At 39.8% G+C, this 144,179-nt stretch overlaps 6 protein-coding genes and 1 long non-coding RNA gene across 10 annotated transcripts in view; 5 read left to right on the forward strand and 2 right to left on the reverse strand.

Annotated features, from left to right (window-relative positions):
• The first annotated feature begins 16,140 nt into the window (after nucleotides 1–16,140).
• On the forward strand, nucleotides 16,141–39,396 carry igfn1.1 (immunoglobulin like and fibronectin type III domain containing 1, tandem duplicate 1). Of its 3 annotated transcripts, XM_079218243.1 has the most exons (25): nucleotides 16,141–16,309; nucleotides 19,995–20,081; nucleotides 25,375–25,494; nucleotides 25,875–26,017; nucleotides 26,388–26,487; nucleotides 26,638–26,682; nucleotides 27,843–27,876; nucleotides 28,007–28,190; nucleotides 28,325–28,438; nucleotides 28,528–28,696; nucleotides 28,897–29,169; nucleotides 29,306–30,175; nucleotides 30,712–30,813; nucleotides 33,320–33,444; nucleotides 33,589–33,730; nucleotides 33,896–34,189; nucleotides 34,323–34,619; nucleotides 35,257–35,436; nucleotides 35,564–35,692; nucleotides 35,790–36,098; nucleotides 37,186–37,271; nucleotides 37,373–37,565; nucleotides 37,668–37,964; nucleotides 38,354–38,680; nucleotides 38,809–39,396. In XM_079218243.1, the coding sequence occupies exons 2-25, from the start codon at nucleotides 20,033–20,035 to the stop codon at nucleotides 38,811–38,813; spliced, it is 4,587 nt and encodes a 1,528-aa protein (XP_079074369.1). In that variant the 5' UTR covers nucleotides 16,141–16,309; nucleotides 19,995–20,032; the 3' UTR covers nucleotides 38,814–39,396. The 3 variants fall into 3 exon arrangements, with proteins under 3 accessions (XP_079074369.1, XP_079074371.1, XP_079074370.1); XM_079218245.1 differs by lacking the exon at nucleotides 30,712–30,813; XM_079218244.1 differs by lacking the exons at nucleotides 16,141–16,309; nucleotides 19,995–20,081 and adding an exon at nucleotides 23,499–23,746.
• Nucleotides 39,397–41,950: 2,554 nt separating this feature from the next.
• On the forward strand, nucleotides 41,951–49,712 carry igfn1.3 (immunoglobulin like and fibronectin type III domain containing 1, tandem duplicate 3). The gene is made up of 23 exons (XM_079218972.1): nucleotides 41,951–42,024; nucleotides 42,184–42,306; nucleotides 42,395–42,531; nucleotides 42,680–42,779; nucleotides 42,873–42,914; nucleotides 42,998–43,040; nucleotides 43,104–43,287; nucleotides 43,384–43,497; nucleotides 43,621–43,783; nucleotides 43,922–44,194; nucleotides 44,318–44,818; nucleotides 44,910–45,034; nucleotides 45,132–45,273; nucleotides 45,409–45,702; nucleotides 45,818–46,114; nucleotides 46,200–46,379; nucleotides 46,482–46,610; nucleotides 46,699–47,007; nucleotides 47,094–47,179; nucleotides 47,344–47,536; nucleotides 47,770–48,066; nucleotides 48,794–49,120; nucleotides 49,213–49,712. The coding sequence occupies exons 1-23, from the start codon at nucleotides 41,973–41,975 to the stop codon at nucleotides 49,215–49,217; spliced, it is 4,116 nt and encodes a 1,371-aa protein (XP_079075098.1). The 5' UTR covers nucleotides 41,951–41,972; the 3' UTR covers nucleotides 49,218–49,712.
• Nucleotides 49,713–53,431: 3,719 nt separating this feature from the next.
• igfn1.4 (immunoglobulin like and fibronectin type III domain containing 1, tandem duplicate 4) lies at nucleotides 53,432–71,923 on the forward strand. Of its 2 annotated transcripts, none has more exons than XM_079218975.1 (23): nucleotides 53,432–53,469; nucleotides 57,935–58,025; nucleotides 59,336–59,458; nucleotides 59,741–59,880; nucleotides 60,809–60,908; nucleotides 61,114–61,195; nucleotides 61,285–61,477; nucleotides 61,618–61,731; nucleotides 62,157–62,325; nucleotides 62,501–62,773; nucleotides 62,916–63,146; nucleotides 63,509–63,568; nucleotides 66,116–66,231; nucleotides 66,451–66,592; nucleotides 66,681–66,974; nucleotides 67,152–67,454; nucleotides 67,777–67,956; nucleotides 68,050–68,178; nucleotides 68,282–68,361; nucleotides 68,539–68,731; nucleotides 69,515–69,811; nucleotides 71,276–71,602; nucleotides 71,684–71,923. In XM_079218975.1, exons 2-23 carry the CDS (start codon nucleotides 57,980–57,982, stop codon nucleotides 71,686–71,688), a joined length of 3,597 nt encoding a protein of 1,198 aa, XP_079075101.1. In that variant the 5' UTR covers nucleotides 53,432–53,469; nucleotides 57,935–57,979; the 3' UTR covers nucleotides 71,689–71,923. The 2 variants fall into 2 exon arrangements, with proteins under 2 accessions (XP_079075101.1, XP_079075102.1); XM_079218976.1 differs by having other exon boundaries at nucleotides 53,439–53,469; nucleotides 57,912–58,025.
• A 1,702-nt stretch (nucleotides 71,924–73,625) lies between these two features.
• LOC306737259 (immunoglobulin-like and fibronectin type III domain-containing protein 1) lies at nucleotides 73,626–89,495 on the forward strand. The gene is made up of 24 exons (XM_079218974.1): nucleotides 73,626–73,678; nucleotides 75,461–75,546; nucleotides 79,184–79,306; nucleotides 79,406–79,545; nucleotides 79,817–79,916; nucleotides 80,042–80,071; nucleotides 80,415–80,460; nucleotides 80,555–80,750; nucleotides 81,183–81,296; nucleotides 81,397–81,559; nucleotides 81,688–81,960; nucleotides 82,122–82,427; nucleotides 82,976–83,100; nucleotides 83,290–83,431; nucleotides 83,537–83,830; nucleotides 83,947–84,246; nucleotides 84,734–84,910; nucleotides 85,650–85,778; nucleotides 85,942–86,250; nucleotides 87,105–87,190; nucleotides 87,283–87,475; nucleotides 87,589–87,885; nucleotides 88,520–88,846; nucleotides 88,958–89,495. The coding sequence occupies exons 2-24, from the start codon at nucleotides 75,510–75,512 to the stop codon at nucleotides 88,960–88,962; spliced, it is 3,912 nt and encodes a 1,303-aa protein (XP_079075100.1). The 5' UTR covers nucleotides 73,626–73,678; nucleotides 75,461–75,509; the 3' UTR covers nucleotides 88,963–89,495.
• Nucleotides 89,496–101,717: 12,222 nt separating this feature from the next.
• On the forward strand, nucleotides 101,718–104,065 carry LOC306737317. Its single transcript, XR_013770997.1, has 4 exons — nucleotides 101,718–101,821; nucleotides 102,213–102,263; nucleotides 102,386–102,436; nucleotides 103,687–104,065. It is a non-coding gene; the product is annotated as an uncharacterized lncRNA (long non-coding RNA).
• A 5,947-nt stretch (nucleotides 104,066–110,012) lies between these two features.
• Nucleotides 110,013–117,088, reverse strand: LOC306736043 (synaptotagmin-2-like; the record flags this gene model as incomplete). Its single annotated transcript, XM_079217631.1, has 8 exons — nucleotides 110,013–110,228; nucleotides 110,964–111,097; nucleotides 111,366–111,483; nucleotides 111,853–112,020; nucleotides 113,228–113,395; nucleotides 114,369–114,503; nucleotides 116,586–116,743; nucleotides 116,875–117,088. The coding sequence occupies 8 exons, from the start codon at nucleotides 117,086–117,088 to the stop codon at nucleotides 110,013–110,015; spliced, it is 1,311 nt and encodes a 436-aa protein (XP_079073757.1).
• A 23,267-nt stretch (nucleotides 117,089–140,355) lies between these two features.
• mybphb (myosin binding protein Hb) overlaps nucleotides 140,356–144,179 on the reverse strand; it is an 11,067-nt gene continuing 7,243 nt past the window's right edge. The window contains exons 6-12 of the mRNA XM_079218100.1: nucleotides 144,038–144,177; nucleotides 143,776–143,935; nucleotides 143,120–143,256; nucleotides 141,559–141,745; nucleotides 141,425–141,478; nucleotides 140,781–140,812; nucleotides 140,356–140,684 (exon numbers count right to left, since the gene is read on the reverse strand). Of these exons, the coding sequence (XP_079074226.1) occupies nucleotides 141,447–141,478; nucleotides 141,559–141,745; nucleotides 143,120–143,256; nucleotides 143,776–143,935; nucleotides 144,038–144,177 (656 nt within the window). The 3' untranslated portion in view covers nucleotides 140,356–140,684; nucleotides 140,781–140,812; nucleotides 141,425–141,446. The remainder of the gene's footprint in view (nucleotides 140,685–140,780; nucleotides 140,813–141,424; nucleotides 141,479–141,558; nucleotides 141,746–143,119; nucleotides 143,257–143,775; nucleotides 143,936–144,037; nucleotides 144,178–144,179) is intronic.

Here is a 144,179-nt window from a genome sequence, read left to right on the forward strand (position 1 = left end):
TTGAGTTTTTTTTTTCTCGTCTAATTCCTTCCAGAAACCATATTTATCCTCTTCAACTGGTAATCCATCACAGAGAAAAGGAGGCTTCCTTTGCAGAAGTCCACTGTGTTTGAGATTAAGTTTTAAACAGGGAGCAGGTACAGGATTGTTGTCATGCTCTTCAGACTGGAGCTGCTGGAATGTATTGTTGTGTCACCTTCACTTCAAGCTGACTGTGCAGAGGTACATGCTCTGTAACTACCAAAAGAGGACTCACTTGCCAGAGTAGCTTGATGGGGTTCAGAGGTCAAGTAACAAAAGGCCATCTGATGTTCTCATTCATATTCCAAATGCCCTTTTCTCCACCTGATCCACAACAAGAGGCAGAGATGGGGAAGTATCTCACAGGGCCATTACTATAAGGCTTATCAGACAGTTCATCAGCGACACACAGAAGAATGGCATTCAGCGTAAGTGAAGCCTCAGATGGAGACCTTAAGATATTAGCCTAAATGATGACCACTATTTCCCCCTGCAGAGGATAAGGTTGTTTGGTAGGACTGGTGCAAAAATAAAGGAGCAAAATCAAATGAGTGGCTTTAGAAAGGTTTGGAATACTTTCCCTTATATTTTGAAAATGATGGAGTTATACTGCTGCATGTGCTTGAATGTAATACAATAAAAATGGTTAGTATGTTTAGAACAGTAGGCCTATTTGAGCTAAATGTTGAATGGCATCATGCTAACATGCTCATAATGACAATGCAAATGTACTGATCTTGAACAGGTGCAGCGTTAACCACATTCACCATTACAGTTAAGCATGTTAGCAAGCTAGCATTCGCACATTAGAACTAAACACAAACTACAGCTGAGGCTAATAAGGATGATGCGGTAAATGACAAGTCAAGGATGACCAAAAGCTGTTGCAGTTCATCCCGAGGGGACCATGAACGTCTATACCAAGCTGTCTGCCAATGCATCACACAGATATGTAAGCCGCTGGTGGCACCAGAGGAAAATCAAATCAAATCACCAAAGTCAGTTTAGTGGATCCTCTGGGGATCTTGAATGTCTGGATAAGATTTCACGGCAATAAATCTCATACAAGTTTAGATATATCATTCTGAACTTAAGTGGTGGACCGACCGACAGACCGACATAACCATGCAAAGAGCCTCGCCGCTAGAATAGCTGAAAGAAAATGGGTCAGCTTCACAAAATTGACCTTTGACACTGTGCGGCTCAAATGTGCCTACAAATGGTGAATGAAATACAATTATTACATTTTCTCAGCACTATTGGACAGGAAATTATTCTGCATAGTGACAACCTTGGGCAGCTGAGACATACACAGGAGGAGCGTGGGGATTTAATTTCTCCTGAGTTTCATCCCACATGACACTTCCAGCAGAAAGGACCTTTATTAAAGACGTGTGTTTTATTGAGAATACATTCCTACAAGGAAGGGCTCGTCTATCATCATGGCTGCTCACAGGTCCATTATTACAACAGAGTTATCGCTCCTGTTCTTGGTAACACTGCAGTGCTCAAACGGCTACTATATAAGGAAGAGTTATGGTGACCAAGACAGAGAGATATACAACGGCCAAGCATCACATGATGAATTACTGCTTTGCCTGGGCTTATTTGCTGGTACTTAGGGTTGGCTGTGATATATACTAAAAAGCGGTGGCACGGTACAGAGGTGGTTTGCGATAGTCTGTCAGGGTGGTTGGGTATCAGACAGGCCAACAAGCTAAGAGAAAGAAGAAGGTGGGGGCGAGAAAAACAGAACATAATGTTCAGGTTATTTCTTGTCCTAACATACAAGGTGTGCTCTATTCTAGTACCCCACCATCCATCACTACACCATGAAGAGAACACAAACAAACATTTAGTGGACAGTCATGAATGTGGCTATACCAGTAAGCTGCCATGGGAAGTATATTTTCAATATATGTAGATTTCCTTGCAGGCAGAATAAGCAGGATAGGTGTAGAAAATAGGCAGGTGGATATTTTTAGCCTTCATGTACTGACTTATGCTAAATAATATATTTGCAATATATCAAATAATATCTATACGTAATAAGTACTAGCCAATTTTATAAGTACTAGCCAATTTTGGATCCAAATTAGTAGCTCATCTGGTAGAGCAGACGAGACCTAGTCCTTACCACTACTGGGTTTGAACTACAGTCCTTTACTGAATGCCCTCCCTTCTCTCTTCCTTTTCCCATTTATCTTCAGATCTACTAATAGTTGAAAACAGCGCAACAAATGAATCGACAAAAAAAGAAAAAAAAAAATGGAACCCAATTTTCAGAAAATGCTGTATCCAACTATTACCTCTGTCGCGTGGTAATAATAAAGTATTGCGCGTATTCTAAAATTGTCAAAAGAAAATGCTACATACATTTCTATCCACTAACATTGTGCCCATTGAGATAAACAGCCAGTGACACTAATTCCGCTGTTGAATACCATTAAACCAGCAAGAGGGAGGGCAATAATGCAAATGAAAGATAGCCAGACCTCAAACAATGTTGTAGATCATGCAGTAAAAACGTGAGTCATGCTTCATGTGAATCACGATTTCTTCCCTAAATCTGTTTCCATTGCGCTTAGTCACATTTCTATCAATATATGAACTTTTCCATTTCAGTTAACACTTTGTGATACTTTCATGGACATCTACCTAATGGCACATACATCATACACTGGAATGATTGCAATGTTTAAATCGGAGTACACCAATTATTATCAGCTTTGAATGGATCGCTATTCATTTACTATATATATATTCACCAATTGTAATGACAGGTCATGATAGCATTGACTACTGGAGGGAGGTGAGATGATATGCCTTCAAATGTTACACTGCACATATGGAAATGTATATCTGACACAATTCAACAGATTGCTGTGAATGTTGAAGAAGCACCTTCTTTATAATACAACACCAATCATCTGTTTTAGAAGAGGAGAAATACTTCCCGAGTAGATCTATTCAACTCACGCTTTTTGAAAGGAAGCAATTTTTGAAGTTTGGTGTTGAAGATAATTTTCATAGAAAAGAATAATATCCTAATCTGCTTGGAAGTGCACTGTGGGGTTTATTCGTTTATTTGTTTATTCGCAGACACGAATCGCCCAATTGTTTAATCGCACATCAGGGTAAATGCATTGCCACTCTTAAGCAACTTAAAAAAGCATTTTTTCTCATCATATCCGTGGCTGACGTCCTGCTTTGAAGTGTCATGTTTCAAAATGTTGCCTCAAGAAAGAAAGAAAATAATTTTATCCAGCAGTCGTCAAAGCCCTTACTGTTGTTGGAGAGTCTCCCTAATGCATAAACCATTGATAGATCTGTTTACAAAAGTAAAACATGTATAAAAACACTACTATCATTGATTCATATTTCAGCAATTATCAATTTTGTCTCGTCAAGATTACCTTATTCCCAATATAGAGGAAAAAAATGCTCCGTGAAAGCTAGTAATCTCCATATTTTCAAACTTAATTCATGAATTGTCATTCAGTGTCACCTCCAGTATATTATCCACATGAGAAATGGTTAATGTGATTACAAAAAAAGAGAAGCAATTTTGTTGGTTCCTCCTCGATGAAGGCTTGGAACAGTAGAAAGAAAAAAATGTTCCCCTTGGCAATGCAATCCAATTTTACCTCTGCCTTCAACGCACCGCTATATGTCTGCTGAGAAATGGATGGCCATTAAGAAATGGAGGTCTCTCTGTTTATATACATATTCCAAGACACCACTTATCATCTAAGTGAATTTCATAATGCAATCAATACTTCATGGCCACACCAACTACATCAACGCAAAGGGAGCCCAGCCTCAAGACCGCATTGTTACCATATTGGATCTATAAATTCTGACCGGATGACTCTGCAAGTTTTTATTTTTTAATGTATTAATCTCATCCCCTGCTTTAAGGGAAGTCTATCCTCAGCTGGCGGTGCGACACAACAAAGTATAACAATGCCATCTAGTGGCAACACCGGACACAATATAACACGGGGCGGCTCATCTAGAGGAATCAAGTCGGTCGTGTTTGTCTGTATGGTAAGATTGACTGGAAGAAACAGACCCTCTTTAAATGACTCACTTTCAACGGCTAATCCACAATGTTGTTTCATAATGCTGACAAGGCCCTTTATGTCTTAACCTCACTCTGATATGGAGGAGACATTTGATCTATATGCTTTTCAGTGCTGCTCAGCACTGATGATCACTCCCAGGAACTATTTTAAACCCTGCTGGCCACAGACAGACGGACACCAGAGCCTCCGGCCCTCGCCTGGTGCTCATAGATTGTAACTCTGCAGGCAGGGGCCACAGAGTTTGTTCATGATGAAAAGCAATAATCCACTTTCTCAACATCATTACTACACCAATCCTCACAATTCACAAGAGGTCATCTTCAATCCCTCTGCTGACCCTCATCAACATCCAGAGAAAAACATCTCGCTATTAATCAGTGCTCTCATGTACAATTCATTAAAAACCAATGAGAGTATTTCCTTAAATAAGATATGGAAATATAATGGCAGTCAATTATACAGCACAGATTTAAGGAGAGGTTGTTTCCTTAGAAAATGCTGGAATATGTTTTCTTCTTCTTTTCTTCAGGTTTTCCATCTGTACATTTGTCTGTATTTCTGCCTAATTAGGTCTCTGAGAAGAAAAGGAGGGAACACAGAGTGCTATGTCCAGTATCCATGGCGACTGAAGATTATGATGGGACGATTGTAATGTATTAATGATAATAATAATGGTCGTGAAAAATACTTTGAGAAATAGTCTTGACAATCTAATGATGTCTAAATATCATATTATCGTATGAATGAGATGAATGAGATTATGAGGGCAAAAAAATGGTATCTGAAAAGGAGTTTGATGTCTATGTTGATGTTTATTTATATATTAATATAAAGAAGTTACGTGAACTTTGCAGTCCTGTTTTACACAGCAATTCCAAGAGAGCAACATCACCGTGTGGTCAGTAGACTGACTTCTTCCAGTTGGTGTAGTTTGGGATTTTGTTGGTCTTTTCTTTGTCAGATCAACAACACTTGCTGCTAAAGGCTCGCTAATATTAATTTAAAACCTTGTTGCTTCTTGCAGAAATGTACACATAACCTTCCTGTGTGCAAGAGGATCTACCAACAGTAGAGGTTATTGGTACATGTAAAGGATTTCATGAACTGGAAATATATTTATTATGTCATCCAGCATCTGAAAATAGTAGCATGTTGTTAAACATGTACAGGATTATCACTTCAACTCAGAGGCATTCTGGAAAGTACGTGGCAACATCTCAAAGAAAAATGCAGGCCGTACATGTGGGAATGTGCCAGCTGTCAAAAGGCGCCTCTGTTTACTGTTGCAGAGGAGTCGGGTTGAAACAGGGCAGACGCTTTGGATCAGCGTATCATCCATCATCTACTGGGCAGGGTAGGACAGGGGGAAACCAGTGACACTAGGCCGATTCCAACCGTTGATAAAAAAAATGATGAAAATGCCAAAAGATGTATCACTCCATAACTGATTGTTTAAGGTCAGTGGCAAAAAAAAAGAAAGAATCTGGGCTAATTAGTCGCCATAGAAGAAGTTTCCTAAAGTTTTATTATTGCAGGTAAATACGACTGCTTTGTGCATGTTGCCAGTATTCTGACATGTTGTCTGTAAGTTGAGTGTACTCTCCCAGTAATCTCCATGAAGACCACTGCTGTTGTTACGTTCACATTTTAAAGTCAGAAACTGTTTGAAAAAAGATCATAATGTGTGAATTTGTTGAGGCCTGTATACAGCATGGGAGTAAAAACTGCCTGAAAAGCAGATTTTTTTTTAGGCACTACAGTCCAAACCTCAAACAATGTTGTCGAGCATGTAGTAAACGTGAATCATGCTTCATATAAGCATGATTCTAAAAATGTACTTAAAAAATGTACATGAGTCTAAAAATGTACTTCATGCATTTTTATATTCCATAGTTCTAATTCTATATACTCAGTAGACCCAATTGTAAATATATATATTCCCTTTTATCACATTGTTTTATGTTTATCGTTAAATGTCTATTGTTAAATGTTAAATGTCATGCAGCTTCCGCCAGGACAAATTCCTTGTATGTGTAAACATAATTGGCAAATAAATGGTTTCTGATTCTGATGTACATCACGATTTCTCCCTAAATCTGTTTCAATTGCCCTTTCTTTCAACAAAGATGTTGGGTTATTGAAGCATATATTTGATTATATTTGATAACAGTGATCCTGAGCTGGTTCATTTCATGTAAAGAGGGCGGTGAATATTAATATGTGTAGGCATTCTTCTTAATTTGGCCTTCTGGGCAGAATCTTTGCAATAATTGGACAAAATCGCACTGTTCTGCAAATAATAGCATCTTAATGTCTTCATGAGGGGTTGCATTTCAACAGCAAACTTCATCCACTGATGAAGACCATGATATGTGGTTAAAGTTCATAAAGACTGTGAGATGCAATTAAAAGCTAGAAAAAGCTAGATAACAGACCTATTAAAGTATGACTTCCCCCTCAGGTTCTTAGTCCACTTCTATATTATGAAAGTCTTTACACAGCTTCGACAAATATGACGGATTCAGTCACTTGGAAAATAGCAATATGACCTGGGGCCCTGAATTTGATGGATTCATTGCTTAACAGACCACAAGTGAGACAAGAATTACACCTCATGGTCACTCCGCCTCACTCCCCGCCGCTGAGAGATTACTTCACCGCGAGGAAAGCGTACGCCAACTCCAGAGAGAGACTGTCACGGCTGTAGCAACTCGAGCTGTCTCCTAGCTGTAGAGCTGTAGTCTCCTAGCTGTCGTCTTCTAGCTGTCATCTCCTAGCTGTAGAGCTGTAGTCTCCTAGCTGTCGTCTTCTAGCTGTCATCTCCTAGCTGTAGAGCTGTCGTCTCCTAGCGGTCGGAGCAGGAAACGAACGCTGCTGCTAACCACCAGCCCGCTTTTCCGCTCATTTACCAGTGTTAGCATGAAAACATGGTGGAATTAGCAAGATAACGTTAGCTAGTTTACAAGCCAGCCACTAAATGAGAAAAAAGTATTCTTAATCAATACAATTTTTCACATTTTAAGAAAAGTTGCAGATGCAGTTGCATTGTGCTAAAAGGTGAGTAGGACGGTCTGATTAAAGAGTTTAAATTATTTTATTTCATGACGCAGGTTAGTCCCAATCTGTCAACTCTCTCAGAATGGCAAGATTAGGGCTGATTTAAACATTTTGAAACATTAAACTTTTTAAACATGAAATAAAGATTTTTTTAACAAACTTGAAGAAATGTAAATATTAACCCGCTCATTGATGAGTCTCATCATAGTACGGTCATATCATTTAGTTCATAGATTAAAAAACACGTTTAAGTGTGGTGTTACACTTACGTCTTTAATTGTATTAAGGACACAAATGTTTTTTTTTCACGAACATGTCAGCTGACAGCGTGTACTGTATTACAGGCGATCATCTCTTTCAGCACATTATAGGTGTTAATTTCCCAGTTATGTGGTCAGGGTTTAAGTGGATTCTCATGGATGCCTTTTGGTTGTGGTTATAAGCCACTGGGTCTATCGCGGATTACATCAAAGCTACTTCTTTCATTACCCAGAAGTGTTATTAATAAACAGTAGAATGTTATCTTTTCACTGCAGAGGCTTATGTGACTGACTTTTTGTTGAGTGAGTGGATCCTAGATCTATAATTGAACAGCAACTCTCACTGATGCTGGGCAACAGAGCTTACAATTAAGGCTGCGTTGAAGATCTTAAGTCGAAGATGTCACGCGCAATTACACTTAAGTATTTTACATCAAGTGCACTTTGTAGACCTACAAATGTGACAGAACAAGGGGACAAGTGAGAGCCATTTTAGATATCCTTTAATTTGTGAAAACATATTTTCTAGTTAAGAAATTACCCAAGATAATTATAATTACTTCACAGCAGCTGTGAAATACACTCACTCCCCCACTGCAACACTTTTACAAACTAATTTAGCTGAATCTAATCTTGAGTATCACGTTAAGTTCACTGAGTCTGCTGAGCATTAAAACATTACACCACTAAATCACAGCAGCAGCATCAGATAGAGCGGTTTAGATGTACTATGGAGGTCAGAAGAGTCTGGGAAGTACATACTGTGTATTTTTTTAAACAATTATATTATTAAAGCTGTCAAACTGTTGATTGCCTCTTTAGCCCTCAATGTTTTGCTCCAACAGTTGAAAATGTTTGACTTTCATGAACATTTTATTAGGATCTCACGCCCCTATCCACAGAAAAACATTGTTGTCGGCACCTCCAAGTATCGTAAAAAATATATATCCATATCACTGTTTGCTGATCTTCTGCCGTTACGGTGAAGGTTTGGTCAGGTTTAGGCCACAGACTAAGAAAAATATGGACGAAGTCTCCGTGACATCACCCATAGGTTTTCTGAAGAGCTGCCGTGAATGTTTATACAACTCACTCGTTTGGATTTTATTTAGGGTTTAAAGTCATGCATGATTAAGGGTGACAGTTGGGAGCCGTCTCGGGTCGCTCGACTCGTGCCGTCTCCTCTGCTCCGTCACCACGGTCCCCCCTCAGCTTCACCGTCGATCCACCTCTTTGCTCACTTTTTGTAAAGGTCGCGAGTTCGTCCGTGTCTTCACTGCAAAGATGGCCACGGCCAGAGCCATCTACGTGACGTCACGGAGACTACGTCCATATTTTACAGTCCATGATGCTTCCCCATGAGGTCTTGCTAGAAACAGTGTTACGCTGCTTCAGGCTTTGTTCCTTGTGAGGACTATGGCATTTAAACAAACGACAAATACTGTTATTTATCAGGCAGATTTTTGTAAAAGCAGTATGATAATACAAAATACATTTTTTTAATATTTTGTATAATATTGTTTATTTGAATTGCAGATGAAAAGGCATTTAACTGCCTATTTTGATAGTGGAATAATGGTCTTACAGAGTAGAATTGTGCGGTATGAAAGCTCTACTGTGTGTGTATATAGAGGGTTTTTTTTTCCCGACTGCACACGGTAGAAGATTCACAACACTGTTGATCCGAAACTTTCTAGCAGTGAGCCAGCAGCGTCCTGCTTTTCTGCATAATATCTACCTTCAGTTAGCAGTGGACTGAGCAGCATGCATTGGACCCATGACACCAGTAAAAGGATACCCGCATGGGGGGGGGGGGGGGGGGGGGGAGGTCAGGGTGGGGGGAGTAAATGACCCAGTAGTGCCAAGTTTGCAGTACTCCAAGTGTCCCAGCATGCACCAGCAACAGGTGGCACCTTTATGAGTGCCCTGAGTGTTGCATGACACTGACAGCTATGGGTTTATCACCACGGTCAAGGGGAAAGACATGCGAGAGGAGGGGGAACAGGAGTCGAATGTCAGTGGATGAGACGGTAAATATGTGACTTTGTAAATTTTGATTAATAAGCAGAGGGAGGTGGCATCTGAGGGAAAAAAAATCTGCAGCTAATGATGATTAGTGAGATACAGGCACTACTTCTCTTTTTCCATGATGGTGTGAAGAAATGAAGTAGATCGCCTCCTAGCTGAAAATAGAGCCATTCCAGTCATCCCAAACACTCCGCATCACATGATGAATAGAGAATTCCAGGGAGGCCACGCTGACCTCGACCCCATGACTCTCGTCTCGCAGCTAAAAGAGCTTCTGATCGTGACTCTAATCAGTAGTAGGACCCAAAATAATCTCAACCAATCATGAATCTTGTGACCTGTAATGAAATGACACAATACTTAAAATGTGCAATATCCAACTCCACCAGCCAACGCACTTTAAAGAAGCAGCAAAATGAGTCAAATGTGGTATCACAACATTCACACAGTTATTACCCCCACACACCACAACCCGGGCCCTGCAGGACGAGCTGACCCACATCCCCACTCTCATCCATCTTTACTAGCGGTGAAAGCAACAGCTATTGTTATTATTTTGTTCCTTATTGGTCTATTTTTTTTCTAGTATAAATTTCCATTTTTATGTGTATTTGCCCCTTGATGAAATGTGTTGCCTCTTTCATGCTTCACTAAGTAATTGATTATTATACATTTACGTTATTATATTTCATTAAATATTGCTTTAGTGAGATTCTGAAAATGAAGGATTCACTTTAGACTGACTTTAAAATTCCCCAAACTCCAGAATGTATACTTTATAACTTCACTCCCGTGTCTCCAACCTAATTTCAGCCTTTACCTTTGTTTTTAAATTAGAACCCATGATCCTACTTTTGCCTCTACACTCTTCTCCGCTGTATCGTGAGTCTCTGCCTACGACCCTTTTCAATTGATCAACTCCAGAGACGAAAGGGATGGCGTAACTTCCTGTATTTCCTGTATCATCGTAAACATAGAAGCGATGATGAAATTTGTTGCCAACCTTGGATTTACCGATGGATTTTTACATTGATTTAATCGAATAGTTGTTGCAGCCGTAATCTCTACCGTGATTGCCTCAAGCTCAAACACTTGCTTGGTTAACAAAAGCCACCATGTACATTGTTAAGCCGTCCAAAGACTAGTCAAATAAAGTTGTATAGCTCTGAATCAATCTCAAGAAGTGCAGCTTCAAGTTTAACATAGCACCTGAATATCTACATCACCATAACCCTGCTTGTACCCACCCACCTAATTAAGAACTAATTTTGTCTACGTTCAACTTCATCTTTCAGTTAATAGCCCCGTGAAAACCAATTTAGCTCAATATGCTGCGTTGACAGGTTGACACCAGCTCGCACTCTTGTGATGGCAATGTGCCAAGATGTGACCATTTTGCGTTCCTGCTAAATTGTCAATTAACATGTATGAAGACCGTATCATCTCTCATAGCGAGGTACTACACGCGTCTGTTCAACCATCTGTTAACTGCGCCACGCCAGAGCTGTGTACGGCCACACAGCCGGGGAGAATTCAGGTTCTGCTGCTCACGCTCGTCTCATTAGAGTCAAATGTGTGAATGATAGAAAGGGTCACACCTTGAAAGCGTCGAGGAGATTATACGTCTTCTTTACTTAGGTTTTCTGCTACTTTATACTTCTACGCCATGAGATGAATATACTTTTTTATTCGACTATATTGACAGCGATAGTCATTAGTTATTGTGCAGAAAAAGTCAATGCGCAAAATTAATTAACATATTATAAACATATCAAAAATATAAGAATGTGAGTATGTCCACCTCAGTGAGTTTTATTTTTGTATTACCACAAAAGAGAAAGACAGAGAAGGAGTTTATTTTGCCATTTTCATCTTATTTCATAAGACTGTCCCCACTCAATAGCTTCACTTCATCTATGTGGGACTGAACAGCTTGTTCCTCAGTGCTCTATTAATCACAGTGATAACACAGTTTAAGGCTGACTACTCAGTTGGGATATTAGGATGGAAACCAAAATGTTTCCCATTAACTTAGCGAATTTGGGTGTCTCACTCACAGTCAAGTGAAGGTAATAGCACATGAATAGTACACTGCTTCCACTTGATTCACATCAGACTGCAGCTTTTCTGGGTGTGATAAGCTTTTTTCTAAGAGGGCGATTCCGGTCAATGTCTATAGTACATTTTCAGTAAAGTATTTCTTTGAACATATCATTTTGTCAAAATTGAGTTTTCCACGCTGTTGAGTCCATGACGGGGACTTGATGAACGCCGCTTTAGAGTCAGAGAAGTGGGGAACGTAAGCATTCAATTACTCTGGGAGGTAAAGTAAGAAGTTTAGCCACCTCTTCTACATCACTGGTTGGGTGAGTATGCGTGTTTGCTTTAAAGAGGTTTTATTTACTCCTGGTTCAGAGGAACTCAGTCCCAACAACCCAGTGCATCGAGAGATAACACCATTTCTATCACCTTTTAATGTGTGGCTAATGCCATTGAACTTGAAAATCACCTATTAACACATGTCCCTTTTTTGTATATTTGTTCGAGCCAGAAAAAGAGAATCAATTTAAAGGCCTGGGCAAAGCTACGAACTCTGAAACACTTTTACAACTTATTTTACCACCAAGAAGGTATCAGAAATATCTCTTGCTTTATATTTGCTGCAGTGGGCTGAGTTCTGACCAGGATGTATCAGCATAGCGAAGCTAGCAGAGCAGTAAATCAGACACATGGTGTGACCTCATCAGCCCCTGGCTTCGAACAAGGATTGGGGGCATTACCCTTCCTGATGGCGCTGGTGCACTCCCTGAAGCTCCTGAACATTATCCACGGTTGATAAAAACGTCTCTCTGATTCTGACACTATTAAAATCATTCTGATGAAAGCGGTGCAGCCACAGACACCTGAGGAGGAGAGCTGGTGGACTACACGGTTGCCTGGGAAAATGTAACCTTTGCAGTCTAGCTGCTCTTAGTGCGAAAAAAAAACACTTCTATTTCAAATAGCATTTGGCAACTTTTAAAGCAGTGTTCATGTAAAATGGTGCAAACTGACAAACCGATGGATGCGTCACAGACAAATATCAAATACAGCTACCTACGTCTGGCAATAATGAAGCGGCAAAGTGCTACATTGACCGAGACGGATCAAAATGAAAGAGAGTGAGATAAGACGTTGCTTGAGGGAGCAGACTCAAAGGAAGGACCGGAATATCAAAGAATAGGTAGATATGGACAGTAAATGAAGTGGAAGGAAGACAACAGGGAGCCAGGGGACGTGGAGTGTGAATTATGACAAAGACCATCAAAACAGATGCAGACAGTTGTTAGGAGCCAGCAGGCAAGTAGGTCAAAGGATCTGGAGAATACTAAGCGACCACTGTACATATACCAGAAAGCTTTAATCAGAACAAACGTAAACAGTATGATGGGAGAACTTAGACAAGCCTGTTATTCAAGATTAGCAGTCTTTTTTTTTAGGGCAAATTCCTTCTTTGTGTTACTACTCCTTCACCGCAGTTCAAGAAGGAAACGCTGTCTGGGGAAACATACTTCTGAAGTGTGTGAGAGAGGGAGTCTCTAAATGGACAATGAGAACAAGAGGAATGATTACAGCAAGCAAAAACCTGCACTCAGGGGTACTCGTCAATTTTCTAGGTTGAAGACAGACTTGAAAAATGTGAACCTGTCCAAAGTCCAAACAAAGTTTTGCTCTCAGTTTTGCAATGTGAAATAAAAAAATAAATGCAGCCACTTTAGAATAAAAAAATAAATAAATAAACATAGCGCAACAATAGAGACATATTAGAGATACATATGGTAAACAACAAACTGATAACAGAACATTAAAACAAGTATATATTATAAAATAAAAGTGGCAAGTGTATTATAATAAAGAAAAGAAAATATGTGCGAGGGTGTGGAAGGACATTGACTGGGGATGTAGGAGTCAGAGTCAGAGGGGTCCCGGGCTTTGTTGATGAACCCGACTGCAGCTTGAAGAAACTGTTCTTGTGGCGTGAGGTCTTGGTCCTGATGGAGCGCAGGCTCCTGCCAGAGGGAGAGGAGCCGAGGATGGACTCAATGATGGCGATGTAGATGTGCACCATCGTGGTCTTTGGCAGGTTGAACATCTTCAGCTGCTTTAGGAAGAACTCTGCTGAGCCTTCCTGGCGACGGTAACATTATGCCATTGTTCTTAAAGTCAATTACATATGATTTGTCAAAAATGCAAAAGTTATTTAAGGTGAAAGTAACGGAATGGGAAGCATTTCTATTGCCTCGCAACAGTTCTCAAAATGGTGACAGAGAGCCAGCTAATGGTGCCAAAAGTGCAAATAACTGCAACGGTGTACCTTTGGGGGAAATGGAGGGTTGGACACTGTTGGTCGGGTCTGCCGTATCAGAGCAGTGCAGAGAAGCGGCCGTGAGCTAACCAGAGGGGCACGCTCACAAGCACATAGAGGGAGAGCGACTTCACTCCCTGGTAGACATTATTCCGTTATATCTTTTCAGAGTCAAAATCAATTTTCTTCATATAATGTAAAAAATCTCACACTTGCCTCAGGAGGCTTTGATATTCCCATTGAAATAATAATAATGGAATCACCTGCCATTATAATGCAGCATAGTTCAACAGCACCAGAAAGTACATCATCAAAGTGATCATGCAGTTGAATGAACACCACTAAAACACTTTTTACCAAAAAATGGTTCTTTATAACCTTAATAAAGGTAGGATTTATTTAAGATTGTTGGTCTTAGACTGCTTTTGATTTAGCTGGGTGTCCCCAATAAAATGGCAAATTACTTGTATGTATATGGATGTGCCTACTGCTTAAAAAGATAATAAAGTTGTTTTGTACACAGAGTTGTTGTCACATTAATTGTGAGTTACGACATCACAGTGATCCAAATATAGTTTGAATGCTCTCCGTCAACCCGAGCCAGACTTCACCCGGACCAGATGACGTGGCAACAGCTCCGGTGTCATCTGTCCATGCAAGTCAACCATTAAGCCAGTTAAGTAGCTGGCAAAAATATATGTATGCTTAAGCATCACGCAATTATCATTGTATGACATCTAGTAACACACAAGTTGCTACTGGTGGTGAGACAGTGTTTTAGCGTCTGAAATCAGATACTATATATATTTCTGAGTAGCTTAACATCATCAACGCAGAATAAATAAAGGTTGCTCAGGTTTCTTTTTTCTTCTTAAAAATATATTGCAAAATAACCCATGAATGCAGAAAAGCACGGATATTTGCCGCGACTTCTGCTAAGCATAGTGTATAACTTTAGTGGTTAACGAACCCGGACGACCACCTGCTAGAAAGGCAAATGTGTTTAAGTGAGACAGATTTATGGTTGTTCATGTGTGTTTATGTTTGCTGAAGGCAAAGTTCACCGGTTTCACTGTTGGGGCAAGAAACCAGGCGGTAAAAACACATTTATGGGAGATCTGTCCTATTAAATTGCACAGATTAATAATGAATCCATAAAATACATTTGCATAAACATATCTTTTATATTTATGAGCAAAATGCTGGTGTGTTTTTATCATATAAGTCACTCCAGTATTCAAATCCATATTATAAGAAACTACATTCTTAATGCTGAGAAAAATAAAAACACATAAGTATACTATACTATTTTATGCAAGGAACAAAGGTGGTCACATAAATACACGTGGATCACTTTGTAAGTGAAATGTATATTCCATTGCTTCATTTACTGCATGTGTATTTATGGTAAGGATGTTTTCATTGGAGTCGTCAATCCTCTTGATCTGCTTTCAGACGTTCATAAGGACACAAACACGTAACAGCTGCTCCGCGTTCGGCACGGCCCCCGCTGGGAGGGAACACTGTGTCACACCTACACATCACTTCTTCATTTAAGCCTCTGAGGACAGAGGCTGGAAACATTTACCGTGTGTCTTAAAATAATACAACTCTGGACATGACATGCAACTGGAATACCAGCCTGTAATGAAAGACGAGAGAGAAGAGCATCCAAGGGCTGCAGCCTCGAGGCCACAGTTTAGATGCCGCTTTCGGTTCTAATCTATAGGTTTCATTTAAAGCCACGGACAGAACAGCATTTTATAAGATGACCCAATGCTTAATAATATGTGATTAATAACTATTTCCATTCTAATGTGTCTGCTGTTTTCAAGTACCTGCAGGAAATAGTTCTTTGGCATCAAACTTCCTGTGAACATAATCATTATATACTGTATTTCCACCCACGTTTGTCAAATTAATATATCCCATTTACATATTCTTTCTTTTGTTTATTGAAGTTGGCAGGATTCTTCTTGTATTCAAAATGAACAATCCTTTAAAATGTTCTTGGAAAAACAGAAACAACGATTTAAATTGCACTCAAGATATACCTTCTTTATTTTCACGAAGAATCAAGTCAGGACTTTAAGAGTTAAACAATCCCATTAACATGCACAGCACACACCATGCAGTAGTTAACTGGAAGATTTGAGGCTTGTAAACACATAAAGGTAATCTTCATTGGTGCCACTACATCTGGCTCATGGGAACAAATGATTCTCAGAGGGATTTAACCTGCTCTGACCCACCCTCCACTGTGCCCCCTCTGTGCCTCACCGCCCACCCAACCTCCAATGTCTTTGGAGTCACCACAAATACAAAAAAAGCCTAAACAGCTTTTGGCAGTCACTGGTTCTAGGCAGTAGAGGAGCATCAAGCACAGACGTGCACGCTGCTGGAAGGATCTATTACATTGAAGAAAAAAAAAAAATTAGGAGAAGGCACAGTGTGAGCAGAACTGCTGCCTGAAAGGGAACGGCGCTGAGAGAACTGAGGACTGTGAGCAGGTAGGTGGCCCTCAAAACGAAGGCATGCTGGATTAGAAAATGTTGTGCGCAGACATGAGAAATGAATTACTGCTCAACCTCTTTCTTTTAAGTCAGCCCCTGTAACATAATCGGGATGAATACAATGTTTACCATCACCGTTTGCATCAGGAAGACATTTCGCGAGCAGGTGCAAGATCCGCCGCAGTAAAAGCAAAAATGCGTGTAACGAATACACGCTTCTATTTTCCTCTACAAAGAGCTGAACTTGTGGTGCTTAAAGAGCAACGAAGTCACTCAAGAGTCCAATTTTTTTTACGTGCTATCTCATTTCAGATGCTCAAATTACAGTGGATGTAACCATGTTAATAAGTTTGATATTCATTGAACATTGTACAGGATTTAGTTACACAGGGGACACACAAATTTGGTGGCGGCGCATGAAATCACTTTAGTAAGGCATGCAGGCTTCTCAGTTTGGATTTCACACTTTTAAATCCTGGAAGCTGGATCACAGCAGTGAGGTCAGAGCTGTGAGGCCGCTGGTTGAGGACTAACTTTAGATGGAGGAATCCAATCAATATGTAGCCCGAGAAACGGCGTGAATGGCGTGGGTTGCGCTTTGGCAGAAAATTTGCCAGAAAATCTTTTCACGTTAAAAGGAAATAAACAAGACAGTTTATACTATTCGCTCTCTCTATGCCTGAGTCTCACACCATGCAGAATGTGTTTTTGTGAAAGGCAATTATTCTCAACGCAGTCACGCTTCATAGATCTGAACGAACACGATCAATTTCTAAGATAAGACAAAAAAAAAAAAAGTAAATGAGAACACACAGCGACTGATCAAAAACATGCTGCCACCCACCATGCTGCAGCTTAAGCATTTACGACATGTTTTTGAACAACGTATATCAACTTGTCAGCTCGCTGGAGCAAATCCACCGGGAAAAGCTCAAAAAGGCACCATTAGTGCTTATTTGACACCAAAAAGCCTCGTCGCCGGGTGCAGTTTTGTGCGAGTTACACGGCTGAAGCTACTTTCTCCATGTACACTTTGCTGCAGTCAGTGGTGTGAGGAGAAATGCAGTGAGGGACATTCGAGAAGCTACCAGAAACCATTTCAACAGGCTGTGGTCAGTGGTGCAGACGTCTGTGTTGGGAGACTGAATCCCGGAGACATGTCACGTAATCTGTTGATCTGTCCTGCCGCCTCTCGAGCGCCATATATATATATATATATATATATATATATATATATATATATATATATATAGTTTCAATCTTTAAAGAACACTGCTGACACTATGTCATGTCGTTAATTCGATAAGAGGTCAACTTCAAGTAATGTCGAGGGATTTGGCGCGCATGCAAAGATGACAGATTGCAGGCAATTATCACAAGGCTTGACCATGCATGGACAGGACGCAGCTCACACAAACCCTCGCATCGGTCCGTTGAAGACGGCAACAAATTAGTTATGAGACAAACCGTCAGAATACTAAGGGAGCAAATAACTACAACACGGGCCTTTTTTAATTAGGTTACTAACATCTATGAAGATGAACATCCATAATATGTACATCAATACAATTTTTATCCTGTATGATTGTGTGTGCAGAGTAGAGAGTGAGATTCCACACAAGGACTGAATGTAACACCTTCAGCTTGTTAGTGGCATCAGGCCAAGTACGTGCTCATCCATCTGACAGCTGTCAAGAGCTCTTGTAAAGCGATACCGAGATTCTGGTGATGCTTGGATCTTGTATACACAGGCACACATATACAGTATATCTATATATATATCTATATATATAAAGTTAATGACAATGGAAGGCATGTACAGACTCTCTGAGGGTTGACTAAGGGTGAAAAGCTGGATATTTTCTCTTGTTGCTACAGTGGACCAACATTTCAGATAGCCGGTCTCTAATTTGAGGATTGGTGACTTGTTGCCTGCAGTGTCAGCCAGCCTGCCTCCATACCGGTTCCATGTAATGATGTTATGAACCGTTTTTATTTTTAACAGTGTTTAACTGTAATGCCGCCTGCAGCCCACATCGCAGGTATGGCGACTGGAAAAGATGCTCAGGATCTATTGACAGTCTCCTCCCCCCACGAGTCAGATTTAATTAAATCGGATGAGAGCCTCAGCCAAACATTAAACTATAAATATAATGAGCTAAAATGGCAAAACTATTCAGTGGGAGGGAAGAAGAGTGCGCTTCCTTTAATGCAAAGGGCATCCTGCCAAAGTGTCTCCTGTTGCAGGCTGTTTTGCTATTACCATATGTGTTGTGTGGTTCATTTTCAAGATCCACCAACAGCCAAGATCGCTGCTGGAGCCCACAGCCTTTTCTGAGCATAAGCAGGAGGACGAGCACAACTAAAAATAACACGCGCTTTTTAAGACAGAGGGTTGTATTTGTATGTGAAATCAGGACAGACTGAAAATGTTTACATCACTTAGATGTTAGATGGATAAGGAAGACATGTTGAAAGCAAGTGCATAAATGATGCAGATGAATAATTTGCTATGATTATTATCAAGAAATAGAAACTGTGAAACTAAGGTTTCAGGGGCTTTAACGGTATAGAGCCGTTGGAGTAGGTTGAATGTTGGAAAAATGTAAAACCCTTTGATAAAACAGGGAGCATTGGGTTTGTATCTATTACAGGAAACGGACATGACAACGTAAAATAAAGGGGCATGCAATCAATAGTTAGTTTGATTTTTTTGGTGGAAAGTGAACTGTGCAAAATAGCAAGCATTAAACAAAAGCCCAATCATATAGTGGAAATAATCAGTATTATCATATTAGGTCCATGTAAATACAAAAGCACGCCGTTACTCACACCAAGCATTAGAAGCAGAATTCAAACAGGACTCACCTCTTCATGTCAACAACATTTTCTGCAAAGTAATAATGACAATAATATGAATTTCGATGCGTAACCACACCCACTTTAAGACCCTGTCCAATAAGAAGGTTATGACCAATTAACTTGAGTCATTAGGTCAAGTTTTACAAGAACAAAAAATAGGGATGGCATAAAGCGATGCTTTTGACCTTTCATACCAGAGAGGAGACATTACTCATCTAACGGTTAGACAGTCAGTCAACCACCATGACACCTGGTGTTTATATATTAAACTGTTCTGGTATCTTTAAAGAACAGTATAACCACATATTGGTGGTGGAGAAAAGATTCCCTCTAAGACAAATCTCAGTTTTTTTTCTTCTAAAGCTTGAGAAAAGCCAATTTAAAATATAGTATTGCATATTAATACTTACTAATATTAAATAAGGACTATGACGCTATAGCAGTGGCAGTGTGAGTATTTAGAAACTAAGCCTCAGTCTTCACCCTGCTTATGATAGGCATTCATCTCACGTTAAGGCCAACAGCTACTGTAAACGACACTGGCTGCTGCCTCATACTGACTGGTCAGAGGAACTGCAGTGAGCTTTGGAAAAAATACCATCCGAGTAGTTCAGAGCAGCAGAACCTTCCTCCAAACAGTTTGAATAAATATATGAAAACCTTTGGGTGGAATCTGCTTAAATCTTCAAGGGAGTGACCAACTGAAACAAACCAACCTCAAAGACTGACGCCTCAAGTTCTGAGGAGAACGACATGCTTTTGAGACATGCAAGTACGCGTTGCTAACTATTTCCTTTTGTATTTTTATTTTCTGCCGCAGAGACTTCTGAATCAGCAGCACTCGAGACGAACGGAAAGATGTGGAAGAGGTCAAAGGTGACCGATGAAACTGCCGCTGGGCAGACGGGTAAGTGCAAGGTGGTGGACGCCCTCAGTCCAAGGGTTTGTATTGCAGCTGTCTCTGCCGCTATTTCCTCTTCCCTGAGGAATGATCACGAACAGAGTCTATTTGACCGACGCAACTAATCTCTAAACAAACAAAAAAAGATTTGAGGGAAATTGCATTGAAGAACAAAAACAACAACCTGAAAGACATGAAAACCCCTGGGAGGTTTACCACATCAAAGATCACATGAGGTCTGTGTCTACAAAATGCATCTTTTTAAGAAGACATGGGATTCCCAAGACATCTGAAAAATGCTGTTTTATGTGGAGGAGGGGGCTGACCGTCTCCACTGAGAGGAAGTGAAGACACGCATCTAAGTGTTTTCTTTATTCATGGCTTTTCAAGAGCACTCAAGAGCAAAGAAAAATGTTTTATCATTAAAAGACGCCCCTTTCCAAAGGAAGCTTTTTGCTTTGTGAAAAGAAAAAACGAGCAGCAACAAAGTTTGAATGTGGCGCTGGCCGTACGATTTATCAACGTATCGCTTACGAAGATGTCAACTAAATGAACAAGGGCGTCAGAAGATGAGATACAAAAAGGCTGAAGAGTGGATGCTGGGAAAAAAAAGTCTAGTAGTGACAAAGAATCTTCACTCTGATGGCTCTTCTACAACTGAAGAGATGGGACGAAGACATGGAAGACAAAAATCTATACATTTCCAAGAAGTTGCCTTTCCACAAAGTATTTGCAGATAATTTCTCTCATGCACTGCGCAGGAATCATCCTGAGGTGAGCCATGAGAAAATGTCTGAGCGAGCTTGACGTTAAGTCTAATCAGCAGTTGCACAGCGCAACAATTAACATGCTGCAACAACAACATATTGCTAACAAACTGTATTTTACTTTGTCTCTGACTAACCATTGTTGTGTGATGTGTCCCTGAATATTTTGTTCTGCCCAAGTTGTGTCTGTGTGCGTGCTTCCCGTTCCTGAGTTATACTGTTTATTGTGTTGTTTTATGTTTATTGTGACCATAATCCTGTCGAAGCTCCAACCTGCCATGGTGCTTTTGTCAGGATTAATATTTACCTGTCCTGTTCCCTCTCCCGCCGTCACGTTGAGTGTTTAGTCGACGCTTCAGAGGGAGTTCAACCAGACGACAAAGGTATGCGAGAAAAAAAGAAAGAAAAAAGAAATCAATTTTCACAAAACGACTCACCTTGTAAGTGCATGACTCCACGATGGGTGAGTTGCATGTATGATGTGATCTCCATCACGCCTTGAAAGGTGTCATCCGAAATGGATGATTCAACTTTCAGTGTCACAACGGATGCATTTCATTGTGACATTTTAATCCATCTCCATATGAATACTAAGGCTGTTGCTATCGGGCACTCCGGTCCATTTCCATGCGTCTGCTTCATCTTGTAATTTAAAAAGGAAAAATGCCACTTTGTAAACATATGTCCGAGTGTTGATTAGTCCTGGAAAGTACGTTGGCACAGTTCAGTCCCAATAAGTGAACTTGCTCGACAGGGACATCCCCAAAGCGGTCGCATGATCTCTCCGAAAATCAAGCTGAACTGACTTGGCCACCTCAAAAGCCCCTTAAAAAAAAAAAAAAAAAAAAAAAAAAAAAAAAAAAAAAAAAAAATCACACAAATCTCCAAGCTTAAACATAATTAAGTTGTAAGTTTAGATGCAAAGTAAAAAATATTTGAGGCAATACATTCATAGTATGCCTGCCAAGGCAAACTGACCCCTTAAGTTACCCTTTCTGTATTACTCACTGTGAGTTTTAGCCTTTTTTCCTGCCTGACCCTCATGCTCTCCTCAGCTTCACCGTGATGAAAAGGACTGTCACAGATACAAAATTGGAATTTCTATGATCCTTGCAGTTCAAAGGTGATCTAAGAGAACCATATGCTGTCTAGTTAACACAGAACATTGAGGTCTGGAGGTAATCAGCTGGAACCACCCCTGTGACTTCTGGGAGCCCTTTTGGCCTCACCCAACTCTCAATATCCTTTGCTGTCCTGTATTCCCTTCACTACTGCTTTGGGGGAATTTAGGGCAACACAAGTAAACAATGCTCTTTGATATCAACTATCTGTTAACATGGCCATAGACTACAATGAATTAGAAATAATGATAAATCAGAAAATATTAGTTCACATCTATAAAACAAAAACTGGTGATGAAAGGAAATCTCAAGAATACCTCGATGAATGTTGCCAGGGGGCCATTAAGAACAGTGAATCAAATTACATTGGGACATAAACAAATGAAAAGAGTATATTATTATTTACTGCTTTCCAGCTACAAATTAGATAGAAAAATGTAAAAAAACAAAAAAACAAACAACAAAAACAGTCCTAACAGCCAATAATAGGAATGGTTAAAGCTGCACTGATAATAAATGCACTAATAAACACAACATCACAACAGTGGGCGAGTCAACACCAACAAACCTTTGGAGAGCTTATCGTTCATTCACTTATTTGTTTGGCAATTCAAACCAGCTGTATTCATAAAGCTCCTTTCAGTCACAACGGCATTTCAAAGTGCTTTCAAAAGCCATAGAAGACATTAAAATAAGAAAAAGTAAAATTTTAAAAAGAGCCAGAGGCACACACAAAAAAAAGACGAGGGCACAAAGCAATAAGTAGAGGAAAGTGCAGCACTCAGGTGTAACTTCTTAATATTCAGAGTTAGAAAACTGCAACATCTCCTGTGGGTTTGTTCCAGCTCAGTGGAGCATTGTGGTCCACATACATATGGTTAAAGTGCAAAATAAAAAAACATTTAAAAAGGTGTTTAAAACGGCAAACAAAGAAGGATTCCTTTTGAGGGAATGCTTCTCCTGTTCATAAGTCATCCTCATGAAGTCCAGCTACAACAAAAGGAGTCGAATAAACATGACGCACGAGCAAAACAACAACTGCAACACATTTTGACAAATGACTTAATACAGAAGTAAAGCAAGTAAAAAGTCCTCCAGTGCAACTGTGTTAGAAAATAGAAAACAGCAGTTACGGTATTTTCCCCCATAGGCTATTCAGACAAGGCCTGAATGTAACACCCTCAGCTTGTGCATGCTCATCCGCCTGACGGCTGTCAAGATCTCTTGAAAGACTACATCAAGAATCTGGTAATTTTTGCATCTAATATGACTCGCATAATATAAAACACACACAGCACTTACCAAGCAAGTAAACCATGTTAAATGACTTCATTCTGTCCCTAATTTATGCCAATTATACTGCATAAAACACTTTTTGATGGCTGACCCATGAAAGCAATGCCCAACCTAAACACGCAGCTTTAATTACAGTTGACTATTAATACGCTGATCATTATTTTCATGCAAACAAAGTGCTTTTAATGGCGTCATCTTCACGATTTCAACAACATCCGGCTTGTTAACTCGTGTGCTGTTATCAGCGCTCTGCAACACACAGTATTGTTTTTTTTCCTGCCGCAAGCATTTTACCTCCATTGCGCTTAAGACTGCAAAACGCTGCGTCACCCTGCTCATTTCTTCATACTTAAACTATATATTCTATAGTATATATATTCTGCCTATTACAGGTCTTTCATGTCAAGAGAAACATAATTAAAGATCCCCGGACCAGCTGAACCCCTGTGATCAGCATTCAGTGATGTCGCCCTCGAGATTGCTTTGGGTTAGTCCATGTCGGTACTCTCAGGTGTTCTGGGACTTATGCAAAGCACTTCAACCTGCTTCGATGCCTAATTCTAGAGTTTTTAATAGCTTTAAAAGTGAGCCAAGTTGGACTCGCACTTTGTATCCTGTGGACCTCTCGAGAATGCAGAAGGTAGCCCCTTTTTTCCCCCAACACAGAAAACCTCTGGCCAACTTTCCCTGTTTTGAGTGCTCACAAGTTACACTTAACTGTGCTGGAAATAAGAAGTATATGTAGTACTGGAGTTAAAATAGAAACATAGGGGGTTTAATTAATCACAAATGTCAGCACTCATGCCTGTAAATAGTTCATTGTCTTCAATTACATCCTATAGCTGACATAAATAAATAGTTCAAATGAAAAATCTAAATGTCTAGATATTGTAAACGTTACTTTCAACGTCAGGTGACTAACTTTGTGTCATTATTCAACCTCGTGAAAGTCAACTCCAAAGACACTTCTCGATCATGGCCATGGACTGCTTCTTTAGGCTTATAAGAAAAGAATAAAAATTATGTTGTAAGTATGTTATCAAGTAAAACGACTAAGATAAGATTTAGCACAAGGCTTCTTTAAACTTGATCAATTCACATTAACATATAAGGTGTTCACAGAAAGTATGAAACTCTAGAAATGTACTTGTTAATGTATAATTTACTATATATGTGTATGCACTGTGGACAAGTAAATATTAATTGTCTCATTCTAATTAACATTAACGTAAAGTTTCCACTCACGTTTTCAACAAGACATAAACATTGATGTTTATGGAAAGAGTCCTCCAACACCAAATATTATCTTATTGTGCCTGCTACTGACATAAATACGGTCCCTGTGGGGTGCATGTTCACTCACTACTAATGTCAAGAGGCCCATGAGGTGGGAGTCTAATATTACAGAAAACTTGGTTGCTTAAAACTTGGTGGTGTTAAATACATTAGACAACCACAATTCTCTTGGAGAGGTTTCTGACTTTTGACCACACTGTTGGTCGTTTGCTCCGCTCCAACCCACAGGAGACATTGGAGTAGGTGGGGATGCAAATTACCATACTTACATTCTGTTCTTTCAAAAAGAGCAGTCGGATTAGTGCAAAAATGTCGAGAACAAGTATAATAAACTTTTGGCAGTGTCAAATGTAAGGTGGCGGAGAGGGTTATGTGAAAATATTATAAAACTTTTGTATTTGCTTAAAAGTTTAGATTTAGATCTCACTCCGTTTATTTATAAAATGCTGGATAATCTTAGATAACTACCTGGATCAAGTTTATTTCGTCTTTTCTTAGCAATGAAAGTATTTAGAAGTGACTCTTTTTAGCATTTTTATACCAAGCGTATAAATGTGACTTTGTGTGAAGCTTATACTGACATTTGTTCACTGGATATTTGTCTGGGTTGTAATCCGTTATCCACTTTTGAACATAATCTGAATACAGTCAAACAAACTTGACTCGTTCAAGTTCACTGATATACTGAGGTGGCTCCTAAAATACAATTAACATTTTCATGCTTTGACGAATATATTGCACACACTGCATCTTTTATTACTTGTACCCTCTTTACATTTAAGCTCGTCTTATTGCCAATTATTTTTTTCATTTGATCAGGCATCAAGAAGAAGTCGAAGGTGCCCGGTGTCATGATAACGCAGTTTATGGAGGAACTTCCAGAGGACATGACAACTCCAGATTTCACCCGCAAACCCATCGCTCTGACTATTCAAGAAGGCAAGTCATATATATTTCAGCAATGGACTCATTCCATCCCAAAAATTGCTTTGGAGGAGTAGATGATTGGGTCTTTTTTTTGACATTTTTGGTACGAAATTTGTAAGGTTACACCATATTGCCATTTTTGCCATCATCCCCGAAGTATTCTCTCAAAATTGATCTAAATTAGAAATGTAAGACGAGATCCTCAAACACAGAAATGTGTGAGTATATATTCCAAATGTAACAATTTAAAATGTACCTTAAGTGTCACGTCATTGACCTAGGTAACGTTTGGGAAAGTGTGGGTGTTTTTTTGGTAGTTGTCGCAATAAAGCCTCCAGACACTGGGAACGATTTGTCACTAATAAGGAAATCTTTATATTATCTCATTCCAGGGAAATGTGCTGTCTTTAAAGCCAAAGTAGTGGGCAACCCAACACCTACTGTAACATGGGGTAGAGCGAAAGGAGAAATACATTTTCACCCCGACCTGTGCCTGCAAAAGTATGATGACGCATCTCAGGAACACACCCTCGAGGTAAGCTTTACATGTGGCAGTGAGGTGTAAACAACGGAAATCTGCAAGAAACCCTAAAGGCACGGTCGCGTTACGATTCCAATCAACAAAAAGTACCCGCACTCGGCTCAAAAATAAGTTTGTGACATCACAAGAAATAAACATTGATCAACGACCACAGACTGTAAACGGTGTATGAGAGCGACGCAACAATCTGTAGTCTGATAATGTACTAAACATGCTTGGATTTGTCCGTAGTTTGGGACGATGTGAATATGAGACAGAGCAAATATTCAGCCACTGGAAATGTAATGTGAATGTTCAGCATTAAGACTGAATAATATAGTGATAATAATAAAAAGCCATTAACTCTGTGTTTGCATTTCATTAGTTTCCGAAGGTCGCTCCAGAGGACGCTGACACCTACAAGTGTTTTGCATCAAATGAATACGGAAAGGCTGTTTGCACCGTTCTCTTGAATATTATTCAGGGTAGGATCCTTATTTTTTAACTTTGAAACAGTGTATATATCAATTATAATGGATATAAATTGAATTATTGAATTAACCACTTCATACATTGGCACATTTGTGTTAAACTGTGACAAACGGAATGAAAATGAGTTAACCGTTTCTTTACAGTTGGATTCTCTAAGAGCAAGGAACTTCAATCGAAACAGGGTGAAGGTGAGGTCTAAAACACATGACACTTCAAAGTTATTTCTGAAGAAGTTTCAAACATTAATAATTTTTTGTTGTTTTTAGCAAGACATTTAATGTTGTTGGCTGTAAGGTCAAGGCTAACCATTTTAAAAGTCATCACAAAAAAAAAAGAGCTGATTTACAATATCCTTGCCCTAATTAGACACAAACATATAAGACAAGCACTGCAATTAAAAGAAATTGGGCAAACAAGCCGAGTACAAAGATGAATAGAGGTTGATGGTTCTTATCGAGGCCATCACTACTCTGAATGATGCAGCAGCTCAATTTCTCTGTGCTACAACCTAGCCCATATATTTTCATAGCAACATGACATTTTTTCACTAATTGGAATTATTTGGAAAAATCCTCCCGTCATGAACCATCTGTCATATTAGCAGTGTGCCACTGTATACTTGACACAATAATGATTCTCCAAGAAATTGACTGAAAAATGTGCCCAACACAACGTGCTAAGGTTCAGCAACCCGGAAGACTTGTAATCCATCGCCTTTATTCTTATGGTTTCTTTTTGCCCGAGACTATCATAGGGACTCTCCCCGAGATTAGAAAAATCAGGTCAGTTATTCCAGTTTCTCTGGCCTGAGCATCTTAATGTAATGTTTGATAATTCAGATAATATGTGTGAGTAGTGGAATTTTATTTTGTCATAAAGTGATAACATGCCATGTGTGGATGAGGTGTCAATTAAATAGGATTAGCCTCTTCTCTATTAGCCATTTAAGTACATCTCCACCCCTCGGTGTGAGCCTAGCTCCTCCTCATAATATTGTAAAACCCCCAAAAAGTGGGCAAGGGGCTGAGCTGAGAGGGGACAAAGGAGGGAGGTGGGTTGTAAAAGGCAGGAGTTGCTCATTGATTAGATATAATATTACAATATAAATGTCATGATGTAAATTAGTCCCAGATTGTCGACTATCTCAGCATTGGCTTTGTGAGGTAAAAGCCTGACTAAGAACAGGCTTTAACCTCTGATACATTTGGTAAGAAATGTCAGTAATAAGTAAAGTCGTATCATTTAGATTAAAGAAATTTAAAAAAAAAACATTTCTAAGTGTGCAGTGTACAGTTCAATTTTATAAAAAAAAAGTAATGGACTGACGTTTTTCGTTATGGTTCACCAGATTCAAAGGACCTCAGAAAAAAGCTTAAAAAACGGTGAGTAAAACATAACCCCAGTAAACATATCTGTTTGTCTCTTAAATGAACGGTTATGGTATTTGTATTATGCCGGTGATTACTTGAAAACACGTGGCTGTGTGGGGCTTAATGAAATATCTCTCAACAGTAAAGATGATGGAACACGTGAGGAAAAGCCGATGGAGCCCGAGGAGAAGGTCTGGGAGATTCTCCTTAGTGCCGACAAGAAAGACTACGAGCGCATCTGTGTGGAGTACGGCATCAAGGACTTCCGCTATATGCTGAAGAAACTTACTGAAATGAAGAAAGAGAGAGAGGATGAGATTGCAGAGGTACGTATCTTTTTTTATTCTCCTGGAATTCTATCCAAAGCATGTCCAGCCAATCATCTCTCACCTGATGAGTTGAGTAGTATTGGTGTCTATCTTCCACCTAATGAGCAGACTCATTACATTTTTTTCTGAAGTTTGTGACACACATCAGTACACTGAAACACATTGAAGTCAATGACGACGACTGTGCAACAATTGAGTTGGACATGGACCTCAAGGACCCTGCCAGCAAACTCTTCCTGTACAAGGTGAGGGGCGTGAACTACTCACCAGAGTTTAATCTCACTGCATTGGATTATCGATCATCAATATGGTAACATGCCCATAAATTCTGCAGGACGGCGTCATGATTCCATTCACCATAGAGGACAGCGAGTCAATGAAGCATAACTTGAAACAAGTTGGCAAGAAATATGTATTCACAATTAAAAATCTAGGTTCAGAAGATGCTGGACTCTACTCAGTGGATGTTGGGGGCATCAATGTGTTCTCCACAGATTTTAAAGGTATGTCTTCAATCAAGTGATTCAAATTAGATTGGGTTCAAGGGAATTCAGTCCAAGGATTACTGATTTATTATTGCGGACCACAGATGTTTTTAATGAGCCTGTACAGATTAGGTTGTTTAGGAAACGGATGGGATGGGTTGGTGAAGTTTAAAAAAGCTTCTCTCTGCCTCTTTTTGTGCCTTTCTGTAACCCTACAGTGCCTGAAGTTGACTTTGCTGTCAAAATACAAGAAGTTAAAGCAGAAGAACGACAGGATGCCGTCTTTCAATGTGTCCTGACTGCACCGATGGAAGATCTCAGATGGTTGTGCAAAAACGCGCCGCTGTCAAATAGCGAGAAAATTGAAATCACTGTATCTGAAGATAAGCTCATCCACAAGTTGATTGTGCGGGACTGTATGCCTTTGGACACCGGTATCTATGCTGCTGTGGCAGGAATCAAATCTTGCAATGCCTGGCTTGTAGTTGAAGGTGAGAAAAATGACAAATTCCAGTTGCATGCATACAGTACAGGAGATACTTTTCCGTGTCAACAAATATTTGTTAAATTCTGAATGGAATATTCAGCTTAACATTATAAATGCATTTGTCATATTATCATTTATAGTTGACAAGGATCCTGCCAACAAGGGCAAGAAGGCAATTCGCAAAACTACTACGGCTGGAGGCGGTAATGACGAGGATCTGATGAAAATAGCTAAGGAGCAACAGGAAAAATATCAGAAAGAAATGCAAGAAAAAATGGAAACTGCCAAGAAGGCTCAAGCAGAGCGAGAAGTGACAGAAGCAGCTGCCAAAGTGGAGGCTGAAGCAGCTAAAAAGACAGCGGCAGAAGAAAAAGCTGCGGCCAAGGCTGCGGCGAAAGCTGCGAAAGAAAAGAAGGCAGCGGCCTCTAAGGAGGCAGGGGCCGCTAAGGATACAGCTCCCAGGAAGAAAAAGGAAGCTGGTGCTGCTGCTGCAGGTGCTGCTGCTGCAGGTGCTGCTGCGGGTGCCGGTGGTGCTGCAGGTGGTGCTGCAGGTGGTGCTGCAGGTGCAGGTGGTGCTGCAGGTGCCGGTGGTGCAGGTGGTGCTGGTGGTGCAGGGGGAGCAGGGGCTGATGGAACTGATGTTGGCAAAGGTGCAGATGGTGGTGCCGGTGGTGGAGGTGGAGGAGAAGATGGAATTGCAGCCGGAGCTAAGAGTGGAGCTCGAGGTGGAGCTGGAGGTGGCGGAGGTGAAGGTCCGGGAGAAGACTTAGGAGAAGAAGAATCCGATTCATTTGAAGATTCTGATGAAGAATTGGAGGGAGAGGGAGGCGGAGAAGGAGTAGGAGGTGGCAAAGGAGTAGGAGGTGGAAAAGGAGCAGGAGATGGAGAAGGAGCAGGAGATGGAGAAGGAGTGGGAGATGGAGAGGCAGAAGGAGGAGAAGGAGGCAAAAAAGGAGGGAGACGCAAGAAGCGTGAAAGAGCTGGTCCTCTTGTTCCAGATGCAGTGATAGGTAAGAACATAATTCATACTGCAAATTATGTTGAGAGACTTAAAGACAAACAATTGCTTCAAACATTTGGCCTTTATTCTTCTAAATGCTATATAAACATATTTACAGAGAAACATCTCTGAATTTGGAATCATCATAATTAATATAACCAATAGTGGTAGGAGTAGAAGGTGCATTTTGTTGTTGATGATTTCATCTTTTGATATTAGTCCCCTTTTCATTTCTCTTGTCTACATTTTACAATTCTCTTGATGTTTATTTGTTACTGTTGTTTGTATTTTCCATTAACTGTCAGATCAATTATGAAAGTATATTTATATATAGATCTTTAATTAATAACTTTCAAAACACATATTGAATAACAATGCTTTTTCAAAAACATTTGAAACATTTTGCTCAGATCATGCAGAAACGTCAGTACGTATATCTCATTGACTTTTAGTCAGAGTCAAGTACTCATTAGTTTAACATTGATAGTAAATTATTATATTTAGATGCTTGACATTCTGATTAAAGTTGCTACTTATCATTAATAGGAGATAATAACGATGAGGGAGCCGCAAATCAACCAGGTGAAAACTCTGAGAAAAAAAGAAAACGTCTCAAAAAGAAAAATGTGGTTGAAGAAGCTGTTATTGGTAAGAGATTTCAACGGCTGCATGTTGTAGCCAAGTAATTAATTATTAAAGTCATTTGGGAATGAAAATGACTTTAATATCACAAATGAGGAAAACTCTCAACGTTTCCCAACTGTGACGCACGCTGACGCGACGAAGCTCCGCACTGCTCTGCTTTGCAGATCGTAGCAAAACAAAGCGTGGGCCGGGGATCTGAACACATCGTTCAGACAGATTCTGTCGAGCCTCAGTGACAAAATGTACTTTATTTGAGATTTAACTTATTTAGCATAGGTACAGAGTTACATTTACTAATTCTCCTTAAGTCCCAGGAAACGTCATTGTTCACACGGTTTCAGTGAAAATCATTTGAAACCCCTGGGATTTAACTATTTATTTTTAACTAACTGATAAATAAAATAATGACCAATAAAACATAATTATAGATTTCTTTATCTATGTTTGTTTGTGTGCCTCTTTGGAGAAACAGACAGTAGTATATTTAGCTATGCTAAATTCTGCTTCCTCCTCCATCTAATCCTGTACTGAAATGAATATAGATTGTCTATGTTTGGGTTTCGTGTATCACGTATGCTTTCATGTTTGTTGACATGTTTGTCTTATTGCTGTTATGAATACCGTGTTCAATTCAAGTGTCTAATGTTAAAGGGGTGAAATGGAAAAGGTGACTTAACTAAAGATGTATTCAAGTTGAAAACATTAAAGTACATTTTGTGGTTTGGTATATTTGAAAAACAGAAATATGAGTCGTTACCCAATCAATTTACAATACCGTTCATTTTGTTGAATACTACCAACATTAAAATGAAGTATCAGCACTTTTCTTCTACCGATATTACTCCTTGTGATAAAGCATTTGTGATACCACGTTTCCATGTAACAAGTGATACTTCAGTCACGACACAATCCAAGAGACCCTTCGGTTAATTAAGTAGCTTCACAAAGACACCATTATGGAATCTATCTTGAAAATCACTTTTTCCACCTCCCTCTTCTTCTGTATTAAAGTTAATGTCTGTTATTTCTGTTGTTTCTTGTTTTCATGTTAACATTTGAATTGTTACTGTTTTCATTAATGTTATTTGTAAGGCATATCCCACAGAAAATGAGAAGCATTGGATTGATGGTAATTACGATGATATCCTCTAAAACTGAAAAAAAAATGAATAAAGCAAAACACAGAGAAGCGAGTGGTGCCAGTGGTGATAATGGCACCGGGCCAGCAGCAGGCTGTGATGAATCTGCTGAAAATGGTGAGGGTGCAGACGGCGGTGAGCCAGCAGCAGCTGGCAAGCGTTCAGGTCGTGCACGGCAAGGCCCATTGATCGTGGAGACAGTTAGTGGTAAGATTACTGGCGCTGCATTAACTGCTGCATGGGAAGCACCATCACTGAATAAAGTCATTTTATGAGCAGATGACTTTTTCGGAGGTTTGAGGGTTAACACTGAAAGTGCAGAATGCTGCATTTGATCTCTAATTGGTTAAACAGCCTTTTAGAATGATCAGCAAGAGTGAATTTGACCTTGAGAGTGCCTTTAAGAAAATTTGATTCACTAATGGTTCTGTCAATAGCACACCATATGACAGTGAAATGAATCAAAACATACTTAAGTATTATGTTTTGTAGACTATAGCATTGGTTATATAACTGTACTTCTATGACTTACAGGTTGGATATCAGCGTGCAATATTTATGCATCCACCTCCTTCTCTTGTGTGTGTTAGTAATGTTTAACTGCCCCTGTGCTCTGTGTTAACAATCTTGCTTGCTTCTTGAAATGGTTAATCAGGATGAGTCGGTGCATTGAGGCAAATTATTTCCATGAGCAAATGCAGAACTGATAATGTTCTTGATGCAATAACTGCAGTACTTTTATGTCAACACACTCTTGCATAATTTGAAGATGGAAGCCGAGCCGACCATGGAGGATGACCATGCTCTAAAACCCACGTCTGCACAATGAAGACTGAATTCAGATCAATCAAACTAAAATGCTAATGTCTTCCACTGACCAAGGAAACGTCAGGCTTGAGTGAGAGTTTATATATTTTAAGGGCACGTATTTCTTTCAGGAGAAACTAAATGAACAGAGGCAACCGAGAGCCTCGCTGACGAAATTCTTATGAGCTTCAACTCTGCAAACTGTTTCAGGTTGAAGAAAGGCCACCCATAAACAAGCTACATGCAAACCAAGAAGACATCTTCATCAAGTTTCAAATTAATAGCAAATACGCTCCTCTTACGATCTTGGATAGTATAGTCTGTTCAAGTATGATATTTTCTGAAATATCTGCATTTTAACATGTATTTTATGATTAAATACCATTAAAAAATACATGATATCAACAAAAATGCACAACAAAAAACGTTTGATGACAGTGAGGTAAGTGTGTAAGCATCCATACATGGATGCGTTACAAAAACTTGAAACAACTAAACAACTTGAATGCAGATGTGAGCCGTTAGCTGTGTGCATTCAGTAACTTGGTGGTTGGAATCCTCAGATCCAGGAGTTCACTTTCATGCTGGGCTTTCTGACTGCAAAGCCATTATTGGAGAAGCAGCAGAGCTGGAGTGTAAAGTGAGCAGGGAAGACTGTGAGGGACTCTGGTACAAAGACGGGGAAGAGGTAAGCCCGGGGTCGACAGTAAATGGCTTTAATGTTATTGTAGCAATATAGCCCAATAGGACTGTCATATATTCATTATGTGAGAGCTTCAGATGAGATTTGATTAATATTTGATGTTCAAGTAATATGTTTGTTTTTCTCTAGATTCAATCATCTGAGGGTATAACCATTTCAAAAGATGGAACTTTCCACAGGCTGAAAATTCACAAAGTCACAGAGGAGTTTGCGGGAAAATATAAATTTGAAGCAGATGGACGGAAGACAGAGTCTTTGATTGTTGTTGAAGGTAATAATTCCCCTCCAGAAATTGTACATTTGCATAAAGAGGTTGCATCACTCATTAGAATTATTTATTTTTTTACTGCAGATTACTTTGAAGTTAATCTAAAGTACATAACCCAAAAGCAAAACATGTCTTTACATATCTCTCTTGTTTAATCAATCACTATAGATCCACCCAGATTTCCTGCTGAAGACCTGGAAGCATTTAAAACCCCTATAACAGTGAAAAAAGGACACAAAGCTACCTTCAAACTACCTTATATTGGACGGGAACCTCTAAAAATCCAGTGGTACCTTGAGGGTGAAGAGCTTTCGGATGAAGCAACTATCAAGTTAGATAACTCGGAGGGTTCCTGCCGTCTGCTTCTAACCAAGCTTCAGCGCAAGGACAGCGGGGAAGTCAAGCTGAAACTCAAAAATGAGTTTGGCACTGTTGAGGCCCTCACCCAGCTTATTGTACTGGGTATGTATACACACATTATTTGACAGTATTGTGTATGCACTTAAAGAGTAGGTGGCCCACAAATTGCCTGCCTTACATATTTTCTTTTGTAACAGTTCAGGTTACTATTCGATGATACTTTGTTTTCTGGCAGATAAGCCCACTCCTCCATTGGGACCACTGGAGATTGTGGAAGCATCCTCCTCTGCACTGGAATTCAAGTGGAGGACCCCAAAAGACAGCGGGGGATGCAAAATAGGCAACTACATCCTTGAGCGACAACAAGTTGGCCGCAACACCTGGAAGAAAGTCGGGCCAATTGGTCCAGAGGCCAAGTACAGAGACTCTGATATAGACCACGGCAGGAAGTACTGCTATCGCATCAGAGTGGAGACTGAAATGGGCACCAGTGATCTGATGGAAACAGAGGACATTCAGGCCGGAACAAAAGGTAAACTCAGACCAATGTCTGAGGTCGCAATGCAAACAATTAGCAGATTCACTTGCAAAGAAAATACGCACACATCTCTTACATAGAGTTCAACTTTGGTGGTCCAACAAATTTGCACAGTTGACCAACAACAGCAAATCATCTTGATAGTGCTGATGTTTGAAGGGAGTCCAAAATAGAGGAGGCTATTGTAGCTTTTCAGTTGTTTTGCATCATCCAGTTCAGAGTATTCACTGTCCACTTTCAGAAAGTTTAGGTTGATGCTCTGCACAAATACATCTCTTTAATTACCTATGTGAACGTATTGTCTTGTTAGCAATGCTTCAATAGTTTTTAATTAAGTAAAACAATGTACTATCCTGAGAACAAAATCCGAGGGGATAAAACACCACAGCTTTTGTGACTGCATATAGTGCTACCACGTTCAGCGCTTGTTAGCATGTTAACTGTCATCTCACCAGCAACAGTAGTTCACCAACTAGTCTAGTGAGTAGACCCATCACCATCAAGCCACTACCATCCCATGAAATCACACTGAATTCCAATCTGCCACTTTCAGGTGCGACCGTGTCTTGACTAACCACAAATAATAATAAATAAAAAAAAGATAACAGATCCCAATCTTCTCCGTGTACAGCATACGCCGGGCCGCCATCAGCACCGAAGGTTGTAACTGCCTTCAAGGACTGCATCAACCTCTCTTGGTCTCCTCCATCCGACACTGGAGGAACCAATATTCTGGGATACAACCTTGAGAAACGCAAGAAGGGCAGCAACCTGTGGGGCCCAGTCAATCCACCTGATGAGATGATCAAAGGTCACTGATTATTCATACATTATTTTTTTTCGATCATGTGATGACAATCTGTTTCAACACAAAAAGGGAACGCCTCGTGATTTATTGCTGCGATTCCTATATTGCATATGTGTTTTTTCCAATACAGGTAAAGGATTTGGAGTTAAAGACGTGGTCGAGGGCATGGAGTACGAATTCCGCGTTTCAGCAATCAACAACTCTGGAGCGGGTGAATTCAGTTGCTCATCTGAGTTTGTGTTTGCCAGAGATCCTAAAAGTAGGTGGACATTTAGAACTGTTACCACAGTCATTATTTCATCAACACTTCACATAGCCTACGAATTGCAGCCCTGAATGTGATTCCCGTGTTACAGAGCCTCCTGGTAAAGTCATAGACTTCAAAGTGACAGATTCCACCTACACAACCCTGTCCCTGGCTTGGACCAAACCCAAGGACATTGCGGGGGTTGAGGATGAAGCCAAGGGATATTTTATGGAGATCAGGCCTGCAGAGAGCACAGAATGGGACCGCTGCAATTCCAACGCAATAACCATGACTTCCTATACAGTCAAAGGCTTGAAGTCAATGGGCATGTACTGGGTGAGAGCCATAGCTACTAATGATGGAGGAGAGGGAGAGTCACAGGAGCTGGATAATTACATCCTCGCTACGCCCCCCCCTGGTAAGAAAATCACTTCAGAATTACTTGTGTCAAACTGTTATAAAGAATATTATGATGACAGGGATACCACTTCATAATTCAAGACCCAGTAGTTATACCAACCATCAGTGGCAGTTCCACATGTAATTACGCCCCGGACGAGGCCCCCCTCCGAGCGCCCCCCCCAGAAAAATATTTTATTTTGAAAAAAAACCGGATACATCCGTCTGTGCGTAGCCTCAAACGTAACATCTTGACACATGTCAAGAGGTTCCATACGTTACCCCAAAAGTGAAACTTAAAAGTCCGTTACAACTCTGTTCTGGATTTAAATCAAGGCAGAGTTACTGAGATCGCCAAAAAAGCTCTGAAACCCTGCCTCCATTTCAACATCCTGGCCTTGTGAAGCAGGTTTTAATGAAGTGACAGATTGCATATAAAGTTTTAAGGTACGGAGTAGAGTCAGTAGACTGGACATAAACAACAGACGTCGGGGGTCGGCCTTTTTCTCCCGTCACCCCGAGACGGACCGGCTCGTAGCAGAGAAACAAGCTCAGGGCTCCACTAATGCAGCGTTATGGTGAGTTGTATCTTTATGCACTTTATAATTGTATTTATGCCGGTCGTATTACGTCATATTTATTACGTCATATTTATTACGTCATATTTTTCGTCTACACCGTGAAGGTCGGTCCGTGAAAATATTGTCTGACACAAAACCGGTCCGTGGCTGAAAAAAGGTTGGGTACCACTGCATTAGAGTACAGCTCCATAGCCCACAGTGGATCCCCACGCGCCGCGCGAGCCGCCCCGGCACCCCCCCCAGCAAGCAGCCGCAGGGGGCGCCAACCCGCCAATCCCCCACACAGCGCTATGATAGACATTGGAAAACCGCTTCACGGCCCAGATGATTATTATTTTATTTTTTTTTAAGTGGTCGTGCCGCCCCCCACGTGTAATGAAAAAGTGCCGCCCAGGTCGCCCGTGCCCAAAACCGCCCCTGCCAACCATGTAGATGTGGGGAGCGCAAATAAAAGCAAGGCTTATTGTGAAATCCAGCAAACATATTGACAGTAAATGAGCAAATTATATCCTACTGTTCACCCAGTGAGGCCAAGATTCACAGATGCCAAAATCAAGAGTTTCATGGTGGTGAGAGCAGGGAATTCTGCCCGAATCAACATCAACTTTGAGGTAATTTAGGAAGAACTTAAGATGGCATATATCCATGATAATGAATATATAGTGATCTAATGTCCTCTTCTGACAAAATCACGTTTCCATATTCTTTGTAGGCATCTCCTTGGCCTGAGGTCACCTGGCTGAAAGATGGCTCGCCAGTTTCTAAAAAGGTGACCATCAGCAATGCAGAGGGAACATCCCAGCTGCTGATTCCTTCCTCTGAGCGCTCAGATACTGGAATCTATACCATCATTGTCAAGAACATTGTCGCCCAGGAATCATTTAGCATTGAAATCAGAGTCACCGGTGAGTTTGGTCAAATACTGTACCTTCTTACTGTATAAACAATGTCCTTCTATTCCATATACTGTAGATGTAAATATAAAAAGGTTTGTGTCTGAACTCTAGATGAGCCAAAGCCACCAGGTCCTGTAGAGACTGACGAAAACGTGCCTGGCACAGTGACCATTTCATGGGCCGCATCACCAGATGAGAAACGTGACGACAGGCTGCACTACATGGTGACCAAGCGTGACTCAATTAAAAGCACATGGCACACCATTGCAGACCACATCTTCAACAATAGATTCACAGTCTGCAACATAATGCCGGGCAGAGAATACCAGTTCAGAGTCTACGCAAAGAATGACATGGGCTCCTCCAAGCACTCCGAATCACCGAAGTGGCTGATTTCTAGCAAAAAAGGTATGTAAATGCAGGTAAACATTTTGGGGTCAATACAACAATACTTTAAGGCTTAGTCTAAAGATCAACCCTTGGTTTGTACTTTAACATTTATGTTCTCCTGTCAATAGCTAGCTAATTAATCTGGCTGATATGTTGGCTTTTGATGATTTCACCCGATTATCCAGGGGTACATCCAAATGTCTTTTTTGGCTATCCATCCAAATCCATAGATTTTACACTCCAGTATATATATATATAAATAAATATACATGGATATAGGGACAGAATGTACTTTACCTGGACATTTCCAATCCCAGCCTACCTTATATAACATCCCTCAGGTCAATGTTCTTCTGTTAGATGATTATAGTTCTAATTTGATGCAATCCTAATGTTCTCTTTTCCAGAAAAGTTCACTGTGAACATACCAGAAAAAAAGGCATGTGACCTACAGTGTCCTCCCAAGTTCCTCGTCCCACTGAAAATGCACACTGCTCCTCAAGGCTATGAATGCTACATGAGCTGTGCTATAAAAGGGGATCCAACTCCTCATGTCACCTGGCTCCGCAACAATATCAGTCTGAATACCAACACTAACTACTTCATCTCCAACACCTGTGGAGTCTGCTCACTGCTCATATTGAGGGTTGGAGCTAAAGACACCGGGGAGTACACGATTGTTGCAGAAAACCCCATAGGGAGGGCTGAATGCTCCACTAAACTGACAGTCAGAGGTACAGCTTTACCAGAGTGAAACTGTATGTTAAAGATGCTTTCACCTTGTCTACATGGGTAGGCTTGTTATACAGTGATGATCTTTGAAATCTAAAACTAACAGCTGCCTTTGTCTTTTTTTTTCCAGAATAAATGAACACACTGAAGATGGAAGAGTTGTTCTGCTTTCAGAAATTGCCAAATGTAGAATTAATGATTATTTAATATTGCTGTGATACTTTGCTTATAGGTTGTTACCACTTGACTAATTCCTATACAGGCTGGCATTTATTCAAAGTTAAACTCACAATAGGGTCTTAGAGATGCAGATTTTGTTGAAATAAAAGCCACAAATTTGGTTTGTTTGTTATGATTTCTATTGGGCAATCTGAATAAAATGGAAGCTTTAAATATAAGTGTGAAATGCAGTATATTTTAACGCAGATAGTATGCATGTCAAATAGCAAAAGTATTTTCAGTACAGAACACTATGTAGCCGTGTTTTATTGATAAGGTTCTATTTTAAGATGTTTGTCTAACCCTCATGGAATTATCTGCTTGTGTCTTTCAATTATTTTTAGATGTAGAGATTGTTTGGTTGCAATTTCTTTTATTGTAGATTTTCAGTTTTTCCACCATACTGAGATGACAACTGTATATGATACTGACTATTCTAGTATGTTATGCATGTAAAGAAATGTGTGGGTTTAGTGTAAATAAATATTTCATACTGCTATTGTGAGGTGGGATTTTTAATCTGTCAATTTGAAAAACAAAAAAAAAATTCTCATGGATAAAAAAAGAAAAAAGAAGTTCAACCAAAAAAATATATCCATGTATGACCATAGAATGGAGCATATATTCAGACCATGACATAGCAAGCAAGTATCAAACTTCATACCACTTGTTCACCTCCATAAAGGTTTATGTCAATAATTTATGTCCAGTCTTCTTGAATTACCAGTCCGAGCATATTTTTTGGTGAGGTCAGACACAAGTCCAAGTTTAGAGTCACTGAAGAAGAGAGGTTCAACAGGCTAAAACATGTCTGACGAGTGCAGGATGACGCCTCTCAGTTTCAATGTCAAGTTCTAGTTACAATGTTGAATGTATGTCACTATGTAAATATCACGTCTGTTGGGTTTTAATCCAACAAGACACAAACAAAAAGAATTGTGGCTCGTATTATAATTAGGTTTTCAATTGTTTTGTTTGCGTTTTGACTGATACGCCCAGAGCTTGCAGTGTCAATAAGAAAATATGAACATTCATGCAAATTGTCAATTTTTGGGATACACTTTTGGATCGTTTTTCTAGAACAAACTAATGCAAGGAAAACAAACTGAATTGAATTGAATGGACACCTACCTCTTGTTAAATGTTGGGACGAAGATCAGCAACCTACATGTTCAATTAAGCTAATGGAGAGGCCGCTCAGCGCATGGTACTGCCATGTCACTTCCAATGAGACTTCTCTTTTGAATAAAAATCCCCCTGCTACTGGAATTCCAGTTGTGAGGGAGGGATTAGGCGCTTCCCTCCTGCATTTGATCTGGCGCCCCTTTTCAAGACCCTATAGCACTTTAGGGCTAAAGTGCACGTGAGTAAACCTATCCCCGGGAGCCATAGTGGGAGAAAAAAAAGCAGTGGGTTAGGTTGTGTGTCTCCGAAAGACTTTATTGCCTCTCAAAAAGGAAGAGCCCACACTCAAGAATCAGCCGGAACTTGGCCGGCATCTGACAGCAGGGAACAGCAGTTCACTTGGGGAAAAAAAAAAAAAAAAAAAAAAAAAGTAAGTACATTTACAATATACTAGGAAAAAAAATATCCTATATGGTTGGATATTTCTTCAAAATCCTTATTCTGTGAGCCAATGTATGTACATTTGTGTATGTTGGCTAACCTGACAGTAGTTTGCGTATTACTATACATTTAACTTGTGTATGAATGTTAATGAGATCTTACTAGTTAGCCTAAGTCAGAATTATAATTGTTCGCTGACAGAAGTTTAGTAACTGGTATGATCAGAACCAATATGATGATCGGCAATATTGTTGTTTATGATAGATGTTTTTAGGAAAGAATAATTGATTGATGAGAAATAATAAAATACAGGAAAATGTAAAAAAAAAAGATCAGATGAATGATTGTGCAGTTTCAAGACAGTAGCAGTAACTCATAGTCACACTATAGAGACACATAAACAAAACATAAAATTAGTGCAACATGTTCTAATAAACAAAAGGGTTACAGTCCGTTGCATAGCTTTAATGTGAATTTTCTTTTCTTCACATTAAGTATATGCTCACCTCTGATATTAAATGCAGCTCTGAGATTAAGGACATGGACCTGACAGGTTTTTCATAAATGAGTCCACACCCTTTGTCAGTATACTTAAGCATTGATTTACTTAAGCATAAGTATACATTTATACTCAATTTATACTTCAGTACAAATCAATGCTTTTCTAAATTAAACCTTTTGTCAGTCCTAAAGCTTCTACAATAAAGCAATATTGGCTGGAACATGAAATCTGATGAATTATACCCTTTTGTAGTAAATATGAATTGATTAAAGTGAAAGGTTGTCATCAAAATGACAATCTCATAGTTTCAGAATAACTTTGATTTATTAAACAAATGTATAACACCTCGATACAAAGATGGTTATGACTTATGGCTACATTTGCCACCTCCGGAGTAATGACACAGTACAGTAGATGTTTTATGAGGTATGTGACCTACTGCCTATGCCAAATTAGGCCATCCACTTACAGTAATCTACAAAGGGTTGATCTCAGGAATTCTTTCATATATAGAACAGATAGAGTTACTAACACATGTATCCTCACACCATTTGCGACACATGTCTTACTCTCATAGTTTAACAGTGACGTCCCACAATGCAGCGCGTATAATTGGAGAGAGGAATACATTGTGTCTCATGAATCTTAATGGTGTCTCAAAGGATAGGCTTTACTTAAAAAGGAATCGACATAGTGTTGTAAAAGCAGTCAAACTGCCTTAAGCCACCAGTTAAAACAATGATGTGATAACCATTTCAGATTCAGACCATCTGGTAGAGATTAACTGCCTGTCAGACAGATATTTTCCAACAGTGGTCAAGTCATGCCAACAGCTCCAGACTGCATTGGGATTCTAGGATATGTTGGGCATTGACAAAGGGGAATGAGCCCTTATACAAACACAGAAACCATCAAAGTGAAAACTAATTAAAAATGTGTTTAAGCAAACTTAACAGTCCATTGTAATGTTTTTTTGCAGTTAAAGAGAAGCCGCTGTCAAAATCAAGATGTTTAAAATACGTAAAGCAAAGGAAGAGGAGCCAACGGCTCCAGGGCAGTGTAAGTAACGAGAGTTTGAACACTGCACGTTTCAACATTACTGACAAACCATAGATGAAAACTAAATGCAGAGCCTTTTCTGAGACATATGAATTTAAATCAAAGCTGTTAACCCCTCATGAATTTGTAAATAATGCAACTTATCTCATTGATTGACAGTGAAAATAAAAAAGAGGTCAAAGGTGGCCGGAGTTATGATCACCCAGTACGTGGAAGAACTACCTGAAGGCATGAGCACCCCGGATTTCACCCGGAAACCTATTGCTCTAACTATTCAAGAAGGTAGGGTACAATTCCCACTCTAATCACACGAGTGAACCTATTTACTTTAGTTTTTTTAATGGTACATTGTTTGTTGCCACTTCTACAGGAAAATTGGCCATCTTTAAAGCAGTTGTTACTGGCAACCCAACACCGACTGTGACCTGGGTTAGAAATAATGGGGAAATTAATGAAGAAAAGAACATAGTTGTCTTTGATTCGATTGCTGGTGAATACCAACTTCAGGTAAGATCACTGACCATGTGACATAATGAATGCTTATTCAAATAACTTGAAAGCTAAAGGAGACTTGAGAATGAATAAATGGAATAATCAGTTGGCCGTCTTGCACTATTTTTTCCCAAAATGCTGATAATCATGTATTGATTGACAGATGCCTGATGTATCGGCGGATCAAGCTGACACCTACAAGTGTTTTGCTAGAAATGAATATGGAAAAGCGGTTGTGACTGCTGCACTTAATATTATTGAGGGTCAGTTACTCACTTTTATTCCATTATAAATTGTTTTAGAATAAATTAAGATAAATAACAAGTCTCACTTCACTGAATTATGTTCCATTTTAGTTGGTTTTAAGAAGAGCAAAGCCATGAAAGAATCCAGAACAGGTACACTGCCTACATATAATCTATAATAATGCAATGTCAGACATTTAGTAAAAGCTGTTAACATGCTGTTGGTTTTGTTGTAGCGGTCAGAGAGATACCTGAGGACTTCAAAAAGGCCTTAAATAAGTAAGTAGTACATTTACATTGCGTGATTATCACCGTTTACTAATATTTTGGGGGGGTTTGCAGGGTTGACATCGAGGCAAAAGAGGACAAAAAACCTGAAATTGATGAAAAGTTTTGGGAACTGTTGATGAGTTCAGAAAAGAAAGATTATGAGACCATCTGTGCTCAGTATGGTGTCACTGATTTCCGCCGGATGCTTAAGAAACTAAGTGAGAGGAAGATGGAGAGGGAGCAAGAGCAAGAAAAGGTATGTTTCAGCTTGATCAAATCTATAATTATGAATAAATGATGGAGTACAAGAACAAACTCTAAAAGCTATTTTTCTTCATTCCAATTAATACAGGTTGTTGAAAGGCTATGCAACCTAAAGCCCATTGAACTGAAGGCTGATGGAGATGCAGAGTTTGAACTTGAAATGTCACTGAAAGACCCAACAAGCAAAATCTTCTTATTCAAGGTGAAATGTCTCATTTGAAATAGTTACTTTTGTTCCCTCAATGGTAAATTAATTAAACAAAAGGGACTGAAAGTCTGAAACTACATACTGTTCTAACATGTATGACTGCTTATGTTTAAATAGGATGGAGTTATGATTCCTTTTGAAGTGGACACAGACGTAAAACACGGACTGAAGCAGGTGGGAAAGAAGTTTGTGTTCAGCATCAATGGCGTCGACCCAGACGATGCAGGGCTATACCAAGTGGAGGTTGATGGAGTGAAGATCTTCTCGACTGACTTCAAACGTAAAAACATTTACGAAATTATTTATCTACACACCGAAGTTGGGAAAAAACGCTGCGAATACATGCTGAGTATACATTCCTGAGACAGGAAATGCAAAATACCATGTTATGCTTACAATAATGTATTTATTTTCATAGTTCCCCCTGTGGAGTTCTTGGTCAAGATTCAAGATGTGAAAGCAGAGGAAAGAGAGGATGCTGTGTTTGAGTGTGTCCTCTCACAGCCCCTGAAAAAAGTAAAATGGATGGGAAAGAATAACCCACTAGAGCAAGGAGAGAAGTATGACATTACTGTGTCAGAGGACATGCTGATTCACTCGTTGGTGGTGAAGGACTGCCTGCTATTGGACAAAGGAATCTATGCGGCTGTGACTGGACTTAACTCCTGCAATGCCTGGCTTGTAGTGGAAGGTACTGTTTACACATATAAAAAACTGCATCTTTTCAGACTGTTCAACATAAGTTTATCAAATACTGAAAATGTATCATAAAGCCTTGACAAATTATCCTTGTTTTGTCTATTTTTTTTATTAGCCGACAATGATCCAAACGCAAATAGAAAGAAGAAAGCTCGCAAAACAACTAGAGCAGGTGGCGGTGGACCCGAACTTTTGAAGATTGCTGAGGAGCAACAGGCTAAGATACAGATGGAGAGAGAGAAGTTGATTGCGAAGGCAAGGGCCGACGCGGAAGCTGCTGCCGCAGCAGCCGCCGATGCGGAAGCTGAGAAAGCGGAAGCTATGGCCAAAGCGAAAGCGGAGAAGGAAGCCAGCGCTAAAGCCAAGCCAAAAGCAAAGGCACAGAAGAAGACTAAGACAAAGACAAAGGCAAAAGCGGATGATAAAGCAGAAGCAACCACTGTTGAGGAGGAGGAAGAGGAGGAGGAAGAGGAGGAGGAAGGAGAGGTGGAGGATGAGAAAGAGGATGTACAGGGAGAGGCTCCTGCTGAAGTTGCTGATACAGAAGAAGAGGAGCCATCTCAAGAGAAAAGAAAGAGAGTGAGAGCAGGCCCACTTGTCCCTGAAACAGTCATTGGTATGCATTAGAACATAGTAATTAAATTCTGGTGCTTCATTGTTCCTATATTCCTCTTCCTGGTGAACACTATTGTCGTATTTCCATTCAGACCCAGGAGTATACTTCACGAGCGGACTGTCAGACGTAACCACAATCATTGGTACTGATGCAGAACTGGTCTGCAGTCTGAGCAGTGAGGACTGTGATGGAGTCTGGTACAAAGATGGGAAAGAGGTGGGGAGCAGTTGAGAGAGGATTAGCTTTCGTCTTTAACTTTCTGAGATTTGGGTGTGTTTACGTGTGTGTGTGTGTGTGTGTGCATGCATTTCAGATAACGGCTTCAGAAGATATCTGTATTGTTAAAGATGGGACTTATCGCAAACTAATTATCAAGAACTGCAAAGAAGATGACGCTGGAAAGTACCGCTGTGAAGCTGATGGCCGTAAAACAGAAGCTGCGCTCAGTGTTGAAGGTATTGTAATCAGAATCAATTTGAGGCCCTTCAACTAAAGCATAGCAAAAGGGCAGCCACTGTAAACATTTGTATAACAACATTCTTTTCAGCTCAGCAATTAAACTCTGATAATATGTGTGTTGTTTCTGCTAGATCCGCCAAGAATTAACCCTGATGACCTCGCAGAGTTCAGAGAACCTGTCATAATCAAAACCGGGAAAGATGCAACCTTCAACATATCTTTTGTGGGCCGGGAACCCATGAAGATCCAGTGGTATAATGAGGGTGAAGAGCTCTTTGAGGACAGCCACATCAGAATAGAGAAGTCTTCCTCACACAGCCGCCTGGTGCTTACCAAGTGCCAACGCAAAATCACAGGAGAAATTAAGATTAGGATTAAAAATGAATGTGGAACAACTGAAGCCATCACGCAGCTTGTCATTTTAGGTATGGTTGGGACACTGCCTGTTGAGAACTGCATGTTTCCAGTTGTACGAAGGTTATATACAAAATAACGGAAGTGGAAATGAGTGTGTTTGTCCTCTATTTTGTCTCCCTACAGATAAACCAACACCACCACTCGGCCCGGTTGAAATTATTGAAGCCACGTCAAGTTGCATCGACTTCAAATGGAGGACTCCCAAAGACAATGGCGGTTCCCCCATCACAGACTACATCCTGGAGCGCCAGCAAATTGGCCGAAACAGCTGGAAGAAATTAGGCAAGATTGGCCCAGAGCCTAAATACAGGGATAGTGATGTCGATCATGGCAGAAAGTACTGCTACCACATCAGGGCGGAAACCGATCAAGCCATCAGTGAAATGATGGAGACAGATGATATTCAGGCAGGAACTAAGGGTGAGTCTTTTGACAAGAATGGCGACGTGTATTGAGTGAGTCACTTAAAAAGTGACAATTATTTTTCTTCCATTTCATCCCTCAGCATACCCTGGAGCTCCTTCCACACCAAAAATTGTAAGTGCTTTCAAGGACTGTATCAATCTTGCTTGGTCTGCACCCACTAATACTGGAGGAACCAACCTTTTGGGATACAACATCGAGAAACGCAAGAATGGCAGTAATCTGTGGGGCCATGTCAACCCTCCTAATGAACCCATCAAAGGTACAGTGTTGCATCTTGAATACAGTTGGAGCATTGTCAATTGGAAATGTGCAAAGGTCTAGAATTATATTCTAAATTATATACTTTTTGACATGCCAACAGAGAAAAACTATGCAGTGAAAGACGTTGTTGAAGGCATCGAGTACGAGTTCCGTGTATCAGCGATCAACATTTCTGGAGCTGGAGAGCCGAGTCCGCCTTCTGTATTTGTGTTTGCCAGAGATCCAAAGAGTGAGTAGTAAGCCGATGAAAGTTATATTATTATTATCTCAACACTTAATTGTTTAAAATCTCAATGCTTAAATGTTTATGCTTCCAGAGCCCCCAGGTAGAGTTATTGACCTGAAGGTGACAGACTCCACATACACCACCTTATCGCTGGCCTGGACCAAACCCACGGAGGAGGAAGGGGTCCAGGATGAGGCCAAGGGATACTTTGTGGAGCTCAGACCAGCAGAAAACCCAGAATGGGGTCGCTGCAACTCCAACGCTATCATTATAAGCTCCTATACCATTATGGGTCTGAAGTCCATGGCCATGTACTGGGTAAGAGTTCTAGCCACCAATGAGGGTGGAGACGGGGAGCCTCAAGAGCTAAACAACTACATCATTGCAATGCCTCCTCCAGGTGAGTCAGTGGACATTGTGAACTGTCTGCAGCCAGAAATGTATACATTTCACCTGCATTGAATCACCTTCCCCACACGGTTACAGTGAGACCTCAATTCACCGACAAAAATATGAAGAACTTTATAGTGATGAAAGCTGGGAACTCTGCTCGAGTCAACTTCAACTTTCAGGTTCAGTATAACATTCACACAAAACCTTAGAAGCATAACAACACCAAGTTGTGTTGTTCAATGTCCTTTATGTCCGTTTAAAGTGTCACCTTAGACACTTCTCTGGTGCTCTACAAAGAAAGTATGAGCCCACGTCTTAGCCCTGTATCTCCTGTTGTTGGCAGGCATCTCCAGTTCCAGCTATCAAATGGCTCAAGGACGGTCTTCCTGTCGCCAAGCATGTGACGGTGCACAACACAGACACATCATCGCAGCTAATGATCCCCGCAGCAGAGCGCCATGACACTGGGATCTATTCTATCATTGTCAAGAACCTCGTTGGTCAGGAGACCTCCAGTGTTGAGATAAGAGTCACAGGTAGAGTGAAAATGGAATATTTAAACTAATTCGTAACGAATATAAATGGAGTAGCAATGGTCAATGGATTTGCATTCTCTTTTTAAGATTATTCTTACATTTATATCCAAATAAAATTTTTGGAGAAAGCAACACTCTTTTAAAATATTTCTTTAAAAAGGTGCAAAGAAAATGTAATCAGTGCTAAAGAAATGAAGCAAACATGCCAACAATAATGTCCTACCCGTTTCCAGATGAGCCCAAGCCTCCAGGTCCTGTGGAGCTGGAGGAGAACGTGTTGGGAACGGTGACTGTGTGCTGGATTCCCTCTCCGGATGAGAAGAAAGACGACAGGCTGCACTACGTGATCACCAAGCGAGACTCTGTGAAGCGTTCTTGGCACACTGTGGCCGACCATCTCTTCAATAACAAGTTCACCGTCGTCAACATCATGCCGGGGAGGCAGTATAACTTCCGGGTCTACACCAGGAATGACATGGGACTTTCCAAACCTTCTGCGTCCCCAACCTGGGAAGTGGAGAAAAGAAAAGGCAGGTTTCACAAAATTTATACTAATTGTGTATCAAGCAAAAACGAGTAGTTTGATGTTCAATTAGTTGATCAACTGAGAATTAAATGGCAACCATTGAACCATCATATAGGCTCTCAAAACTTGTGATGGACATTTCTCAATGTCATGGACCAAATAGATAAATCCACAATAACAAAATAATTGTTAGTTGCAACCCTAGTGCAGATTAAAAGACCCAGATATAAATAAATGCAGATGAGTATAGAGCTGTAAACAATAAGTCAATCAGTCAAGTAGTTCAGTCAAAATATATATCTCATCAATTTATCATTTCAGTAATTGTTTAAGTCAAGATGCAAAACAAATAGTTGGTGCCATGTTATAAAATGTAAGGATAACACATCACAGTCCTAGATGTGTAGACATATATGAGGACACAAGTGATTAGATGTACTTAATGAAAGCATAAAAGGAATAATAAAATGATCATAAAAATGCAATTAAAGAATATCAACAGACAATTTACGAACATGAGCTGGCTACTGCAAGTCTATAACCGAGTTTTCACCTCAACTAATTTTGTATATATATGTATAGCATTTTATATGACTACATATTCTGCCGTAGAGGAGTTAAATTAGTCAAAAAAAACGTATGACGAAAGAGACTAAAGCAATAGAAAGTGCATCAATATTGATAGATTACTCTGTATTAATTTGTATTTCCTGTCTCTTTTATCCTTGCAGAAACATTTTCTTTGAACTTTCCTGCCACTAAAAGCTGCAGCTTTGAGACGCCGCCCTCTTTCACTGTTCCGCTAAAAATGCACAAAAGTCCAGAGAGCTACGAGTGCTACATGAGTTGTGCTGTGACAGGAAACCCTAAACCCCATGTCACCTGGTACAGAAACAACATCAGCCTCAACACCAACACCAACTACTACATCACAAACACATGTGGCGTCTGCTCCATGGTGATACTTAAAGTTGGCCCGAAGGACAGCGGGGATTACACAGTCGCTGCAGAAAACCCTCTGGGAAGAATGGAGTGTTCAACTAAACTTGTTGTTCAAGGTAAGAACACATTCAAATGTATTTGTTACAGCTTAAACTCTGCTCCTCTGGCTACGTGTTTGAATAATTCTCTTCTCTCCCTCCTCCTTCAGATTAGGAGGATGCAGTGGGCCTGGAGATGCCATGTTCCATTTAAGATGAACGGAATAGAAAACATTTGCCAATTTTGAAACCTTGCTTTTTGTGAATTACGGTATTACTGGGTTTCAATAAACTGTGGAGAAGAAATTAAGGATGAAAGAAAGAAGGAAAGAGCTCTTGATGTTTAAAATCTAAACAAATGGACTGGATGAAACTAGATTTCACTAGTTGTATTTGAGTGTATATTTTATAAAATGTATCAGCTGGATGCAAAGAGCACTTTGAAAGGAGACATTCAAGATTCAACATTAATTACGTGCTAATATTTTACCAAACATGTTTATTCATTGGCCTCTTTTTCCTCTGCGGTTTCATGAAAAGGAAAAAAAATTGAAATCAGTTGACTTCCTCATGGAAATTTGCAGATATGCAATATGGCTATAACTGAGTATGCTTCAGTGTTTGCATATTTCCTGTTTAAATTATTAATAATGATGCCAAAAATGTAAATAAAGCCTTCCCGTTGAACACTGAACTGTCTTACTTGTCAATCTTTAACCTAAATTGATTCATGAGCATGTCACTTAATGTCCAGTTTACCAAGACTAAAGTCTACAGACACTGTACCTGCTCTGTGAGGCTATACGTGGGCAATGAAGTGTTTTGAGCTAAATGCTATTGTCTATATGCTATTACTCCACTGGTACAAATGAAAAACTGTTTGCACCAGTGTCCTTATGAACAAAACAAAATAGGTAAATGCCCTGCCAAGCCCCATAAAAAGGCATGCGTCTGCAGGATGGTGTGCACACAGAAAGAATGCCAAGATGAAAGGGGTGGGGCATCAGATTCTAAATATATGAAAAAAATAAACTTTATAGTTTTGATGTGCTTTTACTTCTACACCAACGGAGCATGGGATGTTTTTACTCCATCAGTGTTGACATGTAAGTGTAGTATGTTTTTATTTTATAGAGCGGCAGAATTGAAGAAAATGCAATTACAAATAGAGTATGCATGGATTCTGTTTTTTTTCCAATGCCAAACAAGAAAACATCTGTGAATGTCAAAAAAATTGATTAAGAAGAAATGTTAAACTGCAGAGGGGGGAGAGCTAATGGAGAAGCAGTGAGTGTGGCGCGCTAGATATCATGTATTAATTGAACTAAATAACCAAGAAATCAATGACACATAACGTGAAGACACACAGTATTTTTTTTATTAATTTGAACTGGTCCACCAAGTAAAATTCTCTTCCACTTTCCCAACAAGAAATGAACTTCTTAACCTGATTGCAACACAACAAACAGTTGTAGAGCCCGGCTGTTCCCTCAGAACCAGATGTCAACCTCACAGCGGCGCTGGAGGAAAGGTCAGGGGGTCAATAAAGTCATTAAGATTCCTCATCTGGGCACCGTGAATGCATTTGCCAAATACAATGGCAATACATCGAGTTGTTGCCTAGACAGTTAAATAAAAAAAATGCCAATGTCATGGTAATACAGCTAAACGTCGTTGAAATGTTTCAGTCCGGCACAAAGTGACCTTCATTTGCGTTGCTTAGAACTAAGAAACATAATAATATGTTCTGCCTAAAAATCCCATGCTCCAAAATGTCAATGTCTACAATATGCGTGGCCTTCAGGTACAATCAACCATTCTTTATTTTCTAACACCAAATGCTTGCCCCCAAAACATATTGTTATTGTAAGTATCAAGTTCCAATTTATTTAGTGTATCTCTAAGATGTACCAAGTAGTTTTGTACACAATTATAAAAAATATTTTTGGTTATACTTATCCCATTAATAATTCCCACTAATCCCATTTAGTGAACTACAAATACCCGGCATACAGCGAGACATTTATTGTTCCTTTCCATTTTGTTCACAGCTTCTGCTTTGCCACCTGTCGCATGGCTTCAAATTTCTCTTTGACTGACTCGTGTGTTTGCAATGCTTTTAGAGTATATTGCGGGTCTATTATGGAAAGTCATAAAGTAAAAACATTTCATGTGCATGACTAAGTGCAACCTTGCAAACAACTGTGCATCATCCTGTGTGAAGTCTTAGGACACACTTATATTGGCATGGCGGCCGGTTATTTTAGACACAATTATTAACTGGAAGTTTATTGCACTCAGATTTGACATTTAAAAGCCTCAAACCACATGTCAATAGTATTTCACAATTACTTGTAGTAATACATAAAGAAGAAACAATTACAAATAAAGAATGTTGCTAACATACAGTACAAAAGAGGGTTTCTTCAATTGGACATAATGAAAGAAACCTTCCTTTTACAACATCAAATACATTGATGCAGTAGATGTTTTTTTCCACACTAGGTCCGAATCTTTTTGCAATGTTATTGAAGTTTAGGTTTAATAACTAATTAGACCAGCACAGTATACACTTCAAATAAAATAAGAATGTTGCCAACACCCGTGTGGGGTTACCTTTGTCCATGTTGCATGCTGTTGTGTTGTCCGGTTGTTTTGTCCTTTTTTTTTTACAGGGTAGAATTCTAAGCTCCTGACTTCAGTGACCTTGGGCAGTAAATGCCTTCAGGAACATCAAGCCTCTCATATCAGCTTCCCATGCCTGAGAACAGTCATAGTTCCTGTGCCACGCATTCACTTTAATTACACTGCTTGAAATATCCTCGCACACATAATCGTGCTCAAACTAAGCATAGCTCTGTTATTACTAAGACCACAATAACTGGCTACTGGTTTCAAGTGCCAGCAACCCAGACGCCATGAGGAATGGCGTCAAGGCTTTCTCACATTTAGGTTGATATCCTCAAGGTGAAGTGTGTATAACAGATATACAATACGTGTTGGATTGTTGACAAGCATTTTGCCCAGACACATTTACTAGCAAAAAGACAGCTTTATATTTTGTTCTTGTGATGGAGCTCCGACCCAGCAATGCCGCATTATTTGTTAAGTGTATAATAATTACTCACGTAATTAATGAAGTGTATAATAGTTACTTGCAAAGAGATGATTATGTAAAAAGCCATTGCCAACCGTTTATCCCACCACTCTCGTTCGCCACTTTCCTGCTTCATTCCAGATGGCCATGTCGTTGTGTTGTATTGGAGGGATCAGATGAAATGAAGATAAAAAAAAATGAGAAGAGTCTTCCGTGTGTGACCTCTTGAGACCGGTGCGAGACACACAGCGAACACGAAGGCCACAGACGCTACTGATGGCTCCCAGTCAGGGTCTTGACATCATAGCAGGAATGTATATTTGGCTACATCAGTAAACAAAAAAAAATCTATATAATATTGCTTGCAAGTTTCTTTAACAGTGAACAGACTGTGTGTGAGTGTGTGTGCATTTAAAATACACAGTCAAAATAAAAAAATTCTCCCAGTACAGTGTTTTTGGGAAGTGATACAGTATCACAAAACATATATCGCAATAATAAAATGAGATGTAATATTTTCTTAAACACCTAGACATACAGTAACTCACAAAACTAACCAAAAGCCATCAAGCCAAAAGAAAGACCACACAGAAATGGAGGAAGTAACTCATTGTAAAATATAGTGAAAGCATCTGGATTCAAATCATTTGTAAAAACTATTACAAAACAAGATGTACTCAAAAGACAAATGTCATGCAAGTAGTATAGCACACATTGGAGCATCTATGAATTGATATGACAATTTAAGAGAGAAAAAAATCATTCAGAGCATTCTGAGAAATGGTAAATGGATGGACTGCATTCGTATAGCGCTTTTCTAGTCTTCCAACCACTTAAAGCGCTTTAACACTACATTACATCATTCACCCATTCACACAGTGACGGCAGGGGCTACCATGCAAGTTGTCACCTGCCCATCAGGGCTATCTCACCATTCACTACACGTTAAGGAGCAATTTGGGGTTAAGTGTCTCGCATAAGGACACATTGACATGGACCAGGGGATCGAACCGCCGATCCTCTGATTGAAGGACGACCCCGCTCTCCCACTGAGCCTCAGTCGCCCCCCGTGCATTTGTCAGAAAAAGCCAGAGTCCTGGTCATCCCACCGAGAGGCTCCCTCCTCCCCCCTTGCTGGCGGTTGTGATTTATGCCAAAAACAAAACAGCAATCCCCTTTCTTGGCAGGCTCCATGTCATGACAACGTGGGTGCTTGTCGCAGAGTCATTGGCATTCCTGTAAGCATTAAATAGCTTAAAGACCAGAGAGGCAACACTCAAATATCAGACTGGGAAGTAGCACCACTCAAGAGGATCACAGGAGTACTGAGGTAAGTTCATCATCCAGCTTACATACAACACCATTCTGAGACGGAGGTGTTAAATATTTAGCCTTGGCATCAGTCGACACTGAACTAATCCTGTGGCCGATTCACTCTCAAGCCCAAAGATAACACGGAGTCAATGTGGCAAACTGTGGAAAGTGTTTGCCTATAGACACAATGGAGCTGCCTTGTTGTAGGAAGTGTGCTTTGTAAAGTCCACATTTTATTTTCCATCATTCACAGAATTTAAAAGCATGATGGGAGACTTTCACATTTTGCTGCTCAAGTGTTTACTCATATATGTACTTTTTGGATTCATGTTTCGTGTAAACTTTGTGCAAATATAAATCAGATATCAAAAGGTTATCTGAGTGATTCATAGATGCAAATATATGCTCATGTACACGTCCAATTGCAACAGTTGCTTCTTACCTCACGAGTTTGTGTGGTCACTTTAAAATGTATTCATTTGACTAAAATTCATAATTCTATCTATACTTTCCATCACACACAGATTGTTAGATAATAAGACATCAAATGACTACATGGCTGTTCCTGCCTGATTTTTCTCTGACAGCTTAAAGAAAATACTTTTAAAAGGACACCTTTCTTGTTTTTTTAACTCCAAGCTTTCACTTTCATATATTTACCTCAACACTGCCCAGATTCCGCTTCATCTGCTCACTGAAAAAGATGCATCGCAAACCATAAAATGTCTCTGTGACTAAGGCAAAAAGAGAACCTGGTAATAACCCAAAATCAAGCAAACCTGCCACTCAGATATGATGCATGCTAAGCATTGACATCATCTCCATAGATAGCCATGTGCTTTTTGAACATGCCCTTAGTAGTGTCTTGCCTCTAATTATTTTTATGATCCTCTTAGTCTCAGTCCCGTGCCGTATTTCAGCGCTGGTCACATGAGCAGCTGGTAGCCTTAACAGCAGCGTGCAACACAGGACATGTGAACGCCATAAAAAAACAACTCTCATAGCGAGGAGGCTGTTCACACGCCATGCAAACTTTTACAGTGAAAGAGAGGAGCTAAAAATGCATTTCGAGTGCAAAAATATCTTCTTTGACTTCTCACACTCGGAATTTCAGAGCACAGCAATTAGTGTGAAAAAAAAAAAGATAAAGTTCGAGAGCAGTGCTCATTATATTTACAATATACAGCACAATATCTGTTACCATGTAGAGTAACTCTTGAGAAAGTAAAATCCTTGAGACATCGATTTATTTGCAATGACATGTCAAGAGATGGAGAGTTGGGGTGTGTGTGTCTAGATCATCTTATTATAGCGATATATATACATCTGTCTAAGATGATCTAGACAGGCAGGTTTCACCCCATTACGACTCACTCATAATGTCAACAGTGATTTACATGCATATTAAGAGGTTCAAGATGGGATGTTCACAGTTTTATGTGGCATGTGACATATCGTATGACAATCCAGTTTGCTCATCTTCCATGTGGTCCGTCGACACCCAAGAACATCACGTGCCAATACTGGGTGGTGTTAGCCTTATACAAATACTATACATGGGAGAGGTCAAACATGTCAGGAATAAAGGTTCAATGTGTCTATTTTATCAACACGATGGCAACAGTGTCAACAGTTGTGTGGAACATTAATTCACACTGATGAATGTCATGCAATTGTTCATTCAAATTCCTTTTTCTTTCACAGTGTAACTTTCAATAAAAGGCTGTTTTCCCCCCAATAATAAAACGCATGCCACTAATTCAATTAAATTTGTATTGGTTGCATTTAACAACAGCTCTACGAAACGACTGCAATAATCTGGTGGTTTATTTAGTACGTCTGTCAAACAAAAATGTAGGGTTGAGCTCTTTAGCTGGAATTCAGGATTTAGTTTTGAAAAGGCACTGGCCCATCAGCTGCAGGAGCATATCAGAAATGCTATCAACAGCATAGACAGTGAAGTCAGCTGGTCTGTCCGTCATGCAGCTGCTCGGTCAGCCAGTGAGACCCAGTGTCTGTTCTATTCACCTTGAGGTACCTCCGGGGCTGAACCGTGAAGCCAATGTGAGCTGCCTTAAACTTGCATTTTGTTCTAATAGCCAGCAGGGGGCGACTCCTCCGGTTACAAAAATAAGTCTGATTGTATACAAGTCTCTGAGATAACGACCTGACTCCTCAGTTGATTTATTATAGTAAACATAAGTTTATAGAATGATTCGCTAGTTTCAAGTCTTCTCCAAAACAGCATGATGTTTATTTATTAAATGATGTTCCCATTTAGAGTCAAATAGACCATATAGTAGGATATGCTTTTGGACAGGGCTACCTTGTGATTGTCACTTCTGGTTACAAACAAACCCAGATGGCAAAAGCCAAAATCAAGGCTTCATAACGACAATACACAAACCCAGGGGTGACGCCACAGTGACTGGTGTGCACTTCTTATTTACAGCTGCTGTACTGTGTTCACACCAGGCTCTGCCATTAGATCAAAGATACATAACTCATATACAATGCACAGACTTTTCACAATGCACCAGAAGAGCATACTTCTCGTCTGCAATGGGATTGTTTTAATAGCAGACAATATGTCTGTGGTGGTGTTAATGTTAGCGGTAGGTGCTGTGATTACAATCTACAAGAGAACATGAGGGAACATGACCATCTCTCCCCCAAAGCTTTAAACCAAAGATCTATCAAAAGCTACAGGAAATAGCAGGACATTCTTGTAGCTGTAACAGAAAATGCATTTTAAATCCAGGCAATACGCTGCCTGCCACTTTTTTATTACCATGCATTAGAAAACTAACATTTTAACCTACACTGTAATTATGATGAGTGTCATACAATAAAAAACGGCTTGGAAAAGATGAGATTTTCAAATTATAATTATTTCTATTTACTTCTTCATTACCTGTTTTGGAAGGTATATTATATTGATCGACTGTCTTAACAAAGTCAACATGATTGCCTCGGCAGGCAGGTTGCTCTAATAGCAAGTACTCTTTACTTCAGCTTAAATTAAATTACCAAACTGTTTGCTAAACCTACTCCGATCAAATACCAATTAAAAAGGTCTTCTGTGGAGCTTTCTAGGAAATAAAGTTTGTTTACTTTCAATGGTAGTCACTAAAACGTATTGTGCGTATCATAGAGGTCTACAAAAACATGTAAGAGGCAAAATATATACTTTTGTAAATAGCAGTATTAAGTAAATTACTACTCTATTTTGACTTCCCATAATTTCATAGAACAGCAACTTTATTAGAATCAATACTGGTTGAAATAACAGATGTTACTGGTATTGGTGTGATTGTGTCTTACAGTCACAATGCAACAATTGGAGAGAGGCAAGTGCAGGTTTTTTTGGGCAAAAATGATGCAAGTATAAAATAAATAAATATATATATATATATATATATATACACACACACACACACACACACACACATATATATATTCACTTCACATGACTATCATATTGTTGGCTATCTAAAAAAATAGTAACATGTCTGTAAATCCACTTAAGCGATTAGCAACACTTACTCGATTGCAATTAATATTCCATTAATCTATTTTAGTGAAGTGACATTCGTCATTCTAAGTTTAGCAACCACGTGGGCAATGAAATATTGCCATGTACTATCAGAGACCCCTGCTGCGACTGGATCTGACAGATCATTAAAAAGAATTCACTTGATAAGCATGTCATAAATTTAACATCACGCCAGCCTGCTGCAGCTTAATGTGACGGAACACTTGAATAATGAAAGTTAAAACCTGCTCAGAAATTACATCATGAGGTTGATGAAACTTTACACTCCAGGTCCAATTTTAAGAGGTTTTTAATCTCGGGAATGTGATAACACTTGAGATACAGCAAGCAGCTGCATGGCATACACAGATGATCATGTTTTGAGCCTTTCACTGCAGCTATTCATGGTAATGTTTGGGGAGAGCGTTTTTATTTTAAACAAAAAGCATTTGTGACAATAAAAACATCTGCTTCCATACCTGGTGTTACTTTTGTTTCCCTTTGTAGCGCATGTGCCTGTTTTTGGGAGAAGCTGCAACTTTCTTCCTTTTGATCAACTAAACAGTCTTTTCAGGAATTTAACAGTAATTTACACACATTTAACCAATCCTAGCTATTCAAAGAGGCTTGCAAATCTTTTATTATCTCCACAATAGCTCAATAAACTGGAGGAGCACAGTGCACTTGATCAAATAAAGTACAAATTGAGGTATCAAAACGAGAGGCTCAATACAAACATCCTTCCTTTAACATCAATTGAGGCTCTAAGCCGGGACTTCGTCGACCTAAATTGAATTCTTACACAAATACAATAGCTTTCAAAGATTCTACAAATTTACAGCAAAATAATGCTTGAAAGCTACCAGTGAATTATTAACTGTACTCTGAAAAGATACGTAATCATCTTGTTTTTTTTTAAATAGATCCCTTCCATTCTCTGTTGCAGTTTGGAGAATCTTGCTGAATCTATCAAGGAGTCAAAGGATCTAAGATGTTTCGAAGAACAAAAGTGACGGATGGGACAGGCATCGGCCAAGGTACACACTCAAGTAAAATCTCATTTTCTACAGAAGGAACGTCCTATATCAAGTTTACGTCTGGTTTCTTTTCCTTCAAACTCTGAAGATCAATTAGATACACAGACGTGACGAGTAAGTTTGATCTCCTCGACAGACTCTGACAAAGTAATAAGATGACACAATTCCAGATCAGAGTCGAACACAATTGATAGAATGAGGTTGGCAAGGAGATCCATTTGTGAATAAATCTAAAGGAAATGGAGAATAGCCTATATCTAATAACCATCTGCCTCAGATGATTAAATAGCTGCTGGTATAAAGGCTTCATCTTACCTACACAAAATGCAGCTGCCTTTCCCAGTGATGCTCCTAAAATCTGACTTCACTCTTAAAGTTCAAGGCCGCAATTTGTCAATTAGCAACCGTGTTTAGACTTTACAAGAGGCCAACAGGAGCTCATAAAGTAGGTAAACATATATAGCAGACTGATCATAATAGTGTCCACTGAGGAGCAAATGAACTTTACAGGGTTAACGCTCCACTGCATCGGAAAATTAGAATCCATATTCATGTGTGTGTTTGTGCATTGATAAGACACATTACACACAACCTATTGTATATAGCTGAAACCTGATAGAGAAACCAGAACTAAATGTTGAAAACATTTCAGTTTTACCCGGGCTGCGCCAAATGCTGCTCTGTGTTTGTATTTGATTTCCTGTCCCTCAGTTTCACTATTTAAGTCTGATCCTTCGTGGAATGTAAAAACCATGCTGACGTGCTGTGTATGCTCTTTAACATGTGCCTTATCAGATCCTGCTGCAGAGAATGGTAAAGAAGGTAGGCTTAGCGGACAACAGAGAAGCCGTCACCAACTATCTTTTTTCCCCCCTCCCTCCTCACGAAGGCATGACGTGCAATCGGTTTATTAATACACTGTATGAGCGTACATATGATTTGTGCGTAGATATGTAGGTGCATCACTACATATCTGTTCTCAGGTTGAAAGTTAGGCATGGATTCCCAAGAAGGAGAAAAAAAAAAGGTTAACAGGATGAAGCTATTGAAATGTAAATGTCGTAAACATGTGACACAAGCAAGACTTATACAGCAGAGCCACAAACACACAGCTCTGGATGATAAGTAACTGATATACTGAGTAACATCACACATTCTAATATATCATCTATTAGAATGTATTTCAGCATGGATCATGAGGGTGATGAGTTGATTACAAAACAACGATTGATGGTTACGTTTCTCATTCTCTTCTCTTTTCAAGTGTCACATGTGCTGTCACTGACATTTATTTTTCCCGATGCCGACAGTGGGGATAAAGATAAAATCGAGGGTCCCCGGGGTGATGATTACGCAGTTTATCGAGATGCTGCCAGAGGGGAAGAGCCATCCAGACTTCACCCGCAAGCCGATTGCTTTGACCATTCAAGAGGGTACGTCTGATAGCATGAGAATCATTAAAAAAAACGAATACCACAGAATATGATATGGTGGAATTTCCATGATTCTGCATAATGGATTAGATCCATGACGTTTGTGCAATGGGCCAGCAAACACCCACAACTCCTGTGCTAGTCAGATAGAATTAAACACACACTGGCTTCAATTTAAAACCAGGAAAGTTATAAGATTAGCTAAATCTATGTTGGTGTAACTTTGTATAAGACATATTTTCCACCGTGAGGTGACCTTGTCTTTTCTTTTTCTTTCTACAGGCAAATTTGCTTATTTTAAAGCGATTGTCACTGGAGACCCACAGCCGACCGTAACGTGGAGCAGAAATAATGGAGATGTGTCCGATACATCAAGATATCAGACTAAATATGATCCCAATTCCAATGAGCATACATTTGAGGCAAGCGAAAAAGGGCTATCAAATGACAGTGATACTATGCAGTAAGGGAGTGGCACAAAAAAAAAATAGCCCCGAGAAAAATAGATTAATTCACAGAGAATGCGATAGGGCACAAAAAAAAAATCAATTTCATAATATCAATGTCATTCAGCCTTCTGACCCATCACTTTGCTTTGCCAATTACTTTTTCTATAAAAAAGGTGATTTAACGCATCTTGGGAGGCGCGCACTCCAACGTCAGTTACATTAAATGGACTGAACACGTCCACCAACATATCCAGTCAATGTAACTTAAGGCATGCATGTTACACATCAAGGGGCCATCGACCAATCAAGTAGAGTGCAAGGACTGGAAATTGTTCTGAGTGTTTCAATCAAATTGGTCCGTCTGGTGCAAGACGTCACATTGGAATGCATTAGATCACTTTTCATTGGATACTCCACAACAGTGGCTCCCAAACGGGGTTAATACCCAAATGGGTCCATTTGCATTTGGGGGGGGGGAGGGTACAGGGAAACAGCTACGCTAATTTGGGAAAATATTTAAATATATCCACTAATCCAATAAACTAGCTGTGATAGGCTGATAAGGGACCTGGGTGAGTTTTAACAACTTAACACCACATGATAAAGTGAAGGCATTAAAACCAGGAGCACAGCAGTTGAATAGTTTTCTAAAATAATTGGTTAAATAGTTGAAAAATACAGTTTCTTCAACTTAAAAAACAAAGTAGAAATGGAACCAAAAAATATAAATAAATTTGGAGTAAAAAAAACAAACAAAAAAAAAACACGTTGAATAATGTGTACTTGAACTGATCTGATGGGGCTGTGTGGGTGCATAACAAGACTAAAAAAGGTTGGGAAAAACTGACAAACTATTTCACCCACTAGGTTTAGTTTACTGAGCGCGTCTTATGTCTTCCAGATGCCAAATGTCAAGCCAGATCAAGCCGACACCTATAAATGCTTTGCCAAAAATGAATTTGGACAAGCCATTGTGACAGTTGTTCTGAACGTCATTGCAGGTAAGAAATGTCTGCATTTAACGAATATGACAAAGGGATTTAAGTAATATAATTTCATCTGATACAGCTTGTAGACTCAAGCATTCCCAAAGCTACTTCAAATTGAGTAACCGTGGATCCCAATTTGAATCTCTGCAGTCCCTCGTGTCTGTTATTTAGTTACATGATTGTATAATAATGTGAGAATCCTCTTTTCTGCTTTCAGTTGGTTTCAAAAAGAACAAAGTCCAGCAGGAAGCAGCTGAATCCCCCGATGGGAATTTTAAGACTGTACTAAAAAGGAGAAGGTGGGGTTGTGTTACAAGTGTTGACGGCTTCTGTGTTTCAAAAGATTTCTGGTGTTTCTCAACTAAATGCTCCCTCTTTTCATTTCCAGTAACGTCCGGCCGAAATCTGAGCAACCTGAGAAAAAAGATGGAGAGATCGATCCTAAATTTTGGGAGCTCTTAATGAGCTCCGACAAGAAAGACTATGACCGCATCTGTGCCGAGTTTGGAGTGACTGACTTTCGTTGGATGCTAAAGAAACTTAATGAAATGAAGAAAGACAGGGAGGAAGAACAAGCTGAGGTTTGTCGTATTCTCATTTTGATAGGTTTGCCTTGATTATGAGGTTTGAAGCTGCTTAGCTACAGAAAAACCAAAATGTTGACTGTTATAAGAAGGCAATTCTGTAAGAAAACTTATGTCTCATTCTGTTTTTGTCCTAGTTTGTCAGCAACCTGTCTAACCTGAAACACATCCATGTCAATGCAGATGGCACTGCATCCTTTGAGATTGACATGGACCTTAATGAACCAAGCAGCTCAATATTCCTGTACAAGGTTGGTGTGAAAACAAAATGATAGTAGCCCTACAACACTAAAGAGAAGCAAGTTACTCAAATAAATCAACTGGAGCCATCCTCAAGGCCCCCTTATTAATTAATTTACTGATTTAATTGCAATCTGGCCAGTTCTTGTAAATATGCATCAAGTTATCTGGAGTAAGTCCTCGATGGACCAGCATCATTGGGCCCATCCACTAGTTAACTCCTACCTCTGAGACACCTCATTTTGCTAAGAGATTAAAAACACAACAATCAATAAACAGTCTCCTAGATTTTATGGCCATACGGTTGAAAATGTTTTGATCAAATACTGCTATGATGCTTTCTATTTGAACTCAAATGATTGGCATTTATTCAGCTATTTCCTTGCAAGCACAAGTTGAAGCAGACTAACTGTAATTTACATTATTATCCCCACAGGATGGTGTAATGGTTCCATATACAAAGGAGTTGGGAGATCAGATGAAGCACACTCTTAAACGAGTGGGGAAAAAGTATATTTTCAGTTTGAGGGACCTAATGCCAGACGATGCTGGACTGTACCAGTTGGATGTAGGGGATGTGAATATGTTTTCCACTGACTTTAAAAGTAAGTTACCCTTACACGCACAACAAATGCGTCTCCCAAATTGAAGCAGAGGAATATAATGTCTTCGATGTTTAAAAATAAAATAGCCCTAATTCTAAAGTTTTCTCTAATAATTATCATTCATGCAAATATAACATACATTTTACTGTAAAATGCATTGCTTGCTATTTTTCAGTCCCCATGGTGGACTACTTGGTGAAGATTCAGGAAGTGAAGGCAATAGAGAGAGAAGATGCCGTCTTCGAGTGTGTCCTGTCCAATCCCTTTTCAAAGATTTTGTGGTTTGGCAAGAATTTACCGCTGGAACAAGACGATAAATATGATATCCAGGTCTCAGAAGACAAGCTCATTCACAGGCTAGTGGTCAAAGACTGCTTGATAGTAGACAAAGGAATTTATTCCGCCTGCGCAGGAATAAAATCTTGCAATGCATGGCTTATTGTTGAAGGTAAGATATTATACTCCAGAACATGAATCTATATGATTCAATCATGGTTAATGGTCATGGTTTCTCATGGAATAATAATGGGAAAGAAAAATATTCCTGATTCATTCTGAAAAGTGGTCCCTTTCATTGTTTTTGTATACAGCTGATAAAGATGCACAAAAGGGCAAAAAAACAGCGAGGAAAACCACAAGGGCAGGAGGATCTGGGATGGATCTGCAGAAGGTTGCCGAAGAGCAGCAAACTAAATTAGTGAAGGAGAGAGAAGAAAGGAAAGAGCAGATCATAGCGGCGGCAGCTGCACCTCCACCTGAATCTCCTCCAGCTCTTGCACCCATTCAGGCTGAACCACAGGCAGCTAAAGACGCTGAGCCAAGTAAGAATGCCGACCACGACGTTTAGGAAACACTATCTTCAATTCACAAACAAGGATGCTGTATTGGAAACTCGTCTATTTTAGTTAAGGCTAATACGAATGGGATAATCAGTAATAAACAGTAGCTCTTGACGTTAATATCAATATATGCGATTACTGTATTTCTTTTACATCTTTCTAAAAATGGCACCATAGGCAGCAACAGTATTAACAGTATATTAAATTAAGTCCACATGATTTCAGAAAATGGTTTGGGGGAAAAGTTAATTATTACAATATCCTTTTCGTATCCATTTGCATAAATCACTTGCTGTGATATTTTGTTGATATGGCTACCACTAACTAGTTTTAATGCTTGTTAGGAATTGTAAGCGAACCAGCTGCAGTGGCGGATCCACCTGTTGTGGAGGTAGAAATAACTGGTAAGAAACTTGAATTGTTGCGACAACCTCCGCATGCATTCTGAGCGGAATATGACAGCTATTTCAACTATAATGGTCTCAGTAGTAAGTTCCTTTATCCTGATATTAAAAAAATAAACTGTGCATCAAAACTGTTGTTCCTGTAATATTTGGGCTGTATTTCCTGTTGTGTTGTCAGCTCATTATGTGATTGGCTGCTTCTTTAGGCTGCATTGAACCCAAATGCACTGCGTTGCTTTTCTCCAAAAGTTGATTGAGCTTTTTGCCACAGGATACTGTGTTGATATTTTTGCAATCCCCAGTGACGCATCTTATACGCACTGCACACATGAAAGTGGATGAAAGGACTGGCGTTTTTCTGCCGACGTGCCTGATTTTGTGTGAATAAAGCCTTATTGTTGCTCTCTTGCTCTCATGCAGTGCTTCTGCATGTTTTAGCCTTCTTTTTTTTAAGTCACACTATTGTTTAAAGCATGCTGTAGTTTTTAAATATGTTTATGATTGTTTTCCACCATACATAAAGCAGACATGTCCCTGCAATATATAACTCATGCAGAGATTTGAAACATGCCTGATCCATCTCAATATTATGTCTGTATGTTAATGTTGTAATGGCTTTAGTGTATTTGCATGTGCAGACTGTTTGGAACAGTTAATAATAGAAACATGGTCTTTAAAATGGTAAAAGTAGTTCGTAGCAACAATCAATCCAAATGCTCAATCTCTGACTCCTTACGGATTTTACAAATTGGATAACTGAACATCTAATTAAAAGTAATAATACCTAGATAAATAAATCTGGATCACTGAACATCAAACAAATTAATACATACCAAAATGAATAGCTCATATTAATCTGATAAACAGAATCCTAAAGTGAGCGATTTCATTTCATGATAGTTTTGTGGCTTGATTATTTGGAAGAGATAAAGTAACAGTTGAATTAATTATTTTCTTCCCCGTTTAACCGTTTTGTATCGTGGACAAAGAGCTCAGAGTTGCGTTATAAATTCAAGACCAGAATGACGCAATATAAATGAGGGTCCATTCACCAAATCCATTTTAGTCTACATTGAAACATAATTCAAAGTATAGACTGCCGGAGCCCATTCCTGTCGATAACAATAGTTTGTAAAATGTCCCATCTGTGCCAATTAATCTGTTTAATTTCCTCCGTCCACCACTGCTGTTTTGAAAGAAAATCCCAAATGAGTGGAGTGGATTCAACTTAATTTTGTTTCATCTCTGTATGTTCAAAACTGGCAATATTATTGGAATGCAAAGCAGCATGGTTCAAAGTGTAATTACAGTAAGGGTGAAGGCAGTGACCCGTAAATTTGGCAACTAAAACACCCAGGAGAGCATTTAGAAAAAATTTAGTTTTCATGAAAAGAAAACTTTCAAATGCAACATTACAATGGAAAAATCTAAACTCCTCCCACTCCACCACCCTAACGACATTTCCAAAAGGTGCAACACTATGGCATACTTTGGAAAATGGTCTTGAATCTTAAATTACACAAAACCTTTTATCAGAACAAAGTATACACACATTCATGAGGGCAGGTACACATCTCAACTGTCTTCATACTGTGTGTGATCACTGATAGGTCATTCAGATGATTCAGTCCAATCATCAGCAGCACCAGCTGCAGACTCAGGAAGTGGTAAGTGTGACAACAAGGGAGCGAATCACATGGAGGGAGTAAATGACTAAGCAAAGTTTAAATGACTTACTGTTGTCCTTGCTGTTAGGCAAATCAGTCGAGGAAGTCGTTCGCTGTGAAAGGCTTGATCCGCCACTTGCAGATGCAGGAGGTGGGATGTACTGAAAGTACAATTAACACAGACATTAAACAACTAAAAAAATAATTTTATTAGTAACACAAGTGTTTTAAAATTAACCAATATATAATCAAATTATGGTATTTTCTCTAACAGTTTCTCAAAAGTCAAATAATAAATGTATATAAAGAGGGTGTATAACAATAATCATCATGTGTAAAATAAAAAATAAAAGATTAAATAAACTAATACTGTAACAAAGACTCACACTGTTCAAACTTGCTCATGTCGTCTCATTGGGTTTCTTAACAATGTTTGCCAAGTTTTATGTTTGCTGCTTATCAATGTGTTTGCTTTTGATGTCATGACCTTGCTTTGAAACTTGGGTTTATCTTTAACTTTCTAACACTATAACACTTAACAAATATTTGAACCATTTATTTGCAATGCATTTATTGAAAAACAATTAGTGTATAGATGTTTTTCATGTTATGATCATACTTTCAATTCCTCACCATTTACACGGTGGAAGAATTCACAAATTGTTCAAAGGAGTAAAACATGTTAGGTACAATTCAAACATTAACAGGAAACCATTGATTTTGATGATGAACCATATACATTGTATTGAGAAGAGATTAAAAGCATATGTGTAGGTAACTGATTTATTAGTACTTGTGTACTTTTATTGAGCATACAGAACTGGAAGATGCTGCACATGAAGGTGCAAAGTAGTGAGTCATTTTGTTTTATGTTGCCCAGAGCCTGGGATTACCTGTGGACTTTCTGATGTTTATGTTCTTCGTGGAACTCCGGCTGAATTAACAGTGAAGATGAACATTGACCGTGATGGCAGCTGGCTCAGAGACGGAGAGCAGGTACAACATACTTACAATATGGACACATTGTTTTACTTAAAGAGTAAATCGGGAGAGCAAAGGTACGATAATTCCTATGTTTTCAGCATTAGAAATGACAAATTTAAAAGTACAAAATAACTAATTGTCTTGCATAAGTGGAAGTTTTTGTCCTTTAGCAAATGTTGTTTTGCAACACACAAAAGTATAATGCTCTCCCTTTAACATTTTATTTGCTAGTTGGACTCAGGTGCTGGGGTCACCATAACCAAAGATGGAACCTCTCACCTGCTGACAATTCAAAACTGCAAAGACGACGACTCTGGAGTTTATCGTTTTGCATCCGGGGATCAGAGTACACAAGGAAAGGTCACTATCGGAGGTAGGATTTACTCCCCTGTGTTGTGAACCATATTGAATGCCACAACTACCTCTGTGCATTACACTGAATTACATTTTTTGTTTCACAGGCGTACCTGAATTTGACCCAGACGACCTTCACAAGTTCTCCAAACCTGTGATTATACGAGTCGGCCAGAATGCTGCTTTCAAGATGCCTTTTCCTCCTCAGGAGTCTTTGGTGGTCAGTTGGTTCAAGGACGGCACTGAGATCAAAGACGGAGGAGGAGTCAAGATCGTGAGGGAGCCCAATCACAGCCGGCTGCTGCTCAGAGACTGCCTGCGGACAGACGCAGGGGAAATAAAGATCCAACTCAAAAACCCATTTGGGGCTGTGGAGGCCACATCTACACTTATTGTGCTTGGTAGGAAAAAAAAACAAGAAAAGTTAGAACTACTGGGAGATAAGAAAATTACATTTCCAGTATTAGTTTACCCCTCAACTCAGGGCCACGCTCAAAAATAAAAACACAACTATCACCTTACTGCGCATCACATTTATAGCGCTACATTTGAAATGTAACACAATATTTTTGTGATAGATCGACCCGGTCCTCCGGAGGGTCCAGTGGAGACCGTTGAAACAACCTCATCTTTAATTGAGATTAAATGGAACCCTCCCAAAGACGACGGCGGCTCCGCTGTCACCAACTATATTATAGAACGGCAGCAGGCGAGAGAAACTCTGTGGACGAAACTTGGGGATGTTTCAGCTGACAAGACCTCCATCAGAGACAGGAATGTGACCCACGGAAAGAAATACAACTACCGCATCTACGCCGAAAACCCCGAAGGCCTCAGCGACACCCTGGAGACCGCCGATAGCATTATGGCTGGCATAATGAGTAAGTGCAGGGGGGGGGGGGGATCTCATTTGCCATTCCTCAGCAAATCCCATGTTAATATCCCTCAGGTTGTAACAAATGAAAATGCCTCTGGGTAGTTTTGTAATTGCTTCAAATAGTTTGTCACCAGAACTATTTAGTCACTGTAGAAAGCCTACCTTTTATCATTGCTGTAAAGATTGCTCCATCTCCAGGAGGAATAGTTTGCGATATCCTGCAGTGGTATCATGTAGATGTCCTTGATTTATTCCATGCCTTTAATCCCCACTTAACTATTAATAAGGAGCTTCCTCAATTCAGTTGACTATTTGTCATTCCTTAGTACTCGCCGGTTCACCTGGTGCCCCCACAGTGGTGAGTGCCTCTAAAACCTGCGTCAACTTGACCTGGACCCCCCCGGAGGACGACAAAGGAGTACCGATTATTGGTTACCAATTGGAGAAACGAAAGAAGGACACAACTCTGTGGATTGCCCTGAATGCACTTAATGAACCAATTGAAGGTTTGTCAGAAAGACGCGTGTTTTGATTAAAAGGGACATTTGCTTCTTTTTCATCATGTCTTTTTCCTGAAACGCTTTGAATTGTATTCTCAGACGTGAAGTATGCAGTGAAAGAGGTCACTGAGGGAGCAGAGTATGAGTTCAGGGTTTCTGCGATTAATGAGTCCGGATCAGGAGACCCAAGCCCTCCCTCCGCCATGGTGTGCGCAAAGAACCCCAACAGTAAGCAGTTAACTTCCTCCGTTGTGCATATTAATAATTGAACTATGTTATCCAGAGCAATGTTTGCTCCCTGTCTGCATTCATGTTGTTTGTTTTCTTCCAGTGAGACCTTGTTTTAAAGACCCAGAGGACTTCATTGTTGTCAGAGCAGGAAATTCAGCACGTGTCAAAATTTGCTATGAGGTAAGCCTACAAGCTGAGGCCATGGTGTGAATACTACATCTTTTCAAGTCAGTGCATTCCACATTTCATTCCGCCATTCCAGCCATGTCGTATTCTTGAGTGATGAGTTTATTAGAGTGTGACATGACTGCAAACGCCTCATACTTCATCTCATTTACCCAATATTAATGTCTCCAGGCTGAACCTCCACCTCAGATCACTTGGCTGAAGGATGATGAGCCAATACCCCCGTGTATTAATATCATCAATACAGAGGGAATGTCTCAGCTCATTATCCCCTCATCAAAGCGCTCAGATTCAGCCATTTACACGATCAAAGCCAAAAACTCTGTGGGTGAGGCTTCATTTGACATCGAGGTCAGAGTCACAGGTAAGAACAAACTATGATATACTATGATGAGCGCAGAAAAGTTCTGGAAAAATAAGTGATATTTGTGTGCCGATATTATCTGCATCAGAATTCGAATAAGGATTGTGGCAAAGTAAGTTATGCACTTAAAAGAAATAGTTTTGTGCATATAAAACAAAATATTCAGAGGAAATAAAAATATAGGCAAATTACTGCAAAAGTCAACATAAAAGAATATAAAAATTACAATAAAAATGTAACAAACATACTACTACTTCTAAGACAAATGTACAACATAGCAGTTTTTAGAATGAAAAAGCTGTGTAGTTCTGTGTAGAATGTGCAAGTTAGTTTGACAATCCGCTCCTTGCAACAAGGAAATAATTGAAATGCTTGAGATGGGTTCCACTGGCCAGAGGAGAACGTCATTAATATCGACACTCAACAATATTAATTGGCTCATATTTATCCAATTAAATATCAATGACACACCAATGTATTGGCAACCGAATGTCAAACCCTAATTAACAGTGATCCTTTTAAATGGAATGAGAAACATAATTCTTACTATGTAACATGCAGTAATAGGATGTGATTAACTTAACAAATGCAAATGTAATCCTGACCAAATCCCAGAGGAATGCAAGGCTTCTCAAGTATGGTAAGATTATAGAAGGTTTCAAAGCAGCCACAGTGCAAAGAAATTAAGGAAAATGGCTTCTAAAAAAGAAAAGGAGGGAAAATGGAACAAATGTTGAGCAATTGATTCAGTCCTCTCTAACATCGTATTGCATGTGTTGCTAGATGAACCCAAAACTCCAGGGCCAGTGGCGCTGGAGCAAACGGTCCACGACAAAGTGGCGATATCATGGGCTCCTTCTCCAGACGAGGAGCTCGACGACCGCCTTTACTACGTGGTGTCTCAATGCGAGTCCAACACCAGAGTGTGGAAGAACATAGCAGACCGCCTCTTCACTAACACATACACAGTCAACAACATCCTTCCTGGGGTACAGTACCATTTCCGGATCTACGCCAAGAATGATATGGGCCTCTCAGATCCTTCTCAGTCACCTACACTGGGCGTCAACAGCAACAGAGGTGGGTTATTATAGTTGTTCCTGTTTAGGTATTACAAGAAAGCACCATGGCACATGTGTCTGACAATTTAAAGTTTAATCCGTTTGTAAGAATGTTGTACTCTGCTCTAAAAAATTAATATTGAATCATCATGTCCAATAACATTATATAATTGACTCAATCTAATCTGTTTCAAATAGGCATGAGCCATGACTCCAATGTGCAACAGCTGATGATCAGGGCTGGACATTGACAGAAACAGTAACTTTACCTTGCTGTTCATTGTAAAAAGTAGTCTCTATTTAAACTTGACAGAAACAAAATAAAACAAATTAAACCATCTTGGTTAGTTGTTCTACTATTCCAACAATCACCTGGTTTCAGAAGCTCGGCATTTGTAGTTATAATCATGTTGTATATGGTACTTAGAGCTAGTGTTAGGAAGTTAAACAGGTAATAATTCCCTCTCTAATAACTTTTTTTATATTGCTGTGAAAACATCTCTTTCAAACAACTGGACTTTTTTAAGTTTCTTGCCCAATAAATATCGGCGACTAGAAAGCAATAATGCCAATCTCTCAATCGCATGTTTTTACTGAATATCATCCGATCCCTAATTGGGAGTTTACTTGCCTTGGCAAGAGCTAATGCTGTGCCTTGATGATAGTTCAATATTACAGCTTCTGTTTGTTTGGAAAGATCAGACTTCAGTAACCATAAAACTAGTCAGACTCCTAAACAATCACACCATCCCAACAGTTCTGAAGTTGTCTGTTCCCCTATCACCCCCCTAGTAGCAGTTTAGCTTCAGTACTGTATGTGCTCCCTAACTGCCCTAGTACACTAATACCTTTACCAACTGTTGAAATTGAATATATCAGCGGTGGTTACAGTCCAAATTTGGAGTAAATGTGTTATGTACAGAGCCTCAATCCCAATTTTAGCCATGCTAGTAGGCTATGTGAAAAAAAGGATGGCATCATTGGTCGGTCCAAAGATCAGTGGACTCAAGGTTTTCAATTACCCAGTAAAATATCCCAATGTCTACTACATGGTTCGGTGCAACATTAACGGTTCCTCAATGATTCATCCTGATGACTTTAGTTGTACCCTGATTTTTAACATGGCTCCATCAGTTCAAAATGCATATTTGTCAAATAGCAATTATGACCAAATACCTGAGAGCTAAAAAGGCATTACTACCAGCCTCAGCATTTCATGTTAGTAAGGTAAGATGGTGAGCATGTTGTCATAGTCACTGTGAGCCTTTTGATGTGTTGACATAAACCTAGATACAACATCCCAGAGAAGGAATCAGGGTTGTAGACTCTCAGTCTTTGAAATCTGATTACTTCATTGCGTAGAATCTATTATATTCCAGAGCTGGGTAATACAAGAAAATGTCTGAAACATTTCTGGATCGATACGATTATAAATGTGACTGAAACTATATTTTCAATACTTTTTTTTCCTCCCCCTATCAAGTTCCAATACCTTCAAATAAAGATAATTCATCAGAGATCAGCTTTGAGAGGCCTCCATCCATCTTGGTGCCTCTGAAAGTCCACACACCACCAAAAGGTTACAAACTCTACATGACATGTGCTGTCCGGGGATGCCCTACGCCCACTGTATCCTGGTACCTGAACGACGTCTGCATCAACTCAGACCACAACTACTACATCACCAACGCATTTGGTGTGTGCTCCTTGTACATTCTCAGAGTCCGGTCAAAAGACAGCGGCGTCTGTAAAGTTGTTGCAGTCAACTCTTTTGGCCAGGCAGAGTGTTCTACTAAACTTATTGTTAGAGGTAAGGTTTAACTTTAAAATTGGAATAGTTTCAGAATAATCCATTTTGGTTCATGCTTATAATGAATATTTTTCTCAACAGATTAAAATGGCATGAAGCCATTCAGCATGCTCCTCATACCGACATATTCTGGACAATAAGGAAGGGGAATGTTTTTTGTTTTACTACATACACTGCATTAATTTATTTGCAATGTGACAATTTACAATTGTTAACCCATCATCAGAAATAATAGCACAAGTGAAGTGACACACTGAAGGGAAAAGACATCTGTCAAAAATAGCTTGTGGCAACTCCAATAAATCAAGCAACTGACAAGTGTGTTGCGTTCTTTTTGGTCTTGTTTTGTCCCTGAATTATTCCTTTATCAATAACTTTGCATATATTCTTCACCAACTTCACTGACATGGCTGTCATTTAAGCAGCGGATGTTTCCAGCATGTCTTTGGTAAATGGACCCGTACTTGTATAGTGCTTTTCTAGTCTTCTTCAAAGCGCCTTAACACTACATGACATCATTCACCCATTCACACACTGATGAGAGGAGCTACCATGCAAGGTGCCACATCAGGATTATCAACCATTCATACACCGTAGGCGCAGCTACGGGAGCAATTTAGGTCAAGGACACATCGACATGGGCTAGCAGACCCGGGGATCGAACCGCAGATCCTCTGATTGAAAGACGACCCTGCTCATCACTGAGCCACAGTCGCTTTGCACATATCTCCAATATCCGAGCCCACAACATCACGCGCATCACATTAAGGCCTTTTGAACCGAGTTTACATTTTCATTGCATTTCCATCTACACGATATCCACCTGAGCCTCCCAGTAAATTGTCTATAACAAGATCCTCAGCTGCAAACCTTAAATAAGTCAATTTTATATCTACAGTCAAATAGCCGTAACAGAGATAGCTTTCAGGGATTCCACTCTTTGTGTATATGAAAGAAACACTCTGACATACATCCATTCACATTAAATACTTAAAAAGGCCATTCTGTTGAGGCAAACACAAATAAAATCGTGACAACTATAAAAATGTCGGATCACTGCTGGATAAAACTTTTTGACTAAACACATACAACCCAGATGCTCATTTTATCTAATGGAATCACACTCACTAAGAGGAGCAATATAATGCAATATTGTTCTTTCTACAATCTTTAGTGCAGTGTTGTCATGTCCTTACCTTGTTTCCTGAAGGTAAGGACAGAGGCGATATTTGTGTTTATTCTTCACACGTGTCATCATTCTCGTTTATGAGGTCGGGTTACTATTCAAACTGTCTAGAGAAGTCATGCTTGTTAAACCTCTGACAATGTGAACCCAAAGCCTGCTCAGTGCAACGTGTCCATCATACCAGCACGCCATCAACAACCATCTTTATATAATGCTACCAGAGTCTACCCACCGAATACCACAGGATCGCTGTGAGAATTTCCGTCGATACTTTGAGGCTAATTGGAACGGCCAATTCATTCACATGAACCAGAGATTATTTTACCAAATAAAATGTCTCGAGTTGATGTTTATTGGCCAATAAAGTCTATAGTAAAGGGATCCTCTTACGAGACCTTGTGAAGCTGCCAGTCCAAAGCTTTTGGTGAGAGGCATTGAGTCGTGCATGGCTATTGTGGATCCATAAATCACGAAGCCTTAACCATCAACCACTTATGTACAGTAATATCTGTCACTAATTGAGAATAGTTTTAAGTGTGAATCTTGATATTTGTTTATAATGCACCTGGTGTTTTTATACGCTCAACAGTAATGGTAGAAAACTGTTGACTGGATAAGTCCAATACAAGATTGAATGAACAGTCAAAATGTATTTCCAGTGCGAACTGCAAAGTGATCGCTTTCATAGGGATGGGTAAGACGAACCTCCACCCTTTATCACTGCTGTAATACGGGTTTTTAGCAACCACATTTCACCCATGTATGGGTCTTTATGCGCCCCAAACTTTTATCACCGAACAAAAAGGGGTGTCACCGCTGAAATATTGGACAGTGAGAATACTTCTCAAGCTGAAGACAGATAGCGGAACGTATACGAAGAAGAACTGAAAGTAAGTCTGATTTTTTATTATTGTGCCAAATTTGTTATGTCAATCATTTTCATAGAATTAATATCCGAACCAAACGCAACAACACCATCTTATATGGTGAACTCTCATGCAGGATAGTTCAGTACAATAAGAGGTACATGTCAGGGCAACTGTGTGAACATCTAAATATGGGATAACAGAAAGGCAGCAATTGTTAAGAGAGGCCAATCAGAAGAACAGTACGGACTAGATACATAAATGTTTAATTTGTGACAGTTTACTTTTAGACATATATTGATCAGGTGGGTCTTTTGTACATCATTTCATAAAGATAAATACAAAAATCAGCTTATCCTAGATAAGCATTAGATTGGGTTCATGGCTGTCAAAGTATTTGATTCTGCTGCTGCAAAAATCTACTAATCCTGATGAAAATAAAAGATCAGATGAGCATTTTAAAATGTTTTTTTTTATTGAATGACCTGCAGACAAAGACATGGTGCCATTTTGTATAGCCATTAAAAATGGTATGCCTGGTATGTTAGCATAGGATCACAAACGTGAGCCATAACGACAGAATTTTGATACCCAATATAAGAAAAGATTGACCTGAATGCTGTAATACGGATATTAAAGATCTAAACCGTGTGCTATATTTCAGTCATGAATGTGACATTACCAACTGGCTCCCCATGACTAACAAAAGGATTGAGCAGGAGGTTATGATCTGTTTGCACTACAGGATTTAGGACACATTAAAACCTAAACATACTGCTGGCTTGTAGATTATCAAAGTCGGATATTCTTTGTCACATTTTTCCATTTTACTCTTATGTTCTTTAAAAATCACTTCAGCACTGAAGATGCTAAACAAATTACTCAGCTAACATTAAGATTAACATAACCACACATTAACAGTTATGCCATTGCCATCAACTGGTACTTGACCAAAAGGTATTGTGGGGGATAGTCAAAGTAGGTCTAATCTGTATCTCATTATCTCTCTGGAGAGAGTTTGTTATGTAATTAATAAATCAACTACCCTCCCAAAATGTTGCTTTCTCACACAAAACAAATTCACATGATCGCCCAGCACAAGCACTTTGAGTTTAAAGTTTCCTTGCAGTCTTTTGCTGGTAGTTAACAACTAGGCGCCACACTGTGCAAAACATAATGTTTAAGAGTTGGTGGCATAAAAAAAGATTTACAGATATGTGCGTTGGGCTTAACAGTTTGATTGGAAGACATTCTGCCCCCGTCTATGTTTGGACCCGAGCAGTTAAATTGCTGGCACGGCCACTTGACTCCACAGGCAGTTGGACAGAGTCAGCCACTAGGTGGAATTTCACATTCCCCATTTACTGTGTGTCCCAGTACGTCTCCAAGTGTCTGCTCACGTCACGCAATAGTCAAAGCATCCCCCTTTTGACAGGCTGATGCCATCCAGTAACATAGACAACCCATGAGGAGAACCTCCAAGGCCGGGTTTATATATTATATTAGTTTGTTGTTTTTCTTCCTGTATTACAGAAAAACACTGGAACTTTGCCAAACATAATAGCTGTTCAAATGTTTTCGGTAAATAACTGTCCTTGTGTTTTTATGTGTAAGATTGTGTACTATAATTCTACATTATACTTACTGGTGTAGAGTGTAAAACCCCCAAATTCAAAAGAATTACTTGTCAACTTGATACAATTCAATGTTGGCCATGAAAACTGTAAATAATAAAAACGTATGTGCTTGGTTTTGAATACCGACACATGAAAACTGATGTAGCTGCAATTCTTCTTTGTGTTTCAGACAAGAGACAAAAGAAACTCTTAGTTGACGAACAACCAACGACACTGAAATGAGTTCAAAAACAAACCAGGACCCAAAAGCCTTCGGTAAGTTTGGAAAATGTGAGGGACTTACAAGGATATATGGTGTGTTTAGGGGGCCGCCAAGATCAGAAAACCTGTGATTCAACAAACCAATCAGATTTGTCCTTTTCCAGCCACTCTAATAAAGACAATAAAAGCCCTAAAACTAATCATGAGAAAAATTATAAAAACGTGGCCCTTCTTGATAAATGCTAATTAAAATGTACCACCACTCCTCTTCTGAGTATCTCTTACAGCTTGAGAACTACTTTTGCAAAGGTGCATCACATTTTTCTCGCAAGTCTATCTGAGCAGAGTGTGCTTTTTCAGGAACGGGGATTAAAAGAGATGAGCACTAAAATGGGGAGTTTCAGACAGAGGTCCAGGTACTTTTAAAAAAGACAGCATGACAAAGATGTTGTGTTTTACGCATGTCAAAATATTCTAATATGAACCTGAAAATTACTCTTTGTCTCCTTTAAGTTTAAGCCTTTCACAAATATTAAAATATGTATCGACAGTTTTCTATCCAACTGAAAAGAATAAGCTTTTCTTTAATTTTCCGACTTTAATTTTACAACAAAAATTGTAAAATATGACTGCAGAAGGGTAGAAAGAAAAAAAACAAAAGAAAGAAGAAAAATAGTTACACTTGCATTTGATGTAAGAAATACCACTTCTTTAGTACTTAGCCTGGAGTAAAGTCTATCACGGAGACATATGAAGGACACGATGTGTCTCAATTTTATTTTAAATCTCCAAGAAACACTCAAAGTGTCTGAAACCATTCACACTCATTCTAGGAGGCCCCGTGTTGGTTTATGGAAATGATATCCGCTTTAAACAGCCAGCAAATTCATATTGAAAGTGTCGAGAAGTCTGCTGGTGTCCAAATCAAATAGTTCCCTCCAGGAGTGATTGGTATGTGGAGGCAATCGACTGCTGTCCTACCAGACTTGGGTTATGTGTGAATCAATACTTGAGGAGCAAGAATCCGGCCTGCATTCAGATGATCTACTGTAAGAGCGTAAACCAATCCACTGAGAGACGCAGCTTGATAAATATGCAACATACGCCCTCAAACTGGAGGTCTGCTGTGGAAAAGTTACACGCAGTAGTAGAGGTGATAATAAGCCTACTTGATGTCATGAATGGCAGATGATTAATTTCAGAGAGAACGGGATCTGGTTCCACTTTGAAGTTCACATTGTTGACTCACTGTGAAAGAAATTAGTTGATGTTGTGTTTTTGGAATAAATTGAATCTGCTTACTTTTCTTTCTGTGATCGTTCTCATCTGCCTTCTTACGTGTGTGTTGAGCAACTACAGTAGATAGATGATGGTGAGGGAAGCAAGCAGCAAAAGTTAGCAGAATATACTTCAACTAAATGTGTGAATGCCATATTTTAACCGCCAGTATCTAGGAAATAAAACAAAGATATGACTCGTGAAATATATACATTTTAAAATAATTGATGGATACACAGAATGTGATGGAACAACTTTTGAAACATTTTGAAGCCCACTTAAATCTGGTCAGCTACTGCATCCCTTCAAAAACCAAATTGACGGGTCGATAAGTCCCATATTCAGACACATTGTGGCCATCACTGAGTAGCATCGGCCATCTCCTGCCAGGGTCCGACAAGGATCCGTCAAAATCCAGAAAAAAGACCTCCTCAGCTTCTATGGGAACAGTGTTGTTCCTTAATTTCGTTGTCTTCCGTTTCGATCACCAGGCGATGTGGTGCTTCACTTTGACACTGCGATCTGTCGGCTTATCTTTATCTTTTCAATCTATTTTCGCTGCTGAATCAGTTTGACATCCTGGATATATCCTTTTTACTCTTACGGTAGACTCCATCTGCTTCGCTCTGAAATCCCTTTTTTAATTTTTCCAAAAATTATAATTTTGCAGTTAGTGAAGGTGTGGGCTCCATGGTAACGCTGACCGCTTGAAGGAGTAGCAGCGGGGGGCGGGGCTTAGCAAAGGGTCAACTGTAGCTGGTGTTCTTAGTAAATAAATCAGAATGGGATTTAAGTTTTGGTACGGCATCTACATAGTTAACTCTGGCATAGTTATGCAGATGCAATGAATCCTAGATGACAGATAGTTCCATATGGCTAAAGACCTGACTTTACGACAAGAAGTGTGGTAATTAGCAGTTTGCCCCGTCTGTATTATGCAGCAGTAAAGACTTCCTAAAGGCTTCAGCCCCAGGGTGAATGAAGCATGAGGAGTCATGACGCTGCTAGCGCAGAAAGAAAAGGAGCAACTGGGGGTGGGCTGGAGTTTTTGATTTCAACAGCTGTTGGGTGAACTTACTGTCGGATGCTGAGTCATCCTACAGTTGAAATCCTAGAGTAGAATAACGTTGACAAAATGTGTCACTCATCTCTCATTTTGCTATCTCCACCACCACAGGGGGGGATCTTTTAATAGTCCCATGGGTGATCGTGCAGTTCACATTGACATCATTCACGTCATTTGTCATAATTATAATGTACTTACTTGATTTATAACAAATATTAGTTCATTGGAATTTATATTAAAACAAATCAATGACAAAATAACTACATTTTAACTGTTTTTGCTATGTTTGCCTTTAAACAAAAGAAAGATAGTTTAATCCAATTGCATAAGCACAGTTCAAGAGTTAAAAGGTCTTCCTGATGAGGCAGCTGTCATGGTTGACAACAGAAAGGAAATACTGACCTCTTGTGACGTTCTAGCTTAACTGCAACCAAAAGTAAAAGCAGTAGTAACATGCGTGATGATCTTCTAAACTGACCGTTTACTATGATGCTTTTATCTGATATTATAACTAATATTTTTTTAACCCTTAAAAAAAAGGGGAGGTTTAAATACTGTGATCCTTCAGCAGCGCATCAAATATTTTTAACTATAACCAATCCAATCTTTTTGCTCAGGCAAGTTTTAACAGTGTGAATATTGAATACAACTCATGACTTAAAGAACAAAGCATTGATAACGTGCATGTGATCTCTTTCTTTTGCCTTTTGTGTTTGCTTCAAAGTGTTAAACTGGAAGATCTTCCTTTAAAAACATGCATGTTAAGTCACTATCGCCGAATGAGGCAACACTGGTGATTGAGCCTACATTGCCAACTGACGAACATATTGCGATATTTATATTTTTGCAATATTAATTCCCAGAAAATAATTATTGCCGATGCAAATTATGAAACATTTCCTTCGGCTAGAGCTTCACATTAAAAGCATTTATCTGGCGAAATGTGATCTAGAGCTGGAAACTGAGCGCTATCATTTATCAAAAATACATCTACAGAAAAAAAGATTATATTAGACAATTTTTGACAGCGGATCAGTTTTAAATATTGCCGGGAATAATGGAACACGAAAGAGCAGCCACAGAGCTGTAAGATGAAGAGCTGCAGGCGACAGGTGGCACACCCCTTACTTCTCACCAAGGTAACCAACTACTTTTGCTGCTCGCAGACTCGTGTGCAGCATACAAATCTGCTCACAGGATGATGAGTAAACAGGACCTGTAGTGTTGAACCGTATTACGTACCATCAGTAAATAGGGTCTCGCTAAATCAACCAGGAAGGAAATGTTAAGTATTGCCACACTAAGAACATGACACAGCAGAGTTTAACTATTATTTTCTGCTCCCAGTGGCGATCAAGAAGAGGTCCAGAGTTCCCGGGGTCATGATCACTCAGTATGTAGAGCAACTGCCTGCAGGAAAGACCACACCTGACTTTGTCCGGAAACCAATGCCTATGACTACTCAAGAGGGTAAATAACAAAACCCACGTAAAACATTGATTACAACAACAGTACCAACCACTATCTACAACTGTATCACGGTCGTATGTCTTTTTCTTATTTTTCCAGGTAAAAAAGGATTTTTCAAAGCCGTGGTTAGTGGAGAGCCGGCGCCAGCTGTGACATGGGGCCGTAATAAAGGTGAGGTCGATGACCCAGAAAAATACAAGACCAGATACGATGAAAGGGCTCAAGATCACATCCTAGAGGTGAGAAAACGGTATCTAAACACAGTCCTCCACATCTCATAAAACACAAACATATAGGATTTATCCTGACTTATATTCCCATCCTTTCTCCTATACTCCCACACTTGCCCTGTATTAAATACGTATAAATATTATTATTTTTTAAGTATGAGGTACACTTTTATTTTCATTTGTTCTCAACTTTCCAGTACTCAATTAAAAGAGCTCAGAGACTAAACTTAATAGTCAGGCCTGAAGACGTAATCTAAATATGATAATATTGCTCCACCAGATAATCGGTGTAAAACCAGATCAAGCCGACACCTACAAATGCTTTGCCACCAATGAGTACGGAATGGCTGTCTGCACTGCAACTCTCAATGTTATTGCAGGTAAAATACTAGATTATTACTCAAATGTTCATTGTAAATTATTCAAAAGAGTAATATACTGGAGATTTGACTATATAATAATTTCTTGTTTTGCTATTGTTTTCATGTTTGGATTTGTTTCACAGTTGGTTTCAATAAGAAAGCCAAAGAAGAAGGTATGTACATTTACCACAGATCCATGAAGGAGATTGAGTGTTCTCTTTCTACCATCCATACATTTAGTTTTTTTAGAATTCCAGATAGTTCATGATCTTGAATTTGAATTTCAGAAGCAACAACAATAATGTGAGTGAACAAGGTAAAATAATAGGAGAGGGGGGAGATATCTCTACAATTGCATAGCAAGACTTACAGAGTTACAAATTAATTTGATCCAAGGTTTGTTGTTTTTGCAAGTTACGGTTTACATGGAACCATATAGAATTTAAACAAAATTAATAGTGGGGTTATTTGTGATCACATTTTTTTCCTTCAAATTCACATCTCATTTTCTTTTAGCAAATGGACAAGAACCCCAAGATTTCAGAAAAATGCTAAAGAAAACGTAAGTTACAGTCAGAGTTCAAGTGTTTGGTTTTCTTTTGTTAATATGTACTGTAGATCTCTAAAAACATTTGACTTTATTCCTCTCGTTTTAGTGTCGTTGTCACCAGAAAAAAACAGCTCCCACCGAAAAAAGAGGGAGAAATTGATCCGAAGCTCATGGAGCTGCTTATCTGTGCACCAAAGAAGGACTATGAAAAAATCTGTTATGACTTTGGTGTTACCGACTTTCGCTGGTTGCTCAAGAGACTCAACCAGCTGAAAAAGGAGAGGGAAGACGAGCAGGCAAAGGTACTGAACTATATGCAGTTTGTAATAACTGAGCATGAATTCTACATCATATTTTTTTTTAACCTTTGAACAGGTTTTTGGTGACTCTAAAAAGTCACCAGTCTGTGAAGTAGTGATTTACTGCCGTCTCACAAGCCTGCTTCACCTCTGGTTGTGTTTAGAAGAGTGTTGCACCTGTAACCACACCCACTGGTGATGTCACAGGAGTACTCTGCAGGTAGATTAGAAGTTAAACCACTGGATGTCTAAACAAAAACATTTTAGGGGGTGTTAAGTTACTCTTTAAAAGCATGTTTTGTAAAAAGAGTTTTTTTTTTTCCCACGTTTTGATTAGTACAAGTTATACCACTGTAATGCATCTTGTAAACATCCATACTCCATTCAAGTGAAGGATCTAAAGATACAACGGGACATTTAATTTCTCCTTTTCAGGTTGTAGAACAACTGGACAACGTGAAACAAATAGAAGTGCAACCAAATGGGAGAGCCGAGTTTAGCCTCAACATGAAACTACATGATCCCAACAGTGCAATTAACTTGTACAAGGTGAGTCAATATGTATGACAAGATATACTATGTATAACCAATCACTGTTTAAATAAAAAAGGAAATAAAAACTCTAATCTGAGCCCTTCTCTCTAAAAAGGATGGGACAATGCTTCCATATGGGGACGATGACGATTCAAAGCATAGCCTTAAGAAAACAGGGACAAAATATCGTTTCAGCATCAAAGATGCCAAGCCAGAAGATGCTGGTTTTTACCAGGTCGATGTTGAAGATGCAAACGTCCTTACAACTGACTTCCAAGGTGAGGCATAACTAATGCAACTATAATAAAAACAGGATGATTGTACTTGCAGTTGGTGAGAGTTTTAAAAGCACATTCAGGAATGAGAACTCGAGTCATTTAATCCACATCCGCCCCTCCTCTCTCAGTGCCTGCTGTGGATTTCATAGCCAAGATCAAGGATGTGAAGGCCTTTGAAAGTGAGGATGCCATCTTCCAGTGCCTCTTGTCAACACCCCTTAACAGAATTACCTGGTCAAAAAAGGATTCATCGCTTGACCATGGGGACAAATATGAGATCACAGTCTCAGAGGACAGGCTCATTCACACGTTGAGAGTCAAAGACTGTAAAATGGGAGATGATGGAGAGTATTATGCCATTGCTGGGATAACGTCCAGCTGTGCCTCTCTTAAAGTGGAAGGTGGGACATTTTTTATTTTTAGATATATACACATTAATAAATAAACAAGCAATCTCCGCTTGATAGTGTGATACCACCTGGATATGCACTCCTCGTATCTTTGCCTATTTAAAAAAGTGTAAGAAACATTAACGACTCATTATCCGTACTTGCATGTTCAGCTGATCCAAATGGTAAAGGAAGCAAGGGCACCCACACTGGGAATCAAGATGACCTGAGTCAACTTGCATTGGAGCAGCAGGCTAAGCTACAGAAACAGAAAGACGACTTGGAGGCAGCCGGACGAGCGCAGGCTGAAAAGGACGCCGCGGGGGATGGAGGCGATGGAGGCGATGGAGATGAGGGCGGAGACGGCACGAATAAAAACCTCCTGACGGACGGAGAGAATGAAAATATAGGGAACGATGCAGATGATAAGAAAAAGAAGAGAGTACGAGCCGGCCCTTTGGTTCCGGACACTGTTATAGGTAAAAGCTTTGCATTGTGTGAAGACTGAATAATGTGTCGCTATAGTTTTAGTTCCAGTTGTCATAACGTTGTCACAATGTACATTGTCAGCTTCGCTATCGGGATCCGTACTAATCAAGTGTCTCAGTTTTTGGACTGGAGGTTTAACTAGAAAATACAGTTGGTCCCAACCTAGAGTTAAAAATTAGAGATAGTACGGGTCGACGTGATGTGTAAAATAATTAAGGCTTATTGTTTACTATAAACTTCTTTAAACTGTTAACCGTTGTTCAGTGGGCACACATCAGTTCTATGGATTCATAACGTTTTTTTTTGTTTTTTTTTTTAAATGTGGCATTTCATTTCTGGATTAAATTCAAACTAAATGAACTTCAACATAGTTTCTTTGTTTGCTCTGTTTACTCCACACTATGTATATGTATGGAAAGGAACACTAAAATGGTCAATTAAAATACATTATTATATTTACCAGAGGTTGTATATGGCCAAACACATTAAACAGTCATTTTTGATGATTTCACAAAGTTTACTTTGTTCTGATTTGCAGACCGCGGCGTTCAGTTCGTCTGTGGACTGTCGGATACCGTTGCTAATATTGGTAAACGGGCAGAGCTGTCTTGCAAACTAAGCAGTGACACCTCTGAGGGACGTTGGTATAAAAATGGGAAGCTGGTAAGTCAACTATTTTTGGATGAGTATATAGCACTACTGCCATTCATTTCCTTGTTTCCTAGCTTGCAGATCCCATAAAGACCAATCATAGCCACCTTTTATGCATGATGATGCATGCCTTATGATGATGCATGCCTTAAATTATCCAAATGTTTGTGTGATGAAAATTTAATCTTTTTATCTGACAAGCTAACCAGTGAGGATGGGGTAACAATTATCAAAGATGGAGCCTGTCACAGGTTGGTAATTGATTGCTGTAAAAAGGATGATGCAGCTGTGTACTGCTTTGAAGCTGACGGTCGTAAATCAGAAGCAGCGCTTAATATTCAAGGTCAGAATAAAAGTCAATAACATGGTTTGGCATCATTTGATTCATTAACCCTTGGGTTAAATGGGTGAAGGTTTTTGACAAAAACGTTTTTCTCCAACACTGAAGATCCACCAATAATCGATGAAGATGCACTAGGAAAATTCACAAAGCCAGTCATTGTAAAGGCAGGTGAAAATGCAGAATGGAAGCTGCCATTCTCAGGTGGGGCTCCGATGAATATACAGTGGTTCAAGGATGATGATGAGCTTTTGCCCGCTCTCAATGTGAAGATTGAAACATCCACTACTGAGACCAAACTACGCCTTGTTAAGTGTCAAAGGAAAGATGGTGGAGAGATCAGAATAAAAATAAAAAATGAATTCGGTACAACGGAAGCTATTTCCAAACTTATCGTACTGGGTGAGTTGTCAAAAAGAGACTTAAAGTTTCCATGTATTTTGCTCATTGTTCTGTATGTACGAAGATCAATTATTTTCCCCGTTTTCCCAGTACGACTACTTTCATTTCATCAACAGACAAACCCACACCACCACAGGGACCGGTGGACATTATGGAAAGTGCTGTAACATCTGTGGAGTTTAAATGGAAGCCACCAAAACACAGTGGCGGATGCCCGGTCACAAACTACGTCATAGAACGCCAACAAGTCGGGCGCAATAAATGGTCAGATCTCGGTGAGATCCCCGGCAGCAACCCAAGTTATAAAGATTCAGATGTGAACCCTGGAAGGAGATACTGCTACCGGATCAGAGCCAAGAACGCAGAAGGCATCAGTGATTACCTGCAGACAGAGGACATAGCAGCTGGTGTATTACGTAAGTCTTTAGCTTGAGCCCAACTCAGGCTTCAGAAGGGCTGCCGTCTGATCAAAACTTCTTGGGAAGCAGGTAAAATAACAATAGAGTGAAACAAGCATTTTCTTCAAAGTCAGGCTTTAATCATTTGAACTTGGCTCGATGACAATCCTTTACATAATGCATCACGGAAATATGTTTGCATTAATTAAAACATAACTTCATCCAACTCCCAGTGGAAGTAATACTTTCAAACGTCTGGCTTTGAGAACACACTCCCAGTGAGGTGCAGACACTGTGTACACTGTGTGTCCATCAACTTATAACACTATTTTCCAGTGCATTCAGCTAGATTTGGCTGACATTTTTCAGCTCTCTTGCTGGTTTTATTTGGTGAATACAACAGGGTTTACTGGAGTTAACATGTTTTAATTTTGGATGTAATAAAAAGAACACAGAGCAATGTAGAATAACACAGAATAGTCACATTGTCACGTTTCCTCCACAGGTTACCCCGGATCCCCAACAGCGCCAAAAGTGGTCAGTGCCTTCAAAGATTGCATCAATCTGGCATGGGGTCCTCCATGTGACACAGGAGGAACCAAAATAGTGGGATACAACTTGGAAAAGAATAAGAAAGGCACAAATTACTGGAGCCTTGTAAATCAAGGGGGGCCTATTACAGGTATCCAACTTGTATGGCAAGCTGCAGAAATATGACATTAATCCAGTGTGAATAGTAATGCCTGCTATGCAGCATGCATGTGTGAATCTTCACAGGCTTCTGAACTGTTTTATTTATAAAGTTCTTTCGAAAAATCAGACTACATTCTCCGTGTTTACCACCTCAGTGAAAAAACATTACAAATACAACATAAATCCTTCTGCAGTGCATTACAAGTGTGCTCTAATCTACACAAATAAGGTTTAGCAGCTCTAAGACAGGGCACTTCCTTAATGCTGATGGCCTTTTACACCACATGAACTAGCCAAGCAGGTAGCGGGCTTTAGTTGGTTGGTTGGTTACTTTTCCTTTCTCACAGATCTTCTACTCTTACGGAGTATAATCGCTGCAACTCACGACAGATCAATATCACAGTTGAATTTCAGCCAGCATGCACGTTTTTTTTTCAGCCCAACATTGTTAAAACTTGGCAGCTAATATTGGTAGCCAGAGCAGCAATTTAGCAGACTGTAGAGTGTCGTCTTTTAAAACAGAGACCAGAGGAGAGTGAAGAGAAAGCAAGTGCTTTAGCTAATGACAGCAAAATGTGCAGACTCAAACTGAACTCAAGTCAAACTTCGAAGTATGTTTCGTTGCGATGCAGTAAAGTCAAGAAATATTCATGCCTCTAATGCATGTACGTCGACACAATTTAACATTTCTAGTAATACGACAACAAAACATCTTTATTTTTCAACAGATACAAAGTATGCAGTGAAAGATGTTTTTGAAGGGGCGGCATATGAATTTAGGGTGTCTGCTATCAACCTATCTGGTGCTGGAGATCCTAGCATTCCATGTGACACGGTAATCGCAAGAGATCCAATGAGTAAGCCTGCCACACTGAATTCTAATACTCTATTGCAGTTGTCTCCACTGAAAATTATGCAAGTCATGCATCATGGTGAACCTGTTCAACATAATGCTTTCTGTTTGTTAATATAAAAGCATGACAATGTTCAGCCAATAACCTCTCATTTCTGCATTTTCAGAACCTCCAGGCAAAGTCACAGATCTGAAGTTAACATCCTCCAATTACACCACATTTTCACTGGCTTGGACTAAACCTAAAGAAATGAAAGGGGTGGTGGATGAAGCCCAAGGGTACTACGTGGAGATCAGACCAATAGAAAACCTTGAATGGACTCGTTGTAATGCTATCCCAATTACTCTAACTTCCTACACCGTGGTTGGCTTGAAGGCAATGGCCAGCTACTGGGTGAGGGTAATTGCCACCAATTATGGAGGCGATGGAGAACCTCACGGCTTTGACAGTTACGTCATTGCTATGCCTCCTCCTGGTAAGATTTTTTTTTCCTATAGTGTCTATACATAGCATAGTGTTGAAGGGTGGGATGTGACAGGACAGTTTAAGGAGCAATGTGCAGGATTTATTGACATCTAGTGGTGAGGAAGCAGATTATGTCAGGCTAAACACAAAGTTGTCCTCAGGTAACGTAAATACGCGGCAGGCTATGGCGAGTGCCAATATTTGGTTTGTCCATTCTGGGCTACTGTAGAAACATGGAGGTGCAACATGGTGGATTCTGTGAAGAGGACCCACTTAATGTCCATAAATGGCTCATTTAAAAAATGAAACGAGAGGGTGGAGCTAGGTACAAGGAAGGTTTTATATAACTTTCACAAAGTGAAAACACAAACTATTAAAGTTCTAACATAAAAACACCGTCAACTCCAAAACCAGACCACTTAGTAGTCGTGACCTGTCAATCACAAGGTAGCCATGCCGAAACCATACCCTGCTTTATGGTCCATTTTACGCTAAATAGGATAATAAATTAGTAAATGAACATCATGCTGTATTGAAGAAGACTTGAAACTTGCGATTAAGACCATAAACTCATGTGTACAATGATTACTGAGGGAATAAATCAAGTGAGAGGTTTTCTTATAAACTTCTGTTCAAATCAGACTTATTTTTGCAACCAGATGAGTCCAGATTAGAAAGAATGCCCGTTCCCAAGTTACTTCAGCATTGGCTTTGCTCTTCAGACCTAGAGGCTGCTGTCAAAAAAAAAAAAAAGTTAAATCAAAGAATGAGACTATTATTTCAAGAAGAATGAATGACTACCAGTTTGCTAAATTGTATAATTGCAAGAATCTAAACATTTTATTCTAAATGTTACCCTCACAGTAAGGCCAAAGTTTAAAGATCGCAACATGAAGACCTTTGTGGTGGTACGATCTGGAAACACTGTCCGTCTGAACATCAACTTTGAGGTATTGTGCAATAAGTGTTCCTCCTAATGGGTTTTTGGAAATGTATTAAATCTAATAATAATAAAAAAAACATTCTTACTGCCTACATACAGGCCTCCCCCATGCCACAAATCTTGTGGCAAAAAGATGGTACTCCATTGTCCAAACATGTGACTATTACCAACTCTGATAAAGGCTCTCAAATGTTAATCCCCCAATCTGAGCGGTCCGACAGCGGCATCTACACCATTACTATCAAGAACATTGTCGGCCAAGAGAGCGTCGATATTGAAATCAGAGTCACAGGTGAATCTCAGTGTGCATGGCCATGAAATGAGCCGGATATAGTAAGTACAGTTTGTTGCATAGAATATACACTTTTGTAACTTGGACCTCTGTCTTTCTAAATCTGAACATAGATGATCCCAAGCCTCCAGGTCCAGTGGAGCTGGATCAGAACATCCCAGGAACAGTGACTCTGTCCTGGACCTCCTCTCCAGATGAGAAGCGGGATGACAGACTACACTACATGGTATCCATGCGTGACTCATTCAAACGCACTTGGAGGACAGTGGCTGACAACCTCTTCAACAATAAGTTCACAGTTATCAATATTATGTCTGGACGGGAGTATTACTTCAGGGTATTTGCTAAAAATGACATGGGTCTTTCCTCACCTTCCGAATCCCCTGCATTTGGAACCATAAGTCAAAAAGGTTGGTTTCTCTGGTTAAATTACAAAGATATCGGAATTAATTCTCACTTTGCTGTACTCACCGAATCATGTTTCCGATGCTGAAGTACAGATTAAGGTTCCCACAGGCACCTTATAAGTGGAATGAATTACAAGGGTGTTTTTAAAAACTTGAATGTCTCCCCTTAAAACTTTTAACTTCTTTATGAATATAACCACTTAGTCAGAACCGTATTGCTGTATTAGTACTTATAAAAAGCTAAAACACTTTTCCTCGTTCAAAGCATCTTTTTTCTTCCTCGCCTCCAATTACTTCCCCGTCTCCTCAAAAGATGCAGGAAGAGCAGATTTTGTAGCTGCAAACTTAGCTTTCTCAGTCAACATAGCATGCATTGATGAATATATTGGTTCAATACACAACATTTCATATTTTGAGTACAACTAATGTATTTTTTGACTTTGTTTAATTAAAAAATTGTTCAAATTCATATAGCAAGTGCTCTGGGAGATCAGCATTTCTCTTGGCAATCTCTTTTGCAGAGACAAAAAAAAAAGGAACACTGTGCAAGAGTGTTATAACAACTTATAGAGTTATAAGGTTATAAGAAAAGCAGCCATTTGTGAAAGCCTAAACTTTGCGTTTCTTTGTGTTTCAGGAAAGTTTAAAGTAAACATGCCAGAAAAGAAATCCCTCGACTTGCAGTCACCGCCATCATTTATCGTTCCCCTAAAGGCGCGCACAGCTCCACAGGGTTACGAGAGCTACATGAGCTGTGCAGTTAGGGGGGATCCAGCTCCACGAGTGACGTGGTACCACAACAACATCAGCCTGAACACAAACACCAACTACCACATCACCAACGTGTGTGGAGTTTGCTCCTTGCTCATACTGACGGTGGGACCCCGAGACAACGGGGAATACAAAGTGGTCATCGAGAACAAACTGGGGACGGCCGAGTCCTCGATGACACTGATTGTCAGAGGTATTAACACTGGAATTAGGTTTAAAAGGTTGTGTCTAGACACTGAGGAATGATTTTAGTGAGCGGTAAGTAAATGAAACAAACTGAGAGTCTCAATATGTTCCTTTCCAGAGTGAAGAAGAGCTGCAGCTACCGAACAGAAGCTGAACCAAAAGATTTCCACTGCGTTTTAAATCAATTACCCAAAAAATGGTGACAACTTATTTACTTCAGCTGCAGCCAGTGTGAGGCGCCACTATTTAAAACACAGATCTTTAGAAAGTACCAAAAAAACTAAACATGAATTGTGTCTTTTGGAAAAATGCTACATCCTGTACTATTAATAGTAAACTTTGGAGATATTTCACCATCCTGCTTTTATTTTCTGAACATTAGTTCAAATACAAAATGTGATGTTTTATGTTAACATGTTTAAGTTCTACGATCTTAAATTATACGCAACATGTAACACACAAGCCCTTTTACGAGCTTAATAGTATACTAGATTTAGTGCTAGATTGAAATTGAGAGTGCTTGGTTCTGGACAATGAGCTTTATGGTAGAGAGACACTGGGAATATTTTGTTTCTCTCATACAGCAGACTGGGGTCTCTCTATGAATACAGAGCTGTTGCTATTGCTGGTGTCTTACATTAAAATGCTAAAATACAGCCCTGGGAATTGTGATCCTTGCCCTGAACACCACAGTCTGATCTATTACACACAAAGGCAACATGATACACCTTCCCGTCAACGGGTCCATGACATTGGTCGGTTTGAAAATGACAGCTGTCAGCGAGTTCTACGACCAGGCTCCATGGAGGCGCTATGCATAGAGAGTGGCACCAGAAGAGGGAAAAGAAGTAGTTTCAAAATGGTACGTGGAATTTAATTTAGTGTTTTTAATGCTCTACTAAAATTATACTGCACTGCATTTTCAGAGTGAAGGGTTAGGGTTTCATTTATATTCCACTACATGTATCTGATGGTTCAATTTCATGCATATTTATAAGTTTGTCAAATGGGATGCATTATTACAAATAAACACCACAACCGCACATAATCTGGCCACACCAGGACCAGCTTTAAAAGTATAAAAATTTGCTTAACAATACACATTCTAAGCCTTTGAAAGTTGTTATGAACTGAGTAGTTTTTTTAATGTGTTAATATGTTGATGTGTATACACATTGTGTTGCTAATCCCACTGCACTTTCCATTGAAAGTAAGTTTGAAAGTTATGAATATAAAACCTTTGCAATTTAATTTAGTATTTTTTTTTCACACTGTGGTATTATACTTCAACTGTGGATCTTAGCTGTTCTTCCACTACTGCAGTCACATAACATGCTGCCACGCCCCCCACCCCACCAGTTGCTGTGGGTGTCATGGGGGTCCAATGAATGACTAGGTCAAAGGGTCTAGCAGAAGAAGAAAAAAAGCATGTGATACCTTTGCATCTCCAGACGAGAAGCCACACTTTGCAGAATCCAGTTCCCTGAAGAAGCAGGTCTTCAAGTCCGTCCAGTCCTCCTCTCCTCCCGCTGCCATGACCAAGCGCAAGTCAAAGAAGCCGCAAGAAGAAGACACCTCCATTTTATTGGAGCCAACTGTGTCGCCGGCCAAGAGCAAGACAAGCTCCCATACTTCTTCAGCTTTGTTGTTCATTGTCGTCTTCACAATCGGGGCCTCTATGATGGGCTGGTTTTGTGCACAGCAGCAGCAGAGCCTCGACCAACTGTCGGAGACTTTTACAGCAATGCAAAAGAGAATCGCAAACCTCCAGCAGGTGGTGATGACCGACGCTCAGGTGACGTTTACATTGTTTTTCTGTGTTTCTCTGCAGGGCTGGTCACGGACATTGTTTAATACTGTAATGTTACTTGCATTTGCTTATTTAGTTTAGTTTTATCGTGTACCAAGGTCAAATAAATCGACAACGGTTGTACTTGGACGTTATTTCGGCGTTGCAGAGGGGGCTAATTACCAGTGCATGGCTGTGCAAGTGCAAACAGCTGCGTTTAACTACCTAAACCGGATGTAGGGGATATGCCTTCAAAATAATGTATTCACATTTGTCGTTTTTGAAAGAATGATTCAATATGAATAAAAAAACAACAACAAATAAAGGATGCACAAGAAATGACGCTTTCAGACATTTGTAGTCTGCGGCGTTTAGAGGATAAATCTGATTGAAAATCTAGGTCTGTGACTTTATTTTGAAAAGCTATGGATGTCCAATGTCTTCAAATGGTGAGCTTGACTCTCATAGTAACACGTGTTAATTTTAGCACGACGTGACTTTCAGTGGCATTTAGTTAGAGCCTCGACGGCTATTGTGAAATATGAATAACCTTATGCTAAATATCTTTTATCATTGTCAGTAGTGCTTGCTACTGGTTGTCTGTCCCTGTGTTTAGGCTCATCATGATAGTATATGTGGATGTCTTAAAAGGTCATCTAAAAAACCAACACTGCTCAGTATTTTTTTTTTACAATGGCCTAATAAACCCAGGGATATAAACAGTTATAAACAATATTTTGATGTAGCTGACAAATGTATATTGTCTAATCATGGAAGGCGATATATTGTACCAATCCTACTAGCTACAGCAATATTGCAGCTCAGTCTGACATAAATCAATGACAAGAAGAGATTGTAAATGTTTGAACTGAAATCAAACCACATGGCTAAATAAGTTGTATCTTTCTCTCTAGACTGATACGGGTGTTAGTGTGGAGGAGAGGATGTTTGCCCTGGAGGAGGCCCAGAAACAGGCTCAGGAGAAGGCTGAAGTTGCCCTGGCCACTTCAGAGAAGTTGAAGAACTCCGACAACTACTTGCAGCTGTGGGCCCTCCACGATGAGATGGACACTCGACTGACTAAGATAAAGCAGGCCGCCCTGTCCGTCACAACCCTCCAGGCCTTGTTCAATAACCAGAGTGTGGAGTTCGAGGCTGTGAAGGAGAGCGTCGTGGCCGGTTTGAGCTCCATCTCGGCACTGGCCGAAAACGTGGCTGGGTTGACCAGTGCTTTGCTCAGTGCAGGCTCCAGAGTTGACTATCAGGTTGCATCGGTGGAGGCTCTTCATGCTCAGTTAGAAGGGCAAGCATCAGACCTGAATGAGCTGAAAGAGTCAATGTACCTTCATAAAGATGCACTTCACGCAAACAACCAGGAGATGGCTGCAATAAAGTGAGCTTGATTTGATGTAACAGCTCTTATACGCATGCCTCAACACTATTTATATTTGCTGACTTTCCAAAGAAGTGTTCTTTTATGAATTGCGTGTGTTTTTCAGGGAGCTCGTCGAGGCGAAGCAGGTCATGCGTGCCCAGGCATTAGAGGAGATGCTCAGCTCAGTGCAGATGACTCTGGATGAGCAGTATTTCACTTCACAGACGCTTCGCAGCAGCCTCATGACTCAGCTGCAGACGTTTCACTCCCAGGTAAAAAAAAACAACCCAACTTTTTCAAAATACTTTTCCTTTCAAATACCTGATGAATTAAAGTATTTAGTGACCGTCTACAACATTATTTTTTTTCAAGCCGAACTCCTTTGGTATTAATGATGAATAACATATCCGTCAATTTCAGTTGGCGAATGTTCCTTCTCGGTCAATGAAAGCTACATCAAATGAGGAGGGTCCAGCAGCAGAAGAGTTCGTCTCCACTCCACAGAATGCCGCCGAGGAGAAGATAGAAGATGTTGATGAGCAGCAGGACACTGACGATGAAGCAGAAGAGAAGGCAGAGGAGGAGGAAGCGATGCAAGAAGAACAGCCACTGGAACAGGAAGTAGAGGCCGGTGTTATAGAGGAGCAAGGGGAGGAGGAAGAAGACATTACACAAGAGGATGTAGAAGACATTACACCAGAGGAGGACGAAGACATTACACCAGAGGAGGAAGAAGATGAGGACAATACAGAACAGAGTGAGGAGCAGGCGGTTGCAGGAGAGGAGGCAGCAGAGGAGGAGGTCGCAGAAGAGACTGTAGACGATCATGTTTTAGACGAGTCTTTGGAAGAGGAGGTATCCGAAGAAGTTGAAGAGACTGTAGTGGAAGATTCTGGTGAATTAAACCGCGAGGTCTTCATGGACGGAAATTATGAGGACGTGTAGTACTTGAAATACTCCTGGAAATCGGTAGTTCACAAGACTGTGATTTTTAAGTCTTATTAGGATCAATGGGAACCATTTTTACACGCATGCAGCACACTTTCTTACAAATTATTTGAAGTATTTGCTTTGTTCTAGAGATGATTACAAGTATAGATGTATGATCGCTGTTGTCAGTTACAGATACAAATGTATAGTCAGCAGAAATACGGGAACGATTGAAAGTCACATAAAGAGAGTTCCTTCGTCAGACCCGAAAATGGATTTTCACTATCTGTTAATGATGAAGGTTCCTGAGAGTGAAGTGTTGATGGAAATTACACAATTTATGTAAAGTAATTTTAACAAACTTGCTATCAAACTGTTATAGAACTGTTGACAAAAAACATTTGAAATCATTTGAAATTAAATGAACTGCATTTTATCTGTTTGCTCATGAAGAGATTAGTGTATGAGAGTATACAATGTAAAGTGTTTTTTGCAATATGACAGACATGATTGTGACTGTACTTGCAGCTTGTAATTTAATACAAGTACATATGTAGTGCTTCTCTCAGTTATTTATAGTACAAGTGTACATGCTGCACACATGGGTACATATGATCCCATTGGTACATACTGTTCTCTCGTCATGAACCTCTTTTGTGAGAAGGTTAAAGTGCTATTTCTGCCAGCAGGTGGTGCCTGATTACTACCATATGATAAAGAAGAATCAACCAACAAAACATTTTCTAAAAAGTAGGGGATATCTGAGTGGTTCATGACTTTTATTTTATGTTTTAAGGACTAGGATTCGGTGTCTTGTTTTACCTTAGAATGAGCCGTTTCTATCTCCATACGGACTTGTTCCTACACACCAAGTTTCAGTTGGTTACAATCTGCCACCTCACCACTAGATGTCACCAGATCCTACACACAACCTTAAATGGTTATTTTATTTGAGAAATGAGAGTAATTACATTAATCTCTGAGGACAGAACAACAAAAGGGGAGAATGGTGAAGTTGGAGACAAGCTGACAGGTATATTTAATGTAGAACAGGTATTGAGAGCCGTAAAGCAAAACCTAATGGGAGAGTTAGCTGTCGAATGTTAAACACATTTATATATCTTTAATATTATGTTCTTAAACAGTAATCATGTTTATCCAGAAAATAAAATAGGAGCAGAACAGACGGTCCCATTCAAAGCAATGTAGCAGGATGGTCTGAGCGGTGGCCATTTTTATGTGTACATGTGCCATTGCGACTGCTTGAGGGAGCTAACTTCTATACGAACTAAAGTGAAGTAATGCTGCAACAAATAAAACAATGTTACAAAGCCTAGAGGGCCAGAGTAAATTAGTAACATTCAAGGCTTAATCCACACACTCTTGCAACAGTTTAGGAAAGCGCATTGCTATCGCCAGATCAATGACAACTTTGGCTTATTTTCTGTAACCAGTGTAGCATTTAAACATGGTGGAATTAACTAGCATACAGCTAGCTACCTCAGACTAGCGTGCTAATTCTGTCACGCTTACACGTTATGGAAAACAAACCAAGCAGCGGGCTGGTGGCCAGCGTCAATGCTGGTCCTAACGCCTCTACCCCCGCCACTCTGGAGAAGGTCAAGCTTCCTAGCTAACCTGTCGGACTCCGGAGATGTGTGTTTAGCTGGAACAACACCACTGACGTGTGATGTCACTATAACAAGGGAACATTACTCGCTATTTTCTTTTGCACTAGTCAAATGACCACAGAAAACCACAGTTCAACTCCTACTCTATTTGGTGAGAAAAATCCCTCTATCCAAAATTGGAGCCATTGCTAGTAGAGCACCACATGCGCTCATCAGTGTCACTGTGGGAATGGAAATTTGTGAAACTATTCGTCTTATTTAGTCCTGTGATTAGTTTGCAGCAGGTGCAGGACAAGGCTTGCTCTGACTGCCAACTCTTGACTCAGGCTGGAAATAATTAGAAGCAAACTGAAAATGGAGACATGGAATTATACATGTGGTGTGAATTTACCGTGTTAAGACGTTAAGATGTATTTTTGAGCCATACCAAATATTTTGTGTGAAACTTCACAGTGGAGGCTACTTGCTTTGAAATATATGTCCCATTCCATAAGCATTTACTGCATGAGTAACACAGATAGCCCTCCCTTTTTAGGAGAATAAATTGCAAACAAATGACCTGTGCGAACATAATGAATGCAACTGTGTCACGTAACATAGTCAGAAAGGTATGTAAACCCGTCTTAAACGTCAACACATGCAACCTCCAGCTTGGCTTAATTAAAAAAGCAGCGGATTTACCCTCAGCACAGTATATTTGTGCCTCTGACCTACCTGTTGTTTTTTATACACTCTTATCTTACTCCGACACAAACATGCGCGCTTGTCCAACTCAACTGCGTGTTTTATTTTATATTACTTCCAGATTTAGCTTCAACCAATTGTTTTAATTGAGGAGTTACCTTTTTTAACAGTTTTTTTCAGGAATGTAACTAAGCACATTTACTAAGTACTGTGCTTCAGTGAATCTTTGAAGACAAAGTGGTTTCCTGTTATTTCATACTTTTACTTCACTAAAAATGTTTCCTGTATCACTACAAGTATTTGACAACATTCATTACTAGTTACTTTGCAGATTCTGATTAATACAAAATGAAATCAACTCATAAAGTATGATTTATTATTATACCGAGCAGTATAGTAAGTAGTTTAAATTAGCTGCAACTTTACCAGCTGCAACATTGAAGTGATGTACACATAATGCATCAGTATTTATAATCTGATTATATAATAAACATGATTACGAACCATTCTGCATGATGAGTACTTTTAATTTTGGTACTTGAAGCCCATTTTGATAGTTCTAACCAAAGTAACATTTGGAAGTTTGACTCTGTTGTAGTGCTACTTCTGCTAAAGTAAAATATCTGAGTACTTCTTCCACCACTGGTTCTCAAAGCTTCCTCTTTGCACAAAAAGTTTAATAAAATCACCCTTATTTTTAACGCAAAAGAAGGGACACTTATAATAAGCACAACTTCCTGTGCATTACACACAGAACCAAAATAGAGTGCTGAGATGTAAATAATACACACATTATGGAAACAAGTTTCACATGTGTGTGTACAGAAACTACCCTAAAAGCACCAAGACTAATGCTGCTTTACTTTTTCCATTTTTGGCTGAATGGCCAAGTCCCTTGAGAGCCCTTGTACACAATACTGCTGTCAAATCCTTGTGTCACACACACACACACACACACACGCACGCACACAATACTGCCCGCCTACTCCCCAGTCCCACCACTTCCTCCACAGCTCTCACATTTGTGCAGTTCTTTCACGCTCATCACATATTCAACGTCTCACCATCACAGGAAGATCACACTTGCTCACTCAAACGAAGGAAACAGCCACAGAATTTAATCTAAATTGGTGGATTATAAATAGATCCCTCTACATCTTCTTTGTTGCTTTTTTTTGTTGTTGTTTCAGACTAAAAAGAAAAGAAAAAAAAACTTTTTCAGAAGTCCTTTGGACCAAATTACAGCTGCATGCGGAGGCCAGCAGCTTTGGGAGCGATGTCGTCTCTACTTTCTCACAACAAAGATCAGCCACGCATCAGAAAGTCGCTCTCGGACTCCACTCCAACTTCATCCACTGCCACCACCAAGAGCCTGAGGGTAAGGCCAGGCCATCTTTAATCTCTCGTGTCTGTTTGGTTAGAGGAAATGCCACGGCTGACATGATGCAAACACTAACATTAAAGTTCATTCCCTGTCACACACACTTGTCTCTAACGAGCCACAGAGGTATTCCTGTGTGTTTGTATGCTCGGACATATAATCTGAGCAGCATTGTTTACATATGACAGCTGTTGGAATGCAACTACGGGTTGTTTTAATGTCTTCCAATCCACTTTGCACTGTCTACGGCACTATCATTATTGTTGCAAGAATTTCATTTATATTCTGCTGCAATCAAGAAAACGTATGTAGAAGGAGAATTTCTCAAGAGATGGCGTAATCAGTGACTTTTAAAGCTCAAGATATCATTTTACGCATTTATTTGGGTGCTATAATTGACCATTAATCATTTCCAAACAGTTACAGATGGTGTTGTTTCCATTTACCAGATTTATCAGTGTAATATTTATAAAAGCATGCACTATACTTGCTGATTAGAATGACACATTTGCTTTTTTCTACTTTAAACTTTACAAACATATGCATTGTTTTGATTATAAAGTTGTTTTCTAGATTTTTTGGGGGGCATTTTCCTTGATTCCTATTAGTGTAACAGGGACATTATGTTACATGATACGCATCTTGGACCCCCTGAGCCACCCCACAACAAAGATGTATGTCTTCTAACCCGTTGACGTGCTTCTAATGGCTCGTAATGACTCACACAACGTGTGAAACTAAGTTGCCTGTTGATGTACATGAGCACGGAGGAACAGAACTTGTAAGTGAAACCAAAGAAAAGTTGTAACGAGCTGTTAGTCTTATCTGTAGAATCCACTTGGGAAAGATTAATGGAGAGGCACAGAGAGAGGGATACAGGAAGAGAGAGAGAGAGAGAGAGAGAGAGAGAGAGAGAGAGAGAGAGGGAGGGAGAGAGAGAGAGAGAGCAGGGGGTGAAAGACAGGATGACGGAGAACAGAGAGGAGGAGGGAGAGAGCGCTGAGGACTGGCTTGTGGGAACTCAGACGCAGTATTTATGGATGTTTATCTCTCTGCTAGTCCTACGGGAAGCTCACATTTTCCACTTGGGAATAGCTGGTCAGCAGGCAAGACGTTCCTCTATGGATCTCAAAAGGCTGGGGGACAGCTTAGTGACAGAGTCGCTCACATACACGGGACAGACACAAAAGCCTGTGTTTCCATCAGCATCTGTTTATAAGTGCTGTCGCCTAATCTAAACCAGAGCCTTTTCCCAGTCTGCACACTGTATATCATTAATTGCCGTTTACCGAGCATATCCAAGTGTCCAGAGAGAGTCTTAAAGGAGCTGACATCAGAGTCTGGGGAAGATCCAGAGATCTTGTAAATGTCTGAGCAGAGGCATATCACTGTGTTTACACATAGTGTCTGTCACTGAAAGCCCTGTTTCGTCTTTAAAGGAATCCTCTTGCCAGCTCCATGATTTAGTTAGATGTGTAACTGTTCACCGGTCTGCTTTTTGCTTGAGTTTATGCGACTGTCACAATAAGGCCCTACGTCTAAAATAATAGACTACAACGCACAAAGGAACTGCATGTACTGTCTTAGCAGTTGTGTCAGCAGCAATAAGTAATTCAGTGCGTCATTTATTCTGATATATGCTGATGTGAAATCACTGCAGGCTGGATAATGACCTCTTCTAAGTTAATACATATTGATTTTTAGCATTAGTGAACATAATAAAAACTGGAAGATATATATAGACATATTAGCTTTTCTCATGATTACTATGAGAGCATGTAAAGATGGAGAGGATGGGTTCAGCAGGTTCAGAGAGGATAGTTTTATATCCTCGTGTCATTTTACCTTCTATGTAAAGCACTTTGAATTGCATTGTTGTTGAAAAGTCCTCGTCTACAGTAATGCTAGCAGCAGTGTGAGGCTTATGTCATTTCTCACATCAGCATGCTAACATGCTCATATGGACAACGCTAACAAGCTGATGCTAATTAGTAGCAAACACAAAGTACAGCTGAGCTGATGGGGAAGTAGCAGGTATTTGGACATAAAGTATTGGACAGAGTGGCTTCACCGGCTTCTCTAGTAGACATTACTCTAGTATATCTCAGCAAATAGTTGTTTGCTCCTATATGTTGTTTATTGCTACAATAGGATACATTAATGAATGAATGAAATTGCATCACAATCCATCCAGAAGTTGAGATTTTTCCCTCTGGACCAAAGTGGTCGACAGAACAACATTGCCATCCATAGAGCCTCGCCAAAATAAAATAGAATAACGTAATCACTTGTATCGTGGCACTGAATACATATTTAGCAACCCGGCTCCTACCAAATGACATTCTGACAGAAATGTTTCACAGTCACAGTTTGAAACAAGAAAAAAAAGAAAAGAAAGGAAAACATAGACTCTACAAAACTTTGTTAGGTTTAGGCAACAAAACTACAGAACATAATTTAGCTTAAATTACTTTATAAATTAAACTAAACTAAACTAAAATGCAACAAAAGTACTTGGCTCTGTTAGGAAGTAAAACGACTCATTGGTTAAGTTTAAACAACAAAAGTATTTGGTTAGTAAGAGTCTCTTGGGTGAACCCATATGTTTTTTAAGCTTTCCACCAACCGGACCTTCCTCCCCATACAGACTTCTACAGACTCATTTGAAACTTATTAGTGAAACATACAAAAAGAAAAAATAATTCTTGACTAAACACATTTGTAAAAAAATGATGTATGTAATAGTAAACTATGGCGTTTGCAGAAACACATGTGAGCTTGTGGACAATGTGTTGGACAGAACTCTCTGCCATCATCATCATCATCATCATCATCATCATCAAAAGCACTCAATAAGGAAATATGTTTTTGTTCAAAGTATTCCACGGTGGCTCAACACCTTATTAAGACACTTTATGTTACCTTAATTTGTCAACTATCTGTATCTGCATTTTATATTTGGGTTCATATCACTCTTACTGGCGATGTAAGAACTAAACCGTTGTCCCTTGTAGTCATCAAACTATAATTTCTAATTTCTTTCAGGGAGTTTTTTATTGTGGAGCTGGTGTTCTGCTCTCCCGAGTGAAAACCTCTCACGAAGTAAACCGCATAACCCTTCGAACTTCAGCAGGCAATAATGAAGACATTGTGAAAGCCACCGCCAGAACTATTACCTTTTTTGGATGTGTTTAGTTATCTCTGCTTGTCAGTTTATTTCAGAGATCACTTCCTCTCTCCTTCTTTGACTCTGCTTGGTATTTCAGACCGCCATAAACCTTTTCTTGGAAAACTAGGAGAAAAAAAAAGGAAAGTCTTTCATGAGGAATTCCTGCATGGTAATGTCACTTCAAAGAGCCACTGAGCTTTGCTTTCTAGATCTTTTGATAATGAATGTACTTGCTGACATTGTACATGTCATTAAATATGTCCTGTGCGCATTGCAACGGCATGTTTACAATGTTACGCAGAGGAAATGATCAACATGGTACAAATGACAACCTCGTTTGTGGATTGCCTCATAAATCTCAAAATCACGGCCAAACAGCCCGTCAAAACAAATGACCAAGTCAAGCTGTGTGACGTCGTTATTCGTGCAGTAATGAGCACCGTGAAGACTGGTCCCGATGGGATTGCATGACTTGTTTATGCCATTGTAACGTTTAAATTTGAGACTAAGCTTAAACCTTTGGGAAGATAATCAGGAAGGTACTTACACAAATAACATTGGTTTGGTTGTCAGATTGCCGGCTCTAAATCTTTTCTCCTCTCTTTCAGCACGAGAGACTGTCGAGGTAAGCGACTCTGATTAAATCCATAAATATCTAAAAGACATTTAATATCGCCAGAGAGACAGACAGAAAGAAAATCAGGATCTCTTAGTGACATTAAACTCTGACAGCAACTCAGCTCAACCTCAGTGTTGAATAGTCAATGATACCTCTCTTGTGTTTTCAGACTGAACTCGTCTGGATCCTCGGACGTCTCCAACGACGCGTCAACTAACCACGCTGAGTCCTACTTCTTACGGAGAGAGAACAGGCTGTCTGCAAGGAAACGAGCAGAAGAGGAGGCAGCAAACAACGACTATAAGAAGGCAGGTGATGCTCTTTGCAGGTTGAGAAAAGTCAGAGGGCCTTTACACTCAAGCAATGGTTATCGTCATGGTGCTTTACAGAGCGGCTGAATATCCGGCCTCTCGAGGATGTTGCACCGCCGACCCAGAGATTTCAAAATAAAAGTACACAACAAAATGTTACTTAAACAGTAGAGCAGAAACATCATGTCATTTAATCAGCTGGTCCACAGACAATTAATTGGCATAAAGTTGTGTGAGTGATGATCTATTGTTGTCCTTGATTAAGCAACAATTCCTGATATATTCAATTTTTTTGGATGTAAATTCAATATGTTTGAGTTTTCTGACTTTTGCCATTTTTCACTATTCTTTCACTACGTTTTATAGACTGAAGGATGCATTTCTAAATCAAAATCTCAAATCAAATCTCATCAACAAAGCCCCCCACTGACTCGGACAATCACGAACATTTACATATCCCTGCAAAATGCTTCACTTTAAATGTATTACATGTCTCTACTATGTTTTTGTCACTATTGCACTCTTGTTTATTGTTATGCACCAATCCCCAAGCCACATTCCTTGTATGTGCAAACACACTTGGCAATAAACCAATTCTGATTCTGATCTGTAGCTTAATAAACTACTCAAGTTGTTGTTGACGGAAGTTCAAATCAGTGAATAAAGAAAGTGACCGTTAAAAACAAGACGAAGAGTCTCCAGCCACGCTAAGCGGCTCTGTTTGTTGCAATTGCTAAACTCTCAGGGAATAAACAAAGTAATTAGGATTTGCAGCGACATGGAAATCGGTACCACATTTCACAGAAGACAATGTTGAGATAAAAATGTTGACTTTGTCCTCAACGACGGAAAAAAAACATTAGTTGCCTATTAACTGCGAAAACTATCACACAAACGCTCACTTCAGCTGTTGACGTCAATGTTTGTCAGTCTGTGCGCAGTAAAAACAATCAAACGCTCCCTTTTTTGCTAACAATATCATATTTTGTAGATGTATGAAAAGGCCCTGGCCACCAATCAAAGGCTGAAGTCCAGGCTGGAAACAAGTAAACAGGAACTGGCCATGATTCAGGACCAGCTGCAAAGAGCACAGGTACGGTACACGCAGTAAATGTGACAGAAGCAGACGCATGAGAGTGAAGGAACTGAAATGGTCGCTGCAGAGGCACCTGAAAATAAACCTGAAAGTTTCTGCAAGTCATCATTCAGACTATTCTGGTCAGTGCACACAGAAATGCCTCCCATACATTCTCATGGTAATATCCGGTAATGCTGTAATGGGGGAGAAATGTGACATGACAGATAGCAGTTATACAAGGAGGCTGCAATTTTGGAATAAGTGAGAGTTTCTGTGTGCAACTGTGGTTATATTGGATATCCTACATGACACTTGTGCTCTCTGTTATGAAGATACAGCACCTGTAATCATACAGCTTCAAGGCTTTGTTCTGTAATCTTTTCGTAATAACCTTTCATTTATGCAGAAGGGAAGAGCGGGAGATTGTGGCTCCAACATGCTTGAGACAGAAAAAAAGGTATGAACTCTGGATTATACAAATACTTGTACAAATACTTATACAAACATTTACAGTTTTTATTCAAAGTGTTGGTCCTGATTTATAATGTGAATTACTTTTTTAAATGTTCTTCTTTACAGGAAAGTCAAAGTCTACAAAAGAGGATATCAGATATGGAAGAACAGTTGAAGGTAATTCATAATTATTATTTTTTTTTACATAAAATTCCCTTTTTTCACATTCAGTCTCCTTTAAAAAAATATGAATAGTTAACAATATTTCAGAATCCCTTACACGGGAGAACGTAAAGCTCATTTGACACGAGGAAAAACACTGAACAATCAAATCCAAACGGTGTAAAGTGTCTGCGGGACGTGGAGCGGCGGTGTCAGCGGCTCTGTCTGCGGTGGTTTTAGCTGACATCATTTGTCACCATTATGCTCCGCCGGCTGTGGAATGTGTGAGCGTTTTGACACTGCAGCGAGCGAGCCATCAGTATTCATCTGCAGTCCAACGCCTGCAGATGTCTGCTGTGTTTTGCCCAAGAGGAAGCAAACAAAAACCTCTTGTTATCTGTGAATAAGAGGTCTAAACAAACACGGGATGCTGGTTTGAAAATAGATATCCACAACAGAGGAGCACTGTTGTTGAGTGTATTTAAATGAGCACGTCTGTTCCTGTTGTGTCAGTGTGTTGCTGGATGCAAGGGTTAAAAAGATGATGTGTGCTTGTGCGTGTGGGATAGTATGCCTAGATTTATGCAGACTAGATTATACTTTTTTGTGTGAAGCTAATTTCTCTTCTAGTTTAGTCATTCTGGATTCAGTTAAAGGCAAAATGAGGCTTTAGCAGTCTGAGTTAGACAAACTGAGTTGGTCTTCCAAAGTCACAAAAGTCATCTCTCCAATGCAGCTCAGCAAAAATACAACAACAACAACAACAACAACAACAACAACAACAACAAAGCATTGCCTGAAACACAAAATGGGGGGTTTGTATGAAAAAGACAGTAACTTTGGAAAATAGCTACTTGATTTTTCTGAAAAGGACTGATGGAGACTTATTAAAATATTTTTTTTTGTTTGGGCCCAAAATGTTGATGTAATGGAGGCTTAACATCTTGTGTTAATCAAAACAAGGATGTTGTGCATAGCATATGAAAATACTACCAAAATATGAATTGACAAAAAGTAAGACTCAATCCCCAAAAAATGAGCTGTACAGTTTTCATATGGTAACAATTCACACACAGCATGTGAGGCAGACCTGTCGTCTATACAAAGGCAAACTATGCAGTAATTGTCAATAAACTGTTTGTTTAATGTTTCCATTTCTTATACTGACCATTATTATATATTCCACCCAGCACAAGGAGCCCTCCAGCTTATGATAAAACATGTAATTTCACATCTGTGCCCATTGTCTCGTGCTCTTTCTTCAGGTTAAAGGAGAGCTGAAGGTGGAAAACCAGAGACTGAAGGACGAGAATGGAGCTTTAATCCGGGTCATCACTAAACTGTCCAAGTGAGTCCGGAAGCAGGAAGGACGAGAAGAAGAGGGACGGATACCAAAAGCCATCTCCATCCCTGCATTCTTCTTACCTATTCTATTCTATCCTCAGACAGAATGTATGTTCGTATAGTTTTGTAATGTTGGAAACTAACATTTGCAGGGATCAAGACACATTTTACACCAGATGTTAAAGTGTCATGTTACCGTACTGTATCTAAAGTAGTAGCACATTCCTTATTATAATAATGATACATTAAATTAAAGTTATTGTATACTCATAACATATTTCTACATAAAGGCGAATGCCAACACGACCACTTCATGTGTTTTTCTCTTCTGTGTTTGCATGAACAAACTGTCCGGGAGTAAAGCATTTATAAAACTGCGTAATCATGTCAACAGAAGCCATACATACATATATGGACAAAATATTGCAGGTATTTCCACGTGGGTATTACCATGGAAACTGCAATTTTTTTTTTACATTCTATATGGAGACCTTGAAAATGGGCTCTGAGGTACCAGGGACAGTGGATGATGGATGAGCTACATTTCTCAGGAGCGTGGGAGCGTCTGCTCTGAAGCTTTACCTTGAAGTATGATGTCACAAATGACAAGCGTTTCATCTTTACCTACATAATATTAATAAAAATGCATCAAATGTGGTAAAAACTTATGAAAAAAACTAATGCATTGCCTCATAACTGTTGGCATTACAGTTATATCATACTTGCCTGTATAAAAGATTAATCAAATAATGAAAATTCACAAAGCAAACTCACCACAAGGGTTTGTACATGACGTAGCTGTTCTGGAGCTTTCAGTCACGTGAAGATCATGATCTTCTTCAGCAGATGGCAACAGTGAGATTGTTTTTTTGGCTGTAGTGTCGAAGATCAGAAGTGAATTTTGAACCTGGACTTTATAGCTGCATCTGTTGCTCTCAACATGGCGACAGCTGAGTCGATGGCTAGAAGCTAACGGTGCTAACAGCTCAGAGTGCAACCAACATGAGCTAACCAGCGGGGCACAACAGAGAGACCTGCATATAAAGGTGCATGCTGCCGGCCTGGCTACGTCAATAAAGCACAGAGAAGCTTGAATAACATACATAGATTAATGTTCTGCTTCGGTAGACATTACTCCGCTATATCTTTAGAGAGCAAATACATGTGTTGTTTGCTGCTGTATTAAATCTCTGAATCCCGTGTAGAGAACCTTTAAACTCAACAAATGAGTCGTTCTGATGAAGATCATGTGATATGACCAAAAGCTCCAGAACTACTGTTTCTTTGAATATAAAGTACTGTATAAAAAAAACATCCCAATGAAATAAATGGAATTCTCTTTTATGTGGGAATTTCCCTTAAATTCAATTTGTTAATAACAAATGAAAACACATTTTCATGAAAGCTTTAGAAGATCCACTCTGGCCATAATTTAACTTCTAAATTACATTCAGAAGATTAATGAGCCTCATTGATATTCTTACATTAATGGGACTCCTGCCAGAATGAGATTGTATTGTATGTCTGTTCATATAGATTATTATATAGCATTAATAATCTGAAGAAGAACTCATAAAAATCTCAACAGTGTGTTTGCAATTTTTTAGGGAGCATAAAATGTTATGCATAATAACCTAAACTCAGATCAACACAAACTTCAGTGTAGCCTAATAGTCACATTTTTGTTACATCAGAGAAGTGACTATAAACTGTGCTACTCAACACTCTTCAAAGTATTTTTCTCATGCTGCATATGCTGCCACCCACTGACCAAAAGCGGAAAAGCACCCTCTGCCCATTTACACACCACACAGGACGAGTCTACTTAAAATGCCTTTATTTCCTATGGTTACATTTTCACAACACACAGACATGTCCTGACCACATCCCATATTTTGGATTTCCTTGAGTAATTCAGTTCTACATAGAGCGACATATGAGTACAAGTGTTGTGGTCTATTTGTTCCCCTTCTTTTTTCTTTTTTTTTTTGCTGTAAAACATGGATTTTGTATGGAAATAAATCATGCAGATCACATAAAGGCACAACTATTGACACACCTCTACAACAAGACAAAAACAAGAGTCAAGAGAGACGTCCGAGCATTTGCCCTCGTCTCTGTTGCTCGGAAAGTGAATGCCTGATGGAGTAGGTCGGATGACGATCAGGTCTTTGGGTGTTCTGTGTCATGGCTATGTTCGCATAGGAGGACTAAAGAGGAACCGTTATTAAAGCAGCAGGTTGGCAGTATTGCATTGCGAATGATGTTCTGCTCTGTTTGGGTCTGCTCTGTGCTTAGCTAGCCTGTGAGACCCAGGAAGACGAGGATTTTGTTGCCTGCATTTCAGAAAAGTGACAGACTCATATAGCCCATTAACAGAACACCAATAAACACATACTATTGGTCCTATGGCAAATACACGAAAATAGGAGACAGAATCTGATGGCATCTCATATATACGTAGATGAGAGTGAGTTTATTCAATGACCGCAGGAAAGGACGACCTGGGACACATTGTGGAAAAGAATAATGTAGCATAATATAAATGGAGAATGTGTGTGTGTGGTGTGTTTTTCTCTCAGCCCCTCAAACACAGAGAGAAAGCTACATTATACTCTGAAAGATGAACTGTCATGAAGATTACGATTGTTCATCTTCATGTATGTTGTAAATGACGATGCATCTACCAGTAAATGACAGTGACTCAAAAAAAGAAGAAAAGAAAAGCACTCAGGGGTAAACAAGCCCCCACTATAAATGCCGTGGTAACACACAGCATCAATATCTCAGAGCATGCGACAGTGACACAAAACCAGCTCATCTCATTGCAATTCATTAGTCAAACTGTGTGTTCACTCATGAAGGGACATTTGGAATGAAAAGATTATTGATTGCTTAATTACATGACTGGAGCTCCTCTGCATCAATACTATTTCACAGAACTAATCCGGCAGAGCAATAGTAATAACAAAAAAACTGTAATAAACTATAATGACATTAAAAATAAAGGTATGTTTAGTTTATCAGCAAATTACTGACTCATTTCATACGTTAAAACGTATAATTAGACAGGAGAGCAGGTGTATTTGAATAGCAATAAGATCTGGAGGTACAGTTTAATGAAGTATGGATGGAAAAATGGGCTACAAGTCATTAAAGTAATCCAATGTGTCGACATTTAATACACTTTAAAAGACTTGACACCCATCTGGCAGGAGTAGATGAAGGAAACACTTACGGTACACTGAGATAGAAAATCAAGGAGCCGGCAAATATTCTCCTTTTTTTTTTTTTAAATATATACAGTTCACTGGTCAGCGACCAACACATACTGTATATCAAGTGCAAGCACAAATGACTTATAATTACATAACTTGTAGCCCAAGCACATCGTAGCATATAGTAGCACAGAGGACAAACAGTGACAGAAAACCAGACGATCATGCAGTATTATGGCAAACGAAGCGGATACACAAAGCAACCCTGCTTCTGTCCCGGGCGTTAAAGGGAGCCTGTGAACCCTAACATGGATTATTCAGACATACTTTCAGTCCCATTCAGCAAAAATACATACTCTTTGCAGTCAGTGCATACTCTTTTTTTTTTTTCTCCGTTTTATTATCAAAAGTGACACAGAACACAAACACACATACACATTATACTTATGGTTCCTCTTTAAAACATGCTACTATTTACATCATCTTGTGAGTACATGCTGTAGCCTATTAACAAATCTGCGCGATGCATAATGTCAACATTAGGGAGGAATAGTACTGTGCATGGACCAGTCAGTGTGCTGCTGTTCACACCCTGCTGCAGAATTATTATTTCATTTTTTACTTCTGGAGACTATATATGGCCTCCTGTAGAAGTAAGAAAGGCTGTAATAGTTGAGTTTTATACTCAACTGAACACCTAATTCTAAAATGTAATGACTAATAATACTTAACTTCGAAATGTGTATTCCGCTGACGTTAGAGAATAACAATTTTTCACTTTGAAAATCATCTTTGAAGTCATTTGGTTTGAAATAACCTCTTTGATGTACTTTGCGCTTTTACAAAAACTTACTTTTCATTCTCACAAATTCTGATAGAAAATAATTAAAGTATGTTTATTGTAAAGTCTCTTATCTGAGATTCTCTTTTGTTAATTATATTACTGACAAAATGCAACCAAGTTCCCCTTCATCCAATTCAAGAGTTCTTTTGAAATTATATAAACAGTATTAATAACTATATATACCGTGGACATATTTTCTTTTAATCAAGATAGTTTTTCTACTTTTACCACTTGGACAGATGCTGGATTATCATTTCATTATCCTCACTTAACCTCACCCACACACGTTTTTGAGACCAAAATATAGTAAAGATCAGCATCACACATATTTAAAATTGTTGTATTTGTCTTCATTTCACTCCTAGATGCCAACATTATTCCTTTTTGTTCTTTTTATCAAATCATAATTTCCTTCAGGCTTCAGGTTATCCTTGTTCGTCAAAACGTTCAAGATTTCAAGGCGTATTGAGCAATTGAAATTTAGCAATTTGATTTTAGTTTAACGTGAATTCATTTTGTGAATTGAACACAAACAAATCAATTAGTCAATTGATCAATTTCAAGGCAGGGCATCGAAATATGTTTTTTCAAGTAAAATACGTCAATGCTATACATTCAGTGGTATTAACAGTTTTCAGTATTCAAACTTTACAATAAGGTGTTGAGTTGCTTATAAGATTTAAATCCATATGGTCTTTTTTTCTGGCCATCCGTCGAACACAGTATGTTTATGATGAAGTTGTAACTGCATCATGAGTCAGCACTTTGGCTCCAGGTTTACAAAGCTTGTGGCCGATGAGCGAGCGAGCGATCTAAACAACATGAAATACTGCGAGGCATGATACATGCTAGATTCTGCAGCTCTATTTGGTTCAAGCAAAAATGGTCCAAGATATGTTTATTGTATTATATGTTTTGATGGAACACTCGCCCTGTTGAGATTCATACAAACTGTTTTGTACTTGTAATTCTTGCTCTCCTAAAAAGTGCAGCTACATCTTATATTTCAAATTTAGTTCTCTATAAAAACATCTCGTCTTTGACAGAAATCCTCCTGTTGTTTCAACCAGAAACTTTGAAAGTATTGAAGTGTACTGCAGTAAGTTTGCTAAACTACAACATTCGTCAAAGAAAGACATGTAGTCTGTTAAGTGGGTATCAAAACAATAAAATAGGTTTGATGGCACTGTTTTAAGGAAGCAAGAGCAGAATCTAAAAGAAGTCATGATTGGTTTGAGCATCATTGACAAGCCTTCCCGCATCCTTACTTTGTCCACAGATAAGTAAGGTTTTACATCCAAGTGGTCAACACAGCTCAAGACAGATTCCAGATGGCACATTCACAGTGTCCCTGACGACTTTTGAAAGACTCTCAAAAGTTTCACTAAAAAAAATGAATGAAGCTTACTGTATTTCTCAAAGTGTCACGTCAGGAAAGGCACCCTTGTATTCCTGTCCTACATTAGATCTGTGTGAGGACACAGACGTGTGTGTTGAACCTAAATGCATAGATGTGCCTTCATGGCAACACAAAACGAGCAACTGAAATCTACTATTCCAAACTGTGTTTACTGAGCTGATTAAACGAAGACAATCATTTATGCAGATTTATCTTGAAAATATATCGCAACATGGATCGTTGCAGTCAGTGACCTTGACCTCATTCATTCTCAATTAAATATTTTTGCATTTATAGACTTAAACAGACTCTATGCAGGAAATAACCCAATACTACAGTACTTTTCTATTGCAAGTTATAGCACACTTATTAGCAAGATACAATACTGGGCGTGGTGTATGCAGAGCAGCGGGGAGGTAAGGAAAGCATGCCCTATAAACTAAAGCTTTATTTCCAGCGTTGTCTTTACCAAGACTTTCCTTCATTGTCAGCACCCTAAGAATCAGTTTCTAAGTTTCTTCAAATGAAAGAAAGACCAACAGTCGATCATTCATGAACCAGTCACTCAATAACTCGACGCCACTCTTCCCCAGCAAACACCAATGTGTGAAATGTGAAGCTTAAAAAGAGTTTGTTTTCGACTTAACCGTGAATGAGCGGATATTCTAAGATGTCTCTTTTTTGCTGAGCGGATTTCATGACGAGTAGTCACGTGTTAAGTCATGGGTTTCATGCAAAGTAGGGTTGGATTTCTGAGTTAGTGCATTAGTTGGTCGGTGGAGCACGTTACTTCTTTGCATTCAAGGATGCCAGCTGACCATCTATATCCTCCTCTGGCTGCAATGGATGCCACTGGGCAATGGGACGGCGCGGGTTGGTCAGCATGTCGGACCAATGCTTCAGACCGAGGCCACTCGCCTTACTGCCCACGAAGATCTTTCCAATGGCGTCGTTCTTACCGATCTTGTCATAATCAAACACTGTGACCGCCACTAAGATTTTCTACGAAGGAAACAAGAGAGAATGTGTCACTTCTCAGAGTAAGTCATTCAAATGTCTTTGTAAATTACTTTCAAAGTGGAGAAACAACACTTTGCTACTCACACACACACACATATATATACACTACCGGTCAAAGGTTTGGGTTCACCCAGACACATTTTCAGTTTCTTCGCAATTGCTCGCATGGAATAGCCTTAATTTCTAAAACAAGAATAGACTGGCGAGTTTCACATGAAAGTTCTCTTTTTCTGGCCATTTTGAGAGTATAATCGAACCCACAAATGTGATGGTCCAGATACTCAACTAGCTCAAAGGAAGGCCAGTTGTATAGCTTCTCTCACCAGCATAACTGTTTAGTTAGTCTTCTATGCGATGAGCAAACACAATGTACCATTAGAACACTGGAGTGATAGTTTCTGGAAATGGGCCTCTGTGCACCTATGTAGATATGTAATTAAAAACCAGACGTCCACCTAGAATAGTCATTTACCACATTAACAATGTATAGTGTATTTCTGATTAATTTAATGTTATCTTCATTGAAAAAAACAGTGCTTTTCTTTGAAAAATAAGGACATTTCTAAGTGACCCCAAACTTTTGAACAGTAGTGTATATATATATATATATATATATATATATATATATATATATATATATATATATATATATATATATATATATATATATATAACGTACTGCTAAAGGAGAATATTGTGGTTTGACTTGCACCGTACCTGCATCTGTTCCAGAGGGATTTCAAAGCTGAAGGATTCGTTGTAGTACGGGTTTAGGGTGTTCTTCTTCACTGTAGTCTTCTTTTTCTTCAGACGCTTGCCCCCCTGCAGCAGCTGGATCTTCACATAAGGATCTGCAAAGGGCATCAATATCATCAGCAATAACAAAAACATAAAGGAATTGTAATGTAATAGTTCCTGTTGTTTCTGCAATATTTTCTTCCCTAAATTTGTTTAAATTATCTTCGTAGGACTGTATAGTAAGTGTATAGAGCTAGCGCTGCTTTAAACTATGATGCTTTAGGCTAACTACAGTCATAGACAAACGTCAAAGTCTAAACTGTTTCACACAGAACTAATCCCAGTAATGTCTTCTGTTTATCAATTGTAACTTCTCTCTACCAGATAATCCACAGGCGTCCATCTTCTTCAGGTTCTTTGCCTCCAGGATGCAGACGGTGAGTTTCCCGGCGGTGGGGACGTAACGGAGCGAGATGCAGATGTCCCCGAGTTTCTCAGGCTGATCAGGCGGCACAGAGAGAAGAGACAGAAAGGACACAAGCTCAACAGCCGACAACAGCAAACTGCTTGTTTAAGAACACGATGATGGATGGAGATGAAATGGTGGTAACGTTGACAAAATGCGTGCTTAATAGAACAGCTGTGCCTGAAATTAGGGCCATTGAATGAGATTTATGATTTTTGCTTAGAAGGGTCCATATTTGTATGAAAAAAAAGTCACATATATCAGTATCATAATTACAAGGTCACGTAATGTTATTAAGACAAGATGAAACATGATTGGACTACTATAAGAACAGCTGTAAATCTATTAATCATCACAGTCTTCTTTATAAGCGGCATTTCCAAAGTGTATTGTTAACGGCACCTCCTCTTGATCGGCGCTGTCCAGATCCCGCCACTCCTCGATCGGCCGTCCGAGGTCGATAGTGTTCATGGGAATCTTCACATCTCCAATGACGTCATGTTTGGAAAATCGGTCGTAGTCATAAACAGACATCATCAGAGTCTTCCCACCGAGCTCCTCGTAGGGCACCTGATTGACAGACACAAAGAAAGCGTTGTTGTTTTATACCTTAATCCCTCATGGTTTTCCCATGAGGGATTATACAGTTATATTAGTGACTCTAAACACAGGGTACAATTAAAGAAAGGTAGTAGAAAGACTCTAAATATTTATATAATATGTTAAAGAGGAATTTTGAGAATGAATCACGTGGTCCACTTTCCTCCAAATGCAACTGACCAACAGGTAAGCCATGTTGACTCAAGAAGCTTAATACAAATTATTAATACATGTGCATTGAGAATTCTTAAAAGCTGCCAAGAAATTGACCAAACAAAAAGTGCAAATTAAATCCAAATTTAGAGAAGACTCCCTGTATTTATGGACCAATTATTCAAATAACATAACAAGGCTCTACATTTTCCGTCGCAAACTAATAACACCCCTTTTTCGACTACACCTTGAATAAGTAGTAGCACTTTAGTAGCACTTAGATGTTACTTACAAATAGCACTTTATAGTTTAACTATTGAAATTGTACTTTTCTTGATTCTTGTTGTTCTGAGTTTGTACTCATGGTGGAATTGCACTTATTGTAAGTCGCTTTGGATAAAAGCGTCAGCTAAATGAAATGTAATGTAATGAATTAATTTCCGTGATATCATCTCAATATCTAAGAAAGATATCAGAAAAGATGCTCCAGCTAATGGAACTTTCCTCAATGAAGATGAGGACAATTATGCACGTTTCCATCCTTTAGTGAACATCATCCGTCTAATCAGGTTCAGAGAGGAAGAAGTCCTTCCCATTGAAACACTAAATGTGGCCATGAGCTGTGTCTGGGATAGGAAAGTCAGTTGTTCTGCAAAATGTGATGTTTTTAGTTTTTTTTGCTACTGCAAATTTGTAGGCCGGCAGAGCATCCAGTGAGACCCAGAGGCACTTGTAAAGTCTCTGCGGGCTTTATTAGTCAGGACAGGAAAGAGCAGCAGGCACTGAAGGTTGCACAGACCAGTGTGAACACACACACACACACACACACACACGCAGAAACACACGATAGGGGACTGGAGGGTCAGAAGGATTATTTGTGCAGCTCTTTTTTATACAAAAACACAAACTTCCTCACTGTCAGCTAAGGGTTTATCTCTGATTCTCTCTCCTCTTCATCCAAAGCAGTACCGACTGGAAAGCAGGCTCCAACAGCGGACCGAATATATTTACTGACAAGAATTACCTTGAATACAAATGTCTCATTGAAGACGGGGTTCAGTGTTTTCTTGTGGACCTTGGTGTCGTACTTCTTCTTCTTCTCGGGTAGGAGCTGGACCTTGACGTAAGGATCGGAGGTTCCACCTGAGTCCATGGATATGAGGTCCGCAGCTTGAAGGATGCCAACTGTGAGCTGTGTGCAGGTAGAGGATGTCAGGGATGGGAAACAGAATTTTATCAGGCCAAAAAAAAAAACTCCAATGTTTGTTGGATTTTTCATTTGTGTCAGGGTCACTGCGGCAGAGATCGGTTATATAACACCATCTGACAACTTAAGCGCCGCAATCAATCTCTACAAACTTCTTTCCCAACTGGAGACGTTTTGGAATTTCAAGGGGTTTTCTTCAATGTCACACAACTGACACTGGGGGATTTTCTTCTACCATAAGATCTGAGACTGTACGTTTGAACTACACACTACTGTTACAGGAACAAATGGAACATACACATTTAAAGTACACCTATTAATCTCGCCCTTGGCCTGTTTTATCTTGACTTAATTTAAGGAATTTCCTCTTTAATTCAGCACTCAGCGACTCATTAATTCATATCATATACGGCCAGTGTGTCCATATGCGGTCGAGAGCGTTACAGTAATGATGATAAAGTGACAGAATCTTTGACAAATGCGTTCCCTTCCTCAAAGTGAAAAATATTGCAAAACTATTTATTACATTTATGTTTTTTTTGCTTCCAGTCTTTATGCTAAACTAAGCTGATCAGCTGCTCGGTATAACTTCATATTCAGCTTGCAGGCATCAATAGGTCGCTGGCCCAATTGTAGTGGACAATATAGGTTTTTCTCTGTGTTGTATTGTGATATTAAAGCATTTTTTTAGATTCATGTATTTTTTTACACAGCCCCTGATGTGAATAAACTTAATAAACTAAACTAAACTAATCTATTAGAGAAATACCTTTTTTGTTTCTCTCAGCAAGAAAACTGTGGAACTATTTCTTTAAACTTTCATGTAGATAGGATATGAAAACTATAAAACACTCTCTCAATCTTATCTGATTGTTCACGATGCTTTAATTAAAAAGACTTGTATTTCTTATGAAGCGTGCCAATATGTGTAATGAATTCACAAGTGACAACCACAGACCTTTGCATTTTCAAAGTCATATTCTATCGAATACTGTAGCTTCCCCAGCTTCTCTTCTTCCTTCTCCTCTTCCTCTTTCTCCTCCTCCGTCAGTCCGGTCTCCCCCTCGTCGTCATCCTCTTCGTCCTGGTGTATCTGTGGTGTGAAGGTGACAAGACAGAGCAGGGTGTTAAAGGTCAGGGGGTCGGTGATATGACCCACAAGGCTCCCTACAACAGCCAGCATGCCACAGACACTAGAGCTCCAGGAAGTTTTTACGTGGGAGATACATGTTTTGGTTACTGCTTACCTGCAGCATCTGATGATAATAACTAGGGATTTATTATTTACAAGGTGAGAAACCCACAAATACATGTTTATATATATATATATATATATATATATATATATATATATATATATATATATATATATATATATATATATATATATAAACACACATATATATATATATATATATATATATATATATATATATATATATATATATAAACACACACATATATATATATATATATATATATATATATATATATATATATATATATATATATATATATATATTATTCAGCACACCTTGTCCTCTTAGTGTTTTTTGGGATCAATTCCTTCAACATGCTTGTGCAGTACAGTGACAGCCAGAGTCAGTGGAGACTTTGCATGCTAGTTCACTAAGAAGGCTGCAAAGGTTTTCCAATGAAGTCAGATGTTAGCGTAGCTCTCTTGTTTGTCAAAGGGCTTTGAGTTCACAAAATCTTTATATAAAAAACCCGAAGGAACTAGCTCACAACAGCGAATGCAATGCATAATAAAATAATAAAATGACAATAAGACATAATATTCAGTGCAAGGAGCTGGCTTTCAAATAGCCGCATTAAACCCTACACAACTTTGATAATTCAAGATAAAATCCACCAGCTCACCGTTATTATAATAAATGTTTGAATAATGTATAGTCTGCAGTGTTATTATTGTAGTTAAATAAAAGCCTTATTGCCAAGGCGACCTTGACTCGTAAATGTCTTTTACTTCTTTTTTTTCAGGCCATCAGGTGTCTCCACATCCTACCTTCTCCTTGGGCATTATAATAAAAAGGACAGATTTGCGAGTAATTTGTATCTTCATGCAGTTTTATCATCACCGTTTCCATGTCTCCCAAACAACCAACCATGCCCTCTATCACATGCATCGGTAACAGTGTTAAAAGTGTCTTGCATATCATCTCTTAGCCCAATACTTTCCATAATGGTGTGAGTTACAGCTACATTGTCCCAGGAACAATGCAATAGATGGTTAGACTCTCCTCTCTGGGGTTTATGGAGCAGATCATAGCTTTCCATTGTTACATTCACAAGCTGCCATAACACACATTTATAAAAATTTAAAAAAAGAGTTGCAAAGGAAGCTACGACTTTCATTCCATGAAACCCCCTCCGCACGGGGGCCAGAGAGCATCAACGGGAGCTTTCCACCTACCGTAGAGCGGGAGTCCACCACAGTCAAGAAACACGAGGCACACACAAGACAGACACAAATCGGGGATGGGGGGGAAAGGAGGAGAGCAGAGAGAGGAAGAGATTCAACTCACAAGACACCAAACACACTACAAGAAGAGAGGCAGTCAACACCACCATCACATATGATGAGAAATGACACTTGCTTTAATTATCTGTCACTGGAGTTCAGGGCAATCAATGGTGATATTAGTTGATTAGCTCTCAAATAAATCATTGGCTTTTCTATCATTTATCCTCTGATGTACTGTACTTTGTTGCAGAAATCTCTCAATATATCTGCAGGTGTCAGGCCGTTATGTATAATCTTTAATTATAGAAATGCAGCTTTTTCTTTACTATCCAGAAAATGAACGTTACACTTCGCGGGTGCTCATTATTCTTTGTCCCCCGGTGACAAAGTGTGTCATTTTTCACCAAATTGCCACAATGAAGTACGTCACACATTGGACGACCACAACATCAAATAAATGGAGGGGAAGAGAGCTCTCCTTGTGTCCTACAGCTTGGCCTACAAAAGCTGCTGGTAAAAGATCAAATTTGGTTAGCTAGAGACATATTTAAATGAATAAAAATGCAGCAGTATATCATGAGGAACAATACAAACTTTTGAATGATAAATGAGATGTAGAAAAGAAGACATCACCCAGAATATCCTGTTACCCTGACTGTTTCAGCCCGGAGGAAGCACAAGGCGTCATACCTCGCCCTGCATGTTCTTCATGTTGAAGCCATCTTTGCCCTTCTTCCCTTTCTTGTTCTTCTTCTTCTTGCAGCAGCACTTTTTGATTATGCAGAAGCAGCAGGTGAGGATGAGCAACGCGGCCACCACAGCAATGGCGATCAGAGCCCAGGGAGGTACTGTCGGTTTCAAAGACAACAGAGTGATTATTGAGATTGACTTGTATGTTTCGTTTTTGTCATAAAGAAAGTCAAATAATAAGCATTTTGAATCCCAGCAGGAAGCAGGGACGCTCCGCAGCATTACTTACACGGGATTTTATCAATTTCATTCAAGAATTTGCTCTTGATCTCCTCAAACATGTCGTTCTTGTTGATCTCTGTGTTGTTGGAGCCGGAGGTGTCTGGCACCGAGGTGGAGACGAAAGCCTGAGTGGGAGCCATGGTGGCACCGGTGACGGTGGGGGCACTGGTGGGCTCGGCGGCCGCCACGGCCTGTGGCCTTCTGAACAAGTTGAACTTCATTATCGAAGACTAGATGCAGCGTCCCTGAGGAACACAGATCAGACACGGAGGGAAGATAAGAACAAAAGAAATGTTCTGTCATGACCTCACTCGTGAAATATGGAACAAAAGGGAAATTCAATCGTACTCAAAGACGTTCAGGATATATTTTCAGCTGAGGCTTAATGTTACAGAAGCTGACTGAATTTCAAACACGTTAATATGTCTTTAGCATTTCACAGTTTATTCTGTTGTCCCTGTGGTACACTGGGAATACTGATTATAGAGTAAAATGAAAAACATAAATGTAGTGCTGAAAAGATTTGTAAATGAATTGATAGACAAAAACAACAAAAAACAGTTTCTACATCTATTCAAATAAATAATTAGTTTACCATCTTCAGGATATATGCTTTCTTACCAAGTTAGATGTAACATTTTATACTACTCCCATAGTTGCATTAACCCTTTATCGTGCGAGTAACATGGCGCTGGAAAGAGATGCAGTTAGCTTAGCTTAGCATAAAGACTGGAAATGGGGAAACAGCTATCATGCTGATTGTGAAAGTGAAAAAATTAAGTTCCACCAGCATCTCTAGTGCTCGCTAGTTATGTGTTGCAGCTATTTCTTGATGAACTGCAGTTCATCCATCTGTGCAGTGTCTATTGGTTATGGCCCTGGTTGCCTGGCAACTTCACACTGTTTAGTTGTTTCTGAGCCTTTGTGAGGTGCGTTCAGACGGAAAGCGGCACGAATGCTTACAAAGATGTGAGGAGGGGCGATTTGACATGGCCGACTGAGGTGAAGACGCATCCGTCCCAGTGGAAAATGTTTTGACTTGACCACAAACCACAGGTCAGCCCAGAGCTTTGTGAATCGACTTTGTACGCACAGAGATAAAAGGAAAAAGGAGACTTTACAGAAAGCACTGGAGTCAGTGTCTGAGCTGAACACAAACACATAGGTGTACACTCCCACACACACACATAAGGCTTTTTGTGTGAGTTGCTAGTTAGCTTACAGCTAATATCTGACGGTTGACACATCGGTGACTCAGAAACTACTACACAAACAGTCCAGCAGTCAAATGCAGGCGGATGCTGTCAGGTGAACATTTGTTCATCTTTTGCTCTGACACACCACTAAAGGTGTTGTAAAGAGCCACGCCAACTTGTTTCTCCAACACGTTTCCACTCCCAACTCGTCGCATACGAACGCTCGGTTTAGCACACATGTGTATCCCGTTTGCGCCATTTTGTTGAACGTGCAGCGTAGTCCCAAACACTTTAACGCAGTCAACATTGTGAATTCAAACACAACTTCTTGGTTAGGTTGAGGAAAAGATCATGGTTTTGATTAGAAGGGTTTAGGGACGTATACATCAAGTATGTTACCGTAAGTTAAGTTTGCCCCGTCTATCCACCCTGATCTCCTTCCCTCACGGACACTCCCGCTGTCTATAATACGCCACCTGACTTTCTCTTCTACTCTAGTCATAATCACTACAGCCACTAGAGGCAGCGTTGCACCTACAAAACTGACTGGAGGGCTGCGTAAAGCTCCATTGTTTAGCCACGAAGGACCACTTACTTTTTATGCGAAACTACGCTAATTGCACTCCGGCTCAAGTGATTTTAATCTTCATATTCAACTTTCGGATAAGAAAGCATATAGATTTCTGTTTTGCTGCAGTCTTAACTTAAAATATTGTCATGTTCGTGCCCTATATTGTTTCTTTTTCAATAAGTGAATAATAGATAATGATGATACCAGTTGTTTGAGAGATGATGAGATCAGGAGCTGGAATGAAGCTGCTCAGCCTTGTGAAAGACGGAGGGATGCAGAAACAGGCAGTCTGGGAGTACTAATCAACAATGTCCATTGTCTATGAAAGATTAAACAGAAATGAGTTACATTAATGAGCACAAACCCTCAACTGATGAATCTCATAAGACATAAAAGCCATGAAAGTTGAGGCTAATCAAGCACATTATGCTGATGATGTGAGACTGTACTGCCGGTGTGAAGCATGAGCAGAAACCGAGGTGATTACATCTCCCCTTTTATCACAGGGATCTGCCAGAACTAAAGAAGAACCAGATATCTACAGATATCTTGTATTTGGCTCTTCAGAAGAATAATAGAGAAAATCTATTCATGTCTGTAGAATATGAATTACAGCCAGGAGACGGAAAGACTTGAAACCGCGGGGAGGGCTTTGGCCAAAAATAGCAGAATTCAGTTGCCAGTAAAACCACAACTTCTGTTTTTGAATTACAAAAATCAGATATAATTTGTTAATTGGTGAACTATACAGGAGAGGTGGTGGTAAACACATTTTGTTATCTTTGTACAGTGCCAGGCTAGCTGTTTCCAGCCTTTATGCTAAGCTAAGCTAACTGGCCAGTCGTGTCACATTTACCGTATGGACATGAGAGTGGAATCAATAACCTCACCTAAACTTAGCAAATACAAACAGAACACTTAAGCATGCCTTAAGTTTGGTCTCCAGCGTGAAGTTAACATGTTCTGATCCTTGGTTGTTCTCTTGCGAACACACATGTTGAAATGTTGGGCTTTTTGATTCAGTACAATGTTGTTGAAACATATAGAAATGGGCAGTCCTCATCGTTCAATGAATTGACATGTTCTTTGCACATGTTACATGGATTTATAATTGTTTTCTGTCTGTTTGAGTTTTAGTTCTGTGTCTTGCCTTCAACTAAATCCTTGGATCGACAGTATTTACCTCTCCGTGATCGTAAATGACAACTCGCTGTTGTGGAGTCTGTGAAAGAAACACAGATGGCAAATACTTATTTGAAGTTGATATGTAATTGTTTGACATGTTAATACAAAATAAGAAAGGAATCAATATTTGAATACTTATGAAATCAAATTGACAGAAAATGAATCAGCTAAATGTTTTCAAACATTCAAACTGGTTCCAGCTTCTCAGTTGTGAGGACTTGCAGCTATTCTTTGTCTTTTGTAATTGTAAATCAAATATCTTTAAGTTCATAGTCGGATAAAATATGACATTTAATGACATTATCTTTGGTACAATTGTCACAATTTGTCTGAAATGTTATAGGCTAAAAATCAGTTTGTCACAGTTTAATAATTGAAGCTCTAAATAGGAATAAACTGAACTGAGAAATGAGGCTGCCATTCAAATTGGTTTCCCCACATAAAGGGAATAACAAGTGCCTCTTTACAATGATTCACCTTCTCTATCCTCTGGAAATTCAATCCATCGCAAAACAGCTGACAAAATCAATTTACTTCTGAGCCTCAAGTGAGCATTATATTATGTTATTCTCCGTTTTCTCTATGCAAAGTGACCAGAAAGATATTAGCATTTATGAAGGTGTTCATGCTCTGGTCTAAATGAGTGTCCATATTTATTTAAGTATTTTTGTGTTGTTCTTGTTTTGTTTTTTTCACACACAAAAAAAAGGCAAACATATGCTGCAGAAAAACAACTGTAGCATCAATTCACCTTGGATTAAATTAGAATCAGTGCATTATAATTTAGTGCCTGGAAAAAAGAAATCATTCTTTTCTGGTCATTCATTAGATGACTTAAAGCGGAGAGTAATACATATTACATTAGATTAGATTAGATATTCCTTTAATAAGGATCATTAAGAAGGAACAAAAACAGTTTGGTGGTTTGGATTCTATCAGCGAGAGTATTTTGACTGCAGTATGATACATTTCTGGGAGCTGATGGTGTGACCGAGTGGACTGTGATTCCAACGCTGCCTTTATGCTTTCATGCCCCCCCACCAGCTCAACATCATGCCCACAAATAATTGGTAACTTCACAACCGTTTACTTGTTCTGCAGCTATGTTTGTCTTTGTTTCAGGGTGAAAAAAATAATGCTTTTTTTGAGCACACACAGAGAGCATTGTGTGATCCATTCTCTTTCTTTTAAATGCCTTAGTCCCTTAATATCACTGCTACGACTGTTAAGCAACCACTGTATGAAGACATCACAGAAAAATACATAAAACAAATTGCGTGTGTACGTGGGAGTATGTGGGAGTGTGTGTGTGTGTGTGTGCCATCACAATTCAAATGTGCATTGCTATTCAGAGAATGTGTGTTCAATCTACAATATAAGCACTAGAAGAAAATATTTCTTCTCAGTTCAAAAGAAATGAGCAGGGACAAGATCTGAGTGCAGGGTATTACGCACGCACGCATGCACACTCGCACACAAACACACACAAACACACGTACACACTCACAGACACACACATGCACGCATGCACAACTTCGTGTGATATACAGTGAGTCTTTTGCTGTGGAGATATTTCTATCTAAATATGCTCACAGTGCATGTGAGGATTTCTGTATCACAACATGAAAGTGAACCAGCCGGCTTCTATGTCAAACACAATCAGCCTCGCCGCCACTGACTCACAGGCCACAGATCAATAACTATTGCATGCCCACATGTGTATTTCAGCCTGGACTCGTCATGAGGTGGAATTTGTGGTCAAATCTGAGCCGTTCACGCACAGTAGAGGCCTGCGTGCTCCGGGCCAGCAGATTATTGTTGCTAAGCAATCCTGATAGTGTCTGTCAGCCATCCAGAATTGCTCACAACCTGCCTATAGCCGAGCTGACCAGCCAATCAAATCACCAACTGGCTCAAGGCCAGCGCCAAGCTACTGCCGGAGCGGTGGGCATGGGCATCATGTGAGTACCGACTGCTCTGAAACAGGGGTCCCTCCAAAAGAACTGTCACTCAGCATCTGCCCAAGAAATCATCACCCCTTATCACCTCGAACAAAACATGTGCGCAGTTATTCCTGATCCGAAATCACTCAACAATCTAACTTTCATAAGTTGCACTCAATTTACCACGAATAAGGATATTGACTTCATGCAAAATACACCAAAAACACATCCATAGCCCCCCGCCCTCCCTCTAGTTTTAGCCTTGTGTTTACCTCTGTGCCATCAGCACTCAGTCCTTATCTGCCTTTGATTTCGGCAGCTCACACCCGGCCAGCATCACTCAGCCACACACACACATACACGCGTAAAAAAAGAGGCTCTGACACATCCTCAATCACAATAATATATCCATGTACAGAGAACACAGGCACAGTGTGCAGTAACAATAGTTTATCATGACTCACTTATAGTTAAAGAATGCAGAGAAGATCCTCCGAGATAGCTCATCTTCTAATCTAGTTTTGATTGTATTCACGTCAGAAAGATGCCACTAAATTAAAAAAAAAAAGATCTCAAAACTCACCAGTCAGATGTGGTATTCCCCTTCGCGAGGTGGCCCATCCAATATCAATGACTACAGCTAGCTACAGTGCCTCAGAGCGGAGGTAACATAGTCTGATCTCTCCCATAAGCAGAGACTGCAGTCTCCTCTCACTTCTCTCCACTGCAGTACTACACCCCTCCTCCTCCTCCTCCTCCTCCTCCTCCTTTTCCAATGCACACCGTCTCCCCCATTTTCCACCCTCCTATCACTACTCTCTCTCTCTCTCTCCAACCTCATTTGCAATGCTGCTCACACAGTTAATTGCAGCATGCCACTCTTTTATCTAGCATTGGAGGGCAGTTGTAAAAGATCAATATGTACATGCTCTCTCTCTCTCTCTCTCTCTCTTTGTGTGTGTGTGTGTGTGTATGTGTATGTGTGTGTGTGTGTGTGTGTGTGTGTGTGTGTGTGTGTGTGTGTGTGTGTGTGTGTGTGTGTGTTTGAATAAAGCCACAGTTTGCACAGATCAGAGATGGGGAACAAGCAAGGTAGGTAGCAGGATGGCTGACAAAGGGTGGGCTGACTTTATACCACATCAGCCTCCAATAGTATCACAATGAGCTCATACAATTAATTGGATCCCTGCAATTGATCTCAGAAGTGCGATATAAACCCCCTGGAGAGACCTTTCCCTGGGAAACCTATTCGGAGCGAACAACTGGAATCAAGAATGATTAGGTCAACTTGTCTGCCTCTCGCTGATCCCTCAAGACTCGTCAATGATGATTGGAAGTGAGCAGAATGCAGAGCGGACTCTCCAGTCACAATACAAACAAAGAATGCAGAAGCCCACAGCGTCGATTTAAAACCATCACATCACGAAACAACACAGATGTGTGATCAGGAGAGCGATAAAATAATTGCTGGCGTCAAAGCAACAAAAACATACAGACGTCCCACATGTAGTTACTGCTGTGCATATTTGAGCACTCTTTACTTCAAGCATTCAATCTTTTTCCCCGGCTCTCTCCTCAAACACTGTCTCCCTCCTCACTCTCCTTGGGGAAACACCTCTCTGTGTGCTCATGCTCAGCTAGCAGCTGTCAGCAGCCGGCGCCAGGCGCCTGCTCTCACTTCAGGTTACGCTGCAATGAGCATCTTCTGCCAGAGAGGGGCAGGGATCTCCCACAAAAGTGCTGCATCACAGAGCATCCCTTTTCTTTCTGTTTCGAAACCAACATGCTGCAAAGGTATGCCCTGAGATATTTGTCTTCCAGGTTTTTCCCCAATTCAGTTTTCATATTCTGGCAAAAGTCGAAAGTGGCACAGACGACTCTTTTGAAATAAAATGTTTAGCTGCAATTCTGTGCAAAATCTTTCAAGATCGTGACGGCCTTTTGCTTTATTGCTGTTGGAATGGATATTTCCCTAAGTGAAAATGGCCTGCAACTTTCACCAGCCTTGCCATCAACTTGTGAGCCACATAACTCAAATTAAAAATGTGTGAATTTGGTAGACTGAGATGGGTATGAGGTGAGGTCATGGGAGGGAAAAGGATTAAGCAGCAAGGTGAATTTACGAGTGGAGTATTGCTGGTTTGTGGTTTCAGAACTGAGATAACTAAAGGTTGAAAAAAGTGCTTGAGAAATGGAGAAAGGAAATATCACAGTCACATCTGTAAAAGTAAACATAAACTACATATGCCCTTGGGGTGATTTAAAGCAATATATCTACATTTACTAGAAATAGTGTGCATTTTGGGTTGTAAACATAAACTGTGGAGCCAGCATGGCTAACAGTCTAACATGAGCGACTCGCACTATGGTACGTTATACAGCTTCTTCTCAAACGTCCCATTGACAGTACACCAGTCATTATTCAGAGCAGAAAACACATCTCTGCTGCTTGTCATATTTGCCCTGCAGTTAAATTAAAAAGAATAATACAAACAGTTGATTCACGACTGGAAGCAAACAAGTGTTGCCCCGCTAATGAAGAGCAAAATCTGGTCTAACTGCATCTTAAGATGAGACCAAATAACATTCTCGTATTTTGAACGGACAGATGTTAGCGTTTATTAGCTTTGCATAATGACAGGAAACAGTCTGAAGACAAAAACTGAAGAGTTTTACACAATACACACAGTTTTACTTAGGAGTATGCGTTGGACTATTGGGCCTGCGGTGTCAAGGTCACAGTGATTTCCTGAAGCTAATTGTGTTACATTTTCCGACGTTTTTGCGTCTAAGTGAGGACAACTATTTTTGAAATTGGTCCAGTATGGGATACCACTGTACGAAACAGGATGTAATTCCTCGGGGCAACTCCTCCTCACCATCAATACTTCCACTAAAACTGCTTCTTTTTGCCGCTGACAGGCTCAGATTGTTAGACAGAGTGAAAGGTTTTTAGTGTCCTTGCCATAATGTTGTCAGACGCTTATGATAACAAGCCTGTCAGCGGTCAAGCCATTGATGGTGTGAAATTGCCCGATGTTATTACATTGCAGCCCGTTTAGCGTTGTCCGTCTGCAGCGTTCTCCCTCAATACTGGAGCACTTTAAAAAAAATGTAGTCCCTCTTTAGTCAGCTGGACACAATAAACATGGGAAAATACAGAAATTACTCTTTGTCAAGTTAAATTAGGATGGTGTGATCATTGGATTTTGTCACCTTTCAACTGCCAAACATTTTCTCAGATTCACTTCTTACTGCATTTATAATTGTTTTATATTGATGAATGACAGGGAGACTGAGAAACCACATAAGGATTGACATGTGGTAAAAGTGGTTGCACAGATTCAAACTTTACATACAGCTTAAGTGCCCCCCTTTAAAGGTTAGCGTGGGCAACAGAACAACGGAATGAATGCTTGGGGGGTTAAAACTGTGCCTGCAAGTTAAAGTACGAACTCATTGTGAGTACGAACTCATTGTGCTGTCTCAATGGATAGTTCCTACAGTCAGTAAGTATAGAGTAGCATTTAATGTTAAGTATGGCAGCACTCACTGTAAATCTTCATTTTCAGTGAAGGAAAATTGGCAATAACTACAACTTAATCCACTAAAGAGTAGATTTAGGACACAGTAAACCAAGACTTCATTGTACAGTAAAAGATGGAGAAAATGTTGATGGCAGAGAGCCAAACCAAACAGTACCACTCTAGAGAGAGAGAGAGAGAGAGAGAGAGAGAGAGAGAGAGAGAGAGAGAGAGAGAGAGAGAGAGAGAGAGAGAGAGAGAGACAGAATTATGCGATATTAGACTAATGGCCACATTATATATTTGCTTCGTAGAAAATTATGAAAGGCTGCATTATGAGTGATTAAAAAAATGCTTAAATGGCTTCTTCTTTTTTAAACAAAGGAAATAAAGAGATTTCAGTCAATTTAATTTAGCATTTTAGATAGATGTGAAGCAGAAGAGATGGCAGATTAAAAGCCACTTCTAAGTCATGAAATATAACAGCAACAAAAAACTTTAATCAGAACAATTTTGCGAGCTGCCATCAATTTGTATAATGTGAATGCTTAACTGCAACTCCTGCAAGGCTGAAATGTGATTATCAGATTTAACGTTCAAGTGTGTGTGTGTGTGTGTTGTGGCGACATCTAGCGGTGATGTTGCAGATCACAACCAACTGAAACCTCTCCTGTGTGCCAAGACGGTAGAATAACTACGGCGGCAGACGCGAAAACATGAATGGGCCTATATAGAGACAGTATTTGGTTTGTCCATTCTGGGCTACTGTAGAAACATGGATATGTTGATTTAAACAGCTCAGTGAAAGGTGACTAAAACATAGGTGATTACAAACTAAAGAAAACATACTTATTGATAACATATTCCATTTCTGTCAATAGATCCCTCAAATGCTACACACTGTTCCTTTAAAATGTTCAAAAATAAATAACAGTCAGCAGATTGTTTTCTATATAACCTTCATATATTGGTTGTATAACCTCTTCCATTTAAGATCACGTCATAGACATAAACAAGAATAAATTAATAATTAAAAGACCAATTAATGCCAGATGCAATGCAGTGCAAGGTCACAATGCAGCTGCATGATCACCCAAAGCAGTGATAGTACAGTAGGATTGTTTCACTCGGTCTCCTAGTGCATTGTGGGACCCTCCATGCTCTTCTCTTACTCTCTCATTCCTTCAGCGCATCTCTGAATGAGCAAAACTCTCTCTTCCTCTCCACAAAGGATGAGTCAGGCCTAGGCACTGTGCGTTGCTGGGGCGTCAATAAGAGCATCGCAGCCGCCATCAAACCCCCGGATAGCGACCGCATGCAGAGGGCAGCTGCTACCGACGCTTGGCCCGCGACGCCGGGGCCGTTTTGCTCGAGATGATCCGTCTCTTACGAGGCAGCAGAGGGGAAGTGGAAAAAGACTGCACCCTCTCAGCTCCTGCAGGGAGTGCTGCAATGCAGGGGTGTAAGAGAGAGAAACACGAAGCTCCAAGGCAGTTCCAACAGTCAGCTGCTCACACTCTTCTCTCCATTTCCTGCCATGCCTCACTTCTTCCTCTCCCCATTGCTTTCATCTTTTCCCTCCATTATTCTGGCACTTTCTGCCTCGCCACCATCTTTCTCTCTCTCTCTGTATCTCTCTCTCACACACACACACACACTGAGGGCACTGGTCCTATTCTGGCACATCATTACTGCAGCGTAAACAACAGTAAACAGAAAGCACCATATGGTCGCAGTTGGCTTTGTACATCAGTTTTAGTGTTTGGATGTCTTGGAAGTAGCAGTTGGTCAACAAGGTGACAGTGTGTCTGTGTTCGTCTCTTTATGTGTGTGTGTGTGTGTGTGTGTGTGTGTGCGTCTGCAAACGGCGGGGGGATATTTATGGAGTATGCTGCGTGGGTGGACGGCTGTCGAAGAAGAGCTCTTGTGCTCTGACAGCAGCTTTTCACTCTAACTGAGTTACTGGCATGATGATGCTACGCATCCCAAGTGAAGTATCGGAGAGCTGTGGTCGGTCAATGTCAACATGATCGCGTGAGTAAAGCCGTAACTAATTCGAAAATGGATATAAATGAAAAGATTTGTGCCGAAAAATAGTTTATTACCAAAGCAAAGAGCAGCTCTAACATCTCGAAGGTCGGGTGTAGGCCATAGAAGGATGATTTGGCGGGCATGTGGGGACCATAGAAATGAAATAGGAGTAGAACAGACATTCCCATTCATATTAAAGTAGCAGGGTGATCAGAGCGGCGGCCATTTTCACGAGTAGCGCTGCCATTTGCACCCATTGCAGGAGACTGACTGAATCGAGAAACAACTCAAATGAGCAGTGGAGTAACATTACGACGCATAAAGAGCCAGAGTTAATGAGTAAAATAGAACAACTAAATGCTTCATCCTCTCTTCTCACAGCGTAGGAACACACCTTGCTATCGCCAGCTGACAATTTTGTTTGGCTTATTTAATCTTTGCAGCATCGAGGCTAACTAGTGGCCAGCTGGCAGCTGAGCTAGCTTGCTGATTCCCACCCGCTTTAATGCTACACTGGGGACAGCAAATGAGCTGAATGGCGGGATGGTGGCCAGTGGCCCAAGGTCCCTTCGCCTCACTCCGACAAGCTAAGTAGGTAATAACATTACATTACGCTCTTTATACTACGTCACCTGACTTCTTGTTTTGCGACTGTTTGAATTACGAAGGGCACGGGAGGGTCTTCTTGCGTTTGTATTGGTGATGAAACTTGTGAATAGATGATAACAGGCCCCTTTCTAACTCATATATATGAAGTTTAAAACCGGGGACAACGCCCAATCAAATCAGCTGATGACGTTAGAAGCGGGTGCAGTCATAATAAGTCAAAAAATTGCAATCCGAATTTTTTTATTGCTTCAAAGAAAATGAGCTTGCTTTAACTAAATGTACCCCTAACGAGGGAATTATCAGTGTCAGCAATCAAAGCAGGGCATTGATGTGTGAAATAAATGAGGGGTGGAGATGCTGAATAGTGTTAAAATGAGATGAGAAGACCAAAGTGAGCTAATGGTCCACATTCTGAATGTTCCATTATAGAGCCATGGTTGATCGGGGAGATGAAACAGCTGACCACCCTCCCAGGTCAGACATTTGCCTTCTGTGCTGAACCAGAACTGTCCGCTCTATGAGGGAGGTCAAAAACTATCACATGGAAAAAAGAAAACATGAATATAAATTTAGCTCTTCGAGATACTCATTTAGAAAATGCAAATCTCTTTCAAACAATCAAACCGTCGTCCAAACCAAACGTCTGCAAGCTTCTCCATTGGGAATTAGTCATGATAAATTTTATGCTACAGTTCGTCACCGTCTACTGACATCAGGAAACAAGCGGTAAACAATTTTTACCACAAGGGTGAAATTAACAAAATGAATTAACTGCATAAAGATGTTCTACTAAATTTCCCCTGAGAGTTGGTTCACATACATTAACTTAAAGACAAACTATAACGCCCACAAACCTTTCCCTGTGGTCATAAAAAAACATAACTGAGACAGGAACATCATAAAAAAAAAAGTGGACATATAAAAGTAGAGCTAATTTAATTGTAGTTTAGCTAATATATTTCACTGCATGGAAATTATTTAACTTATTGTAGCAATCCATTGCAAAGGGTTTTCAATTTAAAGGGATAGTTCCAGTGTTTTGAAGTTGGGTTGTATAATATACTTACATTCAGTGTATAAGTTCCAGATGGCGTCGGCACAGCCCGATTTAGGAGAAACAGACGGGGTACATTTTCTGCCATGGACAAATATGAATAAGTACCCCATTTCAAAACACCCAAACTATCCCTTTAAGGCCTATACGATTGGACAAATCTAAAAACTTCACTCATGGAAACTCTTTTCCTCTGATCCTCTTCCCACACCATGAACACAAATAAGACAAAAACCGAATAACTATGCTTTATCAGGATTGACACCAACAAATCTTCATCTACAAACACTACACACTGGGTTTTTTGTACCTTCCGGTGATTAAAATAAGGCCTGACTGACTTGCGCTGGAAGGGAAGGGAGGGAGCTCCATTAAGAGACAGGAAGGGAGGAAAAGGTGAAGGATGTGTTGCCCAGCTGCAAAGATCTGGGGCAACATGGCGGCCTCGTGAAGAGTGGAGAGAAGCCAGAAGGGACACGAGTACAGTGTGCAATTATCTGATCCTTCTGCACCGACTTCCTACGTTCCCTCTTTTACTCCTCTCTGGCCTCAAAAACCATTTCACATCAGATTTTATTCAAGACTCTTGCTAATTAAACACTGAGCAGTCATTTTCTTTCCACTGCCTGTCCCTTATTAAGACACAACTATTTATAATGCATTAAAGACATGGAAAGTGTTGTGGTTGTATTTGGGAGCAAAAACTTTAAGGCCGTGTTACCGAAAGTCTCTAGGCTAAAGGCAAGGCAATAAATACAAGAACCAGATGTGTCAATCGTGGCATCTTCAATTTTCTGCTCCAGCAAATTTCCAAAATCTGTCAGGGGTTTCGTGCCAGAAAGAGGAGAAGACAAAGTGGCGTCATTAAGAAAACCCTTCATCAGCAAATCCTCAAAAACAGTTCTGTGTTCAGCAGACTCAGAAAGAGGAACAAATATCCTCTTTGTTCTGCTATTATAACCAATAAATTACTCAATGTATTGAGATCGAAAAATATTCACTTCATACAGAGAAATAGTAATTCTCTAATGTGGTTATCAAGCGCCCATAGCTTGGTGTATCGGACCCAGAGTGACCAGTTTAGGACACTTCATATGTTTACAGTCTGTATCTTACAGAAATGGCTCTGCACATGTGACAAAAAGTCTAGTGCATACACTTCTAGCTTATTGTGGGTATTACAACTACACACTCACTGTATTACTGTTATAATTGTGCTTTTAGAGTGCAATTTACTTGACTATAAATACTCCTTACTTCTTCACCACTGCATTTCAGGCGAAGATATTATACTTTTTACTCCACTAGATGTATCTGCTATATCCAAGAGTTCTCCGAAAGTAAAGCTAAAGTCCGAGAGTCCTAAATAGGTAGAATTATCTATCATTATACAAAAATTTAAAGAATAGAGAAGTGGGATTTTTAATGTTTAAGTTGTACTTGTAACAGAATACTTTGACATGTTGAAGTTTTTTTTCTTTTCTATTTAATCATGCAGCAGTTATGGAGCAAGATTATGATTCATCTGGAGTTTAGTTTCTGCCCACCTGATGAATGCAAGTCCAATATTCTCTCTCTTTTTGCTCTGTTTCTGGTACTTAAATTTATTAATTCACCCATGAAGCTCTTGAAATTGATCCGCTGAAAGCTATTGATCTTCCTGTGCGGTCGGGTTGAAACTGACAAGTGCATACTGTACTTGTAGTCTTCACTGAGGCAAGTAAATACAGGAAATAGCAGACCAATGCACTACGGTAACATCATATAGTGTTGCATTGTTTTTAATCTGTCTGCCAGGTGGTGATGAACAGGTTTTGCAGTCGGTTTAATCTGTCTTTGCTCTTTCACCCTGAATTCCTCTTCAGCAGTCGCATATTGTTTGGAAATGTATCCATGAGGTGAGCTGCCGCATCCATCCAGCCGTTATCTTGAACCGCTCCTCCTGCTCAGGGTCGCGGTGGGGCTGGAGCCGAACCCAGCTGATATTGGGCAGCAGTCATGAATTCATTTAAACTGTATGTCGTTGGACTGTTGGAGAAAGCTGGAGAACCTGAAGGGAACCAACACTGACACGGGGAGAACAAGCAAGCTCCACACAGAAGGGCTGAGTTTGGCTTCTAAGGTGTAAAAATACACAGCACACAACACAGTTTCACAAAGTCCCAGTTAACATCTTTAAATGTCTTATTTTGTCTCAGTCTCAAATACAAAGATATTCAGTTTAACAGAGAAAAGAAAAAACAATCATCACATTGGAGAAGCTGCAACCAAAATGATGGTTGTAGTTTTTCCCTGAAAAATGACTTAATCGACTAATTCATTTGTCATAATAGTTGCTGAATTGAGTGAAAGCTGCAGCTTCCTCTCTCTTTGATGTTACTTCAGTCTGTATTGTGGATTTGACCCGCTGCCTCTTTTCCTCAGGGAAAGCCTCTGAGGTTTTAGCATCGACATGCATTTTTGATACGCTAACAAAAAACTAAAAAAGCTAAATCTTGGTCAACTTTTGATGGCTTGATGATTGTGTGGCTCACAGTTTGATTGTAGTTAGGCAGGTCAAACATTAATTAAAACAGCAAATATTTAAAGTATCCAGACAGAAAACACTGCATGCTAAACTGAAGAGACATCCGTTCAGCACCTTTCACAGAGATGCTCTGGAAGTGTGTAAAACATCTCCCCTGACATCACTGCCTGCCATACTCTAGGTATCAAAATGTCTCTCAAAACAAATATGTCATTAAATGCCATTTTGTGAACTTGTACCAGTGATGATACACACACTGTGTCTGGAGCATGAATGAGAAACATCAACAGTGTGTGTACATTGATGCACCTGACAGCCTGTGAAAGAGGAGCTCAGTTTAGAGAGGACAGGATTAAAGGCTTCAGTACAGAATCCCATTTCATGAACCATCAAGCAGTAGACCTCCTGCAGGCATGAACACCTCTCCTCAGGAGAAGCAGCACTGTGGGAGGAGTTTAAATGAGGCCTCCTGGCTAACTGTAAGAACTGACCACAACCTGGACGAAAACAAGTCACTGATATTCAGATTTCCAACACACGTCGATCTGATAACACTGTTACCAATCCACTTACAATCACACACTTATGCACATATGGACCAGTTAGTGCCTTCTAAAACCTACTGGTAGGGTTCAGGAGGCGGTTCGCTAGCATTCAAATCAGTGGCGGGCCGCCAGGGCCTGCTAAGCCTTCTCTGCTGGCCGAAACAGAATCACAAAGTTTAAATTAAAAAAAATATTTATTTTTTTGTTTGTTTTATTTTTTATAATTAAAGGTTATAGCTATTTTATAATTGCATTGTTTTTCCACAAATACACTACATGTACTATAATAATTTTTCCATATTAGCTTATTTTCTCATTGCCCAGCTCCTGTGTTGCTCTGTTGTCTGCCTTCTCTTCAGCCTTCACAGCCTTCAGCCTGCTGTGTGGCCTGGCGTCACTGCTTGTTAAGGGTATTCTCATCCAATCACATTTCACCTCTGTTTCTCTATGTAATCGAGAGCTGGTTAAACTATATGGAGAGGCCTGCTAGCATTATGAAATGTGTGTTTGGCCACAGGGCCCGCGTGACCATTAACGTGCTCTGTGATTGGTCATAAGTATCTCCTCGGGGACCGCCAAAATCTCATCAACACCACAAATGAATACGGCCAGTGGAGCAATATGTCTAGTAATGTCAGTCCTCCATTCCATTCTGACTGTTGGCTCAATGGTCAGCATGGCTGTCGCTCAATCAGAGGATTGGTGGTTTGAACCCTGGCTCTAGTTGTTTTTCTTCTTTTTGTGTGTGGCTTTTTTATGTAATTTTAACAGTAGGTGGCGGTAATGCACCTTTTGTTGGATAAATCTGCATTTAAAAAGAAGAAGAAGAAGAAGGAGCTATCTTGACTGAGAAACGGATTAGCTTGTGGCTGATTATGTGGTGAGTGGACCGCATGAGACACGCAGCAGAGGATATGTCACTCTTACCTGTCTTAAAAACTTGAGAGCCCTGGCTAACATGCAGATTTAGGTTTAGCAGTTGTGATGTTTACTATCTTAGTTTAGAATATTAGCATGCTAACGTTTGCTAGTTAGCGCCAAACACAAAGCAGACCTACAGCTGAGGCTGAAAGGAATGTCCTTTTACACATTTCATGGGACATTGTTGTTGAGACATCTCACTCAAAACCAAAAATGTCAACTACTAAAAGTCAAGAGGCCACCAAAGGAAGCATGAATGTCTGTAAAACATTTCATAGCATTGAGCAGGCCTTCAGCTACACCACTAGCACGGCTAAAAGAAGAGTGCTAGCTTGCATATATTTGTAAAGGAAAGTAGTATTACAAGGAAACCCTTTTAAAGTGATCAACCACTTATATAGTAACCAAGTAGTCCACTTACAGTGTTCATTTTGGGTATATTTATTCATGCCAACATATGGCGGAATGTTTAATATTTATATAAGGTTTACATTCAGGCCCGTTAAAAAAAAAGTAAATGCACCGAAACCACATCAAGCTACGGCTAAGTAGTCTACTAGCACAACTAAAGTTACTGTTTTTGTAACCAACGCAATACTGTTTTAGGGTATATTCTATTATAATTTGAACTATAGTATTTGAACTAGTACAGTATTATAGTGTATTAGCAAATTAAACTTGTACAGTAATTTGTAAGGCGTTTCCGTCTATAGTGATCAATCTGACCCGGACAGACGTGAACAGGTTTCCACTGAAAGCAATTCTCATGAAAGCGATCTCATCTAGGAGATGAAACGCTGACTCCATCACCAGACGCCCAGCACAGACTGCAAAACTGTGCGATATTATTAATCCTCTCCCAGGATACCGCTAAATGCAAATTCAGCAGGAAAACACAACTTTAGATGCAAAATGTTTTTTTTCTTTGTTTGCCGGAGTCCATAAAACATACAGACAGTTTAAAAATAAGAAATGTGCTGCTATGCTGCTTCGCACTCTGGCGATTAATCTTGTGCTCTCTCTCACCCTTTTTTAATTAGTAACATCAGCAACCTAATCATGACTGTCTTTAGCGGTTAATAAAAGAGGGAATAGAGGGGAAACATTATATTTAAAGAGAATATTAATATAAGCATACGCATGCTCTCTTATCGCATGGCGAGGTCACACATCCACTGTACTATCTGCTATTTGAAGAAACGTTACTTTGCACCTGTTAAACATCTATTGCAGCACTAAATGCACCAAGGCAAGGACATGCAAGACATCAAGAGGAGAGCTGCGTGTGTCAGTGTGCGTGTGTGAGCACACAGACATACTGCAGCTACACACCACTGTGATCCACCACTGGTGATGTCAGAGGAAGCCCTCATTTGGCTTACACACGCCGGAGTGTCCCATGTACTCATAACACCCCCGGGGAATAGAGAATGCACTGCACCATCTGATCTGTTCACGCCACTGCACTACCAACACGAATAGTTCACTCAAAGCCTGTGGTTGGAAATCAAATATTTCTTAATCCATATGAAAAACATAGGAATAGCTACATGGGAGGTTGTCTGCGAGACCAAATAAAGAGACTGTGCTGCCTAAATGACAAGAACATTAAAACGAATTTCAAGCTTCAGTGTAATCAGTGTCCATCAGAGGCTGTAATGCGCAAAAAATGTACCGGCATGTTAATGAGAGCTTTACTTTCAACCACCTTCCAGGGAAAAGGGACTATTTGTACTAAAATGCATTCAAATAAAAGGTTGTAAAGGACTTGGCACAAATAAATTAGCATAAGAGATTCACACGAGCACGGTGAGCTCTGCAGACTCTTACGTGGGCCTTTCACTCCTGCTGGCTCAGCAGATTTGACTTTGCACACACTCCCTCAGAGCTTTCACTGTATAAGAGTGAGCTGCCTCTCATCATCCATCTACAGTAAAGACGGCCATACTGTAAAGTACCCCGGTAGAGAAATACGGATGAAAAAAAGAAAAGAAAATCAGTTTCATGTGTTATTAAAATATCTTATTTTCTTATCTTATCAACAAAATCTTAAAAATACTTTTAATCAATCTCCACATATCCAGATTATAAGCAGCCAATGAAAAGTGTTCTAACTGTTCTTTCTATGGCGCAAGAAATCCCCATCTCACGCTCTCCCCTCACACACGTTTGTTTTTAATATGTAATATTATACTGCAGCACTACATGATGCTTCAGTGTGTACAGGCAGGAGGACTCACCGGCATGCTGTAAAAGTTCCACCCAGGGCAGATTTGAGATGATTTCAAGTGCATTAAAACAAGAGGCGACTGGCAAAACGTTAACACTGTCTTGCTCTAATTACCCCTGAGCCATTTATTATCTCTTTCTCTCTCTGCAGAGCTTTTTTTTCCTCCCTTTTTTTTCCTCCACGCTCAGACAGGATGTGTGTAATGAGGCTAGGTGCCTCTGTGACAACCTGCAGCAAAGCCTCAGTAACTGATGATGCAGTCTCGGACAAGGCAGTGAAATAGAATGCTGCTTACCTTCAAGAGAGAGGTGCCGCCTCCTAAACAAGGAGTGGAAGCAGAGAACAGGGTCAGATATATGCAGGAAGAACAAAACAAAAAAAAATCTTAACAATCTGCACTTTGGTTCATCCAAGACATCTCAAAAACTCCGGAGCTGGAAGATCCCAGTTTCACCCTCAAACAAGACTTTTTTTGGGGGGCAATGTGCTGCTGACGTGTACTCAGATCATGCAGACAGGCGAGGAAACACAGATTAACATTGCTCTAACACACTGAGATCAGCGCAAGCATCAGAGCCGGTGCAGCTCCACTGCTGTATTTCCCGGCACTGTCCGCTCATTGGCTAAGGAGCTACTCAATAAAAAGCCTCCTTGTCATCAATTGGGCCCGGAGGGGTGGGGGCTAGATTTTCTGTGGCGCACTAACAACCGTGCTCCTCCTCTTTTCTTTCTTGCTCCATCACTTTTTCCCTCTCAGCACAGGCAGCCAGGGGAGTGCTGAGCTTTGAGAATTAGACGCAGGAGGAAAGGGAAGAAGAGAGTGAGGAGAGGGAGGGAAGTGCAAAAGCAGGAGAGGAGGGAGTGTGTGTGGGGGGAGGGGGGGGATCGATGAATGGAGAGGTGAAGATGGTGACCGGCAAATCTTGGTTTTAGGCTCCTGTGCCTCCCTGCTGCAGGAGCTCTGCAGGAACCTGAGTGCAGTGAGGTGTGAGGACCAGAGAGGATAGAAAGAGAGACGGGTGGGGTGTGTGGGAGGATGGGTGAGGGGGTGTTACCGGTCTGCTCGGGCTGGTTTTGCTGCAGTATAGAGGGAAGTTTTTTTTGTGTGTGTGTGTTGTTTTTTTTCTTCCTGTTTTCCCAGCAGCAGTTGACGTGACGCTCCAGCAGACCCGGCAGCATAGAAAAAGGCAACTAGTTCCTCCCTTCCTTGTTTACAGGCATCTTTCATATAACTGGTGAATAATTCAGGAGAGCAGAAGGTGGGCTGAGCTGCAGGACAGACAGCGATCACTGCTGCCTCATTAAGGAGACAGAGATTACAGAGTCGTCTTGTTATGCGAAAAGAATCAAAGTCAAGCAGGAGTGAAGAAGAGCATCACACCTGGCATGCAGACACAACACTCAGTTCAACAGCTTGACATTTGACATGTTTTATAGATCAGGATTGGTCATGTCAGGTGATGGGGAAAAAAAAGACCAGACATACATGTTGCAACATTATAGTATTTATTTTCGCTTGTATTTCATTTCCTACAGACCCAACCACTCAGAGCCTTAATTTAATTAAACGTACTTAAAGAAGTCTCGTCCTGCCATCTAAAATCAATAGACAAGTACACTGGACAGCTGCATCGCACTGACGCTGCAGGTTTCTCCAGGGAAATCAGAACAATATGTTGCAGGAATCACTGTTCACCTCAGCTGATCACTGAGAAGCAGAGGGAAATATAATAGGAATACAATATAATAGTGTACATATTAAATGTGAAGGCAGGTGAATAAGAGCACTTTGTCCAAAAAGGGCCTTTACATTTTCACACACACAAGAGGAAAAAGCCTGAAACGATAGAGCAGTGTCACCTCACACCAGCGTACAGCGAACACAACATAAATTAAGAATGTCATTTATACGGTCGAGGAAAGTCCGGTCAATAGGATGTCGTGAAACGGGAGCGACTTTCTCTTAACGCCAGAAACGTACGTCTCAAACTTGTGACCTTCTGTTTTTGTTTGTCAGGAAATGTTCTCATATACTCAGATGACTCCCCTGGGTGCTCTCAGTGTCATCGATAACATATATATATATATATATATATATATATATATATATATATATATATAATCATTATCAATAGAGCAGTTATATGCGTATACTAAATCACGTCAGTTTTAGCAGTGTAGTTTTAGGATTTGGGTTAGACTTATATTCTACTATCCTAATATCTTATGGAATGTCTTTGACCGGTATTTCCCTGAAATTTATTCTGGGGACCCACTTTAAAAAAATGAGAAACCACGACGACCCAATTCACAAAAGGCCTCATGTATAAATCATGAGAAGAGCAAATACACATTCCTGACCATTTTTTACTGCTATTTTTGTTACCAGTTATTTTGAGGAGATTTACATCTAAACTAAAGTTATGCTTACATAATAAATACTTTATAAATGAGACCAATAATGAAGTTAAGAGGTCTTCTCATTCTTTTAATTTCCTCTGTGCACAACCCTTTCATATGAGATTAAATGTTATAAAAAGGCTACAATTATTCAAATAATACAATCAATCAAGCTCCCTCATGTGGCTTAAAGGTGTAACGCAGATATAAAGGTTAAATGAAATATTATGAAAGAAATTCAGCATCTCTATCAAACAGACCCGGTCTTTGGGAACATCTTCGACCACAGGAATAACATGTGAATTCTGACAATGGGCCTAGTACACGCACGCATTTAACTGCTCACGTCTTTGGCAACTAAAAAGTGTCCTCAGACAGTCTGTCCGGCTGATTTAGCAGTGCAACATTTGTTAATGAAAACAGCGACAGAAAAGCAGCGCGGGTGCCAGGTTCACCATTACACTTATTGAAACCTTCTGGGAATGTTGCCAAAGTCTCTGCAGCAAATAGCAGCCGGGCTCCCTTCATGGAGGACACCCCATTCCATTGCCTTTGGCGTTACCCTTGACACGACAGCGGCCAGGAGGCGCTCAGTGCACTACCAACGATTAGCCCGCCGCTGAGTAAGACACGCTGCATCCCTGAAGCATTCGGCCTTTTTGTTCCATTGCACTGTGGCTGTCTGCGTCCCGCTCGAGGGCGGAGAGAAAAGTTTTGATGGGATCCAATTATATATTTTGTGATTGCTTTGTGCTGAACAGCCATACATCACAATAGACGACACAAAGACGCGGAGATGATTTTAGGAGCAGAGAGAGATGTGCCTTGAAGCGCCTTTAATAATAAAGGTGGACCAGGAAGTCTAATGAGCCTCGAATAGAAAATGAAAAAGCAAGTGAGAGTCAACAGCTACAAGAATGAAGCCATGCGAGCTGCTCTGAGGAATGCTAACATGCTCACAATGACAATGCTAACACGTTGATGTTGATTATAAGTCAACAGATCGACCAACGTCTGAAGGATCATTTGTCTGTGGCCAATGGATGTTGGTCTGTATATATAATATTGTTACTATGGATTCTTTACTGTTTATTTATATTACCTGTTTTTAATTTTTGTACTATGTCACTTGTGTGCACTTTACCCGTTTACTGCTGTAATCATGTAAATGTCCCCATTGCGGGAATAGGAATATCTATTATATTCTAATGTTTGTGCAAAATGTCTCAGCAAGTCATCCAATAGTTGTTGAGATATCTCAGACTAAGCAGGAGACATCAAATGAATCCTCACTTTGCAAGTCAAATTGAATTATAGGATTAACAAAATATATATATTTGTATGTAATATGATCACTTACCTACATTGTATATTAGTGATTTTATGATGGTTTTCATGAGAGGTTTGAAATCGTTCTCGGTGCAGGACCTAAATTAGACAAAGTCTCTCGCTCCATGACCCTATTGCAGCATGTCAGCATCCAGGGACCCAGCAGAAGTAGGCCTGAGACCCAGTATGGCTCCCAGCACACAGGTTAAAGAATTAGAAATTGTGCAAGTTGACGGCACAATTTTAGCAGAGATATCTTAACAGTGTTAATATTTCTCCTAGATGCTTGGAGGGGGAGGTAGAAAATCACGAATGTATATATTAAACTTCTCTTTTTCAATTGCTCAGTTGTGACACCGGAGGGGGCCACACTCACAGATTCAGTTGGCTTATTACCCATGGAGCTGGCCATTCATAATGCGGCACACTGCCTTACTATCTCTACACAGTAATACTCAGTGTGGGGCACACGTGCACAAAATATGCCTCAATCTGGTTCATACAGTCTGAACGTGGACACGCTGGTGATTTTGATTCTTTTAAATGTAGATGATGAAGAACTTCTTCCCCTTTTATACAAGAACATAAAAGCACATTTTAACTGGTGGAGCTATTCGTTCCCAAAATAACCGCAACGAGATGGAGCACTGAGGCTAATTCTGTCCGCCTCTGTGTGAACCCATGTGTCTCTGTAACCTGGATATCTCTGGCACCCGGCTCTATATCACTATGCCAGTAACGCAGAGTCCAAATAGCAACCAGATCAGTATTAGGACTGGTATTATTATTATGGAAGTCCTGGCATACTGCAATGCATGCACTCTTGGGTACGTTTAAACCAAATGAATAGTAAGGTTAATTTATTTATCTGAAGTTGATTTGACAAATGAATGGAGCTGCTGTCTCCAGATGAATCAATTTGGAGATTTACTGTACAGTAGTTTTCTGCTCTATAGTAGCAAAAACGTTTTTTATTTTAAATTAGTGGTGAAAATATGTTTAATTTGGTACTAATGATAATACATTGAAAAAAATGATATATTTGCATGTTTTTCAAGCACCAAAGTACATCGTTCTTTCCAAAAAACATGTTAGAGGATTTAAGGAATACATTAGAAATTACAGACCTATAAAATAAAGTGTTAATTATACACTTTAAGCTACTCAGCAGCTAATTTAAATGTTACAACAGGATAAACAAAAACTATGAAATCTATACAAACTACCTTCTAGATTTTTTTTTTTACTGTATTGTATTAATTTCTTATTAAACTGAAACATATTAAGTTAAATAGAATAATGGCTGCTAAGTGAAGCACAAATTAAGTTGTAGTTTTTTACCTTTAGTACAGAAAAGTCACCTTTACAAAGCTTCTGCTGGAGATTTCTATTTGAAGCACACACTGTATTGAAAAAAACAAAACCAGAAATAAAATTATTTATTGATATAAACACGTAGATGTTTCATGTAGTTCTCCGATGAGGAACAGTACATTGCTGTAGAAGTCTTGGTGTACACCTAGTTAGACTGAGAATAACTTAGTTACCGTAGACAGTATCGTTGGGGAAAGGGCCGACTGTGGACATGGATATGGACTTAATTAATAATGGAGTGAATGATAAAGGCACAAAGCGACAACAATTGTTCATCATAACACAGGGTAACACTCGGCAAGAGGTCACAGGCAACAACCCTTTGGTAGTCTGGTCACCAGCCATATATACATGTTCTTCTAGGAATCCAGCACCTTCCTGCAAAAAAGAGGAGGAAACAATTCAAACTCTCAAATCTTTATTCCTCATCGTTGTTCACGACACGGTTTTAGAAACGCTAAAAGGGTCACGCACCTTCTGCTGCAAAGGCCTCATTCCTTCTGCTCCTAATTTGGGATTGCGACAGACGAACAAATCACATCATCAACAACAACGACAACAACAGGTGTTAAAACACGTCAGCAGTCGCAGGATTCATAATCATTTAAAAGTAGAGCAGAATATAGATATACCAGAACAAATAATCTGTAAATTTTAGTGTTAAAAATAAACTTCATCCAGCAATTATGTATCCCATATTATATAAAACTATGACATCACACAGATTTAAAGCTTCAACATGTTGAAACTCTATTAGAGTTGAGGGGGTAACCTGCAAATAAAATTCTGGAACCCCGTGTCCCAAAGGAGGCTGCTGCTGCTGAGTCGAGGAAATGTGATTAAGTTTTAAGAGTACACGAGGAGCCATTACAGATTGAATTCATGGGTGCTACCTCTTGGACTCTTTCAGCGGCAGAGGCCACCTCTTCCAAGTTTAGTGCCCTCCATGTAAGGAAAGTAAGTCACGGAGAACGCAGATGTCACCTCAGCACTCTACCGATGCATCCAGTTTACTTATTGAGCTTTTACTGCGTTCATTTCCCAAAGAACATCCATGCTGTGAAACGTATAATTATACTATATTATTATTATATATATTTGATTTGATCGTGTCTGACCTGTGAGAATGTGAATGTTGACTTATTTCTTTTCTGCATCTGCAACCGCCGGGTCTGTTTAACACAAAGACACGTGATTAGCTTCCATATAAAATGAATAAATGATCGATTTCATTTTGAAGATCTTGACTTACGTTTGACCTCCAACTTGCAGCTGACAGTCGCTTCTCCGTGACTGTTCTTGGCTTTGCAGGAGTACACGCCTCCGTCATAGTTACCAGGCTTACGGATCTCCAGGGAGCAGATTCCCTGGACGCACATCTGCCTGTACTTGGGGTCGTCTCCGATAATCATCTGGTTCTTCATCCATATGACCTTGGGCTGTAGAAAGAAAAGAAGAAAAAAAAAACTGTTTATAGGACAACAGTTTTTATTCATCTCACAAATAAACAGGCAGCAGTGTTGTTTCTATTCATGAAAAAAGTTGTGATTGAAGTGGACACACAGCACACGCTCAGTTTGGGAGTTTAAATGACACCGACAGGGTGAGAAACTCCCGGGGCCTCACGGGGGAATGTTGCACATGTGACCTCGCTTTGCTGAACTGTCACCCTTATGGCCTCCTCTACCTCCTCCCTCTTTCATTGCTCCCTCCCTCCTCCTCCCTTGCTTCAGATGTAAAGAATACCACTTCTAGACATCTGATCATCTACTATTCGCTACCGTTCTGTTGGCGACCCGGTGGGATTATGAGGCTAAACACGAGGCGAGAGGCTCAGACAGCAGGCTAACAAGGCCAAAGATCGGCTCTGAGCCAACACACTCACACACAATGCATGAGGGATGGAGGTAAACTCTCAGTACGCCCACTCAACACCTCAATATGATCATTAGGCTGCTGACAAGTACGCTGAGCTGTGGCTCCACCGGAGTGACGGCATAATCTAGCAAACAATGAATGCACTGGCATGTCCCAAAATAAACACGTTAGACCGCATATCTTATTAATTTCACCATGAAATTGATGAAAATCCACTTTCAGTGAGTTCTTTGAGATAATTTATGACAGCAAGCATTAGAATAATGTCTTTATATTTGTCAAACTTATTGCATTATTGTTGTGTCAGCAGTGAGGAGGGTTGTTCTGCCTTGGTGATGTGTTCAATGACACTCAGTGAGACCCAAAATGCACTGAATTTGTTTGCTTCTTTGCCAAGAAATTTAAATCGGAAGACAAACTTTTAGCAATTTCAGAACCCACATTTTTGCCAGTGCCGCAAGAACCAGGAACGATTGAAGCTCTTTGAACGCGGCTTTGAGAGACATTCTTTAGCTCTCCCACATGAGCCAATGCAGCACTGGCGACAAGAACAGACAACACAAAACGCAGCTCGTTAAGAAAAAAGAAAAAACGGAAGAAAACACAGACGAACGGGTTGAGGGTGATTCATGAGCAAAACCCCACTGAGCCAGAGAGCGGGTGAAGGCTGGTGCCCAGCGAGCGAACCCAGTAGCACAAAGCACACCCACTGAGCTAAAAGAACAACCGCCGATTCAACTGAAATACTTATATACTTATAATTCTATTGCTAAAAAAAGCGAGTGAAACGCCGATCTCCCATCTGGAAATGTGTGCGAGCGACTCAGCCCCAGAAAAGTTTGGTCCGAAAAACGTCCAACGTCCGGTGTGGTGCAGATGTTTTGCCGAAGAGGTTAGTTTAGTGGGAAAAGGGGACAACACAGGTTACTACGTACTCTTGGGCTTCCCCTGACGGAGCACAGCAGCTTGGTACTGTAGCCGACGGTGGTGGCTCTGTCATTCAGAGAGGTGGTGAACTTGGGCGGCTCGGTGGAGTCGCGCTCCTTGTACTCAGGAGGCTTGTAGTCGATACCTGGAGGGTGGAAGAGAAACGGACTTTACCATGAAGATCCAAGCTGCTCATCTCACCTACTGACACAGTTCTCACAAATATGTTATTTCATTATTCTTATTTTTTTCCATGATGACCAATCTAAAGGTTGGTTGCAACTTGCGTAATAGCATGTTGGATTACATTTCGAAAAAAAAAAAAAAAAATCTGCCGTATATGAATGAATAGTACAATTCTGTTACCATTAGCCAAATTGGAACCTGCAACTAAAATAATCTCAGCTCAAAAGGTCCACTCACAAACTGCCTGAGCTTTCAGCAGCATCTCAGCAGTCTGCTGGAAGAGGACTTTTGATTGGAGGTTATTTAGTTGCACACACTGCCCTCAAATTTGAATGGGAAAGCGAACGCCTACGAGCGGATAACAAAGATATGTATAACAGCGTCGGTTGTGAGGAATGTGTCGGCGGGGGAAGGATCAATGAGACGGAAACCGTGTCGGTTTTCTTGTTGGTCGAGGATCAATAAAAGAACAAGGTACCTGTCTTCAAGATTGAGGCCTCCTCCTTTGCAACGGTAGCATCCTCGCTTATTCCACACTTGTTTTCAGAAAACGCTCTGAACCTGTAGGTGTTGCCCATGATGAGGTCGGAGATGGTGGCGTTCAGTCTGTGGTAATGCTCCATCACGGTGAACCAGTCCTGTGGACACACAACAGGACGATTCAGGATTTACTGCGTGTTTCAGGGGGATCCACACGCGTTATGTATTATGACTTATGCAGACAGGTACTGAAAACTCACTCCAGTCTTTTTGTCGGCCTTCTGGATCGTGTATCCTGTGATTTCTGTGTTGCCGTTGTCTTTGGGTGGGGTCCACTCCAGAGCAACATTGAAGCCCCAGGTGTCCACAACCTTCAGGCTGGCGGGAGGTCCCGGCAGCTCT

The sequence above is a fragment of the Taurulus bubalis genome (assembly GCF_910589615.1).
Source record: "Taurulus bubalis genome assembly, chromosome: 5".
In the NCBI taxonomy this organism is placed as follows: domain Eukaryota; kingdom Metazoa; phylum Chordata; class Actinopteri; order Perciformes; family Cottidae; genus Taurulus; species Taurulus bubalis.

Excerpts from the sequence above, each read along its gene's own strand:
- igfn1.1 (XM_079218243.1), top strand. The coding sequence starts at position 20,033 with ATGTGGAAGAGGTCAAAGGTGACCGATGAAACTGCCGCTGGGCAGACG. Across the intron at positions 27,877-28,006 it reads AGAAAAAAGCTTAAAAAACG|TAAAGATGATGGAACACGTG; the intron begins GTGAGTAAAACA and ends ATCTCTCAACAG. Across the intron at positions 34,190-34,322 it reads CACCCAGCTTATTGTACTGG|ATAAGCCCACTCCTCCATTG; the intron begins GTATGTATACAC and ends GTTTTCTGGCAG.
- igfn1.3 (XM_079218972.1), top strand. The coding sequence starts at position 41,973 with ATGTTTAAAATACGTAAAGCAAAGGAAGAGGAGCCAACGGCTCCAGGG. Across the intron at positions 43,288-43,383 it reads GGGAGCAAGAGCAAGAAAAG|GTTGTTGAAAGGCTATGCAA; the intron begins GTATGTTTCAGC and ends CAATTAATACAG. Across the intron at positions 44,195-44,317 it reads TGCCTGGCTTGTAGTGGAAG|CCGACAATGATCCAAACGCA; the intron begins GTACTGTTTACA and ends TTTTTTTATTAG.
- igfn1.4 (XM_079218975.1), top strand. The coding sequence starts at position 57,980 with ATGTTTCGAAGAACAAAAGTGACGGATGGGACAGGCATCGGCCAAG. Across the intron at positions 61,196-61,284 it reads ACTGTACTAAAAAGGAGAAG|TAACGTCCGGCCGAAATCTG; the intron begins GTGGGGTTGTGT and ends TTTCATTTCCAG. Across the intron at positions 68,362-68,538 it reads GTGTCAAAATTTGCTATGAG|GCTGAACCTCCACCTCAGAT; the intron begins GTAAGCCTACAA and ends TAATGTCTCCAG.
- LOC306737259 (XM_079218974.1), top strand. The coding sequence starts at position 75,510 with ATGAGTTCAAAAACAAACCAGGACCCAAAAGCCTTCG. Across the intron at positions 83,432-83,536 it reads AGCAGCGCTTAATATTCAAG|ATCCACCAATAATCGATGAA; the intron begins GTCAGAATAAAA and ends CCAACACTGAAG. Across the intron at positions 86,251-87,104 it reads CATTGCTATGCCTCCTCCTG|TAAGGCCAAAGTTTAAAGAT; the intron begins GTAAGATTTTTT and ends TTACCCTCACAG.